This window comes from Artibeus jamaicensis, unplaced genomic scaffold, assembly GCF_021234435.1.
Source record: "Artibeus jamaicensis isolate MK-2021 breed Jamaican fruit bat unplaced genomic scaffold, CSHL_Jam_final contig_402, whole genome shotgun sequence".
Classification (NCBI taxonomy): Eukaryota; Metazoa; Chordata; class Mammalia; order Chiroptera; family Phyllostomidae; genus Artibeus; species Artibeus jamaicensis.
Window position 1 is genome coordinate 18163712 of NW_026521818.1, and position 119722 is coordinate 18283433.

A 119722-nucleotide genomic window follows, 5' to 3' on the forward strand; every position below is an offset into this window, starting at 1 on the left:
TAGCATTTATTGTATGGATGTACCACACTTTGTTTCTCTACCTGCTGAAGAGTGGCCATTGAGCTTGTGTGTTGGAAGGTCCCCAAACCACCTCCAGGTTCAATAAATCATTAGGGGGACTCCCATGACTCAGCACACACAGTGTGGGGCCAAAGTAGTTTACAGTTGATAGGATGCAAAACACAAAATTTATTCTTGGGTTATTATGTATTAATTATTGTATTATTTTCCATACACACAACTGTAAACCTACTTTCACCACCCCACCCCCACAGTCGTACTCATAGCTGTGATTTATTACAACAAAATGACACACTGCTAACTGAGTAAAGGGAAGAGGCACATGGGTGCAGTCCAGGGGAAAGCTGGTACACGTTTCCACGAGTCCTCTCTCAGCGGAGTCACACGGGACATGCTTCATTCACCCAGCCACGAGTGTGACCACTCTGTTCTCTCTATTCTTTCTCTGATCTGGGTGATAAACTTAGCTGAGGGACTTCTCTGCAAGTACCCCAAGGTCCATTGCCATCCTAATATTGGAAGACAAAGACCATAGCTGCATTATAGTTTTCTCAAGCAATGCCATGTGCGTATTAGCCTAAGTGGTTTCTAGGTAACCAGTCCTTGCCTGCTGCTACTTCTCAGAAGGGAGAGCAGCCTGCGAGGTTAAAGGAGTCAGGCGAATTCCAGGACGAAGTGGACGGGGGGGGGGGGGGGGGTAAGGTGTGAGCATATGAGCGGAGATGGGTGCGTTCAGGGTGGTGTGGCCATAGACGGGGTGAGCATCGGAGGCCGGGAGAGAAGAAAGCATGTGGGGAAGGGATAAATGGGCAAAGAGGAAGGAAAGAGCAGCTGTGTTCACAGGACGCTGAGACTGTCCTGGGCGGCAGCGAAGTTTTCTGCTGGAAACGAAAGAAGGTAATTTTAGCAAAAGGGATCCAGTTTATACAGAACTTTAAATCCTCCAAACAAGTGACTGAAATAGATCATTACTATGGAGAGTTGTGATAATGATCAAAATAGGGTTTGAGAAAAAAATCGACCTGGCAACAGTTCAAAGGATAAATTAATGATTAAGAGATAGGCACACTTATCTGGAATTAAATCCATGCAAGAAGCCTCAGATTAGGGTCAAAGCTACGAGAATGGAGAATAGGGGACCCCTCACGACAGTTTATAGTGGCGTGAACTACACGCACGAGACAGGATTGAGCACATGGAGGTGGAATCCACCTACACCAGGAAAGAGTTCAGTTGCATCTGGTGGTTACTTTATAAATAAGGTCAGCGAGGCACTATTAGAGAAAGCCATTTTAACCTCCAACAAAAGTTATAAAACACTTTCCACTAGAAAGATGATGATACAAAGGGAGAAAAAAATCAACGTGTAGTATAGGAAGTTGCAAGAGGTACAGTGCTATTTTTTATGGTATTTTAAGAAAGTCATTTAGTGTAACTAATCTGTTTGCCCTTTCAAAGATGGTTCATTCAAGTATGGCCTGATTAAGAAAGGACAGATAAGGCACCCAAGGTCAAGACTGGATCCGCTTTGTTACCTTATAAAAATGCATGAAAGAATGCATATCTAAGTACTGTTATATTCGTATCTAAGATCTGATACATTCAGAATGAGCCATGTGCTGATGTGTGGGTGTGTATTTTTAATGAGAGCAGGACTAGCATTCCTAATCATGTCACCAACTCAGACGTTTCCAGTGCAAATCAAATTAACACCGTAGCTCTCATTTCTCCAGTTATTACAAATAAGCAATTCCCAAAGAGAATTATTTATTTAGAACACCAGTAGGCCATGGCCAGGTAGCTCAGCTGTTTAGAGCAGCATCCTGATACACTGGGTTGCAGGTTCAATCTCCAGTCAGGGCACATGCAAGAAGCAACCAATGAATGCATGAATAAATGAAACAACAAATTGTTTTTCTCTCTCCCTCTACCTTCCTCTCTCTGTCAAGATCAATAAATTTACAAAAATTTAAAGAAAAGGAAACAAGTAACTTTATCAACATGCTTTGAAGATAAAAAGTGCCAGGAGGAAAGGACAGAGTAAAAGCCAGGCATTGGTTGTGTGGGCCGTGCAGCTCACAGGGGCCCCCTTTCTGGATTTTCAGACATGCTCACTGGTCCCCGTCTCACAGCTACCTGGGACGCTCTTCCCGAGAATTTCCCTCTTGTGGACAAAAAGAAAGGGTCCTATGAAAAGTGACCTCACAGTGCGATCTGATCAGAAAACCCAAACTGGGCAGGTCGTGGTGGGTAGTCACTGCCCCAGGCGTATAGCTTCTTCTCTAAAAGGCTTATCTTGTTCCCGTGCACCTAGGTTGCCACACCTTTGGAAGGCCCCCTTTCAAACTCCTCCTCATACCCTCCTCAAGAGAGCACCTTAGCCCAATCCCCTCCGTGACTACCCTCGAGAATTGAACTATTTCGTAACCAGCCCCAGAATTGCTTTCTCACACGGTCATGCAGTCTTTTGGACGTTCCCTCCTCAATCTCAAATGCTTGAAAGAAGCTGCAGGCACGCTCTCCCTCCCGGGAGTGCGCCTGTGCCCTTCCCTCCCCCTCTTCTTCCCCCACAGGCACGAATCTCTTAAACTCTAAAAGGCCCCTCAGACGTGTAACCAGGGGAGCAATGGGCAGGGGCAGCTCGTCCCAGGCTGACCCCCCCATCCTGTCCCCAAGGCCCCCGTTTCTCTGACTCCGCAGTGAGCTGACAGCAGCCCACTCAGGCTCTCCGCTGTTGCGGCTTCTCTCCCAAGCCCTTCCTTGTTTCACTGCCCCAGCTTTAATAAGCGTACTCTCAAAAAAAAAAAGAAGAAGCAAAAGAAACTGCAAACTGCTGTTCTCGAAAGCATTTTGTCGAGATCTTATTTTTCAGGTCTATCCTCTCTTTTGCTCAAATAAATTTTTATAAAAATCCTCTACAGCTTTGGGTGTGTTTACGTCAACATTCTCATTATTGTCTCTTAATTTATTTTAATTTTTAAGTTTTCCTTTTTATTGAATGTGTTGGGGTGACACTGGATACTAAGATTATACAGGTTTTAGGTGTGCCATTCTACCACACACCATCTGTCATACTCAGTTTTTTAAGTTGAGTGTCATCTCAGGGAGGTGTAGCATCCTTGACCGGCTGTGTCTTCACCCCCTGCTGCTGCTGCTGCTGCTGCTGCCGCCTGTGCCCTAGGCCTTTGTTCCTTCCTGCAGGATCGCCTGTGGCTGGCCGGAGCCTGCTCACATGGCCGTGGTCCTGCAGGTGATGGCTGAAAGCTACGCCCTCCACCGCGGGCAGGGCTGTAGGCAGCCCAGGGACGAAGGCCTACGTGGCCTTCCCGTCTCTGGGCGGGACAACCGCTGTGGTGCAATTCACAATTCAGGGCTTCCCGTGGGATAAGGCTGAGACTAGGCCTCTCCTGAGGTCATATATGTATTTGAAAAGAAAGTTTATTTTAAAAGCTACAGAGGCAAAAGCAAGGCCCCTGCAGCTTAGGAGAGAGAAAGGTAAAGAAAGGTGAGGCGCCTGTGGGGGAGAAGAGGAGGAGGAGGAGGAGGAGGAGGGGGAGGGGGAGGGGGGGAGGGGGAGGAGAAGAAGAAAGGCGCGGGTGTGACTCGGGCAGGGAGTCCGAAGACCTGTCTTTGCCCAACTCATCCCTGCCGTCTCCTGCTTTTTCACTCCCTGATAGGTTCGTTGCTCCTTAAGACCACTTAAACAGGCCTTCCCACCTCAGACTCGCTCACCGGGAACACAATCTAAGACAATTGGTGACAACAGCTGCCTAAGGAAGCCGACCAGATCCAGATTTCGGCATTGTGCAACTCATCCACTAGGTGGCAACGAGAAGTCAGCCGTCCATGGTGGGTGAAATGGTTCTAGTCCTTGACTCGCTGCCGTGGCGCAGTTGCTAAGACTTTCACTTGCAGTGAACCAGGGCCAAATTAAAGGTAGAAGAGGCTGCATTAAATTGTGCAATGGCTCTGATATTTAATGTGTATGGGGAACAGTACGCAGGACCACTTGAGCCATATGACCCCAAAGATTCTAGGGCACTTGGTGTATCCGTGGTGAAGGTGCTGTGTCAGAGGGTTGGGGGAAGGCAGGGGAAAGCAAAGGGGGGTGAATGGAGATGAGAGGAAACTTCACTTGTGTGTTGCCAAAACAATATACAGATGATGTATGGTATACCTGAAACCTACATTTACTAACCAAGTGTGGAAGAAAAGAGGCTGTGAATGAACCCTAACACACTCGGGGAGGCCCCTGTGGCAGCCTTACAAACTTAGGGACCTAAATCGCACAGGATGGTCTGAAATGAGAACTTATCAACTAAAAGCAGTTCCTGGTGCGTAGTCATGTCCCAGCCAGTATCCATCCCTAACAAAGGTCATTCTTTACCTCTGCTGAGCCTGTCTGTTCCTTTTGCATCTAAGATAACGTGCCTTCAGAATGTCAAGATAATGTCCCTTTTCCAGACCCTTCCATCACAGCAGGGACCACCAGGGCCTCTCACTGTGCTCTTGCCCTCCTGCATACCATCTCTATGTGCCGTGAGTGTTCATTGTTAACCAGGGTATACCCACCGCTGTAAAGGAAGTGTGTCTTTCCATTTTACTTTGTATCCAATCCCAGAGATTCCCCCACTTTGCCTTCTCCCGCCTCCCTCACCTATCACCAGTGGATTTCATGCAACACCCTTATTCTCCTCCTTTGGTTGTACTGTATACAATAAGGTGCTACACTGCCATCCTTCAGAGCATTTCTCTGTCCATTGAGATTCTGGGTCCTGGCAATTGTCGTCAGTTTGCCTCAAGTAAACTCACAAAAATTCTCTACAGGTTTGAATGTTTCTTACATCGACACAACATCACCCCAATAAGTTCAACTGAAAACAAGTGGGATTCTGCCAAAGCGAATGTGTGCTCACGGACGAGTGATGTGCTGTGGTTCTGGATTGCCAGACCGACGCTCACCGGTTACTTACTGTGGTCCATTCCCCAGAGCTGCTGGGTTCCAGCAGGAAGCACCTTTTCTGGCCGCCTCACACTACCTCCCCAGTTAGCTTTGAGGGGCCCATCCTCACAGGCACTGACCAGCACTCGTCTGTACTCAACAGAACACTACCACGCAGCCCTGGCTGGGTAACGTGAAGGATCAGGGGGTAAGTTACACGTGAATTGCCCTCAAAGATACAAGAACACTTATGTTACCTGTAGCAATAAAAGGGCAAATGCTGTAGGATAATAAAGGCAGGAAGCAGCCTGAAAAAAAGTTGCTGGGTGAGTCAAATCATTATATTTTATATCAGAAGCTAATATAGTATTGTGTGTCAACTATGCTTTAATTAAAAAGAGCTTCATAGTCCAGAATGGAATTTTTTTAAATAAAAAGATGCTATATAAAATTCCCTGGGAAGCCCAGTATAAGAGCTGCTGGGCAGAGTCCTAGGGTTCTTGGCCAGGTCATGCTGCCTGCATTAAAGAACCATACACCATTCAGAAAACAGCTGCTGACACACTGTTGTGACCTGGAGGAGATGATCTGATTATGAGACACCAAGTAATTATAAAACCAGAGACCCCCACCCTGAGGGGGGTTCGGTCAGACCTTCCAAGTCATACAGTCGGGCACACCAGCAGCATTCCCGCATACGATGGGAATAGTACTCCGAACCTGGGCTCCAGCAGGTCCCCAACGCATCAGTAATCTGCACAAAAAGGTAGTCCACGCCCTGGCTGGTGTGGCTCAGTGGACTGAGTACTGGCCTGAAAACCAAAAGGTAGCTGGTTTGGTTCCTAGTCAAGGCACATGCCTGGGTTGTGGGCCAGGTCCGCAGCTGGAGGAGTGCAAGAGGCAACCAATCAACATCTCTTGCACTGCTGTTTCTCTCCCTCTCATTTTCTCTCCCTTCCCCTCTCTCTAAAAATAAATAAATAAAATCTTTCTTTTAAGTGGTTCAAGATGACATCTCTCATTACTCTCACATAAACACCTTCCTTCAGCTCACATCTCTAGCCGTTGAAGTTTCCCTAAGACCAACTGGTAGAGGAGGTGCGCTAATAGGTTGAAAATAGACTGCTACTGCGCTACAGCCCACTTGGGCTGAAAGATGGGGGAAGCAGATCTCCACGTTGGTACAACTTCAGATGCTGCTATTCATTATGTACTTTATGTGGAGAGGCAACAGCCCTCCCCAAAAAGGCCAGATGAGTTTATGGGCAGTCAGTCGGTGCCCTGGAAAGAGCAATCATGGAAAAAGCATGAAGAAGCAGGTCAGGAGAAGAAGCGTGTGATAGTGGGTCAGTGGGAGTGGGCGAGAAGCACTGGTCAGTGTGCACCAGAGAATCTCCACTGCAGGTGAGGCACAACCAGCCAAGGGCCAGGAAGGGTCTCCCAGCAGGAGCCAGCGAGCTTCTATCCTCAGCCACGCCAGCCCTTGCACAATTGACTTGTGAGCAGAGTAGCCATGGCGGCAGTAATGGGGGTTAAGCCCGAGTCCAACAGCCTGCTCCTCTCCACAGAGCTGATCTGGCAACTGCTGCGTGTGCCGCCACCAGAAACAGAGCAATGCTGAGTCCTCCGCACAGTACAACCCCTAGGAGAACCAACCAATGACTTGGTGGCAAAGTGGTCATATCAGGCCCTCGTTCATGCTGAAAAGAGCAACAATTCAGCAGGGTGTGATTGTATAACATTCACCATAACCTCAGGATCACCTGCAACAGTCAGGGCAGAAGTTTGTTCCAGTGACCCTCCTCTGTACAGTACCAGAAATTGCGCCAGCTAGAGGGTCCTGGAGGACCTGCAACAGATGGAGTGACAGTACCGTGAGAAACAACGGGCTCTCCGTGGTGGGGGTGGGGCGGCAGGCTGTTGCAGATGCCGTTAGTGTCTTCCTAAACGCCCCTTCCAGGCGAGTGTGTGGGTGTCGGCTGCACGTGGCTCACACCTGTGTCTTCTGAGAGGCCTGCACTTGGCTAAAGGGAGGCGCCTATGACTGGGAGGCTAAAGCAGTGCCCACTGCGGGGAGAGCCCGGGGTCAGTGACTGGCTGGTGCGGGAGTCGAGGCCCAGCTCCTTGCTTCTGGGACGGCTCGCTGAACAGTTGTTCTCCTCCTTCCACAGTGTAGGGAGGCAGCTGTCGGGCCTCGTTTCCCAGCCCCTCTTGCAACTAAATGGGGCAAAGTGCAAAGTCAGAGGAGGTGAGGTTTACTCTCTCACGTACCAAGGTTAAGAAGCCTTCTCGGGGACTCGAAATATGGAGGGAACCACTTTATAAAGTATATGACTGTCTAGCCACTATGCTGTACACCTGAAACTAATACAAAATAATACCGAATGTAAACTGTAATTGGAAAAGAAAATTTAAATTAAAAAAAAGAAGCCTTCTCTATTCATTCTTTCCCCATCCGCCTCCTGCATGCAGCAGACATGCAAACCTTGGAGGGGGAGCCTGGGTTCCTGAGTCACCCTGTGGGAGACTGCCACCATCGGGAACACTGGCAGGGTTAAACGAGTGAGGAAAAAACTTTACTTTTGCTTAGTCACTAAAGTTTGGGATTGTTTGTCCAGCAGCTGGCATTTCTCTAATGTACTCTCTACCTGTGAATGCTAATGGATTCCTGATGTACTAGGAAATCAAACTGAATGCTTTCAAAGTTTCCTTTTGACATGGATTCTTTGTTATATTTCTTCTGAAAAATGTTTGACTTGTTAATAAGTTATTGTACAAAAGGTTATATTGTTAAACACAATAGTATCACTTAGTTATCCTGTAGTAAACATGGTAGAGTTTGAAATCATTGGATTCTGAAAACTGGATGCTACTTCTGGCTTCTCAACCGGCCTGTTATAGAGTCTGGTAAAATATAACTTTAGCTCTCTTAGCGACCAACTGTAAAATGCAAATAAGTGCACTGTGAGAGAGGACAATACGGCCCTTATGGTCCTGTCTGGCTCCTGTATTTAGTGATTCTCTGTATTATATTAAAATCAAATCTCTTACAAGAGCAACAGCTCCTTATAGGCTGGAAGGAGGGGGAGCACAGAACTTGAGTGCATCAAATACTGCACTAAACTTAACCTATAACAAACCCTTCGATCACACGGTATCTTTTATTATTGGGCTTCAACTATGGACATGAGTCAAAGATATGAGGTTCTTTGCGTTTGGCTCTAGATACAGTCAAGTTGTGTCAAGCAGCTATTTGCTCCATTCAGTTAAGACAGTAATTGGCGATGATTTGTTTCAGAGCAGTGGGAAGTGGGCCCAGTGAGTACGGTGGGAAGTGACTGCTCGGCAACGCCAAGATCGCTCCAGGGCACCCGGCCAGGACCACGTCTGCCCATTCTCAGCCCAAGCTGAGAACGAAGGCAACATCAAGCTATAGGCTGATTGAAATTTTGTTTCTTTCATAAACGAATTGGCATTGCTCTGTTCCACTAAAACTGTGTTTACTCATTTCAGTAATCATTTTTGTAAGATTAACAAACCTAAAGAAAGCCATTCAGAAGTTACAAAATTATTAGAGGAAAAATGCCATAAGCTACTACAGATAAATCGAATTCTCTGGTAAATATAAAGTCCCTGACATTCCGTGTCTCTGAATCACATAGATTTTCCTCTCTCTCTCTCTCTGTCTTTTTGTACTGAGCAGGGCATCTAACTAATGTCTTGATGTTTGTGTAAGAACCCAGGCCAAGGGTGGATAAGGAAAGTACGGCAAAGGATGTGGGGCTTTCTCTGACCTTTTCCTGGGCTGCCTTTGTCTTACTCATTGTACAACATGCATCTTTTCATTGGGCCCATGTTTCCGTAGGTGAGGATGAAGAGCAGTCCTTCGGAGGAGCTGCTGGCTTCAGTGCAGGCTGTTGGGTTACGGCTTCCTGAATAGCCATGCAAAGTTCAGTCAAATCCTGTAAGTCACCTGCAGCTGGAGCAAGGACACCCTGTAAAGCACTTGGAAGGACAATGAGAGCAGATGGTCTCTTCCACCTTTTCACCAAGCACGTGGCTCCACTCAGCTCCCCACAAGCCTGGCTCCTTAGTGTTGGGCTGCTTATTCCTTGCGCTCCTATTACTAGTACATCTGTAACATTTATTTGCATGTTTATTGAAGTATAGTTTGCATAACAATATTACAATTGCTGACTTTCTCTGCTCAGGATCTCTGGGATAATCTCAAGTCTCCTTACATACAAATAGAGGACATGGTGAAGGACCCAACACCTGGCTCTGTAAGGCGTCCAGCATATACTGGACTTACGGATCACCTGGACTTGAACATCTCAGCACCACCTGCCTCCTCTCCCTTTTATCTTCTATAGCCGATCACTGGCCAATTCATGTTTAGTCACTGTACACGGGGTTTTCGTGCCACCCCTTTTGACAGCACGGCCACTTCCTTCAGGGGCCTCTCACTGACACTGCAGCCCAGATGCTACACCACCTCTCCAGCCTCAGCGCATCTTAGATGTGCCAGTAGAGTGAGTATTTAAAACCCACTTCCCGCCATATTGATTTTTTAAAAGATTTTATTTATTCTTTTAGAGAGAGAGGAAGGGAGGGAGAAAGAGAAGGAGAGGAATATTGACTTGTGAGAGAGAAACATCAGTCAGTTGCCTCGCACGTCCCCAACCAGGGGCCTGGCCGGCAACTCAGGAGTGTGCCTGGACCAGGAATTGAACCAGCAAACTTTTGGTTCACAGGCTGGTGCTCAACTCTCTGAGCCACACCAGCAAGGGCCCATCATATTAATTTCTGCTCAATTCTACTCAGTGGTTTCCTGTTACATATACAATTACGTAGAACCTAACCCTGGCATCTCTTAAAACTGCTCAGATCTGCCTTTGCCAAGCCTTAATTTTCTAGTACGTATTTCACACATCCGGCTCCACTATAACTATCTAGAAAAGCTCAAACTTTCTAATGTATGTGCCTTTTTTAATACTATAGCTGATTCTCTTTTGAAACTCTCCCCAAATGAATAGGGCCTGCTTTTGTTAAACTTCAGAGCCTCCATGGCTCCGAGTGTAAAACCATTCATAGAGTTAGTTTTCAGTATACTTTTGTGGAACTATGGATTAGAAAATTAAGTTCCTCTGGCATGATTCAAGATCCATTCTATCATAGTTAGTGATAGGCACTGTTCTAGGGCTAGGGATATAAAAGTAAACACAGCAAGAGAAAGAAATCCCTGCCATCCTGGAACAAAAATGGGTCCCCTTGAGAAAGTCATGTTTGAACAGAATAAAGGGGTTAGGGAATAAACGTGTAGCTGCTGAGGGAAAGGTCTACAGACCTTCTCTAAAAATTATTCTAACTGAATTAACAAAGGGCCCTGGCTGGCGTGGCTCAGTGGACTAAGCTCCAGCCTGCGGACTGAAAAGTCACCAGTTCAGTTCCCAGTCAGGGCAGATGCCTGGGTTGTGGGACAGATCTTGAGCTGGGGGTGTGTGAGAGGCAACCAATAGCTGTTTCTCTGAACAACTGTATTTCTCCCTCTCTCCCCTTCTCTCTAAAAATAAAAATAAAATTTAAAAAAGGGTTTTGAGCAGAGACAAATGCTCTCATAACACAAAGTCTTTTGGAAGAAAAGAAAATTAGCTTTTAACTTAATTCTTACTAGTAAGTTTTCTTTCTAGACTGCATTATGGCTTTTATCACCAAATATTTTACTTGCTGGATACCTAAAACTTTTATTTTCTCAGATAATGTTGGTGGTTTTATCTTTCTGGTGCATTTTCTCCACACTTCTTGTTGTGGAGTGGCATTGACTTCCATTCAGTGAGACATGTTTAAACAACAAACTTTGATCAACATTCTGCTATCAGTACATTGTATTTTAAATTATTTATTTATTTATAATTATAGAGGTAAAAGATACGCACTGAAAAGGTTTTGGAAAAATGCAACAGGACTTCCGGCCAACGTGGAGGTCTAGCTACACACATTTCACTTGCTTGCACAACTAAAGGAAGGACAGCGATGAATTTATTTTTTAAAGGTTTTGTTTTTGATCTGTAGAGAGAGAAGAAAGGAGGGAGAAAGAAAGGTAGAGAAACACTGATGCGTGGTTGTCTCTCGCATTACCCTCGTCAGGGACCTGGCCTGCAACCCAGACATGTGCTCTGACTGGAAATTGAATCAGAGAGCCTTTGGTTCACAGGCTGGCACTCAGTCCACTGAACCACCCCAGTCAGAGCGACAACGACTAATTTAGAAACAAAAAAACAACCAGAGCTGCCAGAAAATCAAACTGTATGGAAGTCCAACAACCAAGGAGTTAAAGTAGAGACATTCATTCAGATGGGCAGAAGAAGCAGAGACAGGCAGAGAGGACTCATGGCAAGGTGGCGGCTGGCAGAGCAGTGGTCCCAAATTTGCATTCGGATAAGCCAGGAGGAACAACTGGGGAGTTAGACTCAGGGTTCCAGTGCAGGGAAATAAAGCTCAAAACCTCTGACTGAAAACATCTGTGGGGGTTGAGGCAGCAGGAAAAACTCCCAGCCTCAAAGGAGAGTGCGTTGGAGAGACCCACAGGGTCCTAGAACACACACAAGCCCAACCACCCAGGAATCAGCATCAGAAGGGCCCAATTTACTTGGGTGAAGCAGGGAAAGTGACTGAAATTGGGCTAAATGCCAAGCAAGTGGCACTGTTCCCCCTCGGACCCCTCCCCCAATATGCAGCATCACAACACAGCCATGTGGGTTGCCCTGCCCAGGTGAATGCCTAAGGCTCCACCCCTTACAATGTAACATGGGCACCGAGACAAAAAAATATGGCCTAGATGAAAGATCAGATCAAAGCTCCAGAAAGATACAACTAAGTGACAAAGAGATAGCCAACCTATCAGATGCACAATTCCAAACACTGGTAATCAGGATGCTCACAGAAATCATTGAGTATAGTCACAAAATAGAGGAAAAAGTGAAGGCTATGCAAAGGGAAATAAAGGAAAATGTACAGGGAACCAACAGTAAATGGAAGGAAACAGACTCAAATCAATGGTTTGGACCAAAGGAAGAAATAAATGTTCAACCAGAACAGAATGAAAAAACAAGAACTCAAAAAAAAGAAAAATGAGAACAAGCTTAGGAAACTCCAGGACAACTTTAAATGTTCCAACATTTGAATCAAAGGGGTGCCAGAAGGAGAAGAGGAAGAGCAAGAAACTGAAAACTTATTTGAAAAAATAATAAAGGAGAACTTCCCTAATCTGGCAAAGGAAATAGACTTCCAGGAAATCCAGGAAGCTCAGAGAGTTCCAAAGAAGTTAGATACAAGGAAGCACACACCAAGGCACATCATAATTACATTAGTCAAGAGTAAAGGTAAGGAGAGAATCTTAAAAGCAGCAAGAGAAAAGGAGACGGTTGCCTACAAAGGAGTTCCCATAAGACTATCAGCTGATTTCTTGAAAGAAACCTTGCAGGCAAGAAGGGGCTAGAAAGAAGTATTCCAAGTCATGGAAGGCAAGGACCTACATCCATGATTACTCTATCCAGCAAAGCTTTCATTTAGAATGGAAGGGCAGACAAAGTGCTTCCCAGATAAGGTCAAATTAGAGGAGTTCATCTTCACCAAGTCCTTATTATATGAAATGTTAAGGCACTTATCTAAGAAATAGAAGATCAAAACTATGAACAGTAAAATGACAACAAACTCACAAATATTAACAACTGAATCTAAAACAAGACAAAACAACAACAAAAAAAACACAGAAAAAAATGAACCAAGCAAACAACTACAACAGGAACAGAATCCCAGAAATGGAGATCACATGGAGGGTTATCAGCGGGGAGGGGGCGAGGGGGAAATAGGGGAAAAGGAAAGGTACAGGGAATAAGAAGCATAAATGGTAGCTACAAAATAGACAGAGAGAGGTTGAGAATAGTATAGGAAATGGAGAAGCCAAAGAACTTATATGTACGACCCACGGACATGAACTAGGGTGGCAGAATGATGGTGGGAGGGGGTATACAAGGCAGAGGGGAATAAAGGGGAGGAAAAAATGGGACAACTGTAATAGCACTATCAATAAAATATATTACAATTAAAAGAAAAAACAACAAACAGAAAAACACCCAGAAAAAACAAAAAGAAGAAAATAAAGATTACGTATAATCCCAGTTTCCAGAGTCTACTGCTGTCACAGTCTGTGGCCTGTTTGTCTGGTTGTTATCCCACATGGGACAGAGGCCGTATCCATGTCTTAAATCAGTGGCATCGAGCAACGAAAATGTGGCCCTTTAGCTGTAATATGTGGAGTAAACTGAATACCATGACAGATAGTGCTTTAGTTTATGTTAAAAGAGCATCTTGTGAATCTCAGAACTTATTGTCGGAATATTTTTCCATAATGTATTATGGTTATGAAGAGACAATTTATTGATGCTACTAATCCATCAGATTAAAAAAAATTATTTTATTGTTGTTCAAGTACAGTTGTCTGCATTTACCCTCCACAACTCCCCCCTATCCCAGCCATCCCCACTTCCCTCCCCTGCTTCCACCCTCTTTGGTTTTGTTCATGTGTCCTTTATAGTTGTTCCTAATCCATCAGATTTTGATCTTTAGGTCAAATTGATCATCATGGAAAAATAAGCCAGAGTTTTCCAATTTGTTAGCTAGATTGTAGCTTTGCAAATTATGGGGCATGATACACCACACATCACGTAATTTTACATAGATACTGTGGTAAAGAAGTATCTGATGATACCTTCCAAATTAAACAATATGTCCTTGTATGGCTCATTGTTTAGCTCACCACACTAAGTATTATTTTCATGTTTCTCTGAAGTGTTCATCTAGGTATTCTCTGAACAGATGGTCCCCTGAAGTCACCTCATTCAGGATAGGGTAATTAAACCTGAAAATTGTAACACAAAATCCGATCCTGTCTTCCATGGGAAATGCTACAAAATCCTGTAGAGGGCGTATATGTAAACAAAGTGTCCTCAGATGTGTTGTGCTTAGAACAGAGTGAGAGAGGCCCATACTTGAGTAAAAGAGGTTACAAGAAGAATAGAAGCTGCTGTTCCTGTATTTCCAGTTAGTAAAGGAAGCCCTTTCAGACCTCCCTGGCTATTCAACCACCTGAGTTTTTTTTTGTGATAAATCCCAAGTATGTCAGATTTCTCCAGCGCCTGATCTTCACAAGACAATTGTGAAGCATTTACTGCCTAGTATATCGAATGTCTGGCTTTAATTCAGACATTTGGAAGTTGCATTAAATCTTAAAGATGTAAAGTTCAGTCTAATCTAGTTGGTCTATATGCAGTGATGGCGAACAGGGAAAAAGCTCAACTCTAAAGTGTGTTTTGGAAATTTGCTGTTAGTCTGTTGCAGGATTCCATGTCTCTGCTTCATTTTTGCTCATTAGTTTTTGTTCTATTCAATTCCTCTTATAAGTGAGACCATGATAATGGTGAAACAAATGATATTTGTTTTTCACTGACTGTACAAAAGGCAGGAATTCCTTTTTTTTTTCTGCTGTATAGTGTTCCATTGTGCAAATATATGGCAGTTTTTTGATCCACTCGTCTACTGATGGGCCCTTAACGCTGTTTCCAAATCTTGGCTACTATAAATAGGGCTGCTGCGAACATTAGGGCACCCTTGCACAGTTTCTTTTGAATTGGTATTGTGGAATTCTTACAGCATAATACCCACAGTGGAATTGCTGGGTCAAAAGGCAGTTCATCTTAGGTTTTTGAGGAAATTCCACACTGTTTTTTATAGTGGCTGCACCAGTTTGCATTCCCACCAACAGTGCACTAGGGTTCCCTTTTCCACATATCCTTGCCAGGACTTGCTGTTTGTTGATTTATTAATGGCCGCCATTTGGGTAGGTGTGTGGTGATATCTCATTGTGGTTTTAATTTGCATCTCTCTGATGGCTAGTGATGCTGAGCATCCTTTCTATGTCTCTGGACCCGCTGTATGTCCTCCTTGGAGAAATGTCTTTTCAGGTCCTTTGCCCATTTTTTAATGGAGTAGTGTTGAAACTGTATAATGGCATGAAAAAGTGTTTTGCAAATCTGTAATTTTGTAACTCTGACAGCCCTGGTGTCGATTTATCCTAATAATATGCCCTATTAATACAGTTCATTCCTGCATTTGTGGGACTCTCATGCCTCCTCTTTTTCTCCACAAAGACAGTATGCTATCTAGGTACATTATCCTTCATTTGAATTTCTTTCTCTTATTATCTAGAAATATGAATCACACTTGTTTTCCTGCTATTTCATTTTTGTTTTTCTCTTATGGAGTATCTTCTGATCCTCTTACTTTTTTTAATTCAATTCTATCGATTGCAAACAGTGGCTATCCTACTACTCAAAGTGTGGTTCAAAAGCCAGCAGCATCAGCTTCATCTGGGAGCAGTTGGAATTGCAGAATCTTAGCCCAATGACAACCCAACACGCAATTGTTAGTGCTGACACAAACTTGGTCGCAGCTGCTCATGTCCTTGGCACTTCAATTCAGTTATGTTCACATCGCTGGCTCTATGCACTTTGAGTTTAATTTCCATGTTAGATTTGGACGAAGGATTACAGGGTGTTTTGGATGAAACTAAAAGTCACTGGGTACACACAAAGGCTTGGAAACAAAGCAGAAAGGTGTAAATTTTACATTACGAAAACAAACATTATTGATGGAAGAATTACTATAACTCCACATTTTCTTGCAAAAAAACAGCTATCAGTAGTTGAATCTGTGCGGCATATTTTTCCTGAGATTAGTGCAACAGGATACCTACTATACACCAAACGAAGCAACCAAATTTAGGAGAAATTAACAAACCCCTTAAACTACATGAAATAAATTTCACAACAAGCAGAGACTTCTTCATGCATTTTGCAAAGCTATAATTAAGGCATTGTCATAGTTTAATTGATAACATTTATTTCCTTATATGTTTTATAGTTCATGGCAACACATTGATCATCTCTATCTTGTTGTGTTATTTATGTGTCTCTATCCCCACATCCTTTTGGAAGATTTATTAGGACTAAAATCTCCTAATATCAGTGTAATTTACTTTCTCTTATATCTCCTGTAACTTCTGCTCTTTAAATATTGCTACCATAGTTTAAGTGAATATGTATACATAACTGTTATATCATCATTGTAAATTGTATCATTAAATATCTTAAGTGACCCTATCTGGGTTTTATCTTATCTTATCTTATCTTATCTTAATTTTTAGAAACAGGGGAAGGGAGGAAGAGAAACATCAATCAGTTGCCTCTTACACACGCCCCAACCAAAGAGCTGCCTGCATCCCAGGCATGTGCCCTAATCCGGAACCAAACCAGTACCTACCTTTCGCTCCCCGAGAGGACGCTGAACCCGCTGAACCACGCCTGCCAGGGCTGTTTTCCTTTGTATGAATTTCCATTGCCTGACATTAAGATTGCAACTCCCGTTTTCCTTTTCTTTGCATTTTATTAGTTTACTTTTTGCTCACCCTTAGGTTTCAACATTTGTGAATTACTTTGTTCTAGGTATGTTTCTTTGATATACTCTAAAGTTTGGGGTTTTGTTTGTCATCTAATCTGAAAATCTGTTTATTTCTAAAAGGTAAGTAAGTACATTTCCTTTATTGTGGTTCTTGAGACAGACATAGTTGATGTTTTTATGTCATTTTTTGGTATATTTTTCAAATTCTTTCATGATGTAGTTTTTCTTTGCTTTTTAAAAAAGATTGTATTTATTTATCTTCAGAGGGGGAGGGAAGGAGAGAGAGAGAGAGAAACACCAATGTGCAGCTGTCTCTCATGTATCCCCCACCGGGAACTGGCCTGCAACCCAGGCATGGGTCCCAACAGGGAATCGAACCGCAACCCCCTGGTTCACAGGCCCGAGCTCAATCCACTGAGCCACACCAGCCAGGGCTCTTTGCTTTTTTTAAAATTAGGATATTTAGAGAAGTTTGTGTATTTTTCTGACCTTTATAATTTAAAATGGTTACTTTAGAAAATATATGCTTTTGCAAATCATGTATTTGATAAAGAAATTGTATCCAGAATACATAAAATACTCCTATAATCCAATAATAAAAAGAGACAAAAACTCAATTTTAAAATGGACAGAGGATTTAAAGACACATTTTCCCAAAGAAAACACACGAATGGTGAATCAACACATGAAAAAATACTCAACATTATTAGTATTATGAAAATGCAAGTCAAATCCACAATGAGATACTACTTTTACATCCCTTATGTTATGGTCTGAATGTTTGTACCCTCCCCAAATTCATATGTTGCAGCTATGTGACCCTATCTGGAGACAGATCCTTCATGGAAGTAACTGAGTTTAAAGGAGGGCATAAAGGCAGGGCCCTAATTAGACAGAGTTAGTATTTATAAGAAGCAGAAAACAGACCAGAGCTCTCTCTCTTTAACCATGCTGAGATCCTGTGAGCACATAGCGAGAGGGTATCCACCCACGAACCAGGAATGGAGTCTCACCCGGAACCAAATTGGCCAACACCTTGATCTTGGACTTCCCAGCCACTAGAACTATGAGAAATCTTTGTTACTTAAGCCATTCAGTCTATGGTATTTTGTATGGTAACTTGCACTAAGACACCCTCAGATTGCTGTAATTAGAGACACATCGTATAAGCTGTTGCTGAAGATGTGGTGAAATTAGCACCCTCCCACATGGCCGGTGGGCTACTGTACAACGATGCAAACCATTCAGACAGCAGTTCGTCAGTTCCTTAAAATGTTAAACATTGACTTCTGGTAAGACCCAGCAATTCCACTCCCTAGTATCGCCTTGGGGGAAAGTGGAAAGCGTATGTATGCCACGAACTTGTACATGAAAGTTCATAGCAGCATTATGCACAATAGCCCAAAACTGGAAGTAACCCAAATGTCCATGAGCTGATGAATGAATAAACAGATGTGGCATATCTATACAATAAAATATAATTCATCAATGAAAAGAAATGAAGCGCAGGTACGTGCTACAACATGAAGGAACATTAAAAACACTGTGCTAAGTACATAAACCAGATACAAAAGGACCAGTGTTGTATGATTCCACTCACAGGTGGTTACCAGTGGCGAGGGGGGTGGGAAGGATTGGGAACAGGCATACAGTCTTTGTGGAGTGACAAAAATGTTCCGAAGTTACTGTGCGGTGACGGCGGCACAACCCTGCGGAAACCATTGAATTGGACACTGTAAGTGGGTGACCTTCAAGGTATATAAATTATATCTCAATAAAATAGTTAAAAAACAAAAAACATTTTTTCCTAATTAAAGAAAACATGATTTAAAGTTCCCTACATTTCAAATATGGGAAATAAATACAAATAATATATAAAACTAAAGGAGCTACAATAATATCTGGTATAATAGACTATAAGGAGAAAAGCTTTACTAAAGTTAAAAAGAATAACTACATATTAATAAAAGGCTCATTTCAGGTATAAGATACATAAATTCTAAACTTCTATGAATTTATTAACATTGCAACAAATACATAAGGCAAATTGATTAGCACTATGAGGGGAAATGGGTTAATCCACTATCCAAGAAGGATTAACACATATGTCTCAGTAAATGACCTTCAAGCAGAAAAACCCCCCAGCAGAGGTATAAAAGATGTAAACAGCACAATTAATAAGCTCAATCCAGTGGGCATATAATCAGACACGTTATAGCACATATATCTTCTCAAGCACCTATGGAACATTTTCAGAATTGTATGTGAGCTAGGCTGCAAAATAAAATATAAAGCTCTCCAAAAAAGGTCACGATCTCTGTGTTATATATGAGTTATACCTCCATATTTAAAAAAATAATAAATCTCAGCCCTGGCTGGTGTAGTTCAGTGGATTGAGCACGGGACTGTGAACCAGACAATTGCAGTTCGATTCCCAGTCAGGGCACATGCCTGGGTTGCAGGCCGGTTCCCTGCAGGCCAGTTCCCAGCAGGGGATGCACGAAAGGCAACCATACATTGATGTTTCTCTCCCTCTCTCCTTCCCTTCCCCTCTAAAAAAATAAATAAATAAATCTTTAAAAAAATAATAAATCTCTAAATTAAAAAATTCTAAAGATGCTTATTGGAAGAGACCAAAAATTTGACCACCCTTTGCAAGACAGAACAAGAAAGAAAAAGAAGACACAAATAAGTAATATGAGCAATAAAAAAAAGATACATCAGTATAGATGCAGGGGAGATTAAAAAAATCTTGCACTAATAAATTTGAAAGCTCACAAAATATGCAAATTTATATAAAATATGACAATCAAACAATCAAGACAACGTAGAAAAACTAAATAGTCTTATAATTATTAAATAGAATGAGTCAGTAGTTTGAAATTTTACCCTGCCAAAAAAAATCAACACGCTCCAAGTGATTTTACAAGCAAGTTTTATAGAAAATTCAGGTACTGCCCTGACTTGTGTGGCTCAGTGGGTTGGGCATCATCCTGCAAACCGAAAGGTCGCAGGTTTGACTCTTAGTCAGGGTGCATGCCTGGCTTGCAGGCCAGGTCCCTGGTTGGAGGTGTGCGAGGGGCTACTAATGGGTGTGCCCTTGCACATCAATGTTTTTCTCCCTCTCTCTGTCCCTTCTTTACCTTCTCTCTAACAATAAATAAATAAAATCTTAAAATAATAATTCAGGTACCAGGTAATTACAATCTTAATCTAGAACACTGAAAAAGAATAAACCCTTTCCAAATTATTTCATAAACTAGCATAACCTTGATACTAAAAGGAAGTATTAGAATAAGGAAATATAATTTACCTCACTCATTAACATAAGATAATAAAAATTTCAAGAAAAGTATTTACAAATTGATTTCAGCAATATACATATAAAAAAGATAATATCTCATAATCAATCTGACTTTACTCCAGAAATGCAAGGTTAAGCTTACATGGGACAATGTATTGATTACTTCACCATGTTGAAACATTTCAGTGTGTGAGGAAAACTTTTTCCAGATGCAATTCCAGATGAAAGGTAAAACAATAAAGCTTTTACAGAAAAACATAGGAAAAGATCCTCTTAATCTTGGAAGAGGGAAAGAGTCCTCAAACAGGACATAAAATGCACTAAGCATAAAAGAAAAAATATAAAATAGGCTATATTACTATTTAAAATTTCTAGTCATTAAAAGATATCATTAAAAGATGATGAAAGCAGCCCTGGCTGGTGTAGCTCAGTGGATTCAGCATGGGCCTGTGAACCAAAGGATCGAGGTTCAATTCCCAGTCAGGGCACATGTCTGGGTTACAGGCCAGTTTTCAGCAGGGGCCAGTTCCCAGCAGGGCATGTACGAGAAGCAACCATACATTGATGTTTCTCTCCCTCTTCCCTTCCTTTCCCTTCCCTTCTAAAGATAAATAAAGAAAAATTAAAAAAAGAAAAAAAGTTACCCAGTATTTAAAAAAAGATGATGAAAGCAATATACGGAGTAAGAGAGCATATTCATTATACATCCATCTGATAAAGAACTTGATGTAGTGTGTGCTCTCCGGAGGCAAGCCCATGCCTTCCTTCCTTCTCTCCTTCCCCCACAGGCACACGTCTCCTAAACTCTCTAAGGGTCCCCAGAAACTTGTACCCAGGGGAGCAGTGGGCAGCTGCCACTCATCCCGCACTAATTCCCTGACCCTGTCCACAAGGCCTGCTTTTCTCTGACTGCAGAGAGCCAAAGCACCCTGCCTGGCCTCTCCTGTTGCTTCTTCTACCCTAAACCCTTCCTTGTTTCACTGTCCCCAGCTTTCATAAACATACTCTCAAAATAAATAAAAATTAATAAAGAAAAAAGACCTTGAATGTAGAACAGAGATTTTCAAATGGTGTGTTGCAAGAATTTTTAAAACATACAGTACCTGACTGTTTAGTCAGGGCCACTGACCTCTTTGCCCTTAGATTGTCAAATTTTAAAAAATGACAACAGCCAACACAACAATAGCTATCTGATTTGAATGAATCAAAACTGTATCTATTTTTTACCAGATCAGCAAAAAATGTATTTGGTGTGGCTCAGAATTTTAATAATTAATTAGTTTACATGTACCATGAGATGAAAAATGTTGAAAATGGCTGATCTAGAATATATAATAACTCCTACAAATGAATAAGAAAAGGACAGAAATATGGGGATGTGGGAAGAAGAAGAAACAGAAAAGAGAAGAAAAACAAAAGTAGAAGAAAAGAAAAAAAAAACAGGGACACTATTGAAACAGATCCACCAAAGAGGACATCCAAATATCCAATAAGCCTATGAAAAGATGTGTGGCTTTATTAGCAGTCAGGGAAATGCAAATTAAAACTACAGTGAGACTTTGTTAACCAGTGTCACCCCAGTAAAACGAATAAAAAAGAACAAACTCTATAGCAAGTTACCTTTACCTATCCACAAGAACGGCTGAGATCGACAGTGCAGAGACACCAGGGACTGACGAGGCTGTAAAGGACTGGCGATCTGAGACCTTCCTGGTGGCAGAGTAACTCAGTCCAATAACTTTGGAAAACTCTTGGGCAATAGCTATTAAATATGAACATATGCATTTCTTATACTGAAATTTCACTCATTTATGTGCCCAACAAAAATTCTTAGATAAGTTACCAAAGATAGACAGTTGTAGAATTTCTATGGAGGGAGCACTATTTCTAATAGTCCCAAACTGGAAAGTATCCAAAAGCCTATCAGCAATATAATTTAAAAAACCCAACTGTGATGTATTCACACAGTGAACTGTCCTATACTAGTTAAAAAAATAAAAATAAAAAAAAGAACTACTCACATGCCCTTTCTCAGGAGGCTACCAGAGGCTGTGGCTTTAATTAACAGAGTAAACCAAGATAAAGGAAGATACAGGTTTTGAGAAAACAAAGACCCAACACAATAGAGAGATAAAAGGATTCTCCAGGAAAAAAAATGATAAAGGGAGATCCCTACATATTTTATTCTCATTTGTATGGCTTTGTCTCATGTTCCTTATGTATAGAAGTCAGGGGAACTAGCCATACAAATATTTTTAGTTGGTTATGAGTTACAGGTTAACCATTACCATTCTCTCTAAAGTCATTTGGTTGTAAAAAACTCCGTAGGACAAATAATGTGTAATCTCCATCCCTTCCTCTCCACTATGCATTCACTGAAATTCTTCACTTGCACATTGAGGGCCTCTCCCAGCGAGCTAGCTGTAAGTCATCCTTTGCTTTAGGGGATAAGTTCCATTATTGCCATGTTACAAAGCCACTGATCTAGGGGAAGATTAAAAAATTCAGATACACATTTACAGTTCCCTGCCCACCTCTCCCCACCCACCCTTCTGTTCAAATTAAGATTGCACTGGAGGAAAAAAGAGAAGGAGGGGCGGGACCACACAGGAAGGAGTGGGTGGAGAAAGGCATTAGTGTTCAGCTTGAAGAAGGAGGCCCAGAGTCATCAGCAGGTCAGGCCCCAGAGGCCATCCACTCTCTAGGCCAGTGAAGATGGTTCACAGTTCTGCCCTGTTACTGTGTTAACGATCCTTGTCTAGTCACTCTCCTTCGCCTCCGTGATACCCAGAGCAGCACACCAAACACTGCTTGTCTGTCTGGAATGACAAGCCCCATTCCCAACAGAGGCTTTGCAGCCCCACAGCGCACCAGCTCCAGGTGCTCAGCAGCGTTTCTGTGGCTTGCTAGCCCTCACCAGAAGGAAGCAGGGAGCCATCTCCCACTGAGTGGGATGGTGGGAAAACAGCTTCCAATGTGCTCACAAATGGCACTGGGCCATCAGGAGGAGGCAGAATTTAAGGCCAGGGAAGGATGGACAGAGGGGTCTGCATTTATTTCTCAACTCACATTTCAGAGGACATTGCCTAACTCTGTAATCTCCACTTCTAGAAACTGCACCCAGGATGCCTGGACCCTGGGTAAGGTGGAGAGGAATGGCTGGTCCTGAATATACCCTGTTCGTCTGCATGCAGGTGAGTAAAACGTTCATATCAATAGTTTGGTCTGTTGGTCAGTGTTTTTGCAGTGAGTTTTCAAATGAAGCCTTGTTGCCTTTCCATACCTTTAGATGAATAAAATGTTGCAAGTATATTAACACCAAAGTTAGCCAAAAATATTCTGTACTCTTTCCTTTGCACATTGGATAAGGTTACAATCCAAATGGGATTTAAAACACATACAATTCCAAAGAATGATGAAGTATGAAGTAATTTGTTTTGAACTGATAAACTAGCTTCAGTTGAATTATCTGCAAGATTTTTAAATGACCTAAATATATTTTTTAAAAACCTAGAGCCCAGCCAGCGTGGCTCAGTTGGTTGAGAGTCATATTGCAAAGCAAAAGGTCACCAGTTTGATTCCCAGTCAGGACACGTGCCTGTGTTGCAGGGTTGGTCCCAGGTTGGGGCACATGTGAGAGGTAACCGATAGATATTTCTCTCCCTCTCTTTCTCCCTCTATTCCTATGTTCCTAAAATACAAATAATAAAATCTTTCAAAAAATTTAAAAGCCTAGAACTGGATGAATCCCACTCCCTGTGCTAGACAGATTTGCATGCGCAGCAGCTCCAAGCCCTGCAGTCTGAGCGCTGACACCCTGCTTGTGTGACGTTGACTTCTGAGGTTTTAACTCTAAGCTAAACTGGGACAAAAGGGCAACAGTGTGGTACTTTGAAAAATCCTATAAAATTTACTAACTGTTGCTAACTCTTAAGTCAGTTTTAATCTTTTTTCAAACCCTTAAAGACTAAAAAGTGAGTTACAATCATTCTTTTATGAAAAGATACAACTTGTGACTAAAAAATTAGATAGCCTTGAACCTGGAGACACAGATTAATGATGTTGAATGGATTAGTCCTTCTGTTGCTAGAACTTATCCCTGAGCACATTTCAGGCTCACAAGAGCACAGCCCTGCCTTTAGCAAAAGCAGGGTTTACCGACAGCTCATGCGAAAGTGATTTAGGGAACATAGCCAGCAGTTATATTAGGATACACCCATTTTGAGGTTTCCACCAAAAAAAAATTGGCTGCTGTGACCTTGGTCTGCATCAATAGAAAAGTGTAGACGACAATTCCTTTCTCTGCACTCCAGAGTGATGACCGTCAATCCTGGATGTCTTGTTTTATACAGAAGAGACGACTGCACACTTCTCATGGGGAGAAATCAGGAACGTGAGGCTTTGACACGTGTTACACAAGCTGCGGCTGAACGAGCAACCTGAGCATGTTCAGCTTTGAAAAAAACATCTCAGTTAGACTGCCTTCCTTGAAGTTTTTGGTGATTTAAAGACTTATTAACGACACACCCAATATTGAAGTCTCTGCCAAGAGTAGTCCAGCCTATTTCCACAGATCTTGGGATTCACTCTTCTCTGAAGCACCTTATTCTATGTTTGGGAACATTTTTAAAAAGGTGTTTTGAAAGTTAAGCCTAAATTTGGTCCATGTACCGTTTACTTTTTTGGTCCAGGCCCTACTCCCTGAAGCAAGGAGGGCTAAGTCCAATCCATCTGCGCAGGACCTTGTCCCTCGTCTATTATCAATAAAAGGCATTTTAAGGTATGACAAAATGAGAGAGAGAGAAAGAGGGAAAAGAAGATGGAGAAGGAGAAGGAAGGGGAGGGAGAGGAAGAAAAAAGGAGGAGAAAGAGGGGGAGGAGGAGGAGGAGAAGAAGTAGAAAATAGAAGGGAGGAAGGAGAACAGGGGAGGAGGCGGGAGAAGAAGAAAAAGAAACCGTGTTTCCTACATTAAAGAGAGACTGTTTGCTGTCCATGGTGGCCAGGTGCACACTTTCTTCCCTTTACACACAAGTTTTTGTTCTCAGCCCTGATTATTTTCTTAGGCCAAGTCCCCAGAAGTAAACTGCTGAGACGAGAGCATGCAAATTTGTTAAGCCTTTTAAGATACGTTAGACATGTTATCAAGTTCCCTCGTTGCAGCTCCTTCCGCCTGGTTTGTGGCGGTCTCTCCTTAACTTGATGCGGGCCTTCTATTGGCCACCTGGCAAACCTTGCCCACAGCAGCGCTCGTGGGTTTGGCGAAATGCGAGTTGTTTCCTGCCACCGTCTTCTCCCTAAAAACTCCTACGGGATAGAGGTCACCTTGTGTCGCTGCTGACATTCATGGGACCGTTTCTGCAAATCGAAGGTGGCCAGACGGGATGGGTGTAAGTTGGTGGTTACAGAAGAGTGATGGGGATATAAAATGCAGCATAGGAAATAAAGTCAGTAACACTGGAATAACTATGTGTGGGCCAAACGAGCACTAGAGTTTTGGGGGGAATCACTTTGTAAACTGTATAAATGTGTGACTGCTATGTTGTATACCTGAAACCAGTATAAAATAGTATTCACTGTCAACTATAATTTAAAAAATTTAAGTCTATCCATACTCGGGAAAAGATGGGAATATTTGTGGTGTTTCACCATTAGATATAATGTTAGCATTTGGCTTGAAGTCTACACTTAAATTTTTAACTTACTGATTTTTTAGAGAGGAAGAGAAGAGAAACATCAACTTGTTGTTTCACTCATCCACGTGTTCATTGATTGACTCTTATGTGTGCCCTGACTGGGGATAGAACCTGCAAACTTGCTATATCGGGATGATGCTCCAACCAGCTGAACTACTTAGTCACAGCTGAGATCTTTACTTTTAATATCAGATCAAAAAGATATTCACCTTGCACTAGCCAGATTTCTTGCTTTCAGACATCCCAAACAGGTCTGGATAATTTAAAGGGGGAAAAAAAGGAAGGCCATTGATGGCTTATGAAATCTCTGAGAAGGCTCAGGATACAAACTCAACCTATAAGAACAAGAAGGAGTGGGAATCATGGAATTGGGGGTTCCCCTGGAGTTTGAGGTCTAGCTTGTTCCTTGACTGAGAAGCATCCAATAATAAATCTCAGGTTTGCAAATATGAATTCATCTGGCCCAAGCACCCATCTCACAGGTTGAGTCCTCTGCAACATTCCTACCGAGTGGTGACCCACTGGTCTCTGTCTAAATACCAGGACTCCTTTGCCCTGTTCCCGTTTTCTTTGGCTTCCTGTAGCGTGTACCCATCATTACTAGTTTTATCCCTTGGGTTGTCAGAACAAACCTAATGCATTCCATTCCCTCTGCCTGGAATGCTTTTCCCCCACTTTATAAGATACACTAATATTGATCTTGTAAAAATAAAGTCAGATTTTATCTCTTCGAAAAGAAAAAAGTCTGGGAAGCCAGAATGCAGCTAAAATAATGCCCCCAGAGGAGTCAGGTTGAGAAATCCCTGCAGATTCTGAACCCTGCCATTGCTGTGGCCACCAGGAAGAGTCCCAGTCCTCCCCTGCTTCTTCGCATTACCCCCTCCTGCCTCGGAGTCCCAGGTGAGGACCTCTAGCTGGCCAGGCTGGTGCACATAGTGTGGCTTCCAGGGGCTGGAAAAGCTAGTGCCTAGCTTTTATAGGGGGGCCCCACGTCCCACCAAAGTTCACACAAACTCCACATCCCAGAATACGATGCTGCTACTGGCTAGCCAAAAATAGAAATGGCAAATGTCTGCTACCCATCTATTCTGACTTCACTAGAAAGTCCCACCAGCAGTCAGTATTGATGACCTTTCCAGCATTTGAAATGACCCTAGGAATTTTTGCTTCAGACCTATTACTATAGTAACTATATTTGTAGATTTATCTGGGCCATCTTCCCATTTTGGGAATAAAACCCACTTGGTTGTGATATCGTATCTTTTACTGTATAGCTAGAGTCTATCTGCTAATATTTTATTCATGATTTTCATGGTTACTTTGTAGGTGAGCTTGGTGTGCATAACCATTTTCAGGATTTGATAGATGTTTTGATTCCATTTTAAAATGCTTTGGGTGGTTTCCCTCTATTCTCTGGAGCAGTTAAAAAACTTATGAACACTTGTATATTATATAATACATACTTCTAAGTATGTTACACGTGTGAAACCATTTACTTTCTGCAGTGACCATATGACATAAGTACCATTAGTTTCATTTCGCACAAGAAAAAGTCGGCAAATCGGCTGAGTAACTCGCCCAAGGCAACACAATGGTCGGCTCCTTGAAGGTTAGGAAGATTTTACCTGTGAAATATACTCAGGAATGGTATTTGTTGGATAAGAAGCTCTTTTCCTTTTAAAGATTTTATTTTATTATTTATTTTTAGAGAGAGGGGAAGGGAAGGAGAAAGAGAGGGAAAGAAACATCAGTGTGTGGTTGCCTCCGGAGCACCCCCTACTGGGGACCTGGCTTGCAACCCAGGCATGTGCCCTGACTGGGAATCAAACCAGCGACCTTTCAGTTTGCAGGCCAGCACTCAGTCCACTGAGCCACACTAGCCAGGGCCGATAGAAGCTCTTTAATAATGAAAAAAGAAATCCTATGTTCTCAGAGTGTGGTCCTCAGACCAGCAGCATCAGCATCACTTTGAAAGAGACCTATGAAATCAGAAATGCTGGTGCGGTTCCCAGCAATCTGTGCTTGCACAAGCCCTCCAGGGGTTTCTGATGTCTGATAAAGTTTAGGAACCGATGAGCCAGAAATATAACCATATTAGTCAAACCGTCTATGGAATATAGCTGTACCAAGAAGTAAGGTCAGATTTCAAGTTCAGGGTTGGAATTGTCAGGAATGTTTTCGGCTTTGTTTGCATAGTTCTTCTTCCTTTGGGGAATTAGTTCTCTCCCACAGCAATGCAACTGTCTGATTTTGGTGGGGCTTGTAGGAGACCACTCTGTGTGGCCTGGGCCCAGCTCTCACTTAGAGACGCACAGGACCCACGCCTACGGATAGGTTCCTCCGTGGGGAATCAGGCCTGCATTGTACCTAGGCCACTTTGAGACTTGCTTTTTGCTAAAAATCCCTCACTCTGAATTGAGACAGCAAACATTTACTGCACATCTTTAAAGTAACTTCCTAAAATCCACACTAAACCTTCCAAGAAAGAGTATAACCAGTTCAACCACTTTTCCCTTTGCATTTGCAAATATCCTTCTTCCGTAATGAAGGATATTGGCATCCTCTCCTTTGTTTTCTGCAAAAGGTAACCACCTAAAGCGAACCTGTGCATAGTGAATGAGGACCATCATGTAATGTGCCCAGAAAAGCTATAAAAGCTTGTCAAGGCAAGGGTCGAGATGCTCCTCTCCCTGAGAGAGTGGCAGTGCCGTCCCTTTTCCTCCACAGGTCTCGGTAATCCGTGTGAATTTGTCTTGTCTCATCCATAATGCCTCAGACGGCAGGAGCTGAGGTGCGAGTCAGGGCTGCGACACCATGACCCTGTTCTCTAGTGGGCACAGAACATTCCAGACATTCCTAATATCCCGTTTAACAGGCTTTGGTAGACAAAAGCACACCACCCAAGTTTAGCCCTGGGCTTTTACATTTAGAGTTAGAGGAGAACGTGCTTTGGTTTCTTTCTTTCTTTCTTTTTTCTTTTTTTTTTTTTTTGTATTATGGAGGTGCTGACAGATGTTAACTAGGGAATATTGTCTGATCATTTCCCTGCCATGTGGAAAAAGCCCACCTGCATAGGAAAGAACAGTTCCAGAACAGTGACAAAACAAAGGTGAGACAGACCTGACGAGCATATCTGAGATCCTGCATCTGTTATGGTCACACCAGCCCTATCCTGAATTTGCCAGTTACACAAGCCAATAAACTCTCACGCTCAGACTGCCGTGGACTGGGCTTCCGCCACGGAAACAGACAGCATGCCGGCTCCTCTAATTAATGCTCCTCCAGAAGAGGAAGGGAGCCCACGGAGGGCTCTAAACTATTTTGTCATCGCAATTATTTCCAGACCCACTACTATGTTGGCACCGCCAAAGATCTTATCTAAATTATACTTCCATACCTCATTCCTTAAACTTGTGTAACTACAATTATTTGGCTTTTTATGTTGTTGTTCTTAAACTAGCCTTTTTTTTTTTAAGTCAAGCTATCACTTCTGTCTGTCACCAAGTAAGCTATGACACTGTTGTTTCCCTGCAGCTGGCAGCTGCCACAGAAAACAGCAACTCTGATCTGCCAGCTCCTTTGGGAGTTCGCTCACTTGGAAGGAGATTGAACAGGGCAAACCTTGGCCGCTCTTTTCCCTGTTTGGCTCAGCCATAAGGAAAACCCTAACACACAGCAAGCACTCAATAAATATTTATCGAATGAATGAAATCAAACCCAGTAGAATTTAAAATTATAATGTAAAAAACACCGAGGATTTTATATCAGCAGTTAAATCTAGAGTCCATGTGTACATTTAGGAGATTGACTCACTTTGGCAAGTGTTAAGTTTCAGGGCGCGTGCACTTCCAGCAGCAGAGGTCGGTACTTGGAGTCTTGAAGCCCGAGGCAGGCACGACCAGCACACCTGTGCCGCGCAGCCCTGTGCCTGGGCATGTCAGGTGACAGGTGAGTTATGAGCACTCAAGCGGCACTACTTATCTCTGACCCAGCTTCACCCTCTAGCTGTCCAAGCGGATTACTGTATTGTGTGGGCTCCTGGCCAAGGCTGGCTTAGACGTGTATTTCTGAAGTGCTCGTGGCCGGGGAGACCGCAGCCTGACTGGTGCTGCGCCCATCGGTCCGCTGCGATATCATCCCCACTGGGACAGAAATCCCAGTGAACAAACAGGCTCCGAGGCAGACCTATGCATTCTGGTTGGAGGACTGGACTGGAAAGATTCCCTCCACAAGTTATGGTTTTCTCCATGTTTCTGGTGTTGTTTAATATTGGCCTTATTAAGAAGACAATAATTAGGTTTCCTGGAAGATTCATCTTTTCTTTTCTAAAAGCAAATTCAAATATAAGTATCTGTTGGCTACTTGAGTCTAAAACTACATAGTACTTTAAGGAATTGGCTCTTCAAGCCCTGACTGGTGTGGCTCAGTGGATTGGGTGCCGGCCTGTGGACTGGAAGGTGGCGGGTTTGATTTCCTGTCGGGGTGCGCACCTGGGTCGCAGGCCAGGTTCCTCACTGGGAGTGTGTCAGGAGCAGCCAAATGTTTCTCTCTCACACTCATGTTTCTCTCCCTTCTCCTCCCTCCCTTCCCCTCTCTCTGAAAATAAATAAAATCCTTAAGGAAAAAAAAGAATTGACCCTTTGAAAAAAATCCATAAAAGTGTAACTTTTGTGTATTCCCGCTGTTATTTACTCCTCCTTTCCAGGAATTCTGGATATTCATGGAACAAAAAAGAATATGTCTGATGTTTTGAATCATTTTTGGAGAAATTTGATGGACTGATCCTGTCACTAAATTAATATCTTAAATAATCTGTTTTTGTTGTTCTGTTCCATTTGGGCAATTCCTTTAAACATCCCAAGGGTCTGATGCTAAAGGGATTTGATTAAGTGACTAGGAATCCAAATGCTTGGAAAAGTGAAACGTCTCCAATATTCTTTAATGGTTTTCCTCGGATATCATAACTGGAATGGTCTATATAGTAGACCCTCAGTATTTGCAGAGTCGGTCCTATTTCTTGATTTAAGCAGGTTACAAAAGTGGCTCTATTTGAGGGATTTTTCTGTAAATGCTACACTAGCACAACCAAATTGATCTACTTCTCTGATGATACCTTTTGTTCAGAACAAAAGGTAGTCCTATAGATCTAATTCTGCAGATTGGATTTGTGCTTGAGTTTGGGGAAAAGGCAATTTCACCTTCAGTGATTGAGAAATAAATAGAATCATATTGTTTCTTATGGAAATATTTGAGCTCCAATTTGCCAAAATCAAGTGTCTAACATATGCCTGGGAGTTTTGGTCCTGCTCTAAAGATGCTATTTGGGGATGTCCGGTCTAGTTGGAGGAGTGGATAGACACATTTTGCCTCCTTGCACAACCACCAGAAGAATTACAACTAACCTCAAAACAAAAAAACACCCAGAACTGCCAGAAAATTGAACTGTATGGAAGTCTGACAACCAAGGATTTAAAGAAGCCACGTTCACCCAGACGGGCAGGAGGGGCAGAGTCACAGAGCCAGGGCAGAGAGCATGTGGCATGGTGTAGAGAGGTGGCAGCAGTGGGATGAGCGGTGCCACATCCACATGTGGTGGATAAAGACAGAAGGGATACTGTGGGAGCAAGCGATCCCAGCCCCAGGCCAGGCTCAGCCCAGGGTTCCAGTGCTAGGAAGATAAAGCCCCGTAACTTCTGGCTGTAAAACTCAATGGGGGTTGGGGTGGTGGAAGAAACTGCCGGTTTCTCAGGAGAAAAAGGGCCTGCATGGACTTAGAACGATTGCAAACCCACTCTCTCTGGGAATCACTACCAGGACAACAGCTAAAAGAGGGCCAGTCACATACGGGAAGTGGGTGAGTTGACTGGAAACAAGGACAAGTGCCGGGCAAACCTCCAGAAACCAGGCAGTGGTACTGCCCCCTCTCTGACCCTTCCCACCACACAGAGCCACAAAGCAAGAAAGCGATTGCCCCACCCTGGCGAATACCTAAGGCTCTGCCCCATACAATTTAACAGATGCACTAAGACAGGGAGTCAAAGCAGCTCTACCTAATACATAGAAACAAGCACAGGAGGCTGCCAAGTTGAGGAAACAAAGAAGCATGTCCCAAATAAAAATACAGATCAAAACTCCAGAGAAAGTGCTAAACAAAATGGAGATAGACAACTTATTTGATGCAGAGTTCAAAACACTGGTGATCAGGATGTTCAGAGAACTCATCGAATACAGCAAAAACATTAGGGAAGAACTGAAGGTTACACTAAGTGAAATAAAAATCCATAGGAAACAAAGAGTGAAGGAAGAAAGCTGGGATTCAAATCAATGATTTGGAACATAAGGAAGAAATGAACATTCAACCAGAATGGGAAAAAGAAACAAGAATTAAAAAAACCAAGAAGAGTATAAGAAGACTTTGGGACCTAACTGCTATGGCTCAGTGGATTGAGTGCTGGCCTGTGAACCAAAGGGTCACCAGTTCCATTCCCAGTCACATGCCCGGGTTGTGGGCTGTGTCCCCAGTGGGGACCACATGAGAAGCAAACACAGATGGCTGTTTCTCTCCCTCTCTTTCTCCTTCCCTTCCCTTCTCTCTAAAAATACATAGATAATTTTTTAAATTTTTTAAAAAGAAGACTCTGGGACATCCCCAAAAGTGCCAACATATGAATCACAGGGGTGCCAGAAGGAGAAGATAAAGAGCAAGAAATTGAAAACTTATTTGGAAAAAACAATGAAAGAACATTTTCCTAATTTGGTGAATGAAACAGACATACAAGTCCAAGAAGCACAGAGAATCCCAAACAAGTTGGACCTAAAGAGGGCCACACCAAGACATATCACCATTAAAAGGCCAAAGATTAAAGATGAAGAGAGAATTTTAAAAGCAGCAAGAGAAAGGCAGAGAATTACCTACAAAAGAGTTCCAATAAGGCTATCAGTTGATTTCTCAAAAGAAACTGCAGGCAAGAAAGGACTGGCAAGATGTATTCAAAGTGATGAAAAGCAAGGACCTACATCTAAGATTACTCTATCCAGCAAAGCTCCAATTTAGAATCAAAGGGCAGATAAAGTGCTTCCCAGATAAGGTAAAGGTAAAGGAGCTCATCATCACCAAGCCATTATTACATGAAACATTAAAGGGACTTATTTTTAAAAAGAAGATCAAAACTATTAACATTAAAATGACAACAAACTCACAATTATCAACAACTGAATCTAAAAAACAAAAACAGAAGCAAACAACCAGAATCAGAACGGAATCATAGATACGGAGATCATTTGGAGGGTTATCAGCTGGGATGGGGATGGGGGAGAATGAGGTGGGGGAGTTTCAGGGACTAAGAATCATAATAGGTAGGTACAAAATAGACCTGGGGGTATTAAGAACAGTGTAGGAAATGGAGAAGCCAAAGAACTGATATGCATGCTCCGTGGACATGAACTAAGCAGGGTGGGGGGAACTGCTGGAGGGAAGTAGGGTACCAGACAGAGTGGGGCAAAAGGGGACAATGCAGTAGCATATATGATTATGTGCTGTACTTAAAAAATACACTTAAAAATAGAGATGCTGTTTGCCTTCACTCCATATACAGTGACCAAACGATCATGGGTGCCTTCTGAGTACTGTGGCAGGCACTCCCATTGGGCGTGAGACCTTTGGGAATGCAGACTAAGAAAACAAAACAACACCTCCTCTTACAGAGTATTTTTATATAGATGTGTGCTATTACAAAACAGGAATCAGTTCCTTTTAGGCACCTTAAGAAAGTTGTGTAATACCAAGGATGAGGGCAAAGAAAGTTAAAAGAATTTTAAGGACAAAAAAAATTGTACTTTAAGTCCTAATGTTCAATACCCTCACTTTTTTGATCCTGTGCACCATCTGTCAAGCTGATTGCAAGAGTTTTAAACCTACATAAACTCTCCTCTAAAAATTTATTAGAGGTTACTGACTCAATCAGCTCTCCCAAATAATTAAATCCTTTTTTTTACACATAAATCCTAGGATAGAATGGACCACCTCAGTAGCTTCTGAGGCCAATACATTTCTATCATCACAATTACTTTAGCAAACCTGGTTCCCTTCACTTCTGCAACATCATGCAGAGTTAGTGATCGAGTCTGCACCCAAATCATTGACTCTTGATTTAAATTTTTTTGGTTTGTCAGAGCCACCTGTTTCTGTTCAGTTTGACCCTAGTTTTGTGACATCAACCTCAATCCTCTTTTAAACTTTCTTATTCCTCCTGTGTTCTATTTTGAAACATTCTGAAGCATCCAGCCTGACCAAGCAACATGCTGTTAGCAAAATGTAAAGGTCAGCTTTAGGCAATTACTAAAGCCTCGGAAATTGTTCCTCTGCCTTGGGACCTGTTCCCCTTCCTTATCTTCCTGCCTGGCTTTGCACAGTCTCCCAACACCTGCCTTGGGCCACTTGCAGGGCTGACAATTAATTTCAGACACACCTCTCTGGACAGTACTCTCTTGGATGGATTGGATCCATACACTGTGGCTGTAGGTGAGCAATGCTCCAGTGCTCTACTTGACCCCAAGGGCCAGCAGGACCAGAGGCCAGCCGCTCACTGGGGGTCAGAAGGCCAGCCCTCCCCAGCTCCTTTGGGACATTCCACCTTTCCCCTTAGCTGTTTCTAATGAACTCTTTCAGGCTCTCTGTGAGACCTTACCTTTTAAAAAGTAAGGCCCCCCACATCACACTATTTAACACAAAAAGTATAGATTTCTTTAAAATACTTTTTATGGTATCAAAAAGACTAAAAATTATTCCAAAAGGCATCTCATACATGAAAATAAAACTACCCTCCCTCGGACGAAGTGGCTTGATTGACTGGAGCATCATCCTGACCCTGGGTTGCAGGGTCGATCCCCAGTCAGGGCACATACAAGAAGCAACTGATCAATGTCTCTGTCTCCCTTTCTCTCCCCACCACCCTAAAAAAATCAATAACCGTATCCTTGGGTGAGGATTTAAAAATAAATAAATACAATAAAACTACGTTAAAATTCTTTCAGCCTCTGAATTTCTTTTTAATTCACTGATTTCTTAGAAAGCACCAATAGTATAAAGATTCTGAAGTTTTCAATGGTTATTAACCACATGTGGAAGAAAGGAATTTTCTGTTTATGTGCACGCCCATTTTTCCTTTCATCTTTTTTTGTCAACATGACAATATCCCTAGAAGTTCTCTCATCAAAGTAAACAATTTTAGAAAAAGAAAAGTTACTTTTCTGCCTGCGGTCGCATTTGAAGGGAACAGAAGCAACCAAACCTGCCGACCCCTTGATTTCGGGCGTCTAACTTTCAGAACTGAGAGGAAATTGATCCGTGGTGCTTGGTTACGGCAGCCCTGGTGGTGCCCTGTGTGAGCCAGAAATTCCACTCCTATGCACAGAGCCAGGGGGACTGAAACATGTGACCACACAAAAATGTGTGCATGAATGTTCTCACCAGCATTATCCCTAATAGCCCAAACCCAAGATGTCCATTAACTGATGAACACATAATATACGACATATCCATAAAGCAGACTATTATTTAGTCATTGAAAGGAATGGAGTACTGATAAGATACTGCTACATGGACGAATCTTGAAAACATTACACTAAATGAAAGAAGTCTCTCTTTTTTTCTGTCATGATAATATTTTTGAAGAGCTGTCTTTTGGTTTGGGTTTACCTGGTGTTTCCTTATGATTAAAATCAGATTAGGTACTTCTGGCAGCAATTCCACAGAATTCTCAATATCAGGGAGCACATGATGCCAATTTGTACTCTATCACTTGATTTTAACTTTGATCCATGGATAAGAAGGTGCTGCCAGACCCAATTAAAAAATGGGAAAAGGACTTGAACAGACACTTCTCCAAAGAGGACATACAGAATATCCAGAGACACATGAAGAGATGCTCAATATCGTTAGCTATCAGAGAGATGCAAATTAAAACCACAATGAGATACCACTTTACACCAGTCAGGATGGCTATAATAGACAAAGCAACAAACAACAAATGTTGGAGAGGGTGTGGGGAAAAGGGGTCCTTAGTCCACTGTTGGTGGGATTGCAGACTGGTACAACCATTATGGAAAACAGCATGGAATTTTCTCAGAAAAATAAAAATCGACCTGCCTTTGACCCAGCAATTCCACTGCTAGGATTATATCCCAAGAATCCTAAAACATCAATTTCAAAGAACCTATGCACCACAATGTTCATAGCAGCACAATTTACAATAGCCAAGAGTTGGAAGCAACCTAGGTGCCCGTCAGTAAATGAATGGATCAAAAAATTGTGGTACATATACACAATGGAATTCTATGCAGCAGAGAGAAAGAAGGAGCTACTACCCTTTGCAACAACATGGATGGAACTGGAAAGCATTATCCTGAGTGAAATAGGCCAGGCATTGAAAGACAAATACCATATGATCTCACCTTTAACAGGAAGCTAAACAACAAAACAAACAAGCAAACAGAATAAAAACAAAGACACTGAAACAGAGAACAAGTGGGCAGCGACCAGAGGGGAGAGGGAAGGGAATTTAAGGGGAAAAATGGGGAGGGATTTTGAGGAACAAGTATGAAAGACACAGGGATGAGGACTGGGGGGGGAATGGGAGGGAGGTGGGGAGACGGGGCAGGGGGGGCTGGGATGGGAGAAATAGACAAAAAAACTGTACTCGAAAAACAACTAAATAAAATTAAAAAAAAAAGAAGGTGCTGCCAGTTTTCTACACCATAAAGTAACCATTTCTCTCTTTGTGGTTAAGAAGAATATTGTGTACAGCTGCACATCTCAGCTACCAGGCCCTAGTTCCTATCCACCAGATGGGACTAACAAAGGACTGTAAAGGCCTGTTCGACGGTCCCCAGCTCATTTTTGCAAATGCCCGGCCCCAGCCTTTGCCTGAGTGATCAGCACTGCTGGCCTTCCCCACGCACCTGGGCCTCAGAATCCATCTCCTTTCCAGGTTCCTTCTACTCTCAATCTGGTGACTACTTCAACACTTGGGGGACCTGTGCTGTGATTTGTGCTTTTACAAATGATCGGTTGGTTATCAGTAGATAGCATGCTTCCTGGGGGCAAGAGTCTATGGAGTCTTTTTTGGGGGGGCTCAGAATGTGTTATACTGTTGCTTTTTCAATGGATATGCCCTAGATAAGGAGACCCAGTGAAAGTGATTTGCTTTGGAGTTAGTGCTTTTGTTACATGGTGTGGGGTGGGCAGTGAAAGACCTACTGAATAATGAAAGGTAAAAGAATCTCTTTTGAAGGATAAGAAGGAGGATGTATGGTAACTGCCTCTTGCTTTTTAAAAAAAATTTTATTTGTTTATCTTTAGAAGGGAAGAGAAGGAGAGAAATATTAATGTATGGTTGCTTCTGGTACATCCCTTGCTGGGAACTGGCCCCTGCTGGGAACTGGCCTGCAACCCAGGCATGTGCCCTGACGGGGAATCAAACCATGATCGTTTGGTTCAAAGGCCCGCACTCAATCCACTGAGCTACGCCAGCCAGGACTGCCTCTTGCTTTTAAATCAGTTTACTTCTGGGAGAGACCTAGGTGACCAGGAATTCCAATCCTGGTATTTTATAAAATAAATTGAGGGGTATTTTATAAAAGAAATGAAGCAGAGCTGGGACTAAAACTCAGGTTCCAGGGCTTCCTCACCCTTGCTAAATTCCTTTTGGCCTGGTCCAGCCTTTACAAACACAGACAGGATGGACAGATTTCATGACCTTGGAAAGATTTTAACAGATAGCAAATTAAGATTCCCCCAATCATTATTTTAAAATTGAGCTAAAATTCACATAATATAAACTTAAAACTATTAACCATCTTAAAATGTACAATTCAGTACTAGGTTTTTGTTTCATTTTTTCTTATTTAAAAACAGTTAAAACTTTACGTGAGATTCCATTAGACCCGGTCCCGTGTAAACTCTAGATAAAGGAGGGTTTTCTGAGGCTGGATGAGCAAAAGCTCGTGAGGGAATGAAGTCAGTCCTCCTCCACCCCCTCCGCCCACACAAACTCCTGGTAGGGAGAGACCTGGAGTTACAACTCTGGTGGACACTTGCCAAAGACAATAAATGAGTCAGTCCTCCAAGTGCACGATTTTATTGCAGAGGTTTTCATTGTCTTTTTATTTTCACTGTTATGCTTTAGGTGCAAAAAGAACAGGGGGAAAAGCCTAGCAACTTTGATGACAGTTTTGGTTTGACTCATCATCCAACTGAAAAGAGTAGGGTGTGACAATTTCAGAACCCCCGTGGGTGGGTGGGAGTGGCTGGCTTGGTCTTCCTTTGCACCCTGGAGGTCCCACCTCTCCCTGGAGGCCTCTCCTGAAATCCCCAGTGCACCGTGGTTTCTCCTGGCCAGCGTCTGGGGCCCCTCATCCGGTTCTGGGCACAAAGCCCTGAGTATTTTGATTGATCTTTTGAGGTGCCTTGCTTGGGCTCTACAATTTGACTAAAGACTCTTTGTATTTGAAATCTCTTTTATATTTGCCGAACTTGCTACTTTTTCTTTAATTTGTTAAGTATGTATTAAAAAATGTTTTAAGTTCTTTCCCTGTACATGAAATTTGTCCGGCCTATGTGGAATCCAAGCCCACGTGGTTACTCCCTCTGAGAAGTACGTTCTAGTAGAAAGATGAATAAGTTATGCTTATGTACCAGATATTTATTGAGCTTCCTCATAGCAGGCAGGATGGTGGGTACTAGGGATGCAAAGAGGAGTTGGACGAGGTCTGGCTTATGGTGCGGGGAGGACTGTCATTTGGGGCTGATTGTAAGACCCATTCCATGAACTTAAGCAGGAAACCTCTAGGAGATGTTTGAAATTCTCATTTAGACCAGGAAAGGTGTGGTCTTATGAGACACGTTCACCAAAAGATAGGCCTAAGAATTCCTCCAGTATTTCTGTTATAAACGATTACTTGACTGATAAAGAACCCTAAGTATTTGGTGGAAGGTGGGGTAGAAATGAATGAAAGGGTGTCCTGGTCAGTGACAGACTGGAACTCAAAGTCACCACATCTAATCTGACCCAACACCGCCTTCAGTTCTGGGCCATTTCTTGTAGGGCACCAAGAAGATCAGACAAATTCTATGGTGCCTGCCTGTGGCTTGGATGGAGACTTTCAGGTAGAGCAAGATAACAGCACTTTGAGAATAAGGGGGCGGGGAGGGGGGATGGGAGAGGCAGAACCATACAATTAGTTCTCATGATAGAGATCTTGAAGAAGCCAAAGGTGCTCACTATGATTTCAGTTTAATTGGAAACACACCCTGGATGTTAGACGAAACCAAAATTGTTGCTTTCATCTGAATTTCAGACTTAGAGACTAAGAGTCTAATTATGCCGCCTGCCCCCACATTTTACAATATGCACCTATTATGTTCTTCAAAGTTAACTGGGTCTCTGAGACGATATGATCCAGCCCAATGAATGTGGCAGAACAGGATAATGCATATTTTGTGACTGCTACTGCCATCTGCGAGCATTGGAAAAAGTTCTGCTCTGCTTCCGCTGTTTAAGTTCTTTTGAGACCTCACTGTCACGTAATGACTTAGGACTTTTACATCCTGAGCAGGTCGGAGAGAGCGCGCACGCTGGTGGGCATGAGTGTTCTTGCTGACGGAGAGAGAAGCCTCTCATTTGGACAAGAAACTGAATGGCTCTTAGTGATGGTTCACAGACAGCATCCTGTATGATGCTGGGATTCGGCATAGAAGCCTAACAGACATTTTCTTTTTACTAAGAGACAAACAAAAAAAGTTGGTGTTTAAGAAACCCCACATTTTCCCACAAAACCCTTAAATCACTTTCTAACACTGCTTTAACTCACCCTCGGAAAGTTCTGAACACATCAGCTGTGACTGGAGTTCTTCAGAGAGGTCAGTGTGAGGTGGGAGATGACTCTGTGATCTTCATTTTACCACAAACCAGAAATTCCATGTTAGTGCCAAAATAAGACCAAATTGAACATGTGTGCTGTGTTATGTTAAATTGAGTGTTCTTTGGTTACTAGTGACTAAACACAAAGAGAGCTTAAGCAAAAATCCAGGGGCGGAGGCACCTGCGGGGGAAGCCTGGCACCTCCGTGAGCAGCGTGCGGGGAGAAGCGGGCACGAGGCCCGGCGGGGTGAACCGGGGCGTCTCTCTGGGCGCCTCCATGAGCGGAACACAGGCGGAGATGTTCTTCTTAGAGAGCTGGCTGCCTCAAACACTCCTGTGTCAAAACGGCCACTTCCCCAGGGAAGAGAAAATGGTGTCCCCTCTTTGCTCAGGGTTTAGCTCTGGACCGGCCAGCCACGAGGACAGGGCAGAACCACACACCAGAACAGGACCTGGAACAACCACTGGTCCGGGCAGAGCGGGAAGCTCTCGGAGGGAAGCGGGCCACCCACTGCCACCGAGTGTTCACCCTCGCGTCCTAACCACACGTCACAGTTCAGGGCGAATTGTTTCTTTTCCATAGTATGGTGACAAACAGATGAAATAATGTGTTCTTTCCTAATACTCTATCTTGAAAACATTTTTAAATCCTCTCCCAAGGATATGCTTATTGATTTTAGAGAGAGAGAGGAAGGGGGAGGAGAGAGAGAGGGAGAGACATCGATGTGAGAGGGCAGCATCGGTGGGCTGCCTCCCACACACCGCGACGTGGGACCGAACCCTCAGCCCGGGTGTGTGCCTGATGGAGAATCAAACCTGCAACCTTCCGGTGTACAGCACAATATTCCAACCAACTGAGCCACTCGGCCAGGGCTATTTTCTAAACTTAAAAAAAATTAATTAAGATCTAGTGCAATGACATGAGTCAAGGTGTGACCAAGGGAAAAAAACAGCATGAGTTTTTTTCTATATGCCATGGTACAAATGTGAGAGGTAAGCAGCTTGCAATTACTATAACATACTATCAAGGACTAATCTCGTATTTAGATTTTAAAACAGGATAAAAAATTGTTAAGGTCCCAAAATGCATCATTATTGTTCTAGGCCATGGATATTAATTGGCTTCTAGTCTGGAATGTGTGTATGTGTATAGACACACGTACGTATATAGTTTATCACGGTCCTTCTCATCCAAAAAGTACACTATCTGCAGTCTTTCTAAACATATAGATGGAAGGCCATAATTAACAACGCCTAAATTACACACATGTAAATATAGCTGTTGTAGTCACTATGTCGAGAGCCTGTCCTTGTTTTAAGTCCTACTTGTTTGTCTCCTATAAATATCATAGGTCTGTTTCCCATATAAGGGGACCTATCATAGGTCTGTGCGACATATTGGACCCGATACATCTAATGTAAGTCCTGAGGTGGAAAGACTGTAGCAATGGTTTCCTAGAAATCCAGAGAACGGCCCAGCATGCCTGCTGCGGTGACCTCAGATCCCACACTGCACCACCAGGAAGTGGGTTCTGTCAGCCCATCTCCATCCTCAGTCTCCGGGGTTGTCAGAAACTGTGAAATGCAGGCCGAGCATGCACAGATTAGCTTCCTGCCCACTTCCTAAATTAGCTTCATTTCTAGAGGCATGTAAGCAAAGGTCTCTCCCTCTTTCAGAATATGTGCATGTACATGAGAATCCTGGAAATCCTGCCTGCAGACTGCAACAAACACTTGCATTTCATACGAATAAATGAAAATGTCATCTCTTGAACTACTGATCTCCTTATCGTCCCATCGGCTGGGATTTGTTTTACAGTTCATTTAAAAACAAACTGTTGGGGGCCGTTTTCCTTCTTTCCATCATTTAGAAACAGAAAAGGTGCCTATTTTTACTCTGTCAACCTCGGCCCACGACTGTGAAAACACATTAGTCACCAATTTACACTTCTGAGGGAAAACACCAAACTGGGTGGATGGGTGGGTGGGTGGGAATCTAACAAAGCAAACTCCATGATTCTTTGACCAACAGATTTTTCTAAATAAAGTTTACGAGTGTGTATCTCAGCCTGAAACCTCAGAAACCTGGGGGATGAAGCAGAAGAAAGAGACCTGTGCCCTCTTTCCCGGGAGACCCCCACCGTGGGGCATGCAGCTCTGTATCCCACATTCCCCGACTCCCCGGGGAGCAGGCAACTTCTCCCGCGGGCCTTGTCTCTGCCTTCGTTCTTACTGCCTATTCCAGGAGGGTGTCCTGGAAAACAGCAGGGAGATTCTTCAAAAAATTATGACTAGAACTTTCACATGGCCTAGCTACTCCACTTCTGAGTATTTATCCAAGGAATGTGAAAACACTCAAAAAGATATATGCTCCCCTCTGTGCATTACAGCATGATTCACAATAGCTGAGATATGAAAATAACCTGAGTGCTCATTGATGGATATATATATAAAGAAGATGTATATACACACACACATACACAGTATACAAATACTGAATTATAATGTTGCATACCCGTGCTTGCTTCGGCAGGACATATACTAAAATTGGAATAATGTTGCACACCTGACAAATATATAATGTCATTTACAAATTTTACCACAATAAAAAAGGAAATGGATAGATAATGGATGGATTGATGGATGGAGGGATGGATGAACAAATATGTAAATAAATACACCAGGGCTCTGTGCAAAAGAATTGGGAATATTATTGACTCAGCCCTTTATTTTTGTATTTCTAAAGAAAATCATCATTTTTCTCTATTTTGTTTCTTTTTGTTTTTAAAAAACCAACATTTTCTACATGTGTGACTTTTAAAAGACTGAGAGGCAATGAAAATATTTTCTTGGATGCCACCAAAAGTAGCAATTAATAGGAATTCAACAAAAGTTCAATGTCAAAGTAAGAGAGCAAAAACCGTGTATTCAAGATGTTTTTCTCATAATAATTACAGAAAAATGATGGCTTGTAAAGGGAGGCCATTATTTTTAATGAGGATGTGAAGATGATTTGGTATATTACATGAATAATTATCAAGAAATGCCTGCTATGGTAATGAAAGAAGATCATTAGGTGATCTAGGAATCTAAACTTGTAGAAGGGCTCACACCATGTGAGAACGCTAGGAAGAAGTAGTGAGTGTGTTTGTCCCTTAATACCACTCGGCTGGCCTTACCCCTGCCAGCAATGACATTCACTTAGGACACTTTTGATCTCCACCCTTACCTCGCCTGATCGGAAGTATCTGAGAACTGTGCCTGCAGTCCTCATTTCAAAACTGATTTGTTTTCTTTTAAAGGTGATTCTCAGCTGGGTGCCAGGAAAGGGGGAGCGTGGTATTTCGGCTGAACCTTGAGTGATAGGTAGGATTTGGAAGTATGTGGACAAGTAGAAAGGATATTCCAGGAGCAGGGAACAGCATGATTAATAGCATGGAGATAGGAATGTACGGGGCAAACAGAGGCACCTGTCTCCCTGAAGACACTGTACTCTGCGATGTGATGTGAGCACTCGGCAGGCCTGGGCTGCGGTCCTGGGCAGGCCCTCCCAGCAGTAGTTGATTCAGCGCTGGGAACTTTCATGCGGACTGGCTTATTCTGAGTGGGCCTGAACCTCACAAATTAACAAAAATAAAGCCAATTACAGCCAAGTGTGGTTTTCATTTCCACTGGATAATTCTTTTTTTTTGTTTTCTTGATTTACTTTTTGTTGTATTTTTCCCCATTACCATTTAGTTCCCTTCACCTGAAATTCTTAACTTCCCACTGGCAGTGCTGCCACTTTTGGACTGAGCACGTCTGCCAGGTTCTTGTTATTCGTCCTCTTTTATTTTTTTTAAATGACCAACCTTGGATGCATCCCAAACCTTGGGACATTTGGGTTTCTGTCGTCCCTGATCTATGCATTTAATGCGCTGTGAAAGGGAAGCTGACTTGTTATCCATCAGACAGGAGGAACAATTTCTCTCTTCCCGAGAGGTTTCAATGTTTAGCCCAAGTGCCAAATGCTTAAAATGCTTTTTAGCAGCCTTGTTGAGATATAACTCACATACAATAAAATTCACCCATTTAAATGTATGATTCAAGCCCTGGCTGGGTGATTCAGTTGGTGGGAGCGTTGTCCCCACACACAAAGGGTTGTGGGTTCCATCTCCAGTCAGGGCACATACGGTAGGCAGCTGATCGATGTTTCTCTCCTATTCATGTCTCTCTCTCTCTCCCTTTCTCTCTAAAACTAAAGCAAAAATGTCCTCAGGTGAGGATAAAAAGTAAAATAAATAAAATGTACAATTCAATGATTTTTGGTATTTACAGTATTAACACTTTTGAATCGTGATAAAATATATATAACAAAATTTGCCACCTTCTCCATTTTAAGTTCACATTCAGTCAGTGCCATTAATTATATTCATGATGCTGTAAACCATCACCGCAATGATCCATTTCCAAACTTTTCCACCCCTCCGAACAAATGCATAGACTATTGTTATGCTATACTTAGGCTTAGACTAAAAGAATTTTGCCTGTAAAAGAGGGTGTTTAATATCATCATCCTCTACCAGTGGGTCCCCATGTAAAAATTGTGTTCTTACAATTCCCTGCTGCCTGTTTGTACCTGAGCTGGGAGCAGTGGCCTTGAGGTGCGTCCCAGCATTACCTGCAGGCTGTGTGCCACTCCTCCCCTCTCCAAGCCCAGGAGCTGGGCAGCTGGAGTTTCTTTCTTCTGCAGACCTCAGAGGCAGAGGAAATGACACAAGGCATGAGGGCCAGAGGCGAGGCCTCAGAGAGAAGCCCTGCATTTTGCACAAGAGAGTATTCAACTATTCCCTTTCATCCCTGTTTCCCACTCGGATTTCCAGCTCCCACAGGCAATCACTTTCATATATGTTCGATGCACATTATTTTGTTTTATATTACTGTAAAGTTTACAGTAATTTTGTACTGCTGCATTTTTAAGCTGTGTAAGTTATCTAGGCCTGGACCTAGATAAAGGGGTAAGGTTTCCCTTCACTGTTTCTAGACTACCACTGAAACCCGATTTTCACGTGTCTCCTCCTAGACAGGCCTCCCTGACTTACATTAAGGAAAAATACATGCATATCTCTTCTCTAACATGCTCTTACCTGGATGTCTTTTATGAGCAGTATATCACTTTTAAGAAAAACTACACTACATTCCCTGGTTCCTCTTTTTTAAAAATCTAAGTCACTATTCCAGAGGCTCTGTGTCCTTTAGGGCAGGGGTCCTTAACCCCCGGGCCACGGTACCTGGTAATGGTCCATGGCCTGTTAGGAAGAGGACCGCACAGCAGGAGGTGAGTGGCAGGTGGGCAATTGAAGATTCATCTGTATTTACAGTCACTTCTGTTACTCCTATTACCACCTGAGCTCTGCCTCCTGTCAAATCAGCGGTGGCATTATGTTCTCACAGGAGTTCAAACCCTACTTTGAACTGCGCATGCGAGGGATCTAGGTTCACACTTCTTTTGAGAGTCTAATGCCTAATGGTCTGAAGTTGAGCTGAGGCGACGACACTAGCACAGGGGAGCGGCGGCAAATGCAGATTGTCATTAGCAGAGAGGTGTGACTGCACAGAGACCATAACAAATCAATTGCCTGCAGACTCATAGCAAAACCCTGCCGGTGAGGGCAAGTGACAACGAAGCTGCATCGGGTGGCAGGCTTTATAGTGGCAAGTGAGTTGATGCACTTCAATTGGACAGCTGCATCTGGTGGCAGGCTTTAGGCCAGAATCCAACACTTATTTCAGTCCGCACGTGGCCTGCCCATTATTTTATTTACCATTCCATCCACGCCTCTTTCCCGTACTGCACACTTGTCTCAGTCACAGTTTTGGTAAGCCCACAGGCTAACCCTGGCTGAAATGAGTGAAAAACAAACATCACTGAAGAGCTTCTTTGAAAAGCGGGACAGACCCAATGATGAGACAGCAGAAGCCTCTAAGACTGCCAACAGAAAGAAAGCTGCATTTAAAAGAAAATACCAAGAGTCCTACTTAAATGAACAAGTTCATTGCAACAGGTGATTCACATTCTCCAATCCTGGTCTGTATACTATGCAGTGACTGCTGTCCAGTGAAGCCATGAAACCTTCAAACCTGTTTCGCCGCATGGAGACTGAGCACCCTGCAGTAAAAGACAATGCTTTGGAGTTTTCCATTTTGTTTTTTTTGAAGTTTTTCAAAAGAAAATATGTGAACACAAAGAACAGGAGCAATTATTGAAGGCCACTGCTTCATCAAATGTGTCTGCACTGACAGATTCGTGGCTATAACTGCATGGCTAAAGCTAAGAAGCCCTTTACTATTGGTGAAGAGTTGATCCCGCCTGCTGCTAAGGACATTGGTCATGAACTTTTAGGAGACGCGGCAGGTCAGAAGGTAGCACATGTTCCTCTTTCACCTAGCACCATAACTAGACAAACTGATGGAATAGCAGAGGATATTGAAGCACAACTGTTAGAGAGGATTAATGAGTTGCCATCATACGCAATCCAGGTTGACGAGTCTACCAGTCTTGACAGCAAGGCAGCAATGCTTGTTTTCGTGTGATGTACTTTTCAGGAGGATGTGCATGAAGATACGTTATGCGCACTTTTGTTGTCAGCCAACACCACAGCTGCAGAGCTATTCAAGTGTTTGAATAATCACATATCAGGAAAACTGAATTGGTCATTTTGTGTCTGTATGTGCATGGATTCAGAGCAGCTGCCATGACTGGCACTCTGGTTTCACTACTTTGGTCAAAGAGGTCACTTCTGCATGTGAGTCCACAAACTATGTCATCCATAGAGAAATGTTGGCCAGCTGAAAATGTCACCTGAACTTAAAAATGTTCTGCAGGAGGTGATTAAAATTATCAACCACATTAAAGTACACGCCCTTAACTCACGTCTGTTTGTGCAGCTCTGTGAGGAGATTCACGCAGAGCACACGTGTCCTCTCTTACACACAGAGGTGAGGTGGTTTTCTGAAGGGAGATCACTGGCCAGAGTTTTTGAGTTATGAAAGCTGCTCCTGAGATTTATTTTAGAAAAACAGTTACCACTGGCAGCACATTTCAGTGACACAGAATGGGTTGCAGAACTTCCCTACTTGTGTGACCTATTCAACCTGCTCAACAAACTCAATCTGTCATTTCAGAGGAGAATGACAACTGTGCCCAAGTCGGCAGATAAAGTGGCTGCATTCAAAGCCAAAATGGAATTATGGGGGTGACGAGTGAATGTTGGGATTTTTAACATTTCAAACATTAGCAGCGATTTTGAGAGACTGAGGGAAGGCCTTTCTCCCAGCTGGGTCATGATCACCTATCTCAGCTTTCAAGAGTTTGAACATTACTTCCCAACCACAAAAGACCCTGAACTGAGAAGGAATGGATCCGTGGCCCATTTGTGAGTAAGTGTGGTGAATGGACTCTGTCCATGCTAGAGGACAAAGAAGATCAACTGCTTGAGGTCACAAATGATGGTGGCCTTAAGAGTATATTTGAGACAACTTCAAATCTCCAGACATTCTAGATTAAGGTCAAGGTGGGATATCCTGCAATCACCACAAAAGCACTGTAAAGCCTGCATTTATTTCCAACCTCCTGTCTTTGTGAAGCAGGGTTTTCTGCAGTGACAGCAACCAAAAGGAGGTTACGGAGCAGACTGGACATAAGCAACACTCTTTGAGGGTCACTGTCTCCCATCACCCCCAGATGGGACCATCTAGTTGCAGGAAAACATGCTCAGGGCTTCCACGGATTCTGCACTGTGGTGAGTTGTATAATTATTTCATCATATAGTACAATGTAGTAGTAAATAGCAATGAAGTGCACAATAAATATAATGCTCTTGAATCATCCTGAAACCATTCCCCTTGCCCCTAGCCCCTCAGGCTGTGGAAAAACTGTTTTCCATGAGACTGGTCCCTGGAGTGAGAATGGTTGTGGACCACTGCTTTAGAGTTCTTGTCTCCAAGCAACAGATGCTGATTCTGACTTAAGAAGAAAGGGATGCACTGAACACATATTAGGTAGCTCACAGAATTGTGGGAATGCTAGGGGTCCTAGGTGAAAGCAGGTTACATACCAGGGGTCCCAGAACTTGTTTGGGAAGGCCATTGTTGCAGCCGAGGAAAAACAGACTCCGTAGCTGCCCGCCCCCCGCCCAGCACTGCATGCAGGATGGTACCCTGGCCCCATTGCCTTTGGATATTGCGTGGGGCAGCAGCGTGCATTCACCTCTCTTCCATTGCTTTGGATCAAATTCTCGGGCTGGCGCATATGATTGGGCAAACCTAGGTCTGCCAAAGAAATGGCTTTTTTTTTTGCACCTAGAGGGGGAAGACCTTTTTGTCACTAAGACTCAAATGGTGAGGAATTATCTAGACACAGGAAGATGGTTCAGAGAGTGAGCAGCCAAACGAGTTGGATTTGGCCTCTATAGGTAGGAAGCATCTGGTGCTCTGTGCACATGTGAGTCACAGCTTAACTTTACCCAACGGAGAAAAATACTCCAAGTGGTTTGTTGGCTTCCCTTTCCTTCTGTCATTAAAATGTAATTTTTAAAAATACACTCGGATGACTCCTTTAAGCAAATTCTTTTAGTGAGGTAAAAATTCTGATATCAAAATCTTACAGTATTTTTTTCTTTTTCAAGTTTGTATTGTCTTATTTGAAATATAACTATGGAGCAAGTCTTTTCGTAGTAAGCTTAACTACAGCTTATCTTCAAGAGTCTAATCAGATTCTTATTCTGAGCCAATTTACAGTTTTGCAATTTGCAAAGGTGTTTTTTTCTGTTGCATTTCTTTCTTTCTTTAAACTGGCACTGTTAACTTTTCTTTTAAAAGGCATGTAGCTTGTATTACTACAAGGTAGAAAAACAGACAAAAAAAATAAAGCAGAACAATAATGAAGTACAGGAGGAAATACTTATTTTTGTACCAAATCCAAAGTTAACAAGAATTTTTGTTAGTAAAAATATTAGTTTATTCAGACTGTATTATTTCTCAGGTAAATAGGAGAATCAAATTTCTAATCTGTTAATAATCAGCCTGTATTTGTTTACTAGTTAGAAGGTTCACTCTTTTTATTATGTGAAGTCTCAAAATTATAGTCTGCCTCTGTGGTGTCCTATTTACGTGACAGCTTCTTAGTGAGTGATGGCGTTTGAGCTGTCACTGCTGTTTCACGTTGAATGCACCCTCTCACCATTTCCTGTGGCTTTATGGTGAAATATCTTATTTTTACTTAATGATTTTGTATCCCATTTTTGTCCCCTCCCAAACCCTTATGAGACAGATGAAAGAGACTCAGTGTAAGAATTAGGTGCTTTCCTATCATTAGACAACCGTCCATTACAAAACAGATTGGATTCCAGACCAACCAATTTTCCTGGACAGGGAAGATGTTTCAGGTAAGAGAGCACTGATGTTTCAGGTAAGATATCAATGAAAGAGAGCACTGGTGGTGGGAGGGGGAAGGTAATTTGTATAATTTCTCTTCAAGTGTTAGAAATTCATGGCTCAGGGTGCTGCCTTGCTAAAGCCTGTTCTTATCTCTTCCTAGGACAGGCAACCATCTATGAGCTCCCGGAGCTAGAGGATACAGACCAGAGCCGGTGTGGGAGGAAAGAGGGGGCCGGCCAGATGGTGGAGGCACAGAGGGGAGGGTGGGGGAGGGGGAGGGTGGGGTACTTATGAGCTCGTCTTGCCTCACCAAGAGCCAGTGGCAGCAGATGGCGGCTCCCTTGATAACGCCCTTTTTCTGTCTGGCAGGCAGTAGTGGTTGATCCTGTGGTCATGCAGAAAGCATGTACTTTTTTGCTCTTTTCAAAAAGTGGAAGTGGTGGAAGGGCACATGAAAGGAAAATCTAGATTTCAATAGTATATGTATCTAAAAAATAGCTCTTCTTTCCTTTTATCTTTTGCAAAAACTAGATGTCCATTCATAGGTTGATGATGCCAGCTGAAAGTGATTTGTGCTTTCTGTTGCCAAAACCAAACCAAACTCATCAAATTGTGTCTGGTTATCTAAGAAATAATTGATAAGATGATGAAACTGGCTATGAAGTCTAAACTCAACAGCTGTATCATCTTGTATTTGGCGAGAAGTTGGCTTACCGATCACTTTAGAAAGACTTAGCAGAACACGCGTCAGAGCTACTCACTTTGGCCTTTCCTTGCACGGTGTCAGTTTCTGTGGGGTGGGGACTGTGCCGTGATCATTTCACAACTTCTCCTGAGCTGGCCACGATGGTATTCACTGCGAGTCTGTTACATGGAATCAAAGTGTCCTGAGTTAATCACTGCATGTTCTACTCAACATATGCATAATTATTATAACTTCACACCAAGGTAAACATTAGTGAGCATGACAAAGTAAAACTGTTAACATTTTGAAAATGCAATACTGTAACAGGCCCTGATTTCACTGCCATAATGCTTTATATGTTAATTTAAGTAGTAGCTTTCAAAATTGGGAAGATTCTAATATCTGGTTTTGTAGAAGAATGGAAAATAATAGATATTTACTGAGCACGATGTACCAGATGTGCTTCATATATATTAACGTATTCAACGTCCCTATAAGGCAGTTCCTTCTCTGTTTTTTCACAGAGGAGGAAATGAAGGTTCACAGATGTTAAGTACATTGCTGGAGGTCACACAGTGAGTGACTAAGCAGGATTCACACTTGGGTGTGCCTGATTATAAAGCCTGCACCGTCCTGCCTTTATTCTACTTGAACCCCAATATATTCATTGGTCCCCCAAATACTGTTTTATTTGTCTAACGACTGGTCAAATCAACCCACTCCATCTCTAAAGCATTCTCCACATTCTTTCTTGCCCCCAGCCCCAATGGGGGAAAAAGATCCGGCACCCAGGTCTTCAACGGCTTCACTCTCCTACAATCAAATCATTTCTGGAGCTTTCAGAGACAAATGGGAAGTAAAATAGACACTTCCCATTTGGTCTTGCTAGAGATCCAGAACAGAGCATTAATTCTGAGCCTGAACTGCAATTCTCTAAGTCCTCTTCTACCAAATGTCCAACCTTCACATTTGCCTTGTACTCACTAAAATGTGACACAGGTATCTTATTCTTGTTTGATATCTATTCTATTGTCTGGACATCTTTTAGATCTAACATGCCCAATGTTAACAAGGTTCCACTGGGGGCAGGTGCAACATTTAAGGTTCTGCTTCTTGTTTCTTAGCATACCACACTGAATTCTTTAAATATGTATTTTTCATCAAGTAAATGCTTTTCTCCAATTTTCTCATCAACAATCATGACCAAGTTTGCTGGAACCATTTGAGATGACACAGTAAACCCGAGGCTGAAGTAGACTGTTGGTATTTAAGGAGAGTAAGTCTCACATTACTGTTGCTATTCACTATATTTGGTACTATTTTGTTAGTAGGAGATATTCACTAAAAGAAACATTAGTGATCAGACTCTATTTTCAGACAAGAGTAATAGAAAATAAGACGTGTTCCAAAAGGAATTCTTACAAACTTTTTAAGTAATTGTTTTGAGAAGTTTTAAGAGTATCTTTTGACTCATGTCTACCGGAGTTCTTTGCTCAAAGGAAGTATAGAGAAGTATCTGTTTGGTAGGGCAGACTCATTATGAGCATGAAGAGACTGGTGAAAGGTCAGGGTACTCAGACCAGACATTGCTATACATTGCTCTACTCTCATACGCGTGCTATGGACAGAAAAGTGACAGGATTTCATAAGCTACAGTGTCCCCCAAGGAAATTCTGCTGTCTGCTAGAGTCTATGAGTTGGTTTCAAATGACTGCTACAGAGGACAATGCTATGGGGGTTCTGAGGAGGAATGACATCTTTTTAAAAAAAATATTTTATTGATTATGCCATTACAGTTGTTCTATTTCCCCCCTTTATTCCCCTCCACCCTGCACACCCCCTCCCCCACCATTCCCCCCTTTAGTTTATGACCACATGTCTCAAGTTCTTTAGATTCTGTATTTTCCCTACTATTCTTGCCCTCCCCCATCTATTTTCTATCTACCATCTATGCTACTTATTTTCTGTACCTTCTCCCCCCTTCTCCTTCTCCCACTCCCCTGTTGCTAACCCTCCATGTGATCTTCATTTCTCTGGTTCTGCTCCTGATCTAGCTGTCCTCTTAGTTTGCTTTTCTTTTAGGTGTGGTTCTTAATAACTGTGAGTTTGCTGTCCTTTCACTGTTCATCTTTTTTATCTTCTTTTTCTTAGATAAGTCCCTTTAACATTCCATAGAATAAGGGCTTGGTGATGATGAACTCCTTGAATTTGATCTTATGTGAGAAGCACTTTATCTGTTCTTCCATTCTAAATGAAAGCTTTGCTGGATAGATCAATCTTGGATGTAGGTCTTTGGATTTCATGACTTGGAATACTTCTTTCCAGCCCCTTCTTGTCTGTAAGGTGTCTTTTGAGAAATCCGCTGACAGTCTGATGGGAACTCCTTTGTAGGTGACTGTCCCCTTCTCTCTTGCTGCTTCTAGGATTCTCTCCCTTCATTTTAATCTTGACTAATGTAATTATGATGTGCCTTGGTGTGTTCCTTCTTGGGTCCAACTTCTTTGGGACTCTCTGAGCTTCCTGGATTTCCTGGAAGTCTATTGCCTTTGCCAGATTGGGGAAGTTCTCCTTAATTATTTGTTCAAATAAGTTTTCCATTGGTGGCTGTTCCTCTTCCCCTTCTGGTACCCCTATAATTTGGATGTTGGAACGTTTAAAGATTTCCTGGAGGTTTCTAAGCCTCTCCTCCTTTTTTTTGAATTCTTGTTTCTTCATCCTTTTCTGTTTGGTCATTTTTTTCCTCCTTCTGTTCCACTTCTTTGATTTGAGTCCCAGTTTCCTTTCCATTACTATTGGTTTCCTGTGCATTTTCCTTCATTTCAATTAGTTTAGCCTTCATATGTTCCTCTAATTTGTGACTAAAATCAACCAGTTCTGTGAGCATCCTGATCACCAGTGTTTTGAACTGTGCATCTGAAAGTTTGGCTATTTCTTCATCGCTTAGATTTATCGGCTCTGGGGCTCTTGAGTTGTTCTTGAGCCATGTTTTGATCTGTTCATGCCTGTCAGGTATGAGGAGCAGAGCCTTAGATGTTCACCAGGGCGGGGCCACCCAGGTTGCTAGCTTGTGACATTGTATGTGGGGGTGGGTCAAAGAGGGGCCACCCCAGGTTGCTGGTTTGTGATGCTGTATGTGGGGGCGGGGTCAGAGAGGGACAATAGCGGTTCCCTCTCATGCTTCCTGCCACTGGGGCCTGCACGGTCCATCTCACTGCTCGCTCCTTCACTGGTTTATCTGCGTGAGAATGTGTGACCGTGGTCAGCCCTCAGTGGGTCCATCGCCTTGCGCCCTCAGTGGGTTTGTCCACTGCTACTCCACACCTGGGATCCACCCACGGCTGCTGGCGCACCTGGGTTGCGCACCCAGGTCGGTCTGGTGGATCCTTCCTGCCTGACCCCACTCTGCTGCTGGCTCTGCCCCTCTTACTGGTTTGGCTGAAGGGTTCGTTGTTGTCAGACTTCCATATAGTTCAATTTTCTGTCATTTGGCTGCGTTTTTGTTGCTAAAACTTTGTTATTTTTAAACTTGGTTGTGCAAGAAGGTATAGTGCTTCCACCTATGCCTCCATTTTGGTGGAAGTCCGGAATGACATCTTAATTATTGGGGATTGAAGCAGAGTTCTAGCATTCATTGCACTTTAAAAAAATGCTGGGCCCTAGTTGTTGTGGTTCAGCAGTCTGGGTGCTGGCCTGCGAACTGAAAGATCACACGTTTTATTCCGTGTCAGGGCACATGTGTAGGTTGTGGGCCAGGTCCCCAGATGGGGGCGTGCGAGAGGCAACCACACACTGATGTTTCCCTCACACATCAGTGTTGCTCTCCCTTTCTCCCTTCCCCTCTCTCTGAAAATAAGTAAATGAAATCTTTAAAAAAATGCTGGACTCACCCCTGTGACTTCCCTTTTCCCTATGACAATTGAGAAACTGTCCATCCCTCACTTTGAGATAAACTCAACTTAAATCCCTTAAAGGAAGTACATAGTAAATGAAAAAAACTGAGAAGTTAAGGTCAGGGAAATGAAACCAATTTCTTTTAAATGGCAACAAGTTTCTGAAAACCTTGTGCAGAAGTTGACTCAAGTTACCACAGGATGAGTTTTCCAAACAAATGTCACAGTGAATGACAGAATTTTTCAGCAGTCATGGCTGCCACGGTGGGCTATTTGACCTAGATACTTCAGGTATGTAATGGAAGGTAGGCTGTGTGCCCACCTCGGCAGCACGTATACTAGAACTGGAATGATACAGATTAGATTAGCATGGCCCCTGAGCAAAGAATATAGGCCAGTATGGGTCTGGCTGTAACCCAAGAGCCCCAGTGAGACTAAGGGCAGAAGCTTTGTGCTTTACGTCCTCTGCATTCTCTGCAGCAGTGCCTCATAACTTTACAATCCCCTGACCTCCTCTGATAAACATAAAAGTCTCCTCTGCCCGCAAAATCTGAGATAGCCCCTCAGGAACAGCTTTCTGTCTCCCCCTCCTCACCACCACCACCCAGTTGAAAAATCACAGCTTTTACAAAGCCAAGAAAATTTAGTCAAAATATTATGTTTTTATTTTATTGATTTGTAGAGAGAGAGGAAGGGAGAGAGAGAGAAAGCAATATTGTTGTTCCACTTATTTATGCATTTATTGGTTGACTCCTGTATGTGCCCTGACCAGAGATTGAATCTGCAAACTTGGTGTATTGGGATGGCGCTCTGAATTACCGCGCCAGGGCTTGATGCTAATTTTTTTTTAATCCAAATCACTTACTGAAATTAATCTTCCCCTACTTGGATATCTAATCCAAGTCCTTCTTTTCCATAATATCCTCATGTCATCCTGGCCTGAAGGGGTCTCTTCATTCTGTTTGGACACTTTTCATCAATGTCACTCCTTTGGGCCTTTGTCATTAATGGCATGGTTGCATCACCTATTTATTCACATGTCTACATTTCACTTCTATGTGTACGTTTATTGCTGGAACAAATTACATTTCATGTTGTAAAAATGTACTTCATAGCACACAGTGCGGTGTCTCGCACATGGGAGTTACTCAGTAAAATTTCCTGCTTAATCAGTTGTCTATGTTTGTGTTATTTAGGCAAGGCACACCTGTTACTGTATGACTCAGCTTAAGCCAGTTTCCTTGTTTCCATGATAATTTCCTCAATTCTTCATTTTTCTTGGAAACCATAAACCAGGTCTAAGGTTAAGATTGGCTTCCCTCACCACCTTACTAATTCCTGGTTTAAAGCACCTCCTGCACAGTGTGGTTTGAAATAAGCAGACCACAGGGAGATTAGGGATTCCATCTGGGGTCTCCCTCTCACTCCCCTGGGGGGCTCTGGGTTGCCACTTACCGGGCTCCTTAAAGTGCCAGATCCATTTGCCAGTCCCTGGAGGCTGACATTCTTTGAAACCCAGCTCAGCGATATCTGAGTGCTTTGCTCATCTCCTTTGCAGAGGCCTGTCTGGTTCTTGGTGTGTGCGTCTTTGTTCATGCCTCCTTTTTAATACCTGGCACTCGGAGGCTGCTGTTATTTAGATGTATGTTTGCTTGTTTGCAATGGACAGTTGAGCCCCTCAAAGCAGGGATCATGTACCTCTGCTATCCTTGTTCTGCATGTAGGAAGTCCCTCATAAATGTTTAATCCCCTAACCTCCTCTGAGTGAGTGAGTAAGTGAATAGGACTTTCTAGATATCCTAAAACCTTTAAGAGTTTTCTATTTTAATATTTTTTAAAATGTGGATAACTTTGGAGAATTTTAGGCTAGAAAAGACTATTTAGGTTGATTATCATATTCTCTTTCCATAAAGTAAAACACATTTTTTGTTTTGACCAGTATCCCTTCATAATGTTTTGGGATGTACTCCTCATTCTTGATGGAATCCCATGCCATGTGGTTTGATGGGACAGCCTTGACTGCTGACCTCGCCCTCCCCTGCCTATCAAAGTGTGGATTTTGGCTTAGGCCTGGCCAATCGGAGTACATCATAGCCCTGGACACAGTCGTTGGTTCAGAGCTGGGCCTGTGACCCAAACAGGCAAATGGTTCTTATGTTTTGGGCAAATAGGAGAACTTAAGCTTGGGGTGCCCAGAAGCCAGCTTTTCCCTCTGGTGGAAGGAGAGAGCCTATGTTGGAATAAAACCTACTGGTACAGAAAAGCAGTGTGAGGAGATGGAGAAGGAGAACATTTTGGTGATGTGATTGCAATCTCCCAGTGGCAGGGAGCAGTTTAAGTTCATAATTCAATCACATTCGAACGTAATGCCTCTCAGATTCTTCATCCTTTCTGTTCTACCTGAGGCTGGTTCTAAGCCCAAGCAGACTCTTGGCCACTATAGGGAGAGCCATCAGCTTCTTGCCTTTGCTCTGTCTCCATTCTGTGCCGGCCTTCTCTAGGTGGGACTTACTATGGCTCCCACCAGTGTTGGCCTGTGTCACGTCTGTCCTCAATGCTTCTGCTGCCTACAGTCCCAAGTGTCCAAGTGTCCAAGTGACCCAGGTCAGTCTGCAGCTTCCCTGTCCCTTCACTCACTAAGTCTGCTGGCCTTCCTTAGCCTCTCCACATCCTTCTTGTGGGCATAGGATCCGTGTGTGTCAGGGTGTTCCAGAGAAACAGATCCATAGGATGTGTACATACAGAGAAAGGTTTTTTTAAAAAAAGAAATTGGCTCATCGACTACAGAGGCTGCCAAGTCCCAAATCTGCAGGGTACACTGGCAGTCTGAGACCCAACAGTTAATGGTGCCCGTCAAGTGTGAAGGCCGTCAGCTGTTAGAATCTCATCTTGCTCAGGGGGAGTTGTCTTAAGTCTTCTGTTCTGTTCAAGTCTTCAACTAATTGGATGAGACCCACCTATATTATGGAGTCCACTGTGCTTTATTTAAAGTCCACATATTTAAATGGTAATCATATCCAAAACACCCTTACAGAACATATGGATAATATTTGAGCACATATCTGGGTACCATGGCCCAGCTAAGCTGACATCTAAAATTAACCATCACAGAAGTTTACAGTAATCCACTCAGCTACTCACATTCTTGTCTTGTATTTTTTTTTTTTTGAGGCTGCTGACTATCATAGTTCTAGACAAGGCTTCGTTAGAGTCTGTTCTGCTGCATGAATGTGGAAGAAAACAGAGGACTTTGTTGTGAGGCACAAACTATCTCTACTCTTAGATTCTCAACACTTTCTCTTCACTCTGCCAAGGGGTGGACAAATAAGCATGATTCTGACAGTGCATCTGGCTTCAAACTCTCCTTCCCTCCCCAGACTGGAGGTTTTTATTGGGGTTGGGTGGTAGAGACCAAAAGATGGGACGGATGGGACTGGTCCAGCCAGATTACCTTTCTTTTTTTACCATGTCAACTATGCAAATATTGCATTTTTATGTTTCCTCTGCTTTTTAAAAATTAAAAAAATTGCCTCTTGATTTTGCAGAGAGGGAGAGAGTAACATTGATGTGTGGTGTGAGAGAAACATCGGCCAGCTGCCCTGTATGCACCCCAACCAGGAATCAAATCCATAACCTAGGCATGTGCCCTGACCAGAAACTGCACTGGCAACCTTTCAGTTCATGGAGAGATGCTCCAATCAAGCCATGAGGCCGGGGCTTCCTCTGCTTTCTGGAACTCAGCTGTGGGAGCTGGAAGCGGTGCCCTTACTTTTCTAGATTGACCCAAAAGACTAAATCTTATGGAGAAATTTCATGCAAAATGAGAGAGGAAGGCTGGTGGGGAAGATATTAAGGCAAGAAAAGTCTCACCTCTACAGTCTAAAAATTAAACCAGTAAAGTGCTACCGGGTAAGGATAAACCAGACACCAAGATAAATAAAGTGGCCTGATTGTGAAAAAGGAAAACCTTTAACTGTTTGGGTGGGGTCAGTTCCAATTGGAGCAGAAACAGCCAAATTATGTGCAAACCTTATATTTTGACACCAGTTTTTATTGATATTTTTACCACTTTAAAGGAAAAGATGTAGAATATAGGGTGAAGGGGCTTACCTTTGTAAGATTAAAAAAAACTGTTAAAAATTAGTTGCATGAATACTAGTTTAATCCCTGGCTGGGTAGCTTATTTGGTTAGAACAGGGGTATCAAACTCATTTTTATGGGGGGCCACATTGAGGTTGCCTTCAAAGGGCCAAATGTAATTTTAGGACTGTATAAATGTAACTACTCCTTAACTAGGGACAAGGAGCTCATCACTGCAGCCAGGTAGAAACAAGGTGCCAGGCCGGATAACAAGGTGTAGGGCCAGATTCGGCCTGTGGGCCTTGTGTTTGCCACCTGCGGGTTAGAGCATCATCCCGACATGCCAAGATTTCGGGTCCCAGGTCAGAATCAACCAATCAATGCATCAATAAGTGGAACAACAAATAGATGTCTCTCTGACAAATCAATCAATTAAAAAAAAACCCATTTAAGAATGGTTTACAGATATTTTGGCATAACACAACTAAAATGCAAAAGTGCAAAATGTTTTCTCTTTTTGACAAAAGCATAAGCTATAAACTACTGAGTTAAATAACTCCAGCAATCATACTATTGTCAAATATCCAGATTTTAACAGACAATCTGGAAAACAATTTTGCGTAGTACATAAACTTCATGGGACTATGCTAAGAGAACAATCTTATTGAAGATGATAAATATACCTTTAAAACTCTTAAGCATTTTTTAAAATACAAAAAGCAAAATCAGAGCCAGAAGGGATTCTGGATAGCCACTCAAACTTTCTGAAACATGAATTATTCTTATACTTTTATGGTAACTAGAAAAAGTACTCACTTTACAAAGTGTGCTAGAAGTGTGGCCTAGTAGACCATGTATTAACTCATTTCTTCATTTATTCAGCAAATAGATATTGAAGAGACACCACCTAGTAATATTCCCTACACGTCGTACTGCAGCCCTGGCCATCCCATTTGTGTGTGTCGGATACTTGACTACCTGCAGCTGCCGCTCCCCTCTCCTGGGACAAAAATGGGTCACTGCAAGCTCCGTCTTTCCTCCACCTGTCTCGGCCTCCCCACACCTACCCTAGTCTGGGCCCCCATATGTCTAGATCCTATAGGTGTCCGGTATTTTTCTGCCCCAGGTCCAAACGACAAACACAAAGCAGGGCAAATGTCAAATAAGCTCCATGTAGTGAGGTAGCTGTGTGCTGAGGGAGGAGTGCTGGAGAGGGAAATGATGACATGGCAAGCTGAGGCTTGGTGGGAATGCGTGTGGCCTCTAACCACTAATCAGAACATGTTCCCCGACAAAGTGAAGCTTCATACATGAAACAAGGCAGAACATGTGAAATCATAGCTGTCCTTGTAAGTGCAGAAGCAAGTGTATATAGTATTTATTTGTCTTCTAACTTATTGGGGAAAACATTGGCTGTGATGGGATTTCAGGAACTATTTAAGTGCAGAGGGCTGAAAGAACAGAGTATGAAAGCACAGGGAAGAAATAGGGCTTACTGCAGGTATGGAGTTAGGCATGGGAATAGCTGAGAATAAGGGAAGTGTACATTTGGAAAAGTACCTGACCAAATGTTTGCACAACAGCCCTAATTCTAAGGTTATGGGATTTTCCATTTTTTTCCCACCGCTTTCAATTAAGGGTGACAAGATTACTATATGTCTAACACATTATGTATTTTTTCTTTATGTATATTTCATTTTATCTTTAAAAACTCCCTGCCAGATAAGAATCACCCCTCCCCCAATTTTCCTATGAGGAAACAAAGAAATAAGTTCCATACAAACACAGCTACCAATAGCAAATCATCAATTGTTTGACTCCAATGTTTTTTTTGTTTCAGGTAATAGGATATAATCTGAATCTCCTAAAAGAATCTGAGATTGAGGGATCAAGAGAAACTTTATTGAGTTGAGAGCAGTAGAGATTCTGCCTGAAACCATTTCACATACAGTCTTAAAACTTCAGAAATGGATAAAATAATTTTAAAAGAAAATTTCCAAATAGTTTTTTAAACTATGAGGTAAAAGGGACAACAGCATGAAAAACAAAGCAGCGCAGTGGACAGGACCTCATCGAGTGGATTTACATTCCAGTCCTGACCCCACCACCTTGGACCTAGCACTAGCCGTTGTTAGGCTTCATTGGTTTAGTAATTTGGATCTTCCCGACCCTTTAAAGTTATTACAATTCTATGAGTCGTTACTTACCAACCCTCCCACCAACTCCAAAATAGAAGCTTCTCAATTCCTAACTCTCAAGAAGTTGGAAAAGGAGGTACAGAGGACCCTGGAACAATGTCAGGGTTAGGAACATCCACTCCGTACAGTTGGAAATGAAAACCCAGGTATTATTTAAGCTTGACTTCCCCACTTGTGAGTTTGCAGATGCAGATTCCCAACTCCCAAAAGGAAATGCTGTTTTCTATCAGCAGTTAGTGAGTGAATCTGTGAGTGTGAAACCCAGGGATACATAGGACCACTGTATATTGATTGGGAAAAAAACCCATTTAAGTAAACCTGGGCAGTTCAAGGGTCTACTTGCATTTGAGAACAGACAGAAAATAGAACCATTAACGAGGAGAGTATCATTACTCATACAATGCCCAGAAATTCATGGAAGATGATATGCAGTCTGGTGCCTGTCACTAATTCTTATGTCTACGACTTGATTAATATTTAAAGAACACCCTGGCTTTCATTTCTGCCATTATCAAAGTAACTAACCTATAATTACCCCACAAATGTGTTCCTAATAGGTTGTGAGGTGGCCTTAGAAGTTATAGTTAAGGGTGAGGTTCTGGAGCCAATTGAAACTGCCTGGTTCAAACGCAGTCCTGTTGCCTGCTTGGTGACCTTAAGGAAATTCATCTATAAAATGGACACATTTTCATAAGGCTTCAATGTCCAAAATTTATAAAGGACTTGCAAAACTCAACACCAATTTAAAAATGGGCAAAAGGCCCAAATAGACACTTCTCCAAAGAGGACACACAGATGATAAATAGACGTGAAAAGATGCTTAATGTCATTAATCATCATAGAAATGAAAATTAAAACACCTGTCAGAATGGCTATCATCAATAAATCAATAAATAACAAGTGCTGGAAGGATATGGGGAAATGGGAACCCTCATGCTCTGTTGGTGGGAATGAAGATTGGTTCAGCCCCTATGGAAAGCACTATGGAGTTATTGCAAAAAATTAAAATGAAAATGTTTTATGACCCAGAGATTCCACTTTTGTGACTATATCTGAAGAAATCCCACACATTGACTTCAAGAATATATGCATCCCTATCTTCATTGCAGCATTATTTATGACAGCCAAGATCTGGCAGCAGCCCAACTGCCGGTCAGTAGATGATAAAAACGCTGTGGTTCATTTACAGGATGGAGTGCTACTTGGCCATAAAAAAAAAAAAAAGAAAAAAAGAGAAAATCTTAATTCCCGAAACAGCATGGATAGAGCTGGGCAGTATTATTCAAAGTGAAATAAATCAAAGAGAGACAAGTACCAGTGATTTCACTTACATGTCGAATCTAACGAACAAAATAACAGAATAGAAACAGACTACAGATACAGACTACTCTGTATCTACAAATACAGAGAACAGACTACAGATACAGATTACTCTGTATCTACAAATACAGAGAACAGCCGGACAGCTGGCTGTCAGGGGGCAGGTGGGTCGGGACCTGGGTGGGAAAGTTGGAGGGATTCGGAAAAGGAATGGGGGGAGACACGGAAGTCAGCTGGGTGGCTTCCGGAGGGAAGGGGCAGGCGGTGTGAGCTAGCGCAGGGTGCAGCGGGGATAAATGGCGATGGAAACGCTGACTTGGGGTGGTGCACACACAATGCAATGTACAGACGAAGTACTATAAAATTGTACACTTTGAACCCATAGCGCCCCAATGAATTCAAAAGGAAACATAAAATGAAAATAAAATGAATTTTGAGATAGAAATAATCCAGTTCCCGCACCACAGAGCGGCTTCATGGGCAGATAATCCATGAAAAGCCCCGTGCAGGGCACACAGTAAATTCCAATAAACGTTGAGACATAAAAACTTTTCAAAGGAATTCATGAACATCCTGGAACGAATTGTCAGATTACATTTTTAAGGGTTTCCCCTTTTAAAGCCAAGTCATTTCTAACTTTTCGTATACTATGTAGATTTTTGACACATCGGATTTTAGTGAAATATGAAAATTAACAGGTTGTGCTATTTACTCCATCACATGCTAATCATATCACTTGTGAGGTGGTTTTGATTTAATAACCCCCTAAACTGTTGTGGAATAAACGAATCAGGGCCCGCCCGTCAGCTCTGGTAGCAAAAGATTCAGCGTCAGGGCTCCTGGTTTCTCCGTGGTATCTGTCAGCCTCGCGACAAACGTGCGTCAGCTTGGCTGGGAGGGGGCGTTTGGATACAAAGTTTCCCACCTGCGAGAAAAACAGGAGCTTGTGCGTGGAGCGGCGTGCAGTGCGTTTTTGCATCTCGGACACCGGCACCTTTTACGTAACCTCAGCACTGCCGGGCCTCGCGGCCGTTTTCCGTGCCCTCCCCGCCAGGCCAGGATTAGGTTACCACGCCCGCGGGGAGCCCGGCCTCTCTGAGTTCCGCGGCCGGCTGTTCTGGACGTTTACTTTTGAATTTCCCGGAACCGCCGGGTGTGGACCGTGGCACGGTCCCGCCCCGGAAACCCCCAGGCCGTCAGCTTCTTCCCGCCACCCCCGGCCCTGCCCCTGCGGGGGTCGTCGCGGCGTGTTGGGAGGGTCCCGCCGGCGCTGGCCCCAGTCAGCGGACGAGCGGTCCCCGGCGCCGCTCCCCGCCGCCTCCAGTGCTTCCTCTACCACGCCCAGCTCCAAGCGCGGGAGGGACAATTGCCCGAAGGCCGGATTTTGAATTTACAGGCCCGGCCCCCGAGCCGCTGGAGCGCCCTGCCGACTCTCCATTGGCTGGCAACGGTCACGTGGAGGCGGTAGTACACCCGCCATGTTGGGCATTGCTATGCTTGGTCCCGCGCCACCTCCGCCCCCCGCGGCTCGCCTCCAGCCCGCCCCTCTGCCCCGCCGGAGAGGAAACAAAGTGCTGCGAGCGGGAGACTCGGCGGCGGCGGCGCGTGGACCCAGCTCGGCCCTCCCGATCACTCTGGCCCCGCATCTTATCTAGTGCGTGCTTGTGTGTGTGTGCGCGTGCCCGCGCGTGTTTTCTTACAAAGGGCATTTTACGACTGATTGGTTCGCAGCCCTCCCTCTTTGCCCTTTGTGCTGTAATCCGGCTCCCTCCATCCAGGTGCTTCTTCCTCCCCTCTCCGGCCTCTGCACGATCGCGGGTCGCCGGTGTGTGCCTGCGATCCCCGCCTCGCTCCCTTCAGCCCGCTGCGTGTCCCTGCTCTGCCCCCGGCCTCCCCGCTCTCCCCGCAGATCGCCCCGCCGCCCGCCATGGCGACCGCGACCCCCATGCAGTCGCGGACCAGCAGCCGCGTTAGCGGCCCCGCCACGCCGCTGAGCCCCACGCGGCTGTCGCGGCTGCAGGAGAAGGAGGAGCTGCGCGAACTCAACGATCGGCTGGCGGTGTACATCGACAAGGTGCGCAGCTTGGAAACGGAGAACAGTGCGCTGCAGCTGCAGGTGACGGAGCGCGAGGAGGTGCGCGGCCGGGAGCTCACCGGCCTCAAGGCGCTCTACGAGACCGAGCTGGCAGATGCGCGACGGGCACTGGACGACACGGCCCGCGAGCGCGCCAAGCTGCAGATAGAGCTGGGCAAGTTCAAGGCCGAGCACGACCAGTTACTCCTCAAGTGAGTGCTCCTTTGACCGCCGGGTTAGCGCGCGCCAAGGGATGGGGGTGCACCCCGCCGCGGCCTCCAGAACCCCCAAGAAGGAGAGCGAGGGCTTGAGTGCCCACGCCCTTCGGAAGGGGCAGGGTCTCAATCTCCGGGAAACAGAAAGAATCTAATGTTGCTTAGCTCAGGGGTTGCGGAGGGGGCTTGAGTAGTAGCGATGTTGGGACTGGATACACATTTGCTGATTCTGGATACCCAGCAGGGCCAGGAGGTGTCGGCGCCTGGGGCCGCAGGAATGCCCTGCTTCGGGCCTCGGACCCCAGGATACAGAAGAGTTGTCCTGCGTGGAGGCCTCGGGGGCCCTAGGTACGGGGAGATGGCGTCTGGGCACGCGCTCCAATGCGCGACCTGGGTTCCGGCTGGTGCAAGACAAATCGTCTAGTGGGTTTACAGTGCGGAGGTGGCCGGCCAGGGAGGACTTGCTACCCGCCTCAAGAATGAATGAGTTTTGTGCTGGGCGGAGGGAGGAAGGGGAGGGACCTACTTTAAGCGTCCACATCTCCAGGGGGTGGGTCCTGCTTTGGCGCGCTTAGTCTCAGCCCTGTGACATTTTGTGAGCGTTCTGCGCCTGCCTTGAGAGAGGAGGGAGGGGCGAAGTCGGAACAGCGCGCCACTGCCTGCCCCGGGCTAGCTGGGTTTCCAAGCTCCTTAGGTTTCACTGGATAAAGGTGTCCTTTCTGCGGAGACGGGCGGGGCTCTTGGGTGCTTCTGTGCTCAGGACTCGCGAGCTGGGTTATGCTTGTCATGGCCACCATTCTCCCATTTGTGACCCTCATACTCCCTAGGTAGCCGTTTTTCCCCCAGCTTTTGCGCCCGCATTATAATGGTAGGTCTCTCGGGTAATGGGAAGACTTTGCTCATTCCCCGCGTCTGTCATTGTGCTGACAGGCCAGGGCAGGTGCAAGGGTGTTGTGTAAATGTGGAGTGTTGTGGCGAGGGAGAGCTTGTAATTATTCCAGCTAAGGGGCCCCGAGTTTCATTGTAGTGCACAAAGGTAAACTTTCAAACCTTTGCTGATTCTACCTTGACTTTCTGATGAGCAAGATGACATAACTCTCATCATTAGGCAACTTAGTGTTGATATCGGGCTTTAGACATTTGCTAAATTTGGGTCCAGAATTCATGCTTTCCAACCTCGTTGCCAAATGAAATTTGGCAAATGAAAATCGATTTTTTGACTCTGTCCCTGGATGTTTTTCTATCTGTATCCGTGTGAATGACCCTGCCTCAGTCTCTGATTTTGTATCTGGTATAATAAAAGGGTGAATCTGTACTTCCCCCTCTTGTTACATACTCGTAAAAACGGCTCAAAAATGTATGTGCACTTGGTAAAAAGAAAAAAATTGAGGCTGATTTATAGTGAAAAACGAAAATAGTCTCCTGTCTCCAGGAAGTAATCACGTTTTGCCTTTTTTTGTTTTTATTAAAGTATTGAGTTCCACAACTCAGAAATAACCATAAGCTTATTCCATTTATTGGATTTACCAACCTTGTAGTCATGTTTTGAAACAAGTTCAGTCACTCAAACTACTGTCTCCATCTTCCCCCCCAATTTCTTGTTACTGAGTTTTTTCAAATCTTTGATGCCATTTTTGTATGACTCACCACTGCTGTGTACCATTAAGAAGAAAAAGAAACATCAGAGTCAATTATGTAGGAACCATGCTATTGGACCCATCCTAGTTTTAGATATGTTAAAATGTAGCACTGATTAAGTATGTTATATGTCAATTACTGTCCTTATGTTTCTGAGGGTGCAGCGGGGAAAGATACCCAGCAAGCAAATAAAAACTGCATTTCATCAAATTTGAGGCATTTTGTTGCTTTTTTAATCTTTCCAGAATGTATCCATTGAAGGTTTTTCACCCAGTAACAAGACTGCCACCTGGCTGACTGTAGCTGTAAAATGCTGGGTATTGTTTGTGATGTGAGTTGCATTCTGGTTTCAACAGGATTGAAGTGTGAAAGGATGTGTATTAAAATCAATGAAATAGCCTGGCTGGTGTAGCTCAGTGGATTGAGCGCGGGCCTGCGAACCAGACAATCGCGGTTCGATTCCCAGTCAGGGCACATGCCTGGGTTGCAGACCAGTTCCCTGCAGGCCAGTTCCCAGCAGGGGACGCACGAAAGGCAACCAAACATTGATGTTTCTCTCCTTCCCTTCCCCTCTAAAGATAAATAAATAAAATTTAAAAAAAAAAGAAATTCTACAATATGCAAAAATACTTAAAAAACATATTTAAAAAAAATCAATGAAATAACATACAGTATGTGATTTAATGGTGGATAGTAACAGATGCTAGGGGGATAAAAATAAAGCAGGGTGAGGTGACAGTGTGGTTAAGAAAGGCCTGAGAGGTTGTCAGTTGAAAACAATCTGAGATGTTGGGTAATGACCTAGGGTTATGTTTTTGTTACATCTATACATATATATTTATTGTCAAGATTATATGTAAATTAGTCCACCCTTATAAGAAGGGGATATATTCCAAGACCCTCCAGTGGATGCCTGAAACTGTGGATAGTTCCAAGCCATCCATATATTTATGTATGTATATATATGTATATATATGTATATATGTGTGTGTACATGTACACAAACATACATACATGTATATGTTTTTTCTTACAAGTACATAGCTACAGTAAAGTTTAATGGATAAATTAGGCACAGTAAGATTAGCAATAGCTAATAATAAAATAGAACAGTTTTAACAACATAGTGTAATAAAAGTTACATGAATGTGGTCACTCCTTTCAAGGGGTCATTTACTGGAGTCTTTATACAGGCTCAGTGCATTCTGGTGCAACATGTTGCCACCAGTTACGCCTTTTCTGTGTTGCACACATGAATTTTAATGGTTTTTCCATCTTAATTTATTACATACTGTGGCTGTAACTTTTGCAGTTTGAGGTTTGGCATCAAAACTGCCACAGGTTTCTTTTTCCTTTACAGTTTCATAGATAAAAGATTTGTTCTTATTCTAGAGGCTAGCAAACTGAGTAGGATTTTTTTCTTTCCTTATTAAGTTGAGAACTTTAACTTTTTCACTTAAAAGAATCACTTTACGGTTTTCTTTGGCATATCGGAATTGCCAGCGTCACTACTCTTGCATTTGGGGGCCATTATTAAAGCATATAAAGGTTACGTGAACACATGCACTGTGATACTTTCTGCAGTTGATCGGATAACCAACTGAGAGGGATACTAAGTGACTAACAGGTAGGTACCGTGAGTAGCGTGGATACTCTGGACGAAGGGATGATTTACATCTCAGGTGAGCTGGACCAGGAGAGAGTGAGATTTCATCACATTTACTCAGAATGGCTTGGCAATTTAAAGCTTATTTATTTCCGGAATTTTCCACTTAATTTTTTTGGACTGTGGGTTGACTGCAGGTAACTGAAACCTAGAAAGTGAAACCATGGATGGGCGTGGGGGCTGCTGTATTTTTTTCTAACATGCCATCAGTTGCTTAACACATGCCCCACTTTGTTTTGTATTTAAACTTTTGACTTTCCTTATATAATTTTATCCCTAAATAGCCTTTCATTTTTTGTTGTTGTTTTTGCTGGCTAAAAGAAATACTTGCCTTCAGTGTATCTTCAAATCCTTTAAGGATATATAACCATAATATCTATGACATAAGCCTGTTACCGAACAACAGGAGGTCCGAGGGAGGGGCAATACAATATTTGGCCCATCCAGGGATGCCCAAAACTGCTATACAACAGGGGCCCCTCCCGAAAACCAAAATACTAAAATCTACTGGGCCCTTCTGTCCGCCGCCAATTGGAAACACATCTCTTAATGCCAGAGATTTGTGAAAAGGAAACAAAATGTTTATTTAATGCTATTCAGGCCTAATGCCACCACTAAAGTATCAAAGTCCTTTAGGTTGTACACCTACACCCACACAGCGCTCCCTTCTCCCTCTGTCCCAACTCCGGGTACCGTAAATCAGGAAAAGAGCACACGTCTGTGTTGCAGGCCGCTGGCACCGTCAGCTGTGTCACTGTGCAGGATCTCGAGTTAATCCAAAGTACTGTGGTACCCTCTCATAGTCCACTGGCAAGAGTCCTTTGTACCCAGTTCCAGTCAAAGTCTCTCTTGCTTTTCAGGCCCCGCGGCCAAAGGGGGAACCCCAAAGCCGCGTGGGTCTCTTCTACCAAAGCTGCAGGAGTCCGCACTCCACCAAAAGCATGTGGCTGTCTTCTTCACCTGGCTGCAGGGATCTCCATCCTGGCAAAGCTGCGTGGTTTTTCCCTTTCACCTGGGAAAGAGGGGGTCCGCACCCTGCCAAAACCACGTGGCTCCCTCTTTCATCTCACCAAGAAGGGGTCCTCACTCTGCTGAAACCGCTTGGCTCTCTCTCTCATCTGGCCAAGCGGGGGGACCCTTCATGTCTCGGAGCCAGTCTTTTCCAAGCTCCCACACAGGCCATCTCGCTCAGGAGCGCAGCCCCTAGTTACATTCTGAGTCCAAGCCCTTCTCACTCAGGAGTGCAGCCCTTAGTTACATTCTGAGTCTCTCAAGCCCTTCTCACTCAGGAGTGCTGATCCTAGTTCCATCCTACTCAGGAGTCCCCGCTAGTCTCTTCTCTAGTTCCCATCCTGCTCTCTTCTTCCTGGCTCCAAACTTGGCCACAGCTATTTAACATATCTATGAAACCAGTTAAAGGTTATAGATATGTTAAATAACCATTCCTCCGGAGGTTAGCTCCAAAACTGTTGCTATGCAAAATAGCTCTCAATGGCCTGGCTCCATTCATCCCTTCCCCCTGGGGGGGGGCGGTTAGGACATCTTATATGTCTCTCCATTACTCCCATACACTTTGAATTCTGGACACCATTCCAAATCTTTTTTGGGGGGGCCCCCTTTGGCTGCACCCTGTATCAAGCCTACTTTCTTCCCTGGAACTCTGCTCCTAAGATATGCTCCTAGCTGACATCCTAGGAATTTACCAGATTTAGATCCTGCTTTGTCTACGGTCATATATATTCCCTTCCTTGATTTCTCCTTCATTTTGTTAGAGAACACCCTTAAGTAATTTATTCAGAAAAGGTGGCAGGAGGTAAGCTGACTCCTTTGTGTTTGAAAATAACTTGGTGATGATAGTTTGGCTAGGTATGGGATACTGGTTGAACATTTTTTTCCCTCAGAATTTGGAAAACATCATATTGCTCCATTGATTTTTTTTTTTAGCATCCAGTATTGTTAATGTGTGTCTGATGCCAGTCACAGTTATTTTCTTTTGGTAATTGGTTTTGTTTTTCCTCTTTGGAAGCCTTTGGAATTCTCTTTATTTTGGTTTTCTGAAATTGCATGGTGATGGGCCTCAGTAAGGATATTCTGTCATGCATCTAAGCTGTTATTAATGGGTCCTTGCAGTTCAAAGCTCCATCTTTATTTAGCTCTGGGTAACTTACCTTATTCCATGCATTTTCTGTGCTCCGTTTTTTTTTTTCTTTCTAGTTGGGATGTTGAGCCCTTCCCAACTAGAAAGGGAATAAGTTGTTTTCTCTCGTAATTTTTTTTTTTACATTGTGAAATTACTTTGACTATTTTCTCCATCACATTGGTGACGTGGTGACATTTTAAAGACATAAACCATATTTCTAATTCTGAGGAATTTTTTTTGGTACAGATACTTGTTTTATCCAGCTTGTTTCTATTTTCAGGATGCATTATTTTCTTTAGTCTGTCTGAGGATAATATTTAAGGCTTTCTTGTCAAATTTCTCTTCTGTGAATTGGATTATGTTTTTTTCCTTCCTGGTCACTTATTTTTCTTTTTTTGTTTAACATGATTATTTTTCTGCTACTGATTTTGATCCTCGGTTGCCTACATTTACAAATGATGCACTAGGTAATGGTTGAGTATTAACTGCTGCTATTGTTCAGGTGACTTTTCTGCCTTTTCTGAGTAGAAGAACAAACAAGACCCTCTCTGTATGAACTTGTTGGAGAGCCTGCAGATAAGCTAAGTGGTGCTGAGCACAGCCACATTCAAAGCTGTTCCATGAGTTAATCCCTCTATATTAGGTCTGCCTCACTGTCTCCTGGCGTCCCTGTGTGCATGTTCTGTGATAATATACTTTTATCTACATTTCCTCTAGAAATTTGTTTAAATGTCTACTAATGATTCCTTTTCTTTCTTTTTCTTTTTAAAAAAGTTTTATTTACTTTTAGAGAGGGAGGAAGGGAGGGAGAAAGAGAGGAAGAGAAACATCAATGTGTGGTTGCCTCTCACCTGCCCCCAGCTGGGGACCTGGCTCACTACCCAGGCATGTGCCCTGACCAGGAATCCAACCAGTGACCTTTCTAGCTAATACCTGTGCGTAGTAAGTCATCTTGGAAATCAGTTAATTTTGAGCAATAATTGAAGTGTAATTTATAGGATGAAAACAAAGAAATGTCTTGTTTCTGTTTGGGGCCATTTAGGTCTTGTATTTGATTAAAAATGATTTTCTATACTTTTTATTTGGAGCCATCATTTAGGTGGACTTAGATTAAAGAAACAGTCTTGAGGATTCCCGATTCCAAAATTACCTGGTGCCATTTTGATTCCTCTGTACACAACATACCTCAAAAACAGAAGAGTTCACGGAGAAAGTTAGCCTTGCTGGAGAGAATTTGACAGCAGCCTGGACTGAAGATGGATCCACAGGACCACAGATCTCTGAGCCAAGATACAGCTACTCCAGTATAGTCCCAGTATAATTCTGTTTCACTGGAGGCTGTTTTGGGGAACAGTTTCCACAAATGATGATGAATGCCATCAGTCAACACTTGAAACAGAAAAGTAAAGAAAGATAGACATATTTAAGAATTTTAGTATTAACTAAATATGCAGGGAAAAGTAGGTATAAGAAGATTGTATAGATCAGTCTTCCAGTAACTAATCTTGTGAATGCGCACATTTTTGTTCCTTCGGTAATACTGGCCAGTGATATTTCGTGTAAAACCCTTACCTCCAGATGTGTTTTGGAAGTAAAAGCAATTCCAATTTTAATAAGGCAATATGATACACATACTATGTATGGCACCCCCAGTGGGGTTTGGGGTAGCACTTCATGAAATAGATATTAATAGTCACAGTAAGTGGAGAAAAAGCAACTAAAAATAGACTCACGTCCATTCAGGTCTGGTTTTGTCACCAAATGAATTAGTGAAAAATGTAAGTTTTAGAACTGTAAAGGTGCATGTAAGAGATTGTCGATTTGTGTTCTAAACAGGCTACTACTTATTAAGTTCACTTAACTCTGATTCCAGAAGTTTTCTATTCCTCAGATGGTTTATGGTAGATATTAAGGCCTGAAAATCTGCAAAATTAACTGTAAGTTTCTTTTCTTGAAAATGATGAATGAATTAGGAAAATGGTGATGGGCCTTACTGGAATATATCTAATGAATTCTGTAGGATCATTTGAGATGCTGAGCAATTTACTGCTCCTTCATTTAAAAATGTTTTAAAAGGATGTCCCAAGAAACACAGTTTAATATCGTGTAAGTTGTTGGGCTTTAAAGTCAATGTTTTCAAAATAATCTTTGAGGTATTGTGCAGAAGTTTTGTTAATAAAGCAGAATTTCATACCTTTTAAAACGTTTGGTGTTTCTTTTTTAAATATAATTTACCTTATGAAAATAAAAGCTTTCCCCCCAAACAGAATACAGTGTAGTGTTGATTATGTTTTTTCATGGTACAGGTGGACCTGAAGATTTGTAGACTTCCTGTGCCCTCCATCCACAAACATTGATTTGAGGAGGGTGGGATGAGGTTGAGGAATCAAGCTTACATAGTGTATTCCTTTGTGGAAAACAGCATGTCTTTGATTTTACTTTGTCGATACAGTAGTAAGGAAACTTCTAATGGGAAAATTTGTGTTTTATGTTTCTATTTAAAAAATGCGTGTGGATGCTGACTTGCTTTTGTAGCAAGTATGGTAGGGGCAGTGTTTACCACAATGGCCTGAGATAGGGTGGTAACAAGCAAAAGCAGTACCTGAAGTTGCAACATCCTATTTTTGGTGACTTGGGATAGGCCCTCAACTCTTTGAGCGTTCATTTCCTCATCTGTATAATTGGGATAAGGAGTAAGAAATAGTTTTCTGAACCGTAGGAAGGATGAAAAGACTTAGATCTTTTTCTAGCCAGTCATGTACTTGCCTCGTAATAATGTGAATTTTATCCAAATTAGCAATCTGAACAAATTAGGAAGCATATGAAAATGTAGTTTTGATAAACTAATTTTTCTTTTTTATTTCTCAGTGGAGAGGGGGTGGAGATTTACTGTATATCTGTACTTACTATATATTTATTCTGTTGGTTTTTTGTATGTTTTGGTCATTCATAGAATGAAATTTAGGGAATGCATGTAGACTAAACATCTACAAGTTTTTAAAAATTTTTTAAATACACTTTTAGAGAGAGAAGGTAAGGGGGAAGAGAGACAGAGAGCGCCGTTGATTTGCTCGTTCACTGGTTGATCCTTGTATGTGCACTCACTGGAGTTCAAGTCTGCAGCCGTGGTGTATCAGGGCCATGCTCTCAGCACCTGAGCTACTAGGCCAGGGCCGCAGGGTCGTGTTAACATTCGTATTTTTCAGTTTTAAAATATAAAATAATAAATGCGGATCTGCTTTAGGAAATTTTCTTTTTATGTAAGGTAATTAATTGAAAAACAAACACCTTTATCAGTGTATTGCTTGGTCTTCCATTTTTTTATGTCCTGATCCTGCACTGGTAGAAGCAGGTTGACAGTGATCCTCTGGCTTTTTTTATAAGAGCTATAAAACTTCATGTTAAATGTACTTGAATATTCTAGGAAAGAACTGGAAGGATGAAACACCTAGAACTGGAGTTATGGTCTAGGAAGCAGGTCCCAAGTAGTTAACCTGTCAGGACACTTCCGGCGCTTTCAAAGGATGTTTGGTAGAGCGAGCTATCTTTTGGAGTTGTTTATTTAACGTAGGGCAGTGATTTTCAACCTTTTGCATCTCATGGCACATGTAAACTAATTCATTACTACAATTCTACAACACACCAAAAGATATATTTTTTGCCAATTTGACAGAAAAAAAAGGTATAGTTTTGATTCATTCACACTGGACAGCTATTGTGTTGGCTGTTGCCATTTTTTAAATTTGACAGTCTAAGGGAAAAGAGATCAGTGCCCCTGAGTAAATAGTCAAATATTGCACGTTTTAAAAATTCCCGTGGTACAGTGGTTGAAAATTGCTGATGTAAGGGAATACACTAGGTAATCTTTTGGTGTGTCTAGGTTCAAGGAAGTAAAGATGCAAAGTGAAAGATAAAGCAGTGTGAAAATATCCTGCTGAGTCTTAGTCTGTTACTTTGTTCTTTCTTTGGCTAGATGACGTCGCCTCTGCTATGTCTTAGAGATCTGCAGACATTGATGTCATCAGTGTAGGTCTCCTGCCTGCACAGACAGTGGGAATGAGTGGCAGGTGTCATTTGGGTGGTGCTGCTGGGTCTCACTGAAGTTCCCAGTTCAGAGTTCGAAGGAAGTTTGCTCATTGGAGTTTCAACTCCTCCCCCCGTTTTTTCCTCGCTGTAACTCTGATAAGGGGATTGGGTTTTAGCTATTATACTTGGGGAATTTTTGAAAATTAACTTTTTTATTATACAAGAAATTGTATGTTCATTATGAAAACTAGAAAATACAGATAAACACCAGAAGAAAATAAAAATTGTCCTTAGTTCTCTATGCCAGAAACATGAGCTCTGAAGTTTTCCTCTCCACATCCATATTGACGAAAAATAGGTTTATGGGAAGTATTGATATGTTACCTATGTTCGTGAAATACTAATTTTTGAACATTTTACAGGTCAGTAAATGTGCTGTGTACCATCACTGAACACCTTTTAAAGATGTCATTGGTAACCTTTCTTGGTCACATAAGTTGGCTGTGACCAAGGCTTTGCCGTAACTGTCTCTCCCCAACTTCTCAGAGGCCATAGAGGGCGTGACTGTCCTCTTCTCTCTTGCTGACAGTATTAGGTTTTTTCCTCTGGTTAATTAAAGGTTACATGTTAACTGATTCACTGGTTAAATGTTAACCACTGGATAAAGTAATAAAAATTTTGCCAATTTTTGATGCCACTGGTAGCAGACAAATGTCACTTTTCTATTCGGAGGATTTTAATTTTAATTTCTGGAGGTTCTGTTGGGTTCCTGGTCATTTTTATTATGCTCATGTTGTTAGCATAAAAAAGTAAAAAGATACAAATTTAAGTTGTAGTCTTAGATTTCTGCCAATATTTTTGGTGTGGGCCTACATAACTGAGGTTTTTCTTAGCTAATATACTTATTTGGGCCTTTTTAAATTTAATTTTTGGCCTTCACCGCATTTGAATGCATTGATGATAGGTAGGATTACAGCACTTTTACTGCTAGATGGGGTCTTGTATCATCTGCTCTAACCAATTCATTTTATAAATACAGAACTTGAAACCTGGAGAGATTAAAATACTTGTGTAAGATTCAGGACAAGAGCCCACATTTATTTCCTGCTTAATTTGCTTGCCAGGTACAATGCTAGATGCTTTACAAACTTGATTTAAGGGAGGGAGAGCAAGAGAGAGAGAGAGAGAGAGAGAGATTGATTTGTTGTTTCACTTACTTATACGTTCATTGGTTGATTTTTGTCTGTGCCTGGACCAGGGATCGAACCCACAGCCTTGGCCCTCTGGGGTGGTGCTCTGACCAACTGATCAACCTGGCCGTGGCCAGTCTCCGTGAAGCCTTACGATAATCCCTTCAATGAAGGTGGGGAAACTTGAGGCTTTGGGTATTTAAGTCTTTTATTTAGGATTACTTAGCAGATAGATTAATGGCGAAGTTAGAATAGATTCTAGCTCTGTCTAGATTCTTGCATTGTGATAAGGTTTTTACATATGTTACCTCATTTAACCCTTACACACTCGATGTTTTTCAGCATTATCCTGATTACCAACCTTCAGGAAGCAGGCTCAGAGTACTGTTACCTGTTTTTTGGGGGACGGGGAACAAACTCATTTCATTTCAGGCTTGGACCCTTTTTATTTATTTATTTATATTTTTAGAGAGAGGGGAAGGGAAGGAGAAAGAGTGGGTGAGAAACATCAATGTGTGTTTGCTTCTCATGTGTCCCCTACTGGGGACCTGGTCTGCAACCCAGACCTGTGCCCTGACTGGGAATTGAACCTGTGACCCTTTGTTTCACAGACCCGTGCTCAATCCACTGAGCTGCACTAGCCAGGGCCTGTTATCTGTTTTTGGAACTTGAAGTCTTACGCAGGACAGTTACTTTTCAGGTCCGTTTGGGTGCTCCTTTTCGAAATGATACTAGGTGTGTGTTTTTATGTTGCTAGTTCATAGCCCCTGGATTCGTAATTTTGTATGTCAGGAGAGAGTAGTAATTGAAACCCCTGTTTGAAATACTGAGGGCTTCATTTGCTAATTAGGACAGGGTAAAGATGAATTACTAAAAGAAACTTCTTTTTTCCTTCTTAAAAACCTACTTTCCTACTTTATTTCATGCTTTAATAGTAATTTTAAAAGAAATTGAAGTCTCTGAATCTTTAATCGTCATGACGGGAATGCTCTTTTCATTTTTATTAAGCACACATTCGTGGGACAGGTAATACGTGCCTGGCCTTGACCAGATGCTGGGGGTAGAGAGATGGGACTCAGTCCCTGTTACCGAGTTGCTTACAGTCTAGTTGAGAAGGCAGGAAAATGCGGTCATGATACTTTAAATATATATGATACACTAATACAATGTTGTAAGTGCTACATGGTCATGATACTTTAAATATATATGATACACTAATACAATGTTGTAAGTGCTACATGGTCATGATACTTTAAATATATATGATACACTGATACAATGTTGTAAGTGCTACAGTAGCAGTAACCACATAATGCTAGGGAGAGACAGCGCCTAGCACCAAGGCTGCCTAGGAACCTTTTAGAGGTTCCAGAGACATCCCAGGGGACTTGGGGAGGCAGTGGTATCTAAGCCGTAGGGTTGGCTTTTATGCAATGAGGAGCCTCAAGAATTTTAGGCATGAGTGACATTGGTCTGGCTGTCTGTAGAGGGAAAAAAAGTAGAAGTAAAAACACTAGTAAGGACACTTGAGGAGTAAGGAGGTGACTCCTGAACTGTGGTCGGCAGTGGGAGAGGACAGAAGGGAGATTTGGGAGATTAGGGGGAGTAGAGTCCAGGGTGACTGCGTGCAGGGGTGCGTGGGGAGGGACTGTTGCTCTTCACCAAGATTGATGGTGAAGGAGCCCGGGGTTAGTGGGCTAATGGTGTGTGTTGGAGTTCCAGGTGGAGACTCAGGTTGCAGTTTGGAGTACCTCTGGGGCTCTGGAGAGAGACTTGGATTGGAGAGACAGTTTAGGAGCATGGGTGATAGGAATGTGGGGGTAAAGAGAGAAAAGAGGAGCGGGGCAAACTCAGAGGCATGGAAAACATTATGAGGACGAGCTAGAGGAAAGAAAACCCCCAGTGGGGATGGTAAGTAATGGCCAGAGAGGCAGGGAAAGAGTCAGCGTCCTGGAATAAGGAGATTTATTAAGGAATGCTCGTATAGTTCTGGTTTGATAAGGTCTAAAATGTACCCAGTTGACTTAGGTGCCTGGGAGATTATCACTGACTGAAGAACGATGTTTGTGAACAGCAGTGTGGTCAAAGCCAGTGACCATGACTGAGGAAAGAAAGGGAAGAATGAGATCAGGAGCTGAGGTCGCTTGACAAGAATGTTGACTGTGAAAGGAAGGAGACAGTCTTAACATCGATTTAAAGTATATTCTCACTTGGTGCTCATGTAACAAAACATTAGGTAGAGACCAGAACACCTGTTCCTATAAGATTCTGTGCAAAAAATGATGACATTTGTTTGAAACACTTCAGTAAGTTCTAGGTTAAAGACTAAAATCCTCAGCAGTACCTAATAGTAGACTGACCGTATCATTGAGCATCCACAGATACTCTTCTGTGTAAAGGAGGGAGCTACTAATAACTATTCTGGGACAATGGGCATAAATGGAAATGGCCCTGCCTGCGTGACCTGGCTTCGGTCTGACTCTCCAGCGTCACCTCACGCCACTCCGTCTTGCTCTTTCCTCCCTAACCACAAAGTCCTTCATGCACCTTCATTTACCAGGCGCCCTCTTAACGCAGGGCCTGTGCCTGCAGAGTTTCCTCTGTCCTCTCACATCAGGTGCACCCCTCCTGGTCCCTGGGGTCTCCATTCAGTTTAGTTTAGGGAAGTCTGCCCTATCAGTTTTTCTAACATGAGCCTTGGAAAGCAAACCCACGGCTGTCTGGCAGCGTGTATGTGTGTACGTAATTTAAGAACTCAAGGCGAGTTCCCCAAGGCTCCTCGTGGAAAGGATTCTCTTCGACAGTTTTCTCTGTTCCCTTGGTATTTTTCTCTCGATGGCATTACTGACTTTGTGCTGTGGAAGACGAGGAATTATGTTTTACATTCCGTTCTCTGTGACACGTTTTTCTTCCCCGTATCCAGTAGTCACACATTACATTCTAATTTAGATCAGTGTTTGGTATTTAAAGGATTAATTCAGTGCATTCTGCTACAAATGCTTCTCTAACACCATCTCCTGTGTGACTGGTAAGTAGAGAAATGACATTGTAATTAGAAGTTGTATTGATATGCGTGTGAAAAGTAGAGGAGGAGCCAGAATAGCAAGAGAAAGTGTTAAGAGAAAGGAAGCTCTCGGTTTAGCTTTCACCTCTGTCTGAAGAAAAGCAAAAGCGAGTGCCGTCACCCCCTCTAGGTGTACCCCCAGCTTTGCTCTTGTCGCCGAGCATCGGTTCAGAACTCGACTTCTATCTTTTGTCTCAGTCCTGCAAGCCAGCCTGTCTGCTCGGTTGGTTGTGTATTTTTAAGCATCTCTTGAGGCAGCTGTAGCCACGCTAAACTGACTGCGTGGGTTGTCCAAGTGCCTTCCCCAGGTGCTAATTATTTCTGTTATTGCTGCTGCTCTGGTCACAAAACTGCATAGGTTTGGAGTGGTTTGTTTCAACTTTATTTTTCCCATTTGTTCTGTTACTTTTATTGTGTGCAGAATGCAAGAGTTTTTAGTGAATAGTATACTATTAGTTTTTCTTTACTATAACAGTTTTTGATTGTGCAGATAGTATTTTTCCCCACTCTGTCTCTTCCCCCCATTTTTCCTTTTTATTATAGAAATTTTGAAACACACAGAAAAGTTAGGGGCAAATCTTGTTCCATCTGCACCCAGCCCACTTTCCACCCTCCCCATTCTCTACTGATTTACTGTGAAGCAGATCTCAGGCCTGTCTACGTACATATTCACACTGTTCATTTACAATGTATCTTGCAAGGATAATCTCCAGTTGTAGTTACATTTCTTAAGCAGCATTGACACAGAGTACATATATGTTGACAAAATAGTCTTAGAAAATGTTTCAGAATATCAGATCACACAGACCAGAAGGAGATGCTTAAGCCATTTGTAATTCTCAAACATGTCTGTGATTAATTTAGTAATGTAACAAATGGTAAGAATGATATTAAATAACATATTTATGGTCCCTTTTTATTCAGATCTACTCAGATTTTTATTTATCTTGTTTCATTTAAAGAAAATTTCCACAAAGAATATACCCACTTAGCATTTCTAATTCTACAAGATGTCACTAAACAGTGAAGCTTCACCGACAGAAACCCTGTTCTTCTCCCATCATTGTTTGGCGCATTTGTCCTCGTTGTCTTTTTTTATCTGAGTTTGTTCCCAACCTTCTTCCTACCTGATATGCAAAGGCTGTGGTGTGTTATCAATTCTTACAGTTTTTGAAAGAGTTCTTCCAAGGATATTGAAGTCCTTGTTACAGTTTTCTTGTACGCAAAGACGATGTTGTGGAAGGGCTGGTGCTCAGTTCTCTGCGCCAGCCCTTTGTGTCTTGGAGCTGGTTCAGCCACCAGGGCCATGCCTCCCAGCACCTCCAGTCTTTCAGGTGCCCGTGGCTCTTGGGAGGAAGGGCCTTCACTCAGCAGGCCGGGCCCCGGGATGTATGAACTGCCCCCGATGTACGAGCTTTGACCCGAGGGTCTGACTCCACATTTTGTTACTGTGAGCCCCCAGTTCTGCGACTCCCACTTAGTTTTGTATAACTGTGTAGAAAGAATCTATATAGCACTTGTTAAAACATCAAGTTGTTTAGAGTCATGAGGTTTTCTATTGGTTTTACCTTATTAAAAAATATCTTGTGAAGCCTTGTGTTCTTGTCTAGTTGCATTGCATAAGCATTGGTAGTTTGGGTACAGAACTCTAAGTTGTAAATAACATTCAGGATATTGAAGGCATGCTCTTTAGTTCTTTAGGTTTTGTAGTTGCTGAGGAGTATTGATGAATGAAAAATTGAAAAGCTTGTAGGACAGTTTTGATTCATTCCTGAAATTTCACAAGGATGTTCCCTGGTGCTAATGTCTCATTTATTGTGCTGGTCATTTGACGGGAACTTTTCAGTCTGGAAATTTATGTCCTTCATTTCTTGAAAATTTTCTTAAATTATTGACATTTTCACTTCTTTTACCACATTCTCAGACTTGTGTTTATTTATATGTTAGACCTCTTAAATTGATCCTCTAGTTTTCTTATTTAAAATATTTTTTTCTCTTCTAGATGGTCTCAATTATACCTTCCAATGTTGCTACCTTATTTAAATTTGTAATAGCTTAAAAAAATTCTCTTGCTATTTCTTTACATAATCCAGATCTTGATTAAATTTTAGAAATGCAGTAGTTTCTTATTTTTTCAGAAGTTTCTATTTTCCTTCATAGTCCCTATTGGCTCCAAGTTAACTTCTTTTTCTATTTGTTTAGGTGTTTGTAATCAGTCAGTGCAGGAAATAGAAAAAACTATGGGTATTTTAAGAAGAGAGGGAAAAACTATGGGATGTAAGTGCTAAGAAAACGTTATGAGAAGAGCGGGGACAATGCCTGCAACACTGTGGAACTGACCTTCCTTAGGAGCTTCAGTGTCTGCGCCACGACTGGAACTACTGAATCTGAGAAAACAGCACGAAGCCCCAGGTCAGCACCAGGGAGCTGCCACTGCTGTTGTACGAACAACTGCCTCCTGACGTCCAGCAAACCGGACCGTTTCAGAAAAATTTCACAGATTGATACCCTTATGAATATAGGTACAAACATTCCCAATGAAATGTTAGCATGCCAAACCACCAATGTGGTGAAGGATCATGTGGCACTACCAAGTGGAATTTGTCATGGGAATGCAAAATTGGTTCAGTCTCTGAAAGTCAGCAATGGAATACACCATATTAATAGAATGAAGTGCAAAAGCTCTGTAATCATCTGAATAGGGGCAGAAAAGCATTTGATAAAGTACATTATTGGTGGTTTGAATCAAACCATTGATAACAGGGAACTTCTTAACCTGATAAAGGGTATCTATGGAATACCTATAGCTAACATCATAGTTAGTGGTAAAGACTGTCTGCTTCCTCCCTAAGATCAGGAATAAGAAAAGAAGGCCTACTCACCACTTTTATTCAATATTGTACTGGAGGTTTGAGCCAGGGTTACTTAGGCTAGAAAAAGAAATAAAGGCATTTGGATTGGAAAGAAGTAAAATTACTCTCTTTGCAGATGATAATCTATTTATGAATAGGAAATCCTAAGGAATCTGTAAAAAACGAAAAGATCTGGAGAGCTAATAAACAAGCTCGGCAAGGTTACAGGATATGAAAGCAATGTTACAAACTCAGCTCTATTTCAATATACCAGCAATGAACAGTCCAAAAGTGAAATAAAGGAAACTTTATTTTCAGTAGACTCACAGAGAATGCAGTGCTTAGGAATAAACTGAACAGGAAGTGCAAGACTTGTGCACTGAAAATTACAAACACTTGGAAGAAATTAAAAGAAAACCTAAGTAAATGGAAAGATATTCCTTGTTTATGGATTGAAAGACTTAATATGAAGATGGTAATTCTCCCCCAATTGATCTACAGGTTGAATGCAATCTCTATCAAAATCACAACTATCTTTTTTGGGCAGAATTTGACAGACTGATCCTAAAATACATATGGAAAATGCTTGGTACTCAGATTCTGTCAAAACAATCTTGACAAAAAAAAAAAAAATTGGAGGGGAGGACTCAATTCCAGATTTGAAAACATACTATAAAGTTACTGTAATGTGTGTGGTGTAGACTTAAGGACAGAAAAACTTCATGTTTTAAGGACCTTGCTTAGCATAAAAATTGCACAAGAACAAAAAAAAAGTGGCCTCAAGACACTTCCTTCTTTCATATACTTAAGAATGTATTAGTTAGAGGACCTAATTTGCATTCATATTTGTGTGGGTTTGTTTCTGAGCTCTCAATATTTAAAAAAATATTTTATTCATTTTCAGAGAGTGCTGAAGGGAGGAAGAGAGGGGAAGGGAAACACCAGTATATGAAGATAAGCATCTCTTATTTCTTCTCACTTGTCCCCACCTGGCCCTGCCTGGGATTTGAACCAGTGGCCTTTTGGTTCATAGGCCAGCACTCAGTCCACTGAGCCACACCAGCCAGGGCTAAGCTCTTGATTTTGTTTAATTGGTCTGTATATGTTTGGGTTTTTTTTTCCCCTAAAACATACTGTTTTGATTACTGTAACTCTGTAGTATAGTTTGGAATCAGACTGTGATGCCTCCAGCTTTCTTCTTTCTCAAGATTTCTTTGGCTATTTAGTATTTTTTTGTGTTTATATGGTTCCATATACATTTTAGAATGATTTGTTCTGGTTCTGTGAAATACATTATTTAAATTTTGATAAGGATCATAGAATCTGTACATTGCTTTGGGTTAGGATGGACAGTTTAATATTAATATTCTTTAATCCCATGAGCATGGAATATCTTTCCATTTCTTTGTGTCTGTGATTTCTTCAGTGTACAGGTCTTTCACCTTCTTGGTTAAATTTATTCAGATGTTTTTTATTCTTTGATGCAATTGTAAATGGTATTTTTGTCTTAATTTCTTTTTTTAAAGATTTTATTTATTTTTAGAGAGAGGGGAAGAGAAGGAGAAAGAAAGGGAGAGAAACATCTCTGTATGAGAAATACATCTATTGGCTGTCTTCTTGTCCAACCCACTGAGCCACACCAGTCAGGACAAGTCATTTTTTGTTTGGACTTAGGCTGCAAGTGTCCATTCCCCACTCATGTGCTTATTTACATAAGTGAATCTTTTTGGTAAAAGAAATGGTTCCATGGTCCAGTTTCAGTCTTATTTAGTATTTTTCCTAATTTTAATCTGATTTCAGTTGAGGTTTGCCGATTTCTAATTGGCTTGCTGCTCATTTGTTAATGGCTCAGTTTACTGAATGTGTAGCAGAGTTTTATTGCCACCAGAAGTTATGCATTGCAGCTTTTGAGTTTGCAAAAACATTGTAGTCTGTTTGCATATGCCAGAGGAGGTACTCGATAATTGTTTACTTAATTAATTAATGTAAAAAATCTTTTTTGAGCCCTGGCTGGTGTGGCTCAGTGGATTGAGCACTGGCCTGTAAACCAAAAGGTCATCAGGGCACATGCCTGGGTTGCATGCTGGTTCCCAGGTTGTGGGTGTACAGGAGGCAGCTAAAGGATGTTTCTCTCCCTTTCTCTCCCTCTCTTACCCTCTCTCTAAAAAAAGTAATAAAAATTTAAAAGTGTTTCATTTGAGGAGACTTTTTTTTTCTAAACAAGAATTGTGGTTGAATGACTTTCTGGAGACTTTGTATTAAATTGCATTTATCTTAATTGCAAAGAAGTTAATTTTTCTTAGTGAAAACATGTGGATCACACCCCTTTTCCCTTTGGAAGGGAAGGTAATTCGAGGACAGTATTGAGGACAGTACCGAAGCTGATGAATCAATGTTAGAGTACACACATTTAAATATGCATTCAAGTCTGTTAGTATGAAATATTATTTTAGGACAGGAAGTTTTTGTTGGGGCATATCGATAACCTTTATATTAATAAAGTTTCAAAAATAAAGTTTTGAATAAGGCTTATTTTTCCTCTAAAGGTCTGGACCATGGCTAGAGGATAAAGGACATGTTGATTCTGAACTTTTGAGTATGACCAGAGCCAGCTTCAGAAGCTGGGTTATCTGAGTCACTTGAATAACTACACTGTGTTGAGTGGTGTTCAGCTGCCACCAGGCAGCTGTTCAAAAGAACTGTAAGGTAAATTAAAACGGAGCTCGAGCAGCTGGACCTAATTGGCCTGGCTCTCCATGTAGAGTGGGTCTGTTTTATGTGATTAAAAAATACTTGTTTATGGACATGATTAGAAATAACAACTTTACATAGAAGACTTCTGCTGTGTCTGATATTTAAAATCTAGTTTATTTCAAATGTGTGGCTTTTAAAAGTCTGCATTAAGTTTGTCATATCAACATTATGTTTTGGATGGATTTTTCCATAAGCACACATTTCTCCAACAGACTTGACTCATTTAATAAGCATTTATTGAACACAAATTCTTGCCCTTGTCCACTTTTATATATGTGCAGTATTATAATCCTTGGCAAATTTTATGGAAATGACATTTAATATTCAGAAACTAACTTTATATAGCTTTCTCTAGGTATGTAATTACTTCACCAACTATGTAATTATTTCACCAACTAAGAGATCATCTATAATTTAGTTCTCTTAAATTGAATTGCTTAAGGTAGCTCTTTGTACCTGTATTTCTGTATGTGAGAGTCGAAGAACAAGGACAGGAGTACCTGAGAAAATACTGGCCCTTGGAAATTGTGGCACTTGTAAAAGAGGGACACCCACCCCCAGCATGCGTACGGATCCTGTCCTGAAGATAACACAGATTCCGTGTTCCTGGGTACATTGTGGGTGTTGCAGATACACTGACCTCAGGGATTTCTCGTGTGGTTGTGCTACTGGCCAAACTAGGCACTTCATTCAGCTGAGTACTTGTGATATAAACTGAGTAGCAGTGTGATATTTTAATTGCTTGTTATGACTGGTGAAATTCAAACTACTGGTAACTTGAAATGAAAGCTAATTTTGTTTACTAAGGGAGGAAATTCTTAATTAGGATAGAGTGTCAAGTATATTTTATAAAACTTTTTTTCTTGCCTGCTGTTGGCATTTTGGTCCTTCTGTAAATACAGGCCCTGGCTGGTGTAGCTCAGTGGGTTTGAGCACAGGCCTGTGATCCAAAGGGTGACCAGTTCGATTCCAAGTCAGGGCACATGCCTGGGTTATAGGCCAGGTCCCTGGTTGGAGGTGTGCAGGAGGCAACTGATGACATACATCAATGTTTCTCTTTCTCTCTTTTTTTCATTCCTTTCCCCTCGCTCTAAAAAATAAAAAAAATAATAAAAGTTTAAAAATAAACACAGCAAATGAGTATGTTTTTAAAAATTATATTCATTGCACACATTTTGAATGTTAGATTCACATACTGAATTTCTGTGACAACACAGGAAGGTCTCCTTATCTTGAGGTAGGAACACCGTACGTAGTTTAGTAACACTGAACAAACCTAATTACGAAATACAGTCAAAGATAAGTGCCCGCCAACCCCTGGAGTCCTAAGTTGCTGTGAGCTCCGGGGCATGGTCGGGTGTTCCTCTGGCTCACGGGAGCGCTCAGCCACTGCACGTCGGGGTTTAGGGTGTGTCCGGGGTTTAGGGTGTCCGTCTGCCCGTTTCTGCACTGTGACCCTGTGCTGATAGTTGGAGCTCAGCTTCCTGCATTACATTCAGTGAGTGAAAAATAGTCGTTAGAAACTATGACAAGATTATGTTTAAGATGTTAACTTGCTACATGGTCTTGGTATTGGCATCTTCTGTGGCATATAAAACTCATTGATTCTTGGTTTCTTATCGGATGAAGATGAGCGTAATCTTAAGCATTTTTTCATTATCTAGCTTCAGAAATTGGCAGACAATAGGGAGGACATCTAGGAATGCAACTCTTAGAGATTATAAAAGGGTCACAGTTATGTTTTGGTTTTTTTTTTGGTAGGAAAAGACATGATAACAAGTATTTTACATAACAAAAGCAGACCTTTTTTTTGGTGGGGGAGTGTATGGGAAGTTTCTTGAGCAATAATTACACACATTATTTATGCAGAAAATAAATGAATAAGTCATGACCTTTGCCCTCAAAGAGTTCTTAGATTCTGCAGGTAGCTAAGTGCATGCACCAATATGGATTTGTAGAAGTGTAATATGTGTGTGCAAGATGCAGCCATAGTATCCAACTCTCCTCTTACCCCTGGGGCCAGAGCTTGCAAGGTTAGCTTTCATTTGCAGTTTTAAGCACATTTTCAATTCTGATTTGTATCTTCCTAGTTTGTTCAGTAATGTGAAAGTTACAGCTTTTTGAAAGAATTCATAAAGGAACAATGTATATATTTTTAAAAAATTTTAAATCCTCACCTGAGAATGTTTGCTGATTTTTCATATGTTGTTGTTGTTGATTTTTTTAAGAGAAACATGGATGTGAGAGAACATTGATCAGTTGCCCCCCCCATATGCAACCTAGGTATGTGTGCTGATCCAGGACTGAACCCACAACTGCGTGTGTGTGTGTGTGTGTGTGTGTGTGTGTGTGTGTGATGATGATGCTCCAACCAAGCCACACTGGCCAGGATGGAACAATGTATTTTTACAAAACAACAATGGTATAAGTAACTAAGAACTTGACATCAGATTTCAATTGGTACCATCAGGTGGCTCAAGATCACAAATTACTGGCATATCCTACTCATCCCCTACTCCTCCACTCCCTCACGTACCTGGTCTTGCTTTTTGTTGAAGAAATCACCATATTCTACTCATGTGGGTGCGCTGTCTTAATTTTTGGCTTCTCGTATTTCCTGTACTCCCAAGATGTTGCAGAGTATCTTTACTTGTGGTGTAGCATTTGGATTGGGAACCGTGTGTGCATAGTATTCATTAAATCAGTGAAATCAGACACAGAACATACAGTAGCCTGTGGAGTTGGTGTGATGGTGTGTGTGTGTTTAATTCAGTGTCCTTGGCGGGCCGTTTGGTTTCTGGGAAGCGCAGGTTCACGCCCCTGCCACGAGGCAGGCACTACACTGAGCAGTTCCACATTGTGGTCTGAGACTTACATGTTAGACAGAGGTGCAGTGGGATTTTTTGTAATTGTTAAGTAATTTTGAGTCACTACCTCTTGTAAATATTGTGTAATATGTAAATTTAAAAAACCATACGCATCATAGTATGTATCCTGCCCAGCTCTGGTCATATATCTATTAGGGGTAAAATAATAGCTCCGCCACAAGCATTGATTCTGTTCTGCGGAGCCCCCCCCGCCCCAGGGCCCAGCGCTTGTAGGAACTAGGCACCTTTTTTGTTGATGTAGATTAAGGATTGTATGGGATTTTTTTAAACAGTTGATTTTTCTTTCCCCTTGAAACTAGTCTTCGGTGAAAGGCTGCCATCTTGTGGTTTTTAGCAATACAGGATTTGAGAAAATGTGATATGACTGCCAAGATTTTATGTAGTTATTTTTTTATAATAGCAAAATGAATGAGAAATGAATACTATTAAATCTTCTCTTTGAATTATACTTGCTTATCCTGTGGGCAGATTTATTCATTTTATTTTAATATTACAGAATGTTTCATTTCTATTCATGGAAGATCCCTCTTTTAGCCTACTCAGACATCGGTAGTAGAAATACTCTTTCACAAGTGCAGTTTTAATTAAGAACAGGTGTTGAGAACTCTGATATTAAGGCTTATCCAGTGTCACTAATTAGTAATAATAGAATAATTTGCGTGGAAAATAGTTTTTTTAAGATGCAATTATTTGACAAAATATATCCAGAGGAACCTTAATTTTATAATATGGAACTCCGTTTAACAAAAAGTGATATTTAAAAGAAAAAGAAACTTCAATTTGGTCCTCATGTTTGGGAAGTTAGTAATATAAACTGAAATAATTAATTTTTTCTTCAAAAAATCAGTGAGACCCCAATTTATAGTTAGGAAAGTCTTAAAATCACCTCTTATGTGAGGAATGGGACATGCTTGCAAACTTGGGGCCAGTTACTTCTATGTCAAGGGAGTTTCTGTGGGACATCGCCAAGTTGAGAGCGAGCGAGCGAGACATCAGTGTGACGGAAACAGCGCCGTGATGCCCCTACACGCCTGCACTGGGGATCGAACCCACAGCCTAGATGCGTGCCCTGCCTGGGCATTAACCTGCAGCCTTTTGGTGCACAGGATGGCGCTCCTACCAACCGGGCCTCTGGGCTGGGGCTAAGATTGCTTTTTAATATAACTTTATTTCATTTATTTAATCTCATTTTATATCTTGATTTATGTCTCCTGCACATCTTGGTTTATAATATTCATTGTGTTTAAAATAATAAATATTAATTTCTTCAGAAGTGTATTCTTACTGACACACGAAATGCCTCTGTAGAGGACAAGGAGGAAATGTGTCCTCAGAGGCAGCAGGAGTCTGGTATTGATCGTATGGACTTCTACGAGCTGGAGTCATTGGTAATCACAGAAGGGCAGTCACTGGAGGGAAAGTGGTTATCTTTGAAAAACTCTAGATATAATGCTCCTGAATTGCTCCCCTAATTCAAAAAAAGAACAAGATTTTATGTATTTATTTTTAGAGGGGGGGAACACAGGGAGAAAGGGAAACATCAGTGTGAGAGAAAAACATCAATCAGTTGCCTCTTGTCTGCACCCTGGCTGGGAACCGAACCTGCAACCCAGGCATGTGTCTAGACTGGGAATTAAACCCGCGACCTTTTGCCTTGCAGGACGATGTCCAACCAACTGAGCCACACCAGCCAGGATGCTTCTCTGACATTAATAGATGATGGCAGCTTTTACATAAACTGCCTCTTCGTCTCCCCCAGAGCATGGAGGGAGAAGGCCTCGAATCAGGGGTATAATTTGATGTCTTGTGCTCTTTCAAATGTCTTACAGCTATGCCAAGAAGGAATCGGATCTGAATGGAGCCCAGATGAAGCTTCGCGAGTATGAAGCAGCACTGAATTCTAAAGATGCAGCTCTGGCTACTGCCCTGGGTGACAAAAAATGTTTAGAGGGAGAAGTGGAGGACCTGAAGGATCAGGTTGCCCAGGTAACGTAAAGTCTGCTCTTGAGCCCTCGTGGCACGTCAGTTGACTCAATTGGTTGATTGATTTTTAAGTTTATTTGTATATTGTATTTTTTAAAATGTAATAATTTGATTACTTTAGGCTCATCTGATAGCATCCAGGTAGCTAATACTCAAAGCACCTTCACTTTTTGGTCATTGTATCTTGATTTTGTTTTTCTTCCTCTCTGTTGTCCTTACACTCTTCTGTTGCTTGCTCTGGAAGCCTATTTCATTACTGTGACAAAATGCAGAGAAGGGAAAGAGACAGTGTCATAACAGTGTTCTGCACCCAGGGAAAAGGAAAGTGTGAAAGGAAAATGAAAGAGGTTTCTGTTCCCTCCCTGTTGCCGGGCCCCCAGTGTGAGAGGGGTTTTGCTGTGACACTCTGGGTGGGACCAGCGACGAAACACACAGGGAAGGATGAAGGTTGTAACGAGGGACTCCTGTGCGTTTGTACATATATAGAAGTTGCAATACTCGATTGGGTTCAATCCATAGGCATCAATTAAGTTCATTACTAAATGATTGCTGTATAATTTTCATGAATTCTTTTTCCTTATGGTAGTTGGAAGCCTCCTTAACTGCGGCCAAGAAACAACTTGCTGATGAAACTTTACTTAAAGTGGATTTGGAGAATCGCTGCCAGAGTCTGACTGAAGACTTGGAGTTTCGTAAAAACATGTATGAGGAGGTAACTATATATAAGTTTACTTTTCCAAGGAATGAAGGGGTCCTGAAAGGCTTTGCTGTAGCTGTATATGTAAATGGGAGGAATTTTGTTGGTAAATTTTTCAAGGTACTGCTGCTAAAAGGCTGGGTGAAGAATTCCAGCTGTTACAGTCAATGGGTATGATTTACTTCATTTGGCTTATAAAGGCTTAGCCACAGCAGTTAATTGCTGTCAGCCCGTTTAAGCATCTGTATTAGTTATGTATTGCTGCCTAATATTGCTCCAGAATTAGCAACTTAAAACCACAGACCTTTATTATCACAGTTTCTGAAGGCCAGGATTCTGGGAGCAGTGTAACTGATGGCCATTTACGTCCCAGGGTCTCAGTGAGGTTGCAGTCAGGCTTTTCCCCCTGCAAGAGGCCACTTCCGAGCTCATTCGCAGGCCGCTGGCAGGAGCTGTGAGTTCAGCCTGGGCTTCTGCAGAGGGCTGCTCACGGTGTGGCTTCCAATGAGTGGGTGATGAGGGAGAGAGTAAGAGCAAGACCGAGGCCTCATTATCTTCTGGAAGCTAACGCCAGAAGCGATTCGCCCTCACTCTTTGTCACACGTAGTGACTGTGACCAGTGTGAGAGGAGGACACAGGGTGTGCACCCCTGGAGGCAGCGACCGTTGGTACCTTCTGGAAGGCTGGCTACCCAGAGCATTTGCAGTTCACATGTGCGAATTTTAAACTATCATTTACAAGCTTAGCCTCTGTGGTTAAGCCTTGGAGATTGAAGGCAGTGAGTGTTGCCAAAAATTAAGTAATAAAATTGGAGAAAGGGGAATGTGTATACCCTCAAAATTGAAGAGGGTTGGAATCAACCCAGGGTAGACATACAGTTAAATAATTTTGGAAACAGTGTCTAACAATGACTTGAAAAAATAGGCATTTATTGTATACATTAATTTTTTATTTGGAAAAAATATTAGAAATCTGACCATTTTTATAATGAAATAGTATTAAAACAAGACAGGTATTGTTGGGGTAAAGTGGACACTCCTGAGCATTCAGACTTTGGACAACTCTTGAGTCGGTTCTTTATTAAAAATGAAATACCAATACCCGCTATTTTTCCTTCAGAGGACAGTGAGAATCAAAATGGAATATTGCGTATGAAAGCTCCTTGTAAACTGTAGTGACAGATATAATTGTGGGCTACAGTGTTGCTTTAGAAATGGAGATATGTTTATATTAAGTTGGCCACATTTTTGTTTTGTTAAAGTTGTTGGTGATCTACCACCGCTTAGTTCTGATGATGTGTGTGGGCTCCTGCCTCTTCACACTGTTGGGCGGCATCTTTTTAGTTTTTGCCTTATTTGAGAATGAATTTAAAATATTCCTCTTAATTTTTTTCAAATGGAAGGTATAATTCTATTCAATAAGTTTACCATAGTTATGTATTAAGGAACAGGTAAGGGGGCAAAAAAAGGAAGGAGAAACCCAGAAAGAAGAGGGAGATAGAAAAAGGGCAAAGTTATTAGTATGTGCTCAATGTTAGTTGAACTAAAGCCTTCATTTGCGTGTTTTCCACTTTCTTAATTAGATGCGAGCCCTGGGAGGTTCATAGCAGAGCTGGAATTTGAACTTGGTTTTCTGATTCTGACTGGTGCATTTTCCTCTGGGAAGAACTGTGCCAAAAAAGCAAGGCAAGGCGTAGGAAAACACTTGGAGTAAGATGACACAGAAACAAGAACTTCAGTGGGTTATATCCCCCTCTTGTGGCCTCTTTAATTACTGTCATTAAAGACAACTGTGTTCAGAGTTGGAAGCCGGAATGGAAACGTTATTCTTAGACTTGTGTCCCGAGCCATTCTAGTTTTGGATGGTTCTTTAAAACACAAAGCACAGGATTATGCCTACATTTCTATTGTTTAGTAGTGAATCGTCATGTATTCGAGATAGTAAAGTAGTAATTGTTAGTATGATTTTGTATCAATTGATATTGATACCTTAGCACCAGCTCTTAAAATAAGTCGTGTAAATTAGCTTTCTCTGCCCACTGTTGCATCTTAGTATGTCTAAGAAAATAGCTTCGTTGTGTACACATTTTCTAGTTGAAGCTGTCCCAACAAGTTTTTCATGTGGACTTTTTTCCAGAGGTGTTTTAGGATCATCAATATGACAATTTAGAGAAACAGTCACTATTCAGTACACATACATAGTCATCCATGATTGCATGGTTCTTTAGTAAACTTTCCGTGCCATTCCTTGCCTTCAGAGAAATGAATAGCTATGCAACTAAAAAGAAAGAAAATTCCCAGGGCTCAAGATGCTACCATTTCTGTTACTAGTTCCATCTCAAAAATCTCGTTTGAAAACGAAGGCAAAAAAAGCGTGTTCACATGCCTGCCCTACGATAGACCTGAGGAGGTTGGTTCCTGAAGCTTCAGGTGGCTGTCAGACTTGCACGGGTGCAGCTGTGGTGTGTAACTTGGTTTTATATAATTTCCCCGCCCCAGGAGATCAACGAGACCAGAAGGAAGCACGAAACTCGCTTGGTGGAGGTGGACTCTGGGCGTCAGATTGAGTACGAGTACAAGCTGGCTCAGGCCCTGCATGAGATGAGAGAGCAGCACGATGCCCAGGTCAAGCTGTACAAGGAGGAGCTGGAGCAGACTTACCACGCCAAGGTAAGCAGCCTCCCCTGGGAACTGGCCGCACCTCTCCACCGCCGCTCACAGTTCCCCGGAGAAGATGGCTTGGTGTCTGTGTATTCTCCTTTTCTTAAATGAATTCCCTTGGTCTTCATAAATATGGAAAATGGATTTGTAAAAAATAGCAGTTATCTATAAAGTAAACATTACCAGAAATTATTCAGAGATAGTCAGGTTATTCTAATTTTGTATGAGGTGAGGGTTTATCTCTGTCACATTGATCAGTCATGTCATGTTGTAGTAGTAAAACCCAAGCCATTCGAAAATCGTTTTCTTCCAATAACAAGTACTGACCATGCTGAACTGCATGTGGTCTGACCTCAGGTCATCATTGTGCACAGGTTGTGACCACCACACTGGGGCCTTTTGTGAAAAAAGGCCAAATGAAAAGTCTGATATTTCTTCCTCTGACACTTTTTTATATTTAAAAAGTATTATAGACACTTCCCACTTGTATTAGCAGACCATGCAGAAATTCATAAAATCCCAATAAATACAAGCTTTCCTAGTAAATACTTTCACCCCAGTGTGTTAAATGTTACATGATCTGATTAAAAAGAATTATTAGCGGAAGACTTAGAAAATTGGGATCATAGGCATATCGAAAATAATTTCTATTGCATGGCCTTAAACTGGTCATGTTGCTTTTAATCCATTTTATGAAGCAGCAGTTGGTTGGTGGATAGGAGAGGTCTTTTGACCACCACACTCAGCTGTCCAGCACTTCCCCAGTCCTGGGCATTGTACTGGGCCGTGGAGGAGCCAGTGTTTGGGCCCATCACCTGGACTGCGGTCTTAGAGGGACCAGGGAAGAGACGACACAGAAAGTGTGCCCGAGACACGTGTACAACAGAATATTATGGGCATTCGGAGGGACAGGATAGTGAATCTACCTGAGGAGCTATTTTTTTGCTTCTGAAAAAAAGTGTTTCTGTCTGGTTTTGAATAATTTATCAGTGCTCTCTTCCTATTTTCTTTATATTTTGTGGTTGAGGGATATGTGATGTTTGTTTTCCCCCCAACGTCACTGTGGTTAAATTGCTACTGCCCAGTCTCCTTATTAGTTGTGGTGTCTGAGATGTTAGTGATATAATAGATGAAATATTGAAGTCATAAACTTTGGGTAAAGACCCAGGTATATTAGCTCATGCATTAAAACACAGTAATTTTTGCATGTCTGCCAACTTCCTGTTTCATCAGCCAGTTACCAGCAGGGCTTAGGTTTGAAATGAAATTACCTTAAGATGAATCATGCTTCCTCATTCATTTGTTCTAATTCAGCACATAAGACTGACTGGTTTGCTGCTTCTTTTAGCTCGAGAATGCCAGGCTAGCATCAGAGATGAATACTTCTACTGTCAACAGTGCCAGGGAAGAACTGATGGAAAGTCGTATGAGAATTGAGAGCCTTTCATCTCAGCTTTCTAACCTACAGAAAGAGGTGAGTACCTTCCCCTAAGCAGAATCGAAGTTGAACTGCAAAGCCGACCCCGCCATGGTAGTCTGTGGGGCTTCGCTCTGCCTGGTGCCGTGTTTAGAGAGCGTAGAGTTTTTCTGCACTCTGGTTTTACAGTGCTCCCAGGATTTTTCCTTTTTTCATTGCTTCTTCCAATCAGAAGACTGTTATTCTTAAACTAATAGATTACCCAGAGCTAAGGGAGTTGTCCTTGAGAAGCAGGCTGCTGATTTATCCCAGGTCTTACCCCAGGACCCAGGTTTTCTGCCCCACCCAGCAGCCTCCTCTCCACACAGTGCTCTTCCCACCAAACTCCTTTTTCATTCACACTGGAAGGCACAATGAAGAAAAACATGCAAAGATTCTTTGTGGGCGGTAAGTGCTTTGTGTTTCTCTAGACAAGTTCTCGCTCAGGAAATAGCATTAATCTGTGTATTAAGAATTTAGTGACATCCATTCATTGGTGCAGCGAGTGACAGAGGACAGTGCTGCGGGATGTGCTGTGGGGGTTCCTATCCTTACGGGATGGTGTGCTCTCAGTGTAGCTCACGCAGGCGCGCACGGTGCTTGAAGTCTGTTCTGGTCTCAGGGCGACGCTGGGGGCACAAAGCGCATGTGCAGTCACGGGGTGCTCGGTGCCTCGTCATCGGCTGCTCGCCCCAGCTACTTGGGAAGCGCTTCAGCTCCTGCTCGCTTCAAGGGAGGAAATCTCGCTGTCTTAAACTTTCCACATAAGACTAACTTTATCTGATTCTTGATTAAACCTTTATTTTTCTTATTATTTTATTTTTAGTAAAATCTTTTCCTGCTTATAAAATGGAAAACATTTATTGCAGGAATTTAGAAAACAAAGCAGTGACTTACATAAAATGGAGTACTATAAAAAATTAGAAGTTTTTACACTGCCCATATGTGTACTTTGTTACTCACACAATAAATATAAAGATTATTTTAGACCTGTTTTTGTCCTGTTAGTATTTTGAAGTTTTATGTGACAGTTAAGCTGAAGGACCTTTGGGTTCACTGGGTCCAACCACAGACTGGCTGAGTCGGGTGACTTGCCCGAAGACTGCAAGTCCCGCTTGACAAGTGGGTTTCTCTCCCAGTTCCCAGTTTTTCACTTTACACCTCACTCATTCACTTCAAAGATTTCCTTTTAGGAATATAACAGATAATCTTTTTTTTAAGTAAGTATTTTATTTACTTTTAGAGAGAGGGGAAAGGAGGGAGAAAAAGGGAGAGACAGATCAATGTGCAAAGACAAACATTGATTGGTTGCCTTTCATAAACCCCCAAGTGGGGATTTAGCCCACAATCCAGGCATGTGTCCTCACTGGGAATTGAACCAGTTACCCTTTGGTTCACAGGCCAGTGCTCAATCCACTGAGCTGCAGTACCCAGGGCTCAGGTTACTTGATTTTAAATGGTGTTAGGCACGGCCCAGGGGATTCTTGGAGCAAACTCCTTAGGAAACAGGAGAGGAGCACCTCCTTCGACCAGAATAGTTTTAAATTTCTCTGTTGTGGGTCTGGGAGTAGGGATCTTTTCCTCTGTTCTTTCCTGGTATCAGATCTTACGATAAACAGTATATCTTGAGGAATATCTTTATTAAATTTTAGCCTTAGAAAGATCACTAAAGAGACATAAGCCATCTTTCTTGGTATTTTCCTATTGTTCGTCTGTTTAGTAGTGTTTGTTGTTGAGTCATATCGGTTTCATCACGCTGCCTGTTAGGCCACAGTGTTTCCTTTCAGGGATCTGACTCACGTTAGCAGAGTACAGTGCTTCTTAAATTGTATTTAAAATCGACATAGCCTTTAAAATGCTGACTTTAGAAAATATTTTAAATACTAGATGGTAGCAGTATTATGTTTTGGAATTAGGAATTTCATATATTGCATTTCTATGTAGATTTTTTTACTTTGGCCAAATTAATTGGTTGGTCAGAAGTCTCTTTGACTTGCAGGGATTTCCAGCGGCACTCTGAAAGCATATCTAATTTTTGTTTTTCTAACACCCAGACTTTGGAAATTGCTTTTGCAGCTACAGCATAATAAACTAATACAATAAACTGTTATGTACTACAAAATAAAAAATCCAAGACCAGTAGAAGTCAGTCATAAAATATTAGAGTCAAAGGTATTACAGATAATCTGGTTAGACCTCTTCATTTTGTAAACGTGGACACTGGTTTAGTGAGCGCCAAGAGTCTCCTAAGTTGATAATGGTAGAATTGGGCAGAAGAATCTAGGTCTGTTTTTCATGTTGCATTCTATGTATTTCACTAGATAACAGCTATAGTGCAGCTATTTAAAATATAATTGAAATATTTGTACTTCAACTACAAAATAATCCAGGGTAAACCTCAAAATAAAACATTTTTATGCCTACATTTTGATTTTTCCCCCTTAAAGAACTCTGTAGCATCAGAGGCAGACAAATAGGGACACTTTGGGCTTTACACACCTAGGCTCAGGCGGGTCATCTCTAAACCTTGGGTAGCTTATGTCTCCCACCAGCTCCTTTAGGTCCCTCCTGCTGCCCGTGCTGTGTGGCTCCCACATGGGACTGCCGTGAAGGGACTGATGGAAGAAGAGGCGTTTTGAGTTTAGATATTTTTTCTTTTGGAGGAAAGAAAATATAAGAGACCTGAGAGGAAAAAAAATAGTTTAGAGCATGTTTTTCTGCAAATGCATGTAAATGCAAGTTCTTGGAGGCAGGGATTATGTTTGGTATCACTCTGAGATGAGTGCCTGCTTCTGCTCTAGAATGTCAGACGCCACTCTGAATTGTAATTGATTGATTATCCTTAAAACAACTTTTTTACTTCGGCATAATTTAGATTTACTGAAGAGTTGGAAGGATGGCGCAGGCAGTTACACCGTCTCTCTCACCCCGTTTCCCCCCTTGGTTGGCACTTTGTTACTCGTGTTTGGGTTTCATCACATTTCCTGTCACTGTCGACCACATCTCCCCAGTCTCTTCTGGTCCATGAGAGTTTCTCAGGCTTCCCTTGTTTTTCACGACCATGGCAGTTTTGGGGAGACTAGCTGGGCATCCCATACAGTGTGCCCAGTCTGGGTTTGTCATGATTAGACTGGGGTCATGGGCTTAAATGCCCTTCTCATTACATCATGTCAGGGATTACATGACATCCATGCTGTGTCATGGGTGATGTTAACCTTTGTCATTGGTTATGGTAGTGTTTGCCAGGTTTCTTCACTGTCAAGTTGCTATTTTCCCCTTGCCATACCTTGTTCTTGAGAAGCAAGTTGCTCAGTGGCGAATCACTGAGTCCAGCCCGCTGTCAAGTGTGAAAGAAGGGCAGGAATTCAGCTCTACCCCCAGAAGCGGGACAATCTACGTTTATTAAGTGGGATGCTTAAGTAAAGGTTTGTTTCTTCTTCCCCTGTTTATCAATTAATTCGTTCATTTGTTTATATCAGCATGAACTATTAGATATTTATTTTGTGCTGTGGGTTATAATCCAGTACTCCATTATTTTATTGGCTCGGATTGTTCCAGCGTTGGCCATCAGTAGTTCTGTCCGGTGGGCTACTGTGCCCGGAGCACTGCTTTGCTTTCTGGTACTGTCAAATGGAAGATGCTGCAGGCCCAGCTTGTATTTTTTCTGCCCTCTTGAGGGCAGAGCTAGGTAATACATGTACATATGCTAATCTGCGTGTGCACACTTATTTGTCTACCTATATTTATATTAAGCTAAACACAAGTTCATACTGATGTCTCCTACTCATATCCTGTACCTCAGGGCTCATTTTAGGCTTATTTCTCGCTTACCTGTAATTTTTCTTTCTGAGAGTAAGAAACCTGGTTTCTGCTATCTTGTTTACTTATTTGTTCAACCCCCGTACACATAAAAAGCAGTTTAAAATTTTTTTACCCATACTCCTGTGAGAAATAAATCTACTATTTAGAGTGTAGTGTTCCTGCACAGTGCAGAGCTCCTTCTCTATCTCCAGTTTTCCAGACTTAATTTTTGTACCAGGTACATTTCCATCCTGCTCCAGTGCAGCCGTTTGTGATTCCAGGGGCTAAGCTGTGTCCATCAGTCTTTGTGAGTTGGTTACTTTGTCACTCTCTGAGGCTACTGAGATGAATAGAAATACAGAATATATTGGAGAAATACAGAAGAATAATTACCTAGTGCAGCACAAGGTTTCTAAGGTGAACTTTCTGGTTTAGGATGTGTGACTTCTCCTTTTTTAAACATCAGATGTGAAGTGTTTACATTTACAGTGGTGTTTTACAGACCGCACTGTGCTGCGTGGTTTTGACGTGCCGACCGAGTGTGAGCAGGCACGGCCCCTGAAGGGACCGCGGGGATCCCTTTTCTTTGTTCCCGACACAGTTCCAGCAGTTCTCTAAAACCTACGCCTGTTCCTTTTGTCCATGAGTTTCTTTTCAACTCGAGACTTTTGTTAATTTATACTTCTGAGCTCAAAGGCTTGTCGGGGAGCCAGGCTTGACTTTTATTAAGACCACAGTTTAAAATTCTATTTGGCTGAATACAGAAAAATTATATGTATGTTATAACGCATTTGATTGATATGTCTTTGTTTTGAGGAATTTTATAAGCCAAAACTTCCCTGCGAGCTGTGTTTTTATCAGAGGAATTTTGGTTTTCAGTTTCTTAAAATCAAAATCTCCCTTCGTCTGTTAGATGTTCCTTAGGGTTCTATTTGTTTACTAGTCCAGGAGGTGGTTTATGGTTTAAAATAGCTGCCTTGTGCGAGTGTGGGAACGTTCCTAGAAAGTAAATGCGTTCGCTTGCATCCGAAGTCTAGAGCATGTTTGGAGAGGATTCAAGAGTTGGAGGACTTGCTTGCTAAAGAAAGAGACAACTCTCGGCGCATGCTGTCTGACAAAGAGAGAGAGGTGGCGGAGATCCGGGATCAGATGCAGCAGCAGCTGAGCGATTACGAGCAACTGCTTGATGTAAAGTTAGCCCTGGACATGGAGATCAGTGCTTACAGAAAACTCTTAGAAGGTGAAGAAGAGAGGTGAGTAACTTACGTGCCTCCCTACCTCATAGTCTCCTCTCTGCCCTGCCCCTTTGTTTAAAAAAAGGTAGATAGGATTGAGCTTTATTTTAAAACAATTAAGGCAACTTTATGTATTTTCTGTCATTTCTTTTAACACCTAGCTGTTGAAGTGTAGGAATGTACCTCAGCAACAACCATTGCACAAGCAGTCTTTCCTATTATTATTATTAGTTAAGTGTGCTGGACTGTGTCAGGATGGGGCCTTTCCTTTCGATTTAAAATGTTTTGATAATTTAATATGTTGTAAAATACCAGATTTGCTGAAAGAGACTTTATACTCATTTTTCAACTCTGGTTAGTGTTGAATCTTTTTAACACCTATTCTCAGAAAAAAGTTCCAGAGGAAAGTAGGTGATTTAGAATAAAAAACCACTCAATTTCAATATCATGTACATTGTGACTAATTTTGTAAAAAAGAAGACAGGCATGACAATACCAAAAGTACTGAATCTAACAGTGTCCGTGGTAGCATGGTGGTAGGTGGGATGATTTCCTCCGTTTTCACAACCTTCTGCATTATGGTTATATTCTATTCATGGGGAAAACATTCAAATTACAACTTTTTAAAAGATAAAATAAAATTGATGGTGGGCATCCTAACCCAAAGAGGTTTATCTCAGTTAAGACAGACGCTGCCTTTGTCTAAGAGAATCATCAGTAGTGTTTTCCTTTAGCGAGGCACCTACGGGATAGCAGTACCCATTTTTTAAGCTAGGAGGGCATCTGTGTTTCACAAACCCACGTCCTACTTTTCCTGTGCAGACTGAAGCTCTCGCCAAGCCCTTCTTCCCGTGTGACCGTGTCACGAGCATCCTCCAGCCGCAGCGTGCGCACGACTAGAGGAAAACGGAAGCGAGTCGACGTGGAAGAGTCGGAGGCGAGCAGCAGTGTTAGCATCTCTCATTCCGCTTCAGCCACTGGGAACGTCTGCATCGAAGAGATAGATGTTGATGGAAAGTTTATCCGCTTGAAGAACACTTCTGAACAGGTGAAAAGCAGGCCCATTTTTCTCCCCAGCAAGGCTTTGCTGATTGGTGGGCTATCTTGCAATTGTAATAAAACCTCAGCAGTTACATGGATTCGGTAGTCTTCACTTAAATTCATGAAGAAAATACAAATTAAAGTAGGAGGGGGAAGAAGAGTGGATGCTCTAAAGATTTTCTTCGTTAGCCCTTTACAAAAGAGCCAGGGCTTCCCCCCCCCCCCCCCCCCGCCGCCACTTCTGGCCATTTTGTCGCAGCGGCCTTCCTGAGGATGAGTTACTGTTCCTCCCTGCCCCACCCAGATTTCTGAAAAACTTGGAGTGTGGATGTAAGTGGCGGATATTCTCTGTGAAAGGAAGGAAATGTGAGCCAGACTTAGATATATGCAGACGGTGTTTTCCTCTCTAAATGAATGAATGAACAGATGCTAATGATTTAACTTATATCAAGAATAGTATTAAGCCCTGTCTTAAAATTATTTGTTTAAAAGTAAACATAAAATATTTGAGGGAATTGTGGAGTTTCGAGCTGGGGCTTTAAGTGGTGAAGGTTCTGTCTGACTAGGCCTCGTGAAGCTGGGGCTCCGGGGTGTGAGATGATGCTGGAGGCAGGTCTGGGGTGCGAGGGCATGAACACTGTCTGGCACATGGAGGAAGAAACAATTTGGATGGGCAAAGGAGCAGTGGCCGTTCTGATGCTGAAGAGAACAGGCCCTCAGCCTCAGCCACGACTTAAACTGCTAAAGAACAGAGTAGCCTCTGCTGCTCCATTGTTATAGTTTGGCCGTGTTTCAGAAGGCGCACAGCCCTGCTTGGAGCTGTTCTGAGGCTGGCTCTCAGCCTGGTTTATTCTTGTCTTTGAATAAGGGCTGTGCGCCAGGGGAGCCGACGCCTTGACGTCCTGTGCCTTTCTTCAGCTGTCAGGCAGGTCTGGGCGGCCGGGGGCCTCGAGGTGGCCCTTGGCCCTGGCTGCTGGTGCCACTCACCGTTTGTGAGCCCTTCTGCTTTTAGGTGAGGGAGTTCAGTGTGGCCAGAAGTGGTCCAGATGCAAAAGAGAAGAGACGTCATTTCTTCCTTCTGTTTCTAAGCTTAAATTAATCAAGTTTTAGATATTTATAATTATGACAAATGTGAATTTAAAAGACCCACGTGAACTTAAAACACCCCTTTCTTCCACTTTTGCCCTCTTTAAAATTAAGTATCTTAATCATTTAAGCTGCAACATTGTCAAAGTTACTGTTTTTGCTGAATGACAAAGCCATATTTTCATTTTCTAATAGGAAAATATGAATAATATGAAGTAAATCATAAAGCTAGATTAACTACCTGTATAGATTCATTTATTTGATTGTTCCATAATTCTATATTTGAAGTGACCTTTTTTAATTATGTTTTGTGAATAGGATCAACCAATGGGAGGCTGGGAGATGATCAGAAAAATTGGAGACACATCAGTCATTTACAAATATACCTCAAGATACGTGCTGAAGGCAGGCCAGACTGTTACAGTAAGTGAATTTGTTCATCATTGAACTTCATTGTCTTACCTAACTGTTAAAGTAATTCAAGAAAATTTTTGGCTTAAAGAGAAGCATTTTAAAACTGGGCATTAATAATGTCTTTGACATTATTAGGGATTGTACATGCTGTTAAAGATTTTAAAAGTTTTGTTTTTGAAAGTGACAATTGTCTACTAAAAGTAAAGAATTGATCTATGAATTCTTTTTATTTTGTCTATGCTAGTAGTTATAAAACCGCTGCCTCTCGACTTAGCATCGTGGCCCAGGGGAGTTCAGCAGGCCCTGCCGGGCATCAAGCACAGTTAGGAAGGCAGCCTGTGCGAGCCGGGGCTGTGCCATGGGGCAGCAGTTTGTAGTCTCGGACGAGCCTCAGAACCAGTGTTGCTGGTGCCCAGGCCCCGCCTCACTTTTAGTCACCATTTCTCGTGTTGGGATAGGGACCTACTTATGTTTTGTTCTTTATTTTTACTTTCAGAGACAGGGGAAGGGAGGGAGGGAGACATCGATTGGTTGCCTTTTGTACGAGCCAGAACCAGCAACCCAGGCATGTGCAGTGACTAGGCATTGAGCCAGTGACCTTTTGCTTTGCAGTACAACACCCAAGCAACTGAGCCATGCTGATGAGGACCTACTTGTGTTTTCAATAGAAGTCAGTTGGTGATAGGCACTGTCGTATGGAGTCAGTCCTTTAAAACTTAAAACGTTAGCGCAAGTTATATGTAGTTTTTACATAATGTCAAAGGTTCTAGACTTAGAAAGATGGGCCATGTGCCATTCTGATTCTATTTTGAGTTCTAAATGGTTTTCTATGTGGTTGACATACCACATCTTCAATAGTTACTAAATATCATTTGCTCACTTTTTAGAGAACACTTCATAGATCAGATACAAGGTTTCTTTGCCTTTTCTTAGTAAGTAGATTTTGCAGACAATAATATATGTTATCTTTGATAGTGATTTTCAAGAAGTCACTATTTTTATCCTAAAGAATGTAGAGATGACTGTCTTTATCGATTCTTTTTAAAAATTATTAAACACGTTTTACATTTTGATTGATATAAACCTTAGTGTATAAGATCAAAGGCTCAAGAGGTTAGAACTTCTCTTTTAAAAAGTATTCATAGAGCCTGATGCCACATTGTGAAAATATCAGATGCTAATTTTATAATAATGAGAAAAAATGGGAACAAATGTCCTAACAACATTATCCTTTCTTCTCCTTAGTAGTTACTATAGTGAGAGAAAATTGCTCAGTCGTGTATGTCTTATGGAAACTGCGTGATGTAGTGGAAAGTAGCTAACATTTTAATTCAGAAGATTCAGATTTCAGAGTGCTCTCTATCTCTTAAAGTAATGGGAAACCATTATGCCAATCATCTGCGTTTCCCACTGCCTGTGGTTCCGCAGGGACTGAAATAGAGACTAGTCTGTAGGGCTAGTGGAGAACTCAATTATAATACAAAATAACGCAGTACATGTTTTTCCCTAGTCGGTAGCATTAAATGTGAGAAGTTTTTTGGAACATCGTAGTAGTTGTAAGTGATTGTTCTATAAAATCGTAGAAGGCAATAATAGCAAAGATGAGCTTAAAACTCTAGAACAGAAATAAGAGAGCTACATATGTAATTTTACACTTTCTCATAGCCACATTTTAAAAAAGTAAAGAAATATGTGACATTAACTTTGGTACTGCATTTTACCTAGCTCAGTCTAACCAAAATATTATCATTTCAACATGTGATCAATATTAAAAAATGTGTCAGATATGTAACTTTTTTTCAAACCGCGTCTTCCTGCTTGCTCGTGTCCTTCCAGCAGGTCTCAGTCTGGACCACCCTGTCTGGGTGCTCATGAGCCACATACAGCTGCATATTGAACAATTTTTGGTTAAATTAGCCTAGACCAGTCGTCAGTAAAATGACTGATACCTTGGTTATTATTCACACCAAACCAGCTGTGTGATTCCACGTGGACCAGTGACCAGCGATGCTCGCAGTTAGGAATACACTGCTGTTCCACTTTGATCCGGCAGGTGCCCCCTGGGCCTTTGCGTTTATCATGCAGGTGGAGGCTTGGAAGCTTCAAGCGAGCTTCTAAAGAGGAAGGACTCTCCTAATCAGGAATTTGTACGGTTTTTTCCCTCATTTAAAAATATCCCTGCCTATACCATCTCCAGTCTTCTTTTGCCATCAGATTGCCTGTGTTCTGTTGTAAAAAAATTTATGGGTTAGAGAACTTTCCCATTTCCGTGTGATCTTTAGAAAGATCAGGCTGCTGGCAGTATCCGTACAGGTGAGGACACTGAGGTTCATAGAAATGCAGTGCTCTGTCCTGGATTCAGACCTGCACTTTCTAGTCTAATGTTTTCTCCGCTTCACCCGCACTCTTCTGCCAACAAATACATTAAAAATATGGCAGGATTTTTCATGCTGTTGAGAAGGAAAAATCTTTGTTTTGCCTATTTCAACGGCAGTCATGTTATCCATTGACTGCTGGATGATGTGTCCATTTCCTGTATTTTTTTTGAAGCTCAGTTTCACACACTCCGTAGTGTTGTGACACTGTTCCTGGTTAGAGACATACCAGTTTCCATGAGAATTCTCCATAGGCTTTTTGCTATATAGAAGGTTTGAGAGAAGTTAGTCATCTCCTCAATTTCTGCTGCAGGCCACTGGAGGACAGATACTATGGGAGGGGGTCGAAGGCTCCCTTAACAGGAAGGTGGGCCCATAAAACCCATGGAATAATAGAGTGGCAACACTGAGAGCTCTTATTCACTGAGTGGGCCAGCCACTGTATGCGCGTGATTACTTGTTCTTGATGATAGCCTCACATTTTAAAGGTACCATTTCTGTTCCATGGTATGGAAGACAAAAATAAGGTCACTTTCTTGAGGTTGGCGGACACGTAGAGGAGCTAGGATGTCAATGTGAGCGACTTGACTTCAGAGCCCTGTGTCATCATCATTTTCACTTACCAGATGAGGAAGCTGAAGCAAGCCTAGATAAGTTCTGTGGCTTCTCCTTGACGCTGCTACTTAACACAGCAAGTCTGAAGCTAGGACACAGTTCTGAGACATAGAATCAGTCCTGTGAGCTAGTCAACTCATAATGTTGTTGGCACTGGCCTATGGGATAGCCGGGTTCTGAGTAGACTGATGGCCTTTTTTTTCCCCCCAGATCTGGGCTGCAAACGCTGGTGTCACAGCCAGTCCTCCGACAGACCTCATCTGGAAGAACCAGAACTCCTGGGGCACTGGTGAAGATGTGAAGGTTATACTGAAAAATTCTCAGGGAGAGGTATGCCACTGCATCAGGACCACTTCCATGTCCATTTCACCCAGAAGTTTGTCACAGCAAATGCGATTGCTTTGCAAAAGCCAAATTGAAATACAAAGTTAACCGATTGCTTAAATTAGACCCAGGCCGCCTGAGGCAGACTTCAGATTGTAGGAATGAGATATGAGTGCATAAGGACTGTTACCCCTGGGGTAGGGTTGTTACCCCAGGCCCTAGACTCTCCACTGCACATTGGCTTTGTGCCTTTATGCAAGTTTCTTCACCTCTCTTAGTTAAGACCACACAGATGAGGTAGTATTGATACAGTGAGAATAATATAAGTGAAACAGTCCTGGGAGATGTGTCGAACAGCATCTGGTCTCTTACTCAATGGTCATGTTTTTAATCTTGCCACCAAGCTCTCAGTATTTGTGACATTTGGGGTTTGAAGATTGTGGAGTTTGAAGATCTATGTGATGTGTATGTTTTCAACATGTCAGTCCCAACATTCTTGCTAAAGAACCTTACTTGTCCCCAGCTGTCAGGTAAGTCACTGTGCTGCCCCCACCATACACACACACAAGCGACGGACGTGTCTGGGAAGGACGGCGTGGTCTCGGGTCAGACCGCAGTGCCCCGTGGGGCTTCCTGCTCTCCTCCCGGCGAGCCAGGTGCAGACCTCGGGCCCTCGGGCCCTGCACCGCGCTGGTCAGGTTGTCCCCTCTCACTGGAGTCACAAGTACCTGGAGGGCACGGACCCGTTCTGATTTATTTTTGGCAGTATGCCTGATACATAATAGGCATTCAGTAAGAATTTATTGGATAAATTTTTTAAAATATATCAAACATGGACCCTCACTTAAGTTCAGAGAAATAAAGTAATTAACAGCATTCATTGCGGGCTCTGAGGTATTTCCGCAAGAAGCCCTGTGCCTGGCCACCCTCCCGCCCATCCCCACTGCGGACACCTGCTGACGGCTCTGTGGAAGGAATTCACTGAGGAGTGAAGAGTGGCTCTCGTCTAAGACCGAGGCTGTGGATGACACGGCATCCGAATTTCTTCTCTGTAGACCTCAGTGTAGCTGCGTGATATTGTTGGCCAATCTGACAGTATAAAACCGATGATTTTATACTGAGGGAATTCACCTCCAAATACTAGCTGGGTTTTCAGGGTGGGGGAGTGCTTACAAAATGCTTTCAGTAATTCACAGACTTCAAGGTGCTGGACATTCCTGCTCTCTGTACAGAATCAGAAGCTCTTGCTTGCTTTGCTGCCTTTGGCACTGGGATCCTTCCCAGCTGTCGCTGGTGCTGCCACAGAAGTGCTGGAATTACTGTGGCTCCTGTGCTGCTCGTCACCCCAGTAACTGAAATTGGCAGCGTACACGTCTCTTTCAAAACATTGTTATGAATGGTGACTTGCTTGGGTTGAAAAGCACTATTATAAGGTGGATGAAATAGACTTTTGTGAGCCTTGGACTCTAGTTACCATCCGTAACTTGCCATTTTTTTCTGTGTCAAAATGTGTTCCAAGTGAGCAGTAACCTAAACAGGAGGATATTTGGAATGCAGCGGGTTTAAAAGCCCACACAGCAGCTACAATGATGTGAACAAAGCAGGTACCATAACATGGGATATGCCTTGAGGTAGTGTTATTGGTGATGTTTCCAGAAAGCTAACTGAGCTCTTACTTCCCTTCATACTTCAAACCACCAACTTTCAGACCTTTTAACAAACTGTGGCTTCCTGCTTGCTAGGCTTCATTACAGGACTTGTGTCGGAAGCATAGGCAGTATCACGACATAGTTACTTATTTCAGAGGAGTACTTTTGGCACCTGTTTATTTAATGCTGTAAGACCATGATTATTAGTAGGTCCCAGACCATATTGCAACAGTCTATAATTACCACTGTAAAGACCACTTTTCTGTAAGATTGAAGTTAATTGGTTTAAGTCAGTTTAATTTTCTACGTATATTTTCTTCTTGCTGAGTCATTGAAAGTATCAGAAAACCCAATGAAAGCCAGTTAAACTGGCCTTAAAATAATAGGAATCTGTGGGTTCATGAAACCAACAATCCAGAGATACTAGCCATCTGTCGGCTTATGCAGTGTCCACGAGCAGCGTTCTGTTGTCTCTGCGTCCCCAGTGGCCTCCCAGCTGGTCGCTCTTCAAGGCGCATGGTTTCAGACTGGCTTGGGTGGGAGAGGGCACCTTCCCGGGCAGGCCCTTGTCCTGGGCTTCAGTCTTAGAGAACCAGCTCGGGTCACATGCCCACCTCTCAACCAGTCCTAGAGTCAGGAGGACAGAGTTGGTGGAGTTGCGTCTCCTTCCCTTGCCATAGCTGGGTCACACTCACCTCCTTGTGACGCACACCTCTTCCATGGGAGAGATGAGTATCCGGGGAAACTGGGGGTTTTTACTGAGAAATGAGGGAGGGTGTGCTAGATGATTAAAAACAGCAAATGTCACGATGATAAATAAAGTGTTTATGTATGAGGGGAATGAAAAAATAAAGCACTGTCTCTGTGCCTTGTAGAATATGAGCATAACTGGAACTTTTGCGTATGCAAGTGATTACATGTGTATACAGAGGCATCAGAGCTTAACAGTCAGCTCCTCCATGAACAAAAACTGCCCAGATTTGTGGCATTTACTGATTTGCGTGGTATAACTGCTCCCACTGTGGAGGTTTCAGGCGACCAACAAGCCGTCTGGAGCATAGAGGTGTGGCGAGACGAGCACACTAGCTGCTCTGGGAGCCGGTCACTGCACGGCCATGGAGGCGGGTGTGCTGGCTGTGCCTGGGCCGCCCAGAGTGGGTCTGTGCAGAGACCGTGCCCGCCTGCCGTTCAGGGCACTCACAGGGCTGGGTGTCTTGCTGAGAGGAATTATTCTGGTAAAGACACTTACCTCTATTATTTTTCTGTCTAAATTTTGAGGCAGTATTTAGCTCATTCCTTTTCTGTACAGGCTTTCTACATTAGAGTAACTGGTTTTTGAGTGTTGGCAGATGAGAAGTGCTTACCTGATGGCTCGCATGAAGAGTAGTTATGTTGAAGTCATTAAAAATTAGTCCAGTCGGGCGAGTTGCTGTTTTCTAAGCCCCTCATCTGAGGCCGATGTCTTACTGCCTCGTGGGCTTTAGGAGCCAGCGTTTCCACGTGGATGTGCACACTGGGCACGGCTGCTGGAGGCTGGAGTATGAGGGTTCTGTTAACAGGTTTGGACTCTTTGCCCCTTATTTTAAGATGAGGTGAAGAAACCTGGGTACTTAGAAAGCTTTTTGAGAATCTTTTTTGTTTTGCATGCTACCATTTCCCAATTGATATCTTGGTTCAAATAATTGTAATTGATCTAAAGATTTACATGCTTTTTAAAAAAATAGTGTTAATTTGGTTAAAGCGGGCAGATGCTCATGAAAATGGCTATTTGTGTGTTGCAGACATAGACCGATTGCACAGAATTGAAATTTCTGGCTGAGAGACTCAGAATAGTTCATCTTCCCTGGCCCTGCAAAAAAAAAAAAAAATCAAAACTCCCCACGAAATACTGTGCTACCTTATTTTATTCACAGATTTATTCTTGGACATATTAAAAAATGAAGTCTCATTTCTGTGACACTTTTGATTTTCTCCTTCTGCCATTTGACACTAGCTGACCTGTGTCAAACGGCAGATACGCTTTCACTGACATTACTTTGGCGTCTTGCTCTTCCTCCAAAGGAGCTGTCTTTCTTGAGTGATCTTAGCACATGGGACACAGTAAAATGAGATGCTTGGCAGAGCTCTCTGGCGCACTCATTTACTTGCTGCCAGGTCATCAGCTTAGCTCTGTGCTTAAACCAGAAAACAAAAACAAACAGTGCTGCAGTTATGTGAGCCAGCAGCCTCTACGGGAGAGTCATCTGTTTTTGAGCCTTTTGGTACAAAAGGAAGTGGTTTCTCTGTCCCACTGCCAGGCAGTGACAGGAGGTCTGTCCTATATGTGGAATACAGTGCATATAGCTCCACTAGTATGTTGTCAGTAAACAGTGCCCACTGGTCTTGATTCCATTTCATTCCAGAGGAGCCGCTTGCTGAAGAAATGAAAGGAGCTCGTCCTTCTCATCTCCCTGGGTAGCTGGTCCCGGTGCTGCCCCAGTCCCTGAGACCGCAGCAGCTGGCCCGAGACTTCATTTTATCCAGCATTTATTTAGCGCCTTCTCTTTGCTTGGAGCCAGGCGAGAGCTTTATACTCAGTATTCCTGTTGAGTGTGAAAAGAATTTAGTGTGCCAGATCATTTATAGAATTCTTAGTGGCAGAATGGGATGAAAAGCAGTGGAAACTTCTCAGTAGGCGATTCAAATTGGGTACCAGTAGCCCCCCTGCAGGGGGGCTATTGAAGATCTAAGAACTGCTACTAATTATGCAAAAACTTCCTGTTCAGCAGCTAAAGCTACTGATAAACTACTTAAAATTTTTTTAGCCCTGATGTAGGAATGCTATTTCTTAAACTTAAGTAAAGATAAGCTTCCCCTCCCTCTCAACCTTTGTGATTTTAAGTGTGGCTTTAACTTAACACCAAACTACTCTTGCTTTTAGGAGGTTGCTCAGAGAAGTACAGTCTTTAAAACAACCATACCTGAAGAGGAAGAGGAGGAGGAGGAAGCAGCTGAAGTGGCTGTCCAGGAAGAATTCCGCCCACAGGTATTACTTCAGTATATTTGTTTTTAGTTCTATTAACAGAATTACATGTGAAGAAAAACCAGTAGTGGAGTTGGGTTTTTCCTTGAACTTGGTGAGCCAGCCCAGCGGTCTCCAAGTGGGCTTTGTTTTTCCTGAGGGCACATGTACAGTAGTACATTAGGGTCCTGCAAGAACACAATGCCTGCCTTTTCAAAATGTTTTTTCTCATTATATCCAATTTCAGTTTTGTCTTTTATTTTTTACTATACATAATGTTATGGTAGGACATGCATAACACTTATGAATAAGTATATATATATTAGACTGCATGCTTAAACTTATTTACCTAAGGGTTCTGTGATTGAGAAACTTATATCACTAAGTTAGAGTAAGTATCTGCATGTAAACTTAAAAAAACAGCAATATTCAAATTCAGTACAAAATAAAGTTGTTACTATATTAAGTTCCTAATCATCTAATTTTAAATTAGATTTTTAGCTGATGCTTGGGTTTTTGAGAGGCCTTGAAATAAAGAAGTTTCCCATTTGAGTTTAATTAATTAAATTGGAATTATTAATAATTAATGAGCCTTCAGTTTATATTCTCAAGCTGTTTGAGTCTGATCATTAATCAAAATTCCTATTCTTATAAAACTTTGTCTTTAGATTTAACTCTGGTTGTTTGCTTTATTAGTCGCAATCCTGCTCCAAATGAACATCATCTTATGTGTTTGGTCCCCACTGTTGGGAGCCACTTTAGGTGGGTTATAGGAGGTAGAATGAGTTTTTGGTTGGTTACTTCATACATTTCAGGGAATATTTAAGAACAGATACTTTAGACTTGGCTTCACTAAGAAGCCAAGCACGGGATCCATTTCCTGCCCTTAATGAGAAGGGTTATAATGACTAGAAGTAAAATAACAATGTAAGATAGATTAAGGTGCCAGACCAGTGGCTCAGACCATGAGGGGTAGTAGGTCAGACGGTGGAGAATGCTCTCTGGGCCTCCAGGATAGTTGAGAAGAACCTTGGGAAATATCCTTGTTCAGTATTTTGAAGGATGGGCAAGTATTTGGGTATGAGAAGCAGGTGATGATGATCCGAGGGTGTTTGAATTATTTGTTTTTGCATTAAAAAAATCACCCCAGTACTTAGTGGCCTAAAGTATCATTTCTTACTTCCTGTGATTCTGTGGTTCGGGCTCTCAGCTGGGCAGTTTTTTGCTCTGCGTGATGGAGACTGCAGTTAACCATGCAGCTAGCTGCATTCAGTAGAGCTTGGTTTGGTTGGGGCTGGAATGTCCACCATGTCTCTTTCCATGTGGCTTTTAATCACTCGTTTAGCTCAAGCTCTGCAACATGGCAGCTGGCTTCCAAGAGGGTGAAGACAAAGAGCACTGGATCTCTTCAAGGCTAGGTCCATAACAGGCTATGTGAAGGGTGGCAAAGAATTTGTGACAATCTTTAATTCATTGTAGGGGGTATGGCAAGACTTAAGCACAGGATACGTCGGTGCATCCAGCTGCATTGTAGGGTGTGTGAGCTAAGCAGAGTTGGAAGGTGGGTGTCAAATCGACATAGTCCGGAGTGCCCCAGGCAAGTAGCTGCTGCACACCTTGGAGCAGAGCAAGACACTGAAACCACATCAGAGACATTGACTCTGGAAGGGAGATTGCGGAGACTCTGAGGGATTATTTAAATGGAGATTTGTTAGGCCCAGTGGCTGAACTTGAAGATGAGAGAAGAAAAATAGAGGTTAAAGATATACAAAGTTTTAAGCTTGTGTGATCAGAGGAAATAATGATATCAAGGTTCAAAAGCGGGAAGAGGGAAGGGCAGATCAGCTCGTTGGACTTCGCATTAGAGAATGAAGCCAGTTGCCTTGCGAATTGACGAGGTTTTTTGGTGACGTTCGCATTTGAGGATGAACCCGGCGCAGATGCTTCAGGATGTGACAGTTGATCCAGCTGCATGTTCTCGGGCGGGGTTGTTCAGGATGGCATCCACCCACCCGTCTGGTTCACAAGTTATACTCCCACAAGGATGTTAACGGACAGTGGTTTCCAACTTCAGTTGCATATTAGAGTTACTTAAAATTAGGAGCTTTGACATTTTATATAAATGGATTCTCATTAAATTGATCTAGGGACCCACATTAGGATTTTTTAAAGCTCCTTGGGATCTGAATGTGCAGCTGCAGGCGAGAGTCCCTGTCCTGGCAGCTGCTGGAGTGTCTGGGGAGGCGCCCCAGGAGATGGTTAAAGGGGACAGTGAGAGGACAGGTCATGCAGATCCGCAGTGCCTCTTACTTTAAAATACTGTGATCCACGTTCTCAGTGCGGTCTTTTCTTTCTGTTTTCTTCATCAGGGAGCCCCGAGAGCATCTGAAAGAAGCTGTGCAATTATGTAAACTTCTCAAGTCAACTGTCTTCCTTGAAATAAAAAAAAGTATGGTAATCCTTACCTACATACAGTGCAGAGCCTTCTCCGAAGCACAGAATATTTTTATATTTCCTTTATGTGAATTTTTAAGCTGCGAATATGATGGCCTTAATTTCTTTTTTTGACACTGAAGTTTTGTAAAAGAAATCATATCCATACACTTTGTTGCAAGATGTGAATTATTGACACTGAACTAACTGTACTGTTTGGAAAGGGTCCCTCAAATTTTTTTGGCATTTTTTTGTATGTATGTGTTTTTTTTTTTTTAAGTTCTTATGAGAAGAGGAGGGGAGGGTCAATAAACCACTGTGTGTCTGGGCTTAATCTGAAGATTGCTCTCCTGGATTAGCAATCTGCTCTTGATTATCCTCTGCTACATATAACGGTGCTGTGAGGGAGGGGGGAGCATTTTTCAATGTACCGGAATTTTGTAATGAGATTTTTTGTAATAAACAATCAAGGCTACAATTTTTTTTAATAGAAAAGAGAAATTTTGTAAGATGGCAATATTAACCTAATCATGTAAGCACTCTGGATGAAGGATTCCACAAAACTTTGTTTTATGGTTACTTCTCTTACATTTTTAATTTTCGAGGGGAAGGGGGGAGGGGGCGGGGGAGGGTTTCTCTTAAAATGCGTTAGTCGTGGGTTTTTTTTAAGATAGTGTAACTTGCTTAAATTTCTTATCTGACATTAACAAATAAAAAGCTGTTTTAATATTAATCCACTGTCTTTTTAAACTTGTGCTCAGAGCTTTACGCTTTTTAGCTTAAGTAACGATATAAGACCTTTCCAAACAGAAACGTGGGTCAGTGGGGAAAGACACTGAGGAAGACACTCCTTTCAGAGGAAAAATGGGAATTTTATTTCTAGAACCTAGATTTACTGTCTTAAAATAGGGAAATGAAACTGATTAAAAGACTCCTTTTAGAGGGTTGCAGTTCGAAGGGTGAGAAATGCAGGTAGGCCTGTGCCGTGGTGGGGTGCCTTTGTCAGGCACGGGGTAACTGTGGTGTCATTTGTTACGGGCTTTAGAAGTTGTCTTGTGATTGCTTTAGTTACGTGAGTTCATTTTGTAGGAATATCTGGACCATACCTACCAGATGGTAACATTTCAGAAGCTAACCCCAAGTCTGTTTGCTTTCCTGCTAAAATATTCCCGCAGTGAGCTGCGCAGACTACCAGCTTTCCCCTGCAAATAACTCACAAAGTCCCAGCATCACTGCGCTCTGCAGATTTACGGCACACTCTGGTGCCGTCACGGACACAAGATAAATGCTGGGTTAGGAAGTCTGTCTGCCGAAGCAGGTGAAATGATAACTTCTCAATGCAGATTTATCTTCCGAGTGAGGCTGGCAAGGCAGCGTGCGGCCACACTTGATTGTGAAAAATGTTGCCACAAGATGGGGTTCTTGTCATCAGAATTCACTCCAGTACTTGGTTGCTGGACAAATTAAGTTATAGAGACCAACACTTTTTGAATTAGTTCAGAATTAAGAAAAATTGGCAGTCGTGATTCTGAAGAGTAGTATATACCCTAGTGAAATTTCGAGTAAAGTTTTCTGCCCCGAGATGAGTGGGCAGCAGATTGTGGAGTCAAGTCCCACCGACACACCCGAGACTAACTGGACGTTCCGGAAAGCAAGCTGCACCTCCAGGCTCTGCGCCGAGCCCTGGAGAGGCCGTAGCGCGCGCTGCCTCTGCGCATTCAACGTGTCTCCTTGTCAACGGACCTTAACGAGATAGCGTATAAAATTGCATATTGAACTATTTTATAACAAGCACGAGTCCCTCACCCAGCTTTTGCATTTTTGTCTTCAATTATGTTTCACCCCTAGTTTTACTCATTTATTTTTGTTCCTCACGTTCTGCTCTGAGTTTTCATGTAAGAAAATTCTGCATGTTCTCGTTTTGTTGACTGTTATCTCATCTCCATGCGCTGTTACTCCCTTCTGGGATTTCTCTTAGACTGCTCTTGAATTTGTCCTTTTTCATATGTTTTAGATTTCTCAGGGCTGTGTTCTCAGTAACTGCTTTGGATTTACCTCACTGATGCTGTTCTGAGCCCTGTACTCCGTTTGCTCTGTGCCGTCGGGTTTCTAATTTCATTCGCGCTTTTCATTTCCGAAGCTGCCTTTGATTCTTTTTCGCACTTGTCTGCTCTTTTTTTCAACTTATTTTTTATTATCGTTTCTGCGTGTTAAAAGTTACTGTAACATATTCATGTTCTATCTCTAATTTTTTTTCTTGAGTTGGGGAGGGGTAGCTGATTTTTCTGTTAGCCACACTTCTGGCTGCCCCACGGGGTTTTGCTCCGTCGCGGGGGCTTTTAGCGCTGTGAGCTCATCTTCAACTGGTCCACATCCCAGGGTTCTGATGGTGCCGCTACGGAGTAATTTGGGGTTCGGACCTTTTACCGCGTGGTAGTGAAAACTCACGGTGATGCAGCTCATGGGTGCACTCTCCTGCGAAATGACCACCTCCCTGAGTCCAGGCGAAGGAAATCGGCCCTGGCTCCGGGCTGGCAGGCAGCGGCAGGTGGGGGAGGCGTGGGGCGCCGCTCCGCGCTTTGTTGGCGCGCAGGCAGGGGGCCAGCGCCTCTCCTCCACCGGACTCAACATCTTGGCCCTGGCCCCGGCCCCGGCCCCAAGGCTCCCGTTCCAGATTTCCACTTCAGGTCTTTATTCCTCTGTGATGTCTGGACATTTCTTGTTTTCTTAAGCGAGGCTCTGTATTACAACAAACATTTCATTCTACTTGACCAGTTTTATAGTAGAAGGAGGAAAGGGTTGTCCCTGCCAGTGGAGCCCGCTGTCATTTACTTGCCTATGTGTATGTTTGTAAGAGAGATGTGATTGTCCTGAGTCGTGTTCCTCTTGGTTTCACTCTTACCCTGTCATCAAATCTTAAATCTACAAGGAAATGCATTTGAATGCCTCATCTTTCTCTGGCCAAAAGACATGCTAAAAATGAAATGAGAAATTGAAAAGAATCTTTAAATAATCTGTGCTTCTGGATCATTGACTTCTGAACAAAATGCCATTCTTTCTAGTTCTTTTGCATGAAGTAATAGCAGCATGGATGTAAATTTTGGGAAGTACCACCACAGGAGAGTGTGGGATTTCAAACTTGAACCCTTGAAGTAAGGTCCTGGTATTTCCATAACATTTACTTGGTAAGACCCAGAATTCTGAAGTAGGGGCCAAATCTTCTTCCCTACCCTACCCCTACCTCTTACCCCCCTAAAAAAAAATCAGGCGCGCCAAAGGAGACAGTATTTGGGATTCTGTATTTCTGCCATTTGCCTGCCTTACCATAGGGACATTCAGAGCCAAATTCATGGGAATGAGGAAAAATATTTAGGCAAAATACATGTGAAAGTCGCAGAATTTGTATTTCGAGTTGTTGGAGAGGAAGCTCCGTTTTAACAGCGTTGAGTGGGAAGAACAGTTAATGAGGAACAGTCTGGGGCGTGGATGCACCTCTGCTGCTTCGGAGGGTCAGGGTGAGGGCAGAGAGTAACAGGAGGGCGACTGTCGCCGCCGCCGGCCCCGGAGACGCGCGCATCAGACCGCGTGTGGAGTCACTCCGCTTCCTACCCCCGCCCGCCCTCCACAGCAGCGTGTTTCCCCCGCTTCTAACAGCACAGTAAATCCTGTCGTCCTCCGACATTTCCCCAGCAGGGGACAGCCTGTTCATTACCTTAATTACTTTATAAGAATAAAACACACTCGCCCAGATTTCCTACGAGAGTGCTTCCTCCACAGACCTGAACTGGGGTTTGGGTTAAAGGCCAGCCAAGTTTGTCTCAGAGAAATGCAGCTCCTGCTCCACCCCAGTGGCTTTTATGCTTCCTTTGGCGGCGTGTGCCTTCCCTGTACTGTGCATTTTCTTAAACATCAGTGTTGATTTCTTTGACTTAAAACGAGACAGTCTCTTGTCTCTCAAGCCTTCTGTTGTGACCCACCGGCCCACGGCTGGTGGACCCCGACCCTCTCTGCCGCCGTGGTTTCTGCCCGCCTTCCGACCTCTCCCCGACAGTTCTAATGGCCTGCAGGGGCCTTCACTAGCATTTCGTTTTCCTTAGTGCTGGGGACTCCATCTGGATAGTTCTTTTCAAACTGCCTGCTTTGACTTGTTGAGCGCATTCAGGTGTTTCCACAGTCCCTTCTGTGTAGTCCTCTGTCCCATGATGGAAGTTTAGCCGCAGGCAGGTGCCAGCTGAAGTGTCCACTGTGTGGCCACACCAGAGAAACGTCTCTCGTTGTGCTGAGCAGGTCTCACCTGTGGCAGAAACGCTTTCCAGCTCAGTGGCTGCGAGTGATCGCCAGAGGACATGTTTGCTATCTAGCGTCCCAGACCTCTTCCCAGACAGCGTCCCAGACCAAGAGTCCCAGGTCTTTGTTCCCTCTTTTCCCTTCGCTTTTTCTCCATTCTTTACCCTGGAGCCAGGGAGCCGCCCAGCTCACACCGCCCTTTAACTGCTTTCTGACCGGGAACCTGGCAGCGGGTGCCTTCTCATCCACAGCGGGATGGGGGCCAGGCCCGGGCGGAGACCCAGCCCTCCTCTGTGCTGCCGCTGCCCGCTCCTTTGTTCTGCCGCCTTCCAGTGGGTGTTAATAGCGACTGAACCCAGACTCTTTCCGGGGCCAGATTTTTCTGTGAACCATTTTCCCGGCTGCCTGGTTAGATCATTTCCTCAAGTTTTTGTCCTGCTAAAAGAAAAATAGTTAGGAAATTTGAGCCTTGGAAAAAACAAGAGCTGGAAACATTCACTGGATGCCTGTTGGCACAGTTCTCATGTTTCTGTGTCATGCAAGAAACGGAGGAGGCCCGACCGAACCGTGACAGGTACAGCCACGGGCCACCAAGAAAGTGGGGGCTCATGTTTACAGATGGGGGGGGCTTTTGTGGAGAAGGAAGTGTTAGGGCACCAGAAGGGGGTGTTTGGGGTGACTCAGGGTGACCTCACACCAGGAATTCCATGCCTGCGGAACCTTCGGGGACCCTCTAGAAGCTGGCCGGGGGGCGGCTCTGGAAAGACGGGGCTGCTCTGACGCTCCGTGGGGAGCCCAGAGTCGCATGTCGGTCTCTTCCTTACGTGTGGAGCATTTTCATACTCACGGAGGAAGAAAAGCAGCATATGACCCCAAAACAGAGAGGACGAAGGGAGAAAGCACACTCAATGTGCACAAAGCCGGTGGTTGCCGCACCTACAGCTTTCAGAACTTGGTGGTTGAGGGGTGCTGTTCTTGGTCTGCAGATGGGATCACTGGCCCGGAGAGCGTGTCATTTCTTCACTCAGGCACTCCTCCGACTGTCCACTGGGGGGTGTGGTTTTGCCAGGCGCTGCCTAGCAGAGAACAAGGGGTACCAAGACCGGAGCCCCACTTGTTTTCTTGGGAACTCAGTCTGATCACACACAGGACTCTGTGGCTGTGCCTATTCTACCACCCCAAGCAGCTATCCGAAAATAATTTACATCGTTTACAGACGAAGAGTGCTACTCATTGTCAAGATGAAGGGGGACAATTCCAACTGTCAGATCATCTCCAAATCCCTAGTTTAAATCTAGGTTCTTTCTAATGTTATTCAGATTAATGGCAAATGTAATAAATGTCATTTGCACTGTGCAATTTAGAAAATGCTTTCACCCTTTGTGACAGCGTAGACAGAACTGGAGAGCACTGTGCTAAGTGAAGTAAGCCAGTCAATGAAAGACAAATTTCATATGATCTCACTTATAAGAGGGACCTAATGAAAAAAATGAGCAAAATCAAACCAGAGGCATGGAAACGTGGAACAGACTGACAGCGACCGGGGGTGGGGAGTCATGGTGGAAGGAAGGGGAAGGGTCTAGTCAAGAACGTGTCTGAGTGGCCCATGGACGTGGGCAACAGTGTAAGGATGGACCGTAGGAGTCGGGGGTGGGCTGGGCAGAGGACGGCAAATGGGAAAAAAATTAGGACAACTGTAATAGAATAATAATAAAATATTTAGTAAAAATAAATCTGCTTGCAGAAAAAAAGGAAATGCTCTCACGTAGATTTGCCAGTTTGAGCTTCTCAGCTCCTGAACTTGGGACTCAGTCGGGAGCTGTCCAGGGAATCTTAAGCTCTCTCACCGGCTCCGTCCTCCTCCCACGGCGCCGCGCTCTGCCAGCTCAGCCAGCAGCGAGCCTCCGCCGGCGGGCGGCCCGTCCCCAGCTGGCTGCCCTTCAGGACGTGCTTTCCTGGACGTGGGGGAGGAAATGAAGTGTTCTGATTTAGAAGTCTCCTGTGGGGGACAGTCACCATTAGTAGGCTGAAGTGAGGAGGTGGAGGACCCGACAAGAAGTTAAAAGCAGCTTGGGCCTCAGTGAAGCAACATGTTAGTCACATATCTGGGAGTTGTTTACACTGACCCAGAGGATGTGCTAGTCCACCCTGGTTATCTCAGTGGGCAGTGGGGGAGGGCTGTGAATAACAGGAGTAATTGGAACGGTGATTCAGCTCCGGTTAGAGAGGAGGTAAAAAATGTTTTTAATGATGGAGAATTAATCATTGTTTAAAACATGCCAAGTAGTCTAGTCATGGGTCATGTCCCAAACTTGAACTTGCCCACGTGCAAGGGCCTTCCCCACAGACAGGCCGCGAAGGGAGTGAAGAGCAGCAAGGTCTCTGCCCTTGGACCAGCTCCGTGAGTGGAAAGCTGCTGCCACAGGTGGCAGTTGGTGACACTCAGTTGTTGTCACTTAGTGGTGTGGCCCTAAAAAAGCGAGCATTCCTGCTTCTCAGTTTCTTCATCTGTATCTTGAGACTAAAAGTCCTATTACAGAGAGATGACGGGAGAAGTAATGAGGCCGCGTGGAAACACCACACCAACACAGTAGGTCTGGGCGAGTAGGAAGTTAAAGCTGATGATTGCTTCCAAGTTTCTGACCGGAGGAACTGGGAAGTAAGGCCAGACTTCTCAAGACGAAATGGCACACTGTCCGCTGCTGTCAGTGTGTCCGTCCACAAGTGAGAGCAGTCTTGGTCAGAGTTAATGCTCCTGGCCAACTGAGTGGGCAAACAAGGAGGGCTATTGAGAATACTGGCAGCACCACATTAACTCATGTCACGAATAAATATTAACTCAGCAAACATTTATTAAGCACTTACTAAGTACCCTGCTGTGTGGTAGGCACTGGCCATAGAATGTAAAGGGGAAGTAAAAGGTCATCTTGCCCTCGTCCGATGGAGCTCACAGCTCAGCGGGGCATTGATCTGATAACCTCACAGATGCAGAAACCTCCACCGAGCTGAGTGTGCTTCTGACAGGAAGGTACCGGGCCCCGACCGGTGTGGCTCAGTCAGTTGGGCATCGCTGGTTCGATTCCTGGTCGGAGCACACGCCTGGGTTGCTGGTTCTGTCCCCAGTATGGGCATGTATCTCTCACACATCAATGTTTCTCTCCTTCTCTTTTTCCCTGCCCCTCTCTCTAAAAATAAATAAATAAAATTCCTGAAGGGAAGGCACCTCGGACAGCAGGTGTCGGGATAACTGGTCTCTGGTGAAAAATGGCCGTTAGGAAAGACTTGTTTTTGGAGGCTGAGTTTCAGAAGATGACTCTCCCCACCTCGGGAGAACTCAGCTGCACAAGCTCCCACAGCCCTGGCAAGCGCGACTGCACTGTGTTCAGACTCTGTGACTTCCTGCTGGGATTATTGGCGTGCACCGCAAACTGTGACCGCCACCTTGCATGGTATTAGCTGAGGGATCAGCAGGTAGCCCTCAGGGCCATTTTGCACCAGCCCTGGGTCCACACCCAGACTCCAGCCAGGGCTCCTTGGGCGGGTGGAGGGAGACCGATGGTGGGGACGAGGGGCCAGAGCCGTCACATCCTGGCAGGGCGCCACAGGCCTGCAGCCCAGGCTCCTTGCCTGCTCTCCCCCGTGGTCCTGGACCTGACCTTCAAGGGCCCGGGTTAGTCGACGTGCTTCTGTGTAAAGGGGGCATGCCGAGGTCTCCCAACCTCTCCACGCGGGCAACAGCAAATCCAGGGTCCCCCTGCGGCTCCCCGAGACGTGCCTCTGCTGCTGTAACATCTGGGACTGGGGCCGGAGCCTGGGAGCACCTGGAAATTTGGAGTTTCTGGGTCAAGAGCTGCCCAAAGACAGACTCTGTGTGATATTTGCAACGAGAACTCATACCTGAGAGGCGCTCATAACGCACCTCCCTTCCTATCTGACACCTGACTGGAGACACGTCACAGCAACTCTCAGTCTGATGAATAGCAAGATCTGCTGTTTTCTTTTTTTTTTCCTTTGAATATTCTAAGAGGGAAGTGGACTATTTCTCAGTCAAATGCTTCAGAATGTGCATGGGGATTTTTCCATTTTAGACAAATGTCGGCTCTCCCCTGAGCAGTCTCTATTGTACTGATTTGTTCCAAACCACTTAACATGTTCGTGGTGTGGCTAGTCTCTGCCGTGTGGAGCTGCGGTGTCCCTGTTGGAGTCTCTCTTTTTCTGGCAGGAGGGAGGCATTTGTGAATTCTGTCAATACTTGCGGAAGGCTGGCCACTTCGCTTCATTTGTGCCTACTGTTTAAAACCAAAGACGACAGTGACTGTGGAGATGCCCCGGGCATGTGGGCTCAGATGTGAACTAGAGAGGATTTCTGAAACAGGTTTGGCAGTCACTCCTGAGTTTTCCACGGAGACCCAAACATGGACAAAAGCTTTTGGCCCGTGCCAGCTGGCCACGAGTCTCTTCCCACGGTTTCCCGGTGCGGGGGGTGGGCGGACTGCTGGGCGGGAGCCGCCCCCCTGCATCTTGGGCCTGGAACTGTGACAGCAGGGCCTCACTTGTCCTTCCTGATGTTCATAGGCTGATTTCAGGTTTTCACTTAAACAAATAATAATCAAGCCTTCGGCTGGGAAACGGGCTGGGCGATTCTCCGGGCAAACCTCCAGCATACTCAAGCAGAGTGCAGCCCAACCAAGGGGGCTTCCCTTCTCCAGACTTGGGGTTGCCGGAAGAAGGAACTGGGTCCCTGGCAGCTCTTCCCCAAGTGAGCGATAGAAGGTCGGCGAATACTGAGTTACGAAGTGCGGGAAGGCAGTTGGGAAGTCATCCTTGGCCCGTGAATCCTAAGTTACAGTAACGCGATCAGACCTTCAGAGGGGTCCCACAGGGCACCGGGACATTCCTAAGCAACCCGTTTTGCAGTGTGTTTTCTTTAGCAGACTCAGGAGGCAGCAGCTGAGCTGATGTGGATGACTTTGGATGGTTACAACCGGGAAACACATCAATGCTCACTGATGCTGTCTCTGGGGGGACCAGGAAACCGACAGGATTCCAGAGCGAAGGGGCAGGCGGAAAAGTGCACATATGCGGCACCCACTCACTGAGCTGCATCATATGGCAAATCGTCCCCATCTGGGGGCGTGTGACCTCTGTTATGTTCAGAAGAGCTAGCAGGA

The 119722-nt window shown here is 42.9% G+C and overlaps 1 protein-coding gene, 1 long non-coding RNA gene and 1 other non-coding gene across 3 annotated transcripts; 1 reads left to right on the top strand and 2 right to left on the bottom strand.

Annotated features, from left to right (window-relative positions):
- Positions 1–33475: 33475 nt before the first annotated feature.
- On the bottom strand, positions 33476–33608 carry LOC119044033 (small nucleolar RNA SNORA66). The gene has a single exon (XR_005081536.2). It is a non-coding gene; the product is annotated as a small nucleolar RNA SNORA66 (small nucleolar RNA).
- Positions 33609–39349: 5741 nt separating this feature from the next.
- Positions 39350–62091, bottom strand: LOC128627457 (uncharacterized). The gene is made up of 3 exons (XR_008391630.1): positions 61913–62091; positions 49576–49678; positions 39350–39427 (listed from the first exon to the last, which is right to left on the bottom strand). It is a non-coding gene; the product is annotated as an uncharacterized LOC128627457 (long non-coding RNA).
- Positions 62092–62464: 373 nt separating this feature from the next.
- On the top strand, positions 62465–110742 carry LMNB1 (lamin B1). The gene is made up of 11 exons (XM_037138220.2): positions 62465–63273; positions 87324–87480; positions 88064–88189; positions 90673–90843; positions 92183–92308; positions 97124–97344; positions 98149–98374; positions 99772–99876; positions 103068–103187; positions 107751–107855; positions 110201–110742. Exons 1-11 carry the CDS (start codon positions 62915–62917, stop codon positions 110240–110242), a joined length of 1758 nt encoding a protein of 585 aa, XP_036994115.2. The 5' UTR covers positions 62465–62914; the 3' UTR covers positions 110243–110742.
- The last annotated feature ends 8980 nt before the right edge of the window (positions 110743–119722 follow it).

Coding starts and splice junctions, on each gene's coding strand:
- LMNB1 (XM_037138220.2), top strand. CDS start 62,915: ATGGCGACCGCGACCCCCATGCAGTCGCGGACCAGCAGCCGCGTTAGC. Junction 98,375..99,771: donor TGAAGAACACTTCTGAACAG/GTGAAAAGCAGG, acceptor TTTTGTGAATAG/GATCAACCAATGGGAGGCTG. Junction 107,856..110,200: donor AGGAAGAATTCCGCCCACAG/GTATTACTTCAG, acceptor TTTCTTCATCAG/GGAGCCCCGAGAGCATCTGA.